Genomic DNA, 109228 nt, shown 5'->3' with positions numbered 1-109228 from the left:
TGGAATATATAAATAAACGGTTTAGTAGTAGTACTGTGGAATATATATATATATAAACATAGTTTAGTAGTAGTACTGTGGAATATATATATATATATATAAACGTAGTAGTAGTACTGTGGAATATATATATATAAACGTAGTTTAGTAGTAGTACTGTGGAATATATATATATAAAACGTAGTTTAGCAGTACTGTGGAATATATATATATAAACGTAGTTTAGTAGCAGTACTGTGGAATATATATATAAACGTAGTTTAGTAGCAGTACTGTGGAATATATATATAAACGTAGTTTAGTAGCAGTACTGTGGAATATATATATATAAACGTAGTTTAGTAGCAGTACTGTGGAATATATAAACGTAGTTTAGTAGCAGTACTGTGGAATATATATGCTGAAACTTATTCAGAACAATAACAGGTTGCTCAATAGAAAAACAAGATACAATCGTTTGCTGTTTAAAAGAGCAAAAAGTATTTCTACTTTGCATTTGAAAATTAGAAATAAGCATATTTCCTATTTATTTAATTTACAAGATCATTGCAAAATAAATTCCTTACCTTTTCTGACTCGCAGAATATACAACAAGACCTACAACAAGTTCGGATAGGCTACCATTCATCCCATCCCGATTTAATTAGCTTATTTACTACTGTGAAACGTGTCAATTTCAAGCAGTTTGTTGCTCTCCGCGATTTAACCCAACGCGCAGTTTAGCGGTAGAACAGACTGTTTTCTAGGCTACTTCTGAACACTGAAATTTCGTATTTAAAAACACCACATTGCAGAATACATTTCTCATTCCTTTTCCGACCATTAGTTCATGTTCCCTAAATAGCCATACAACAAATGATCGTGTGCATCCCATTTAATTGGGCCTATCACATGCTGAACAAAATGTGTTGGTAGCATGTTTCATGAGCTGAAATGGAAAACCCCCAGAAATGAGCATTTCTCCTGGGTCAAGATAATCCATCCACCTGACCGGTGTGGCAGTGCAGCATATTTATGTTCGGGGAAAAAGGGAATGTAAAACATGATTATATATTAACATTAGGGAGCCGTCGAAATGGACACAATTGTTACCAGGAGGAAAATGGGGAGGGTTTAGTTTGGGGTCTTTTTTATTCCAGGGGGTCATGTAATTTGTAATTGATTCAAAGTCCTATTGCTCGGGGTTTGTGAATTAGTTGCTTAGTTTATTATTTTGTGTGTGCCCGATGAGGCCCTTCATCCCTGATGGTCTGCTAGGCAGCAATATCAAGTGGTTCTAGTGTGGTCTCAATCAAATTACACAGCCCATACTCCAGAGCAGTGGTTCCCCCCGTATGTACAGTACCAGTGGTTCCCCCCCGTATGTACAGTACCAGTGGTTCCCCCTGTATGTACAGTACCAGTCAAAAGTGTGGATACGCCTACACATTTAAGTCATGTGTGTATCTGGTCATGTGTGTGTCAGCTCACCAGTGTGAGGGCCTTCCTGACCCAGTGGGACCCATGGCCTGTAGGAGGGGGTGTGTCACACTGTTCCCACTGAGCCATCTGAGCCCCAACCCAGGACGTCAACTGGGTGGAATCATTACGGAAAGTGTTTGACAACCAAACCAAATGGGGAGGGACCTACCTGGATTTGTTCAATAGAAACTTGAGAGTAAATGCTTTCTGTTGCAAAACATATTGATTACAATCCAGGCTGCAGTACGACAGCCTGATGGTGTGGTGGTGATGGTCATTGTCCTGCTGACGGCAAAGTGCTTGTCGAGGTTAACAACCAGGAAGAGGAAGCAGGACTGACCGTGAGAGCAGAGCCACAACATGAATCTCCTTTTAACTTTCAATTTCAGAAAATGGGTGTATAAAAAGGGTATACCAGTAGTTCCTAAACACCTGGAGGATTCCCAGCCATTCCACTTGTTCTATTCCACCACCAGCACACCTGGGTCTGCTTCAGTAGAGTAAACGGAGTGAAACAGCAACAGAGTCTCTGAGAATAAGGGAACTAAACGGTCAAAACATTTGAGGGACCTGGTCGAATTTGTTGTGAAACATTTTGCTACGGACTAATGACCCCAGTTGTGTTAAGGAAATCAAGACTGTGAAAGCTGAACTTGTGCCGAGAAACATTTTGCGCAATGACCAACCCACAAGGCCTATAAACTATCCCCCACAAGGTCTATAAACTATCCCCCACAAGGCCTAAAAACTATCCCCCACAAGGCCTAAAACTATCCCCCACAAGGCCTAAAACTATCCCCCACAAGGCCTAAAACTATCCCCCACAAGGCCTAAAACTATCCCCCACAAGGCCTAAACTATCCCCCACAAGGCCTAAACTATCCCCCACAAGGCCTAAAAACTATCCCCCACAAGGCCTAAAAACTACCCCCCCCAAATAAATTTGCAGCAAGTTTAATCTACATAAAGTTCTTCATACACAAGTTGTCATGCAGTCAATATGCCGTTCTGACCTTGTGTGCAAAGTCAAATGACACGGACAAATCAATACGAAAATAGATGTTTTCAGCAATGGAACCAAAAGCACATTGTGTTTACTTGATAGCTACCTATACAAATAGCTAGCTAGAACAAAGTGTTCATAAGAAATTCATTTAAAAAGATTCAAAGCCATACAAATAAGTTCTCCAGTAGCCACATTTATCCAATAGGTGTCTCCATATTACCATGCTCCTCTCCTCTCACACGCTCCTCTCCTCACTCAAGTGACTCGTCGGCAGTACTCTCAACACATCCCCCTCCATCCCACCAGTCGCTCAGCAACAACACATCCCCCTCCATCCCACCAGTCGCTCAGCAACAGCACACCCCCCTCCATCCCACCAGTCGCTCAGCAACAGCACATCCCCCTCCATCCCACCAGTCGCTCAGCAACAACACATCCCCCTCCATCCCACCAGTCGCTCAGCAACAGCACATCCCCGTCCATCCCACCAGTCGCTCAGCAACAACACATCCCCCTCCATCCCACCAGTCACTCAGCAACAGCACATCCCCCTCCATCCCACCAGTCGCTCAGCAACAGCACATCCCCCTCCATCCCACCAGTTGCTCAGCAACAACACATCCCCCTCCATCCCAAAAACCTGCAACCAATATATTTTGTTTTCAAAGTAGCCTAATTTACAGGAACACTGCAAACATAGAAACCCTGGTCGTGTGCCTTTTTCAGTGTCAGAGTTGTAGCAGGGAGAGTAATACCATTACCAACCACACCAACACAACCAGCCCATTTAGTGGATTACAACTCAACATTTATTATACAGAAAAAACATCTGATACGGTCGTGTTCCGAAGCGTTCTGGGGTTAAAGGTCAGTGGTCAGACTTCTTTGGGGGGAAGAGAGCGTACTCTACAGTCAGAGCCACAGCGAAGGCAGCAAAGCCCCATTTAAAGCCCCTCAGCATCACGTCTCCCAGGGATACAGGACGACTGAAGCCTCCCACGTACCTCCACACCTCGTTACTGTGGGAGAGAGAAACATCAGTATCACAGAGCCTTCGGAAAGTATTCAGACCGCTTGACTTTTCCCACAATCTACACGGTACCCCGTAATGACGCCACGGTACCCCGTAATGACACCCCGTAATGACGCCCCGTAATGACACCCCGGTACCCCGTAATGACACCCCGTAATGACACCCCGGTACCCCGTAATGACACCCCGGTACCCCGTAATGACACCCCGGTACCCCGTAATGACACCCCGGTACCCCGTAATGACACCCCGGTACCCCGTAATGACACCCCGGTACCCCGTAATGACACCCCGTAATGACACCCCGGTACCCCGTAATGACACCCCGGTACCCCGTAATGACAGCCCGGTACCCCATAATGACACCCCGTAATGACACCCCGGTACCCCGTAATGACACCCCGTAATGACACACACGGTACCCCGTAATGACGCCACGGTACCCCGTAATGACGCCACGGTACCCCGTAATGACGCCACGGTACCCCGTAATGACACCACGGTACCCCGTAATGACGCCACGGTACCCCGTAATGACGCCACGGTACCCCGTAATGACGCCACGGTACCCCGTAATGACGCCACGGTACCCCGTAATGACAAAACAACTTTTTTTTTTGACATTTTTGCAAATGTATTTAAAAGAATAAACTGATATTACATTTACATAAGTATTCAGACCCTTTACTCAGTACTTTGCTGAAGCATCTTTGGCAGCGATTACAGCATTGAGTCTTCTTGGGTATGACGCTACAAGCTTGGCACACCTGTATTTGGGGAGTTTCTCCCATTGTTCTCTGCAGATCCTCTCAAACTCTGTCAGGTTAGATGGGGAGCGTCGCTACACAGCTATTTTAAGCTCTCTCCAGGTCTCTCCAAGTCCAGGCTCTGGCTGGGCCACTCAAGGACATTCAGAGACTTGTCCCGAAGCCAATCCTGGGTTGTCTTGGCTGTGTGTACTTAGGGTCGTAGTTCTGTTGGAAGGTGAACCCTCGCCCCAGTCTGAGGTCCTGAGCGCTCTGGAGCAGGTTTTCATCGAGGATCTCTACACCTGGCTCTGTTCATCTTTGCCTCGATCCTGACTAGTCTCTCAGTCCCTGCCTCTGGAAAACATCCCCACAGCATGATGCTGCCACAACCATGCTTCATCATAGGGATGGTGTCAGGTTTCTTGTTTCTCAGGGTCTGAGAGTCCTTTAGGTGCCTTTTGGCAAACCCCAAGTGGGCTGTCATGTGCCTTTTACTGAGGAGTGGCTTCCTTCTGGCCACTATCATTTAGGCCTGATAGCAAAAGTAGCAATAGCCAAAGTTCTGAATACTTATGTAAGTAAGGTATCCATTTTTCTATTTTTAGTGAATTTACAAACATTTCTAAAAACCCTGTTTTCGTTGTCATTATGGGCTATTGTGTGTAGATTGCTGGGGGGGGGGGTTATATATTTTTAAAATCCATTTTAGAACAAGGTTGTAATTTAACAAAATGTGGAAAAAGTCAAGGGGTCTGAATCCTTTCCGAAGGCACTGTACATGTACACATCTCTAATGCAACGATCTCCCCCTCTCTCACCGTGCCCATGGGTCCTTCAGTCCTCTAGCTGCCAGCCTCTGCTGTGTGAACTCCAGAGGCGTTCCCTCGACCTTCCACAGCTTAAAGTCTGGCAGGTTTAATTTACTGCCGTGGTCTCCTCCCATCCTAACACACAGCGTCAGGGGGTTTGAGTTGTGGAACTAGCTAGCTAAAGTAGTTAATGCAAGCATACAGGACACACCACAGATTGTAAGAATATTTCATAGTACCATAGAGATGTTAGGTTTCCATGATCAGATACTCTCGTACTGTAGTTAGCTAGATAACTAGCACAGCCTGCCGACTAGAGAGCTAGCAAGCTAGTTAGCCTGCTTTTAACATTAGCAGAGGACCTCGGGAAGCAGCAATGACACATTTAACCATGAAACAATTACATCTAAGTCTTCAGTAGTACAACATATTTATATATCAAACACTTACGTTTTTGCATGTTTTTGCAATAGTATAAACGCGTAACGGTTGTACCTGTCTGTTTGTGACCTCTGTTGTGGATGAAGCACTTCGACAATTGCATCTGATGTACGGCACTGCTACGGTACACGAAAGAGACCACACTTAGTACGTCTTTTGTCGGAGCGCAAACAATCCAGTGTATTTTTGTCGGTCAGAACCAGTCTGGACAGAACTAGGGATGTACATTCCCTTTAAAGGCGATACGGGAACGATACATTTTAGTTTGAAGCGATTCAGTTTGATTAGGGGACGAATCGATGCATTAACATATGTTATATTTATTTAACTAGGCAAGTCAGTTAAGAACAGATTCTTATTTACAATAACAGCCTACCCCGGACGACGCTGGGCCCAATTGTGCGCAACCCTATGGGACTCCCAATCACGGCCGGTTGTGATACAGCCTGGATTCGAACCAGGGAGTCTGTAGTGTCGCCTCTAGCGCTAAAACGCAGTGCCTTAGACCTCTGAACCAGGGAGTCTGTAGTGACGCCTCTAACGCTAAAACGCAGTGCCTTAGACCTCTGAACCAGGGACTCTGTAGTGATGCCTCTAGCGCTAAAACGCAGTGCCTTAGACCGCTGAACCAGGGACTCTGTAGTGTCGCCTCTAGCGCTAAAACGCAGTGCCTTAGACCGCTGAACCAGGGACTCTGTAGTGTCGCCTCTAGCGCTAAAACGCAGTGCCTTAGACCTCTGAACCAGGGACTCTGTAGTGTCGCCTCTAGCACTAAAACGCAGTGCCTTAGACCGCTGAACCAGGGACTCTGTAGTGACGCCTCTAGCACTAAAACGCAGTGCCTTAGACCGCTGCGCCACTCGGGAGCCTGTAGTGACGCCTCTAGCGCTAAAACGCAGTGCCTTAGACCGCTGAACCAGGGACTCTGTAGTGACGCCTCTAGCGCTAAAACGCAGTGCCTTAGACCGCTGAACCAGGGACTCTGTAGTGACGCCTCTAGCGCTAAAACGCAGTGCCTTAGACCGCTGCGCCACTCGGGAGCCTGTAGTGTCGCCTCTAGCGCTAAAACGCAGTGCCTTAGACCGCTGAACCAGGGACTCTGTAGTGACGCCTCTAGCGCTAAAACGCAGTGCCTTAGACCGCTGAACCAGGGACTCTGTAGTGACGCCTCTAGCGCTAAAACGCAGTGCCTTAGACCGCTGAACCAGGGACTCTGTAGTGACGCCTCTAGCGCTAAAACGCAGTGCCTTAGACCGCTGAACCAGGGACTCTGTAGTGACGCCTCTAGCTCTAAAATGCAGTGCCTTAGACCGCTGAACCAGGGACTCTGTAGTGACGCCTCTAGCGCTAAAACGCAGTGCCTTAGACCGCTGAACCAGGGACTCTGTAGTGACGCCTCTAGCGCTAAAACGCAGTGCCTTAGACCGCTGAACCAGGGACTCTGTAGTGACGCCTCTAGCGCTAAAACGCAGTGCCTTAGACCGCTGAACCAGGGACTCTGTAGTGACGCCTCTAGCGCTAAAACGCAGTGCCTTAGACCGCTGAACCAGGGACTCTGTAGTGACGCCTCTAGCGCTAAAACGCAGTGCCTTAGACCTCTGAACCAGGGACTCTGTAGTGATGCCTCTAGCGCTAAAACGCAGTGCCTTAGACCTCTGAACCAGGGACTCTGTAGTGTCGCCTCTAGCACTAAAACGCAGTGCCTTAGACCGCTGAACCAGGGACTCTGTAGTGACGCCTCTAGCACTAAAACGCAGTGCCTTAGACCTCTGAACCAGGGACTCTGTAATGATGCCTCTAGCGCTAAAACGCAGTGCCTTAGACCTCTGAACCAGGGACTCTGTAGTGTCGCCTCTAGCACTAAAACGCAGTGCCTTAGACCGCTGAACCAGGGACTCTGTAGTGACGCCTCTAGCGCTAAAACGCAGTGCCTTAGACCGCTGAACCAGGGACTCTGTAGTGACGCCTCTAGCGCTAAAACGCAGTGCCTTAGACCTCTGAACCAGGGACTCTGTAGTGTCGCCTCTAGCACTAAAACGCAGTGCCTTAGACCGCTGAACCAGGGACTCTGTAGTGACGCCTCTCGCGCTGCGATGCAGGGCCTTAGACCGCTGCGCCACTCGGGAGCCCACACATTACAAACATTAAACGTTCCATTCTAAATGACTGCTGCTGATAGAACTCATGATGTCGCCTGGTTTTTTCCTCCTACTATGTTTCTGAAATCACCATCACCTCCACCACCCCACTACCAGATTAGAGCCATAAGGGAGACGAGACCTCTACCACCCCACTAGGGAGGGGGGGGGGCCTGTTTTTTCCTCCTACTATGTTTCTGAAATCACCATCACCTCCACCACCCCACTACCAGATTAGAGCCATAAGGGAGACGAGACCTCCACCACCCCACTACCAGATTAGAGCCATAAGGGAGACGAGGCCTCTACCACCCCACTACCAGATTAGAGCCATAAGGGAGACGAGACCTCTACCACCCCACTAGGGAGGGGGAGCCTGTTTTTTCCTCCTACTATGTTTCTGAAATCACCATCACCCACTAATTAACTTGTCATTTTTGCAGATTAAATGTTTGAGCTGCTAATGAATCAATATTTATCGTTTTAATTAGCTATATGACATAGCAAATGAATATATAGCACAACATTTGTATTTCACACCCATCTCAAAGCCAAATAATTTGACAGTTCGGTTTTAGTGTGATTATCTTCGGCCATGCAATTGCAGCTCGCAAAAGTGACTGTGTCTTCGTTATGAGGTTTTATTTAGTGTTTAGTCATTTAATATTTAGTATATTTAAAAATGACCATATACACTGTTTGTTCAAAGCAAAACTACCAAAACTAAATAATTCAAATCAAATGTATTGTAAACCCCATTCAGCAGGAAAAGACAAGAGTTTTCTCAGGTAGTTTAGACCTGCTTTTATTCTGGTAAAACACATAGATAATTACCTAGCAAATTACATAGGTCTTTACTCAACTAATAAAGCCTCATATCACCCGAGCCATTTGTATGCTGAGGAGGCTGGTGGCACCTTAATTGGGGAGGACAGGCTCGTGGTAATGGCTGGAGTGGAATAAGTGGAATGGTATCAAATACATCAAAACAAAAGGGTTGCATTCCATTAGCTCTTTTACCGCCATTATCATGAGCCGTCATCCCCTCACAGCCTCCACCGGGGCGGATGTGATTGATCAGAGCCGTCATCCCCTCACGGCCTCCACCGGGGCGGATGTGATTGATCAGAGCCGTCATCCCCTCACGGCCTCCACCGGGGCGGATGTGATTGATCAGAGCCGTCATCCCCTCACGGCCTCCACCGGGGCGGATGTGATTGATCAGAGCCGTCATCCCCTCACGGCCTCCACCGGGGCGGATGTGATTGATCAGAGCCGTCATCCCCTCACAGCCTCCACCGGGGCTGATGTGATTGATCAGAGCCAGAGCCGTCATCCCCTCACAGCCTCCACTGGGGCGGATGTGATTGATCAGAGCCGTCATCCCCTCACAGCCTCCACCGGGGCGGATGTGATTGATCAGAGCCGTCATCCCCTCACAGCCTCCACCGGGGCGGATGTGATTGATCAGAGCCGTCATCCCCTCACAGCCTCCACTGGGGCGGATGTGATTGACCAGGAACAGACCACCTACCTGGCGTTGGTCAGAACGTGAACTTGTGCTGAGTTTGACTAGACAACTGATGTTGTTCGGCGTGTAAAATCACTAGTAGATGATCGTCAGCAACACGAAGAAAAGGATGCATCTGTATTTTCAGAAAATAGAATATAATATGTAATATAATATAATGTAATGTAATATATAATGTAATGTAATATATGTAATATAATATAATGTAATATAATAATATAATGTAATGTAATATAATGTAATGTAATATAATGTAATATAATGTAATGTAATATAATGTAATATAATGTAATGTAATATAATGTAATATAATGTAATATAATGTAATATAATGTAATATAATATAATGTAATATAATGTAATATAATGTAATGTAATATAATGTAATGTAATATAATGTAATATAATGTAATGTAATATAATGTAATATAATGTAATGTAATATAATATAATGTAATAATATAATGTAATGTAATATAATGTAATGTAATATAATGTAATGTATAATGTAATGTAATGTAATGTAATATAATGTAATGTAATATAATGTATAATGTAATGTAATATAATGTAATATAATGTAATGTAATATAATATAATGTAATGTAATGTAATATAATGTAATGTAATATAATGTAATACATTATATTACATTATATTACATTATATTACATTATAATGTAATGTAATGTAATGTAATAATGTAATGTATAATGTAATGTAATGTAATGTATAATGTAATGTAATATAATGTAATGTATAATGTAATGTATAATGTAATGTATAATGTAATGTATAGTATAATGTATAGTATAATGTAATGTATAATGTAATGTAATGTAATATAATGTAATGTAATGTAATGTATAATGTAATGTAATGTAATGTAATGTGAGCAACAACTAAAAATTGTGGACCGGCAATTCGTAACGTTTGAATGGGTTTTCTGACCAATGCATGATACATTTGGATCGCACTGGGGTCCGTGGACTCATGCACCTTTTAAATCGGGGACTGATTCGTATTGGTGAATCATGACAGCCCCAGTCAGAACCACAGCCCCAGTCAGAACCACAGACCCGGTCAGAACCACAGCCCCAGTCAGAACCACAGCCCCAGTCAGAACCACAGCCCCGGTCAGAACCACAGCCCCGGTCAGAACCACAGCCCCGGTCAGAACCACAGCCCCGGTCAGATCCACAGCCCCAGTCAGAACCACAGCCCCAGTCAGAACCACAGCCCCAGTCAGAACCACAGGCCCAGTCAGAACCACAGACCTAGTCAGATCCACAGCCCCAGTCAGAACCACAGGCCCAGTCAGAACCACAGACCTGGTCAGATCCACAGACCTGGTCAGAACCACAGACCCGGTCAGAACCACAGACCCAGTCAGAACCACAGACCTGGTCAGAACCACAGACCCAGTCAGAACCACAGACCCAGTCAGAACCAAGTCAATGTAAAGGGTGTTTATTATAAGGGAGAGCTGTTTCTTTGTGAGACGAGTTAGTGAAAACATTATGGTTCATATTCAACGGCACTGGCTGTGCTTTATCAAAACACTAATAACAGCCAATAATCAGGAGAATTGTCACATAGGCCTATTACCATGTTAATAATACCTGAATTATCTACAATTATGTACAGTACATGAGATACAGGGTCACACAGGGCGATACAGGGTCACACAGGGCGATACAGGGTCACACAGGGCGATACAGGGTCACACAGGGCGATACAGGGTGATACAGGGAGATACAGGGTCACACAGGGCGATACAGGGTCACACAGGGAGATACAGGGTCACACAGGGCGATACAGGGTCACACAGGGCGATACAGGGTCACACAGGGCGATACAGGGTCACACAGGGCGATACAGGGTGATACAGGGTCACACAGGGCGATACAGGGTGACACAGGGTCACACAGGGTCACAGGGCGACACAGGGTCACACAGGGTCATAGGGTGATACAGGGTCACAGGGCGATACAGGGTCACAGGGCGACACAGGGTCACACAGGGTCATAGGGTGATACAGGGTCACAGGGCGATACAGGGTCACAGGGTCAGGCTGACAGGACGAGAGGAGACAGATGTAGAGGTCAGCCTCTATAGTGACACTAATCCTTCCATTAATTCATATTGATAGCATTCTGATCAGCGTTATCAAAAACAATTCTCTAAATATCTGTCTGTCTCCAATCATACACCCGTCCGCCCGTCCGTTGCCATGGGCTGGTCACCGCGGTGCTGGGTTGTTTCCGTAGCGATGACCTTATTTCCATAGTGATAGTTAGAGCCTGGCCTTGGGTTTCAGCAGCTCTTTCAAAGTGTCCAGATTCTCTCCCTCTGGGGCCGCAGGCCATGCACTGTGATCTACACACACGAGAGGGAGGTTATAAACTCATGTGTATGAAGTGAGTAACTGTGTATGTTTGTACCTACCTGGTATTTCCCACATAGAGTGGTAAAGACTCTGTCCAGCGTCCACCCTCAGAGTGGCTCCAGAGATATAAGAAGCACCAGGAGACAGGAGGAAGCACACTGCTGGAGAGATCTGAGGGAGAGAGGGAGACCGTCAGAACACAGAGAGAGAGAGAGGGGAGAGAGAGCCATCAGAACACACAGAGAGAGAGAGACCGTCAGAACACAGAGAGAGAGCCGTCAGAACACACAGAGAGAGAGGGAGAGAGCGTCAGAACACACAGAGAGAGAGGGAGAGAGGGAGAGAGCGTCAGAACACACAGAGAGAGAGAGAGGGGGGAGAGAGAGCCATCAGAACACACAGAGAGAGAGAGAGAGAGAGAGACCGTCAGAACACACAGAGAGAGAGAGAGAGAGAGACACCGTCAGTACACAAAGAGAGAGAGAGAGAGACCGTCAGTACACACAGAGAGAGAGAGAGAGAGAGACCGTCAGTACACAGAGAGAGAGAGAGAGACCGTCAGTACACACACAGAGAGAGAGAGAGAGACCGTCTGGACACAGAGAGAGACCATCAGTACACACAGAGAGAGAGAGACCGTCAGTACACAAAGATAGAGGGGGAGAGAGAGACCGTCAGTACACAAAGAGAGAGGGGGAGAGAGAGACCGTCAGTACACACAGAGAGAGGGGGAGAGAGAGACCGTCAGAACACACAGAGAGAGCCGTCAGTACACAGAGAGAGAGAGAGAGAGAGACAGTCAGGACACACAGAGAGAGAGAGAGAGAGAGACCGTCAGTACACAAAGAGAGAGAGAGAGACCGTCAGAACACAGAGAGAGAGAGGGGGGAGAGAGACCGTCAGTACACACAGAGAGAGAGAGACCGTCAGTACACAAAGAGAGAGAGAGAGAGAGACCGTCAGTACACACAGAGAGAGAGAGACCGTCAGTACACAAAGATAGAGGGGGAGAGAGAGACCGTCAGTACACAAAGAGAGAGGGGGAGAGAGAGACCGTCAGTACACAAAGAGAGAGGGGGAGAGAGAGACCGTCAGTACACAAAGAGAGAGAGAGAGAGAGACCGTCAGTACACACAGAGAGAGAGAGACCGTCAGTACACAAAGATAGAGGGGGAGAGAGAGACCGTCAGTACACAAAGAGAGAGGGGGAGAGAGAGACAGTCAGGACACACAGAGAGAGAGAGAGAGAGAGAGACCGTCAGTACACAAAGAGAGAGAGAGAGACCGTCAGTACACACAGAGAGAGAGAGAGAGACCGTCAGTACACAAAGAGAGAGAGAGAGAGACCGTCAGTACACACAGAGAGAGAGAGAGAGAGACCGTCAGTACACACAGAGAGAGAGAGGGGGGAGAGAGACCGTCAGTACACACAGAGAGAGAGGGGGGAGAGAGACCGTCAGTACACACAGAGAGAGAGAGACCGTCAGTACACAAAGAGAGAGAGAGAGAGAGAGAGACCGTCAGTACACAAAGAGAGAGAGAGAGAGAGAGAGACCGTCAGTACACAAAGAGAGAGAGAGAGAGAGACCGTCAGAACACACAGAGAGAGCCGTCAGTACACAGAGAGAGAGGGGGAGAGAGAGACCGTCAGAACACACAGAGAGAGAGACCGTCAGGACACACAGAGAGAGAGGGAGAGGGAGGGAGAGAGACCGTCAGTACACAAAGAGAGAGGGGGAGAGACCGTCAGAACCCACACAGAGAGAGAGAGAGACCGTCAGAACACACACACAGAGAGAGACCGTCAGAACACACACACAGAGAGAGAGAGAGAGAGACCGTCAGAACACACACACAGAGAGAGAGAGAGAGAGAGACCGTCAGAACACACAGAGAGAGAGAGAGAGAGACCGTCAGAACACACAGAGAGAGAGAGAGAGAGACCGTCAGAACACACAGAGAGAGAGAGAGAGAGAGAGAGAGAGAGAGAGAGAGAGAGAGAGAGAGAGACCGTCAGAACACACACAGAGAGAGAGAGACCGTCAGTACACACACAGAGAGAGAGAGAGAGACCGTCAGAACACACAGAGAGAGAGAGGGGGGAGAGAGACCGTCAGAACACATACAGAGAGAGAGAGAGAGAGAGAGAGAGAGAGAGAGAGAGAGAGAGAACACACAGAGAGAGAGAGAAAGAGACAGTCAGTCTCAAAGCGGTCTGAAGCACTGTATTGTGTAAATGATGTGTGTACCTCCTCTGGGACTCCCAGTCTTTTAGCAGGGCTGAAGGGAATAGACATCTTAAACAGTGTTGGTCCAAACTCCTTATAGTTCTCAACGGCTGTCTTGGAGATGATGGTTCCCTGGAAGAGGTGACAGAGTGACTGGCTTGAAACCCAGGGGCTTCTGTGGCAAGGTACCATAAGACTGGATTAGCCCACTGAGCTTAAGATAAGGCTTTGAGAGCAAACACAAGTCTTCAGGTCAGTCATACTGTCACACACACGTACGTACCGGTGCTATGGCGTTGACTCTGACTCCAGACACCGCCCATTCGATGGCCAGAGTCTTAGTTAGGTTGTCTACAGCGGCCCGCGCTGCTCCGGTATGACTGGCCAGAGACAACCCAGATGTCAGCATGAGGTCCCCTCAGTAAGGAAGGAGGTAGGTAGGTAGGTAGGTAGGTAGGTAGGTAGGTAGGTAGGTAGGTAGGTAGGTAGGTAGGGAGGTAGGGAGGTAGGTAGGAGGTAGGGAGGTAGGTAGTGTGTAGAGTTGGTAGTAGGTAGGTAGGTAGGTAGGAGGTAGGTAGGAGGTAGGTAGGTAGGTAGGGAGGTAGGGAGGTAGGTAGGTAGGGAGGTAGGGAGGTAGGTAGTGTGTAGAGTTGGTAGTAGGTAGGAAGGTAGGTAGGTAGGTAGGTAGGTAGGTAGGTAGGTAGGTAGGTAGGTAGGTAGGTAGGTAGGTAGGTAGGTAGGGAGGTAGGGAGGTAGGGAGGTAGTGTGTAGAGTTAGTAGTAGGTAGGTAGGTAGGTAGGTAGGTAGGTAGGTAGGTAGGTAGGTAGGTAGGTAGGTAGGTAGGTAGGTAGTGTGTAGAGTTAGTAGTAGGTAGGTAGGTAGGTAGGTAGGTAGGTAGGTAGGTAGGTAGGTAGGTAGGTAGGTAGGTAGGTAGGTAGGTAGGTAGGTAGAGTTAGTAGTAGGTAGGTAGGTAGGTAGGTAGGTAGGTAGGTAGGTAGGTAGGTAGGTAGGTAGGTAGGTAGTGTTGTAGACTCACGCCATGCCTGGGAAGCCCTTCCACATATCAGCGATGATGTTGACGATCACTCCTCCGTTCTCCTTCATCCATGCAGCATACACTAGGAAAACACACACCATGTTACACACACACACACACCATGTTACACACACACACACCATGTTACACACACACACACACACACACACACACACACACACACACACACACACACACACACACACACACACACACACACACACTCCTACCTTCCTTGCAGCAGTGGAAGGTTCCTGTGAGGTTGGTGTCTATGACAGCCTTCCAGCCCTTAGACGAGGTGTGTTCTGCTGGGCTGCTGAACTGACCTCCACCGTTATTTACCAGGTAGTCTATCCGACCATACTGCTGCAACACTGACCCCACCAGACACTTCACCTACAGCCACGCACACAGAAGAGGTTTCCTTTGATAGACCATGAGGTTAGTACCCCTTCCTCCATGTGATACAGGATGCTGTGTTGACCTACCTCCTCCTCGTTGCGTATGTTACAGACTACAGGGGTGACGGAGGCAGGACTAGACTCAGGGATACTCTGTCTCAGCTCTTCAGCTGCAGCCTCCAGCCTCTCCAGCTTCCTACTGGAGATCACCACGTTACAACCTGACAGAGAGACATATGATCACCACGTTACAACCTGACAGAGAGACATATGATCACCACGTTACAACCTGACAGAGAGACATATGATCACCACGTTACAACCTGACAGAGACATATGATCACCACATTACAACCTGACAGAGACATATGATCACCACATTACAACCTGACAGAGAGACATATGATCACCACATTACAACCTGACAGAGACATATGATCACCACATTACAACCTGACAGAGACATATGATCACCACATTACAACCTGACAGAGACATATGATCACCACATTACAACCTGACAGAGACATTACAACCTGACAGAGACATATGATCACCACATTACAACCTGACAGAGACATATGATCACCACATTACAACCTGACAGAGAGACATATGATCACCACATTACAACCTGACAGAGACATATGATCACCACATTACAACCTGACAGAGACATATGATCACCACATTACAACCTGACAGAGAGACATATGATCACCACATTACAACCTGACAGAGAGACATATGATCACCACATTACAACCTGACAGAGAGACATATGATCACCACATTACAACCTGACACACAGAGACATATGATCACCACATTACAACCTGACAGAGACATATGATCACCACATTACAACCTGACACACAGAGACATATGATCACCACATTACAACCTGACAGAGAGACATATGATCACCACATTACAACCTGACAGAGAGACATATGATCACCACATTACAACCTGACAGAGACATATGATCACCACATTACAACCTGACAGAGAGACATATGATCACCACATTACAACCTGACAGAGACATATGATCACCACATTACAACCTGACAGAGACATATGATCACCACATTACAACCTGACAGAGACATATGATCACCACATTACAACCTGACACACAGAGACATATGATCACCACATTACAACCTGACACACAGAGACATATGATCACCACATTACAACCTGACACACAGAGACATATGATCACCACATTACAACCTGACACACAGAGACATATGATCACCACATTACAACCTGACACACAGAGACATATGATCACCACATTACAACCTGACAGAGAGACATATGATCACCACATTACAACCTGACAGAGACATATGATCACCACATTACAACCTGACACACAGAGACATATGATCACCACATTACAACCTGACAGAGAGACATATGATCACCACATTACAACCTGACAGAGACATATGATCACCACATTACAACCTGACAGAGAGACATATGATCACCACATTACAACCTGACAGAGACATATGATCACCACATTACAACCTGACAGAGACATATGATCACCACATTACAACCTGACAGAGACATATGATCACCACATTACAACCTGACACACAGAGACATATGATCACCACATTACAACCTGACAGAGACATATGATCACCACATTACAACCTGACAGAGACATATGATCACCACATTACAACCTGACACACAGAGACATATGATCACCACATTACAACCTGACAGAGACATATGATCACCACATTACAACCTGACACACAGAGACATATGATCACCACATTACAACCTGACAGAGAGACATATGATCACCACATTACAACCTGACAGAGACATATGATCACCACATTACAACCTGACAGAGAGACATATGATCACCACATTACAACCTGACAGAGAGACATATGATCACCACATTACAACCTGACAGAGACATATGATCACCACATTACAACCTGACAGAGACATATGATCACCACATTACAACCTGACAGAGACATATGATCACCACATTACAACCTGACAGAGACATATGATCACCACATTACAACCTGACAGAGACATATGATCACCACATTACAACCTGACAACCTGAGTCCAGAAACAGTCTCCAGGCTGAGCAGGACCTCAGTGCTGTCAAGAACAGAGTCCAGAATAGACCTGCTCTCCACTGTGTTTGTTTACTGGTCTACAGATGTGATCAATCACTTTATTCTAGTTCAGAATTGAAATTATTTGTTGTATTTTAGCAGCAACAGTTCCAACCTAGACTGAGATGTTTTTAATAGGGGGAAATAAACACGAATGAACATGAAAATATTCATATGAATATTTAATTTCATTGTTATTTGTTTTTGTCTATATTGCATTTGTTTGAGGCATAAGAGCAGGGAAATATCAATAATATACCGATATGTATGTATAGTTGCATATTTTCCTAAGCATGGGTCCCAGGAAAACAGAATTTCTCTGATCTAGGGTAAAGTTCACTCAGTGCTGCTATAACCTAGTTAGCGACTCCCTGCCTGTGTCTAAACGCGGACACACACAGAGTAATCGATAGGTCTGAACACAACACACTACCTACCCAGCTTCAGCAGGTCGGAGGAGATGGCTTTACCGATTCCGGTGCCTCCTCCCGTTACCACCGCCACTTTGTGGTTGAACAGACCCGCTTTAAACACACCGGAGACGGCCATGTTTCTCCCTGCTTCTCGGTGCTAGTCATGTGATCTGTCGTGTTTTTGAGCGCCCTTGTGACGCCCTCTCCAGGATACAGCCGGTATTACAGCCGACTGATAATGTCCTTTAGTGATGGGCGTTCAGCCGGTATTACAGCCGACTGATAATGTCCTTTAGTGATGGGCGTTCAGCCGGTATTACAGCCGACTGATAATGTCCTTTAGTGATGGGCGTTCAGCCGACTGACTGATAATGTCCTTTAGTGATGGGCGTTCAGCCGGTATTACAGCCGACTGATAATGTCCTTTAGTGATGGGCGTTCAGCCGGTATTACAGCCGACTGATAATGTCCTTTAGTGATGGGCGTTCAGCCGGTATTACAGCCGACTGATAATGTCCTTTAGTGATGGGCGTTCAGCCGGTATTACAGCCGACTGATAATGTCCTTTAGTGATGGGCGTTCAGCCGGTATTACAGCCGACTGATAATGTCCTTTAGTGATGGGCGTTCAGGGGTGTTAAAGCCGACTGATAATGTCCTTTAGTGATGGGCGTTTCGGATCTGTTCAGTGAGACGGTTCTTTTGGCTCTCAAACGGCTCTTTAAAAAAATGTTTTTGTATTTTTTCAAGTCAAACAGTTTGCGAAAGTTTGACTATGATTGGTGTTAAAACAGTTCTAATTAAATTATTAAATGAAATCATACTCCTCTTAACCACAATGTATTTAAAAATGCTTTGTTTTTTTATGGAAAAGATTGCTATTAAATATTTGCATTTAAAGTATAACTTTTTATTGTATATAAACAGTGTGTATAAATCTAACCATTCAAAACTAACACAATCTGAACAACATACAGATTAAGTCAGAAGTTTACATACACTTAGGTTGGAGTCATTAACACTAGTTTTTCAACCACTCCACAAATTTCTTGATAATTTCTTGTATAGTTTTGGCAAGTCGGTTAGGACATCTACTTTGTGCATGACACAAGTCATTTTTCCAACAATTGTAAAAAGACAGATATTTTTAATTATAATTCCCTGTATCACAATTCCAGCGGGTCAGAAGTTGACATACCCTAAATTGACTGTGCCTTTAATCAGCTTGGAATATTCCAGAAAATTATGTCATGGCTTTAGAAGCTTCTGATAGGCTAATTGACATCATTTGAGTCAATTGGAGGTGTACCTGTGGATTTATTTCAAGCCCTACCTTCAAACTCAGTGCCTCTTTGCTTGACATCATGGGAAAATCAAAAGAAATCAGCCAAGACCTTATAGATCTCCACAAGTCTGGTTCATCCTTGGGGCAATTTGCAAACGCCTGAAGGTACCACGTTCATCTATACAAACAATAGTATGCAAGTATAAACACCATGGGACCACGCAGCCATCATACCGCTCAGGAAAGAGATGCATTCTGTCTCCTAGAGATGAACGTACTTTGGTGCGAAAAGCGCAAATCAATCCCAGAACAACAGCAAAGGACCTTGTGAAGATGCTGGAGGAAACAGGTACAAAATAATCTATATCCACAGTAAAACGAGTCCTATATCGACATAACCTGAAAGGCCACTCAGCAAGGATGAAGCCACTGCTCCAAAACCACCATAAAAAAGCCAGACTACAGTTTTCAACTGCACATGGGGACATATATCGTACTTTTTGGAGAAATGTCCTCTGGTCTGATGAAACAATAATAGAACTGTTGGGCCATAATGACCATCGTTATGTTTGGAGGAGAAAGGGGGACGCTTGCAAGCTGAAGAACACCACCTCAACCATGAAGCATGGGGGTGGCAGCATCATGTTGTGGGGGTGCTTTGTTGCAAGAGTGACTGGTGCACTTCATAAAATAGCATGGATTTGGGTGAAGGAGAAATGGTGGGGGCTTTGGCGGTTTGCTGTCGAGGGTGCCGGGCAGTTGACCGGGGTAGGGGTAGCCAGGTGAAAAGCATAGCAAGCTGTAGAAAAATGCTTATTGAAATGTTCAATTATTGTGGATTTATCGGCAGTGACAGTGTTTCCTAGCCTCAGTGTAGTGGGCAGCTGGGAGGAGGTGCTCTTATTCTCCATGGACTTTACAGTGTTTCCTAGCGTCAGTGTAGTGGGCAGCTGGGAGGAGGTGCTCTTATTCTCCATGGACTTTACAGTGTTTCCTAGCCTCAGTGTAGTGGGCAGCTGGGAGGAGGTGCTCTTATTCTCCATGGACTTTACAGTGTTTCCTAGCCTCAGTGTAGTGGGCAGCTGGGAGGAGGTGCTCTTATTCTCCATGGACTTTACAGTGTTTCCTAGCCTCAGTGTAGTGGGCAGCTGGGAGGAGGTGCTCTTATTCCCCATGGACTTTACAGTGTTTCCTAGCCTCAGTGTAGTGGGCAGCTGGGAGGAGGTGCTCTTATTCTCCATGGACTTTACAGTGTTTCCTAGCGTCAGTGTAGTGGGCAGCTGGGAGGAGGTGCTCTTATTCTCCATGGACTTTACAGTGTTTCCTAGCCTCAGTGTAGTGGGCAGCTGGGAGGAGGTGCTCTTATTCTCCATGGACTTTACAGTGTTTCCTAGCGTCAGTGTAGTGGGCAGCTGGGAGGAGGTGCTCTTATTCTCCATGGACTTTACAGTGTTTCCTAGCCTCAGTGTAGTGGGCAGCTGGGAGGAGGTGCTCTTATTCTCCATGGACTTTACAGTGTTTCCTAGCCTCAGTGTAGTGGGCAGCTGGGAGGAGGTGCTCTTATTCTCCATGGACTTTACAGTGTTTCCTAGCCTCAGTGTAGTGGGCAGCTGGGAGGAGGTGCTCTTATTCTCCATGGACTTTACAGTGTTTCCTAGCCTCAGTGTAGTGGGCAGCTGGGAGGAGGTGCTCTTATTCTCCATGGACTTTACAGTGTTTCCTAGCCTCAGTGTAGTGGGCAGCTGGGAGGAGGTGCTCTTATTCTCCATGGACTTTACAGTGTTTCCTAGCCTCAGTGTAGTGGGCAGCTGGGAGGAGGTGCTCTTATTCTCCATGGACTTTACAGTGTTTCCTAGCCTCAGTGTAGTGGGCAGCTGGGAGGAGGTGCTCTTATTCTCCATGGACTTTACAGTGTTTCCTAGCCTCAGTGTAGTGGGCAGCTGGGAGGAGGTGCTCTTATTCTCCATGGACTTTACAGCGTCCCAGAACTTTTTTGAGTTTGTGCTGCAGGATGCATATTTCTGTTTGAAAGTGCTAGCCGTTGCTTTCCTGATTGCCTGTGTATATTGGTTCCAAACTTCCCTAAAAAGTTGCATATCACGGTGGCAATTCGATGCTAATGCAGAACGCCACAGGATGTTTTTGTGCTGGTCAAGGGCAGACAAGTCTGGAGTGAACCAAGGGCTATATCTGTTCCTGGTTCTACATTTTTTGAATGGGGCATGCTTATTTAAGATGGTGAGGGAGGCACTTTTAAAGAATAACCAGGCATCCTCTACTGACAGGATGAGGTCAATGTCATTCCAGGATACCTCGGCCAGGTCGATTAGAAAGGCCTGTTTGCTGAAGTGTTTTATGGCTGTAATTATGCTGTAATAGTTTGTGTCTGGAGGCTGGGGTCAGTCTGTTATATCTGGAGTATTTATCCTGTCTTATCCGGTGTCCTGTGTGAATTTAAGTATGCTCTCTCTAATTCTCTCTTTCTCTCTCTCGGAGGACCTGAGCCCTAGGACCATGCCTCAGGACTACCTGGCCTGATGACTCCTTGCTGTCCCCAGTCCACCTGGCTGTGCTGCTGCTCCAGTTTCAACTGTTCTGCCTGTGGCTATGGAACCCTGACCTGTTCACCGGACGTGCCACCTGTCCCAGACCTGCTGTTTTCAACTCTCTAGAGACAGCAGGAGTGGTAGAGATACTCTGAATGATCGGCTATGAAAAGCCAACTGACATTTACTCCTGAGGTTCTGACCTGTTGCCCCCTCTACAACCACTGTGAATATTATTATTTGACCCTGCTGGTCATCTATGAACATTTTAACATCTTGGCCATGTTCTGTTATAATCTCCACCCGGCACAGCCAGAAGAGGACTGGCCACCCCTCATAGCCTGGTTCCCCTCTAGGTTTCTTCCTAGGTTCTGGCCTTGCTAGGGAGTTTTTCCTAGCCACCGTGCTTCTTCACCTGCATTGCTTGCTGTTTGGGGTTTTAGGCTGGGTTTCTGTACAGCACTTTGAGATATCAGCTGATGTACGAAGGGCTATATAAATACATTTGATTTAATTTGTAAAAATCCTCATCAATATACACACACGCAAATGTTTTCAAAATAAAACAGAAATACCTTATTTACATAAGTATTCAGACCCTTTGCTCTGAGACTTGAAATTGAGCTCAGGTGCATCCTGTTTCCATTGATCATCCTTGAGATGTTTCTACAAATTGACTGGAGTCCACCTGTGGTAAATTGACTGGACATGATTTGGAAAGGCACACACCTGTCTTTATAACGTCCCACAGTTGACAGTGCATGTCAGGGCAAAAACCAAGCCATGAGGTCGAAGGAATTGTCCATAGAGCCCTGAGACAGGATTGTGTGGAGGCACAGATCTGAGGAAGGGTAGCAATCTGGGGAAAGGAAACAAAACATTTCTGCAGTATTGAAGGTCCCCCAGAACACAGTGGCATCTATCATTCTTAAATGGAAGAAGTTTGGAACCACCAAGACTCTTCCTAGAGCTGGCCGCCCGGCCAAACTGAGCAATTAGGGGAGAAGGGCCTTGGTCAGAGGGGTGACCAAGAAACCAATGGTCACGGACAGAGCTCCAGAGTTCCTCTGTGGAGATGGGAGAACCTTCCAGAAGGACAACCATCTCTAGAGCACTCCACCAATCCGGTCTGTATGGTATTGGCCAGATGGAAGCCACTCCTCAGTAAAAGGCACATGACAGCCCACTTGGAGTTTTGCCAACAAAAAAAAGCACCTAAAGGACTCAGACCATGACCTGGAGGAAACCTGGCGCCATCCCTACGGTGAAGCATGGTGGCAGCATCATGCTGTGGGGATGTTTTTCAGGGGCAGGGACTGGGAAACTAGTCAGGATCAAGGGAAAGATGAACAGAGCAAAGTACAGAGAGATCCTTGATGATAACCTGCTCCAGAGCGCTCAGGACCTCAGCCTGTGGCGAAGGATCACCTTCCAACAGGACACCGACCCTAACCACACAGCCAAGACAACCCAGGAGTGGCTTTGGGAGAGAGGCTGGACTTTAACCCGATCGAACATCTATGGACCTGAAAATAACTGCGCAGCGACACTCCCCATCCAGCCTGACAGAGATGGAGAGGATCTGCAGAGAAGAACCGGTGCCAATAAAGTGCTTCTAGCCCGAATCAAATGTTATTGGTTACATACACATGGTTAGCAGATGTTAATGTAACGAAATGCTTCTGCTTCTAGTTCTGACAGTGCAGTAATATCTAACAAGTAATCTAACAATTTCACAATTACCTTATATACACAAGTGTAAAGGGATGAATAAGAATATGTACATAAAGATATATGAATGACTGATGGTACAGAGCAGCATAGGCAAGATACAGTAGATGGTATCGAGTACAGTATATACATATGAGATGAGTATGTAAACAAAGTGGCATAGTTAAAGTGGCTAGTGATACATGTATTACATAAGGATGCAGTAGATGATATAGAGTACAGTATATACGTATACATATGAGATGAATAATGTAGGGTAAGTAACATTATATAAGGTAGCATTGTTTAAAGTGGCTCGTGATATATTTTACATCAATTTCCATCAATTCCCATTATTAAAGTGGCTGGAATTGAGTCAGTGTGTTGGCAGCAGCCACTCAATGTTAGTGGTGGCTGTTTAACAGTCTGATGGCCTTGAGATAGAAGCTGTTTTTCAGTCTCTCGGTCCCAGCTTTGATGCACCTGTACTGACCTCGCCTTCTGGATGATAGCGGGGTGAACAGGCAGTGGTTCGGGTGGTTGATGTCCTTGATGATCTTTATGGCCTTCCTGTAACATCGGGTGGTGTAGGTGTCCTGGAGGGCAGGTAGTTTGCCCCCGGTGATGTGTTGTGCAGACCTCACTACCCTCTGGAGAGCCTTACGGTAGTGGGCGGAGCAGTTGCCATACCGGGCGGTCATACAACCCGCCAGGATGCTCTCGATTGTGCATTTGTAAAAGTTTGTGTTTATGGTGACAAGCCAAATTTCTTCAGCCTCCTGAAGTTGAAGAGGCGCTGTCACGCCTTCTTCACAACGCTGTCTGTGTGGGTGGACCATTTCAGTTTCAGTTTGTCTGTGACGCCGAGGAACTTAAAACTACCGACTCCGATAACATATCCGAGTGAGCCAGGTTTCCGGGAAACAGAGAATGTTACAATCTCTGATGTCTCTGGAATGCTAACCTTAATCGAATTTAATCTACCTTGTTGTCAAGAGACTAGACAAGGCGAGTAGTATGCTCTGGAGCGGTGCGCGATGTGACGTCTACCAGAAGACCACTCCATCTCCCCTGCGGCGGCGTTGTTTTGGTTCGCCGGCTGGGATCCAATCCAGTGGTGGTCCGAAGGGTGGTAGTCGGGGAAAGTCATATTCCTAGTTTTGGTAAATTGACATTGCTCTTATATCCAATAGTTCTTCCAGGCTGTATGTAATAACAGTTCCTGGGGTAACAATGTAAGAAATAACATTGTTATATGCTGCAATTTCCTAAGAACTAAACCGTCTCTATCGGCACCATCGGGACCCCAGGAACCTTTTGGCTTTTACATATAACTGGGAATTAATTTTGAGTACTTACTTGCTAATGTTCAGTCTCTGGATAATAAAGACGAGCTCAGGGCGAGGATCTTTCAGGGAGAGGGTTGCTTTCCAGGGAGACATCAGGGATTGTAACATACTGTTTCATGGAAACATGGCTCTCTGGATATACTGTCTGGTCCAGCCAGTTGGGTTCTCAGTTCATCGAGCAGACAGGAATAAATACCTCTCCGGGAAGAAGGGCCGGGGTTTCGTGATAACATACAGGAACTCAAGTCCTTTTGTTCACCCAACCTAGTAAACCCACAATCAAATGTCGACCATATTACCACCCAAGAGAATTCTCTTCAGTTGCAGTCACAGCTGTGTATATTCTCTCTCAAGACAATACCACGACAGCCCTCAAAGAATTTCACTGGACTTTATGCAAACTGGAAACCACATACCCTGAGGCCTCATTTATTGTAGCTGGGGATTTTAAAGAAAATTTGAGGAAAATGCTACGGAAGTTCTATCAACACATTGACTGGAGCACTCGAGCTGCTAAAACACTGGACCGCTGCTACCCCAACTTCCAGGATGCCTACAAGGCCCTCCCCTGCCCTCCTTTGGCAAATCTGATCACGACTCCATTTTGCTCCTCTTCCTTTTAATATAGGCAGACACTCAAACAGGAAGTACCTGTGCTATAGACTATACAATGCTTGTATGACCAATCAGAATCCTTGCTTCAAGATTATTTTGATCACGCGGACTGAGATATGTTCTGCCTCCGAGAATAACAGACGAATACACTGATAGGGAGACTGAGTTCATCAGGAAGTGTATAGGAGATGTTGTACCCACTAAAACCTTCCCGAAACAGAAACCGTGGATAGATGGCAGCATTTTGCACAAAACTGAAAGCGCAAACCACCGCATTTAACCATGGCAAGATGACAGGGAATATAAACAGTGTAGCTTACGGACATATTCAATCAATCCCTATCCCAGTCTGCTGTCCCCACATGCTTCAAGAGGGTCACCATTGTTCCTGTTCCCAAGAAAGCTAAGGTAACTGAGCATACCACTGCTGGCTTGCTTCTGAAGCTAAGCAGGGTTGGTCCTGGATGGGAGACCAGATGCTACTGGAAGTGGTGTTGGAGGCCCAGTAGGAGGCACTCTTTCCGCTGGTCTAAAAAATATCCCAATGCCTCAGGGCAGTGATTGGGGTCACTGCCCTGTGTAGGGTTCTGTCTTTCGGATGGGACGTTAAACGGGTGTCCTGACGCTATGAGGTCATTAAAGATCCCATGGCACTTATTGTAAGAGTAGAGGTGTTAACCTCAGTGTCCTGGCTAAATTCCCAATCTGGCCCTCAAACCATCATGGTTACAATTGACTCATTCATACCCTCTCCCCTGTAACTATTCCCCAGGTCTTTGCTGCAAATGAGAATGTGTTCTCAGTCAACTTCCCTGGTAAAATAACAGATGGATAAATAAATAAATGACTATCGCCCCGTAGCACTCACTTCCGTCATCATGAAGTGCTTTGAGTCAAGGGTCATATCACCCTCTACCTTACACCCTAGATCCACTACAATCGCCATCACACAGCCCTATCCCATCTGGACTAGATGAATACCTGTTTGCGGCGGAGGTAGCCTAGTGGTTAGAGCGCTGGGCCAGTAACCAAGAGTTGCCAAATAAAAGGTAGATCTGTCCTTCTGCCCCCTGAACAAGGCAGTTAACCCACCGTTCCTAGGCTGTCATTGTAAATAATCATTTGTTAACGTACTTTCCTAGTTAAAATAAATGTAAGAATGCGGGTGACTTGACTATAGCTCAGCGTTCAACACCACCCTCCAAGCTCATCATTAACCTGGAGGCCCTGGGGCTCAACTGGGTCCTGGACTTCCTGACGGGCCGCCCCCAGGTGGTGGAGGTAGGAAACAACATCTCCACTCCGCTGATCTTTAACACTGGGGCCCTACAAGGGTGTGCTCAGTCCCCTCCGGTTGACCGTGACTGTGGCCATGCACGCCTCCAACTCAATCATCAAGTTCGCAGACAACAGTAGTAGGCTTGATTTCCGACAGCCTACAGGGAGGGCTCCGGGAGTGTTCTCAATTCCATTGCTGTGAAATGGTTATATGACTGCAGGGTTGAAGGAACATCTGCTAAACACATGTGACCAATAACATTTGATTTTTTACTCCCCAAATACAGGTACAAGCTTGTAGCATTATACCCAAGACTCTAGGCTGTAATCGCTACTAAAGGCGCTTCAACAAAGCTTGGGGATTTGAGTAAAGGGTCTGTAAATGTGATTAATTTTGTTTCTTTTCTCCAAAAGCCTTTCTTTGCTTTGTCGTTATGAGGTAGTGTGTCAATTGAGGGGGGGGAACTATTAAATACAATTTTAAAATAGGTCGTTAATGTAACAAAATGTCTGAATACTTCCCAAATGTAGCCCACCAGACCCCATAAATGATGTATCTGCATGTCCAGCCCTTATATTCACAACGAAGTGTTTCACCATGTTATCTTCTGTAATGTTTCCATTCGTTGTGGATGAGCTTGTCATTGCTTTTAAGAGCTTGTTAATTAATCAGAAAACCAATGGAACAAACCAGAAGTCTGGAGCTCAAACAATATATATATATTTTTTTGTTTAAAGGGGCTAGAAGTAGGACTGTAGGAGTTAACATCAGCGCCAAAATAACATTCAGACACTCAGGTGGCAGGCAACACACAGGGCTGTACCAACAGCAACACAAGCAGTACAAGTAGACTCCGGTGTTCGGCTCCAGACTGCTTTATTATTGTGGTAGATGTTCGACACAGCGTCCAGGTCAAACTGTACACAACAGTGACAGTGATTCTCCGGTAACAGTCTACTGGTCCTTCAGCTCCTTCAGTCTCCTGATGGCCGACTTCACCGTGACTGCAGACGTCGTGCTGGAACAGAGAGCGAACACAGAGGAGAACGGTGGTTTAGCACATACAGTGGAAACATAAGAAGCCCTTTCCATGAAGAATCTCCATTAAAGTGCTCCAGTCCTGGACTAGGCTTAACCGGTGTCTAGTAAATCAGTTGCCTATAGCAACTGGTGTTGATTTGACCTCGTCTTTTAGGTCATTGTCCTGCTGAAAAGTGACTTCTTCCTCTAGGATTTTGCCTGTGCTTAGTTTGTAACCTGAAACTAAATTATAAGGATAGTCATAACATGATGCAGCCACTACTATGCTTGTAAATATGGAGAGTGGTACTCAGTGCCACAAACAGAGCACTTTGTATTCTGGGCAAAAACTTGAATTGTTTGCAGTATTATTTTATTGCCCTTTTACAAACAGGACGAATGCTTCAACCCTCTGAACAAAGGTCAAGGTTCACGACACTGTCAATATATACCAGAGATGCTACCTGCTAATCCCAGTCTAGAGGGACAAATCACCACTATACCAGAGATGTTACCTGCTAATCCCAGTCTGGAGGGACAAATCACCACTATACCAGAGATGCTACCTGCTAATCCCAGTCTGGAGGGACAAATCACCACTATACCAGAGATGCTACCTGCTAATCCCAGTCTGGAGGGACAAATCACCACTATACCAGAGATGCTACCTGCTAATCCCAGTCTGGAGGGGAAAATCACCACTATACCAGAGATGCTACCTGCTAATCCCAGTCTGGAGGGACAAATCACCACTATACCAGAGATGCTACCTGCTAATCCCAGTCTGGAGGGACAAATCACCACTATACCAGAGATGCTACCTGCTAATCCCAGTCTGGAGGGACAAATTACCACTATACCAGAGATGCTACCTGCTAATCCCAGTCTGGAGGGACAAATCACCACTATACCAGAGATGCTACCTGCTAATCCCAGTCTGGAGGGACAAATCACCACTATACCAGAGATGCTACCTGCTAATCCCAGTCTGGAGGGACAAATCACCACTATACCAGAGATGCTACCTGCTAATCCCAGTCTGGAGGGACAAATCACCACTATACCAGAGATGCTACCTGCTAATCCCAGTCTGGAGGGACAAATCACCACTATACCAGAGATGCTACCTGCTAATCCCAGTCTGGAGGGACAAATCACCACTATACCAAAGATGCTACCTGCTAATCCCAGTCTGGAGGGACAAATCACCACTATACCAGAGATGCTACCTGCTAATCCCAGTCTGGAGGGACAAATCACCACTATACCAGAGATGCTACCTGCTAATCCCAGTCTGGAGGGACAAATCACCTCACATGCTCATATTCTAGAATCCACATAAAGAACCAATCAGACGTGACTTGTTGTGGAGCAAAACCAGCACGCGGTGACACAGTGCACAACATTTACAGTTTCATTTTGATGGACCGAAAAAATATCAAAAAATGTTTCCACCACTTTTATAGCTAAAACTTGTGTTAAAATAGGCTATTCCGGCCAACAGCAGGCACATACAGTGCAGGTAGACTAGTCTACATGAGATTATTAGAAACAGAATATTTGGATTTGTCAAATGGCAGTCAAGCACGGATCATTTCAACAGAATAAGGAGTGGTAAATTCATGACTTCCACCAGCCTGTGAAGTTCAGAATTTATTTACATTTACATTTAAGTCATTTAGGGACAGATACAGCTATAGGAACTTATCCAGAGCTATACTTACAAATTCAGGGGACTTTAGCATTCACATTTACTTTATGACATCCAGTGGTGCATTCACCTTATGACATCCAGTGGGACAGTCACTTAACAATAGTGCATCTAAAACTTAGGGGGGGTGGGGTGAGAGGGATTACTTAACCTATCCTAGGTATTCCTGTGTCGTAATGGGAGGACCACACACCATATCATCGCGTGACTCCAAGTTTACTTCGATATGACGGTTATCATATCAATATTTGGCAAACGGCCTTTTCTCGCATAATTCATTTTACCGACAGAAAAAGATACCATGTCAAATGAACAAATTATCACATTTATAAAATGGTACTGAAACCTCCCGTTTCCATTACAGCTGCCGAGACTTAATTTTTTTACTCACATAAAAACGGTGGACAGAAACGTGGTTACAGATCCCTAGTCTAATCTGAGGGGGAGATTGAAGCAGGGGTAGATGGAGAGGGCACCCCCTCACAGTCCAGAAACACAGTTCTACGTGGTCACAGATCCCTAGTCTAATCTGAGGGGGAGATTGAAGCAGGGGATAGATGGAGAGGGCACCCCCCTCACAGTCCAGAAACACAGTTCTACATCCACAGGCTCAGTGTTACTTACTTGTATGTCCAGGCGCCTCCAGCAACAGTCTTCATGCAGGACCCACAGTGCCAGATACCAACTGCCCTCCTCTTCATCTTAGTCTGATGATGAAGAAACACAAGTACTGTTAGTAACGTCAGTTCTGTTATTAACCTCTAACCGTCCCCCTCCCAGGCTTCATTATGGCACCCCTCATGTTATTAATGTTCCTATACTTCTGAGTATAACCACGTCCAAAGTTTACCCCAGAACCCAATACCGGTCAAAGGATCATTTAGCTGTTTGATCAAACGTAGGACCCCTTTAGAAACTATTTGATTAATAATGAATAAGATTTTGAAGAGTGTCCTATACCCAAGAGAGATAAGAAAGCTCAGGAAATGTTTTTATTTTTTTAACTTCTTTAAAAACACATATTTAAGGCCTTATTTTTGGGGCCCAAATCTACCTCCATACTTCCATTAACTTGTGTGGGTTACCTTCAGACGAGTCCTGGGAGCCTTGTGAGGCCGTAGAGCAAAATGGAGAATAATGTTGGTGAGAGTCATCTTTCCATAGTGGTCATATTAGTATGTAAGCCATACCGGTCGGCGCTACAAAGATTCATGGGAAATACATACATTTGGTTTGTCTCTGTAACAGCGCTCTAGCTGTCACCGCGTGGAAGGCCGACAGAGGCAGAAACACCTCCAGTTTAAACTGACACGAGTTTGATGGGGATTGTTTTATTATGTTACTTAGATTGACACACCAGTGGATCAATAGACTTAATGATTAAGACATCAGTAACCGTTCTGCAGAAACATTTCTGCTGTCCACGGGTGTGTGGACCGTACCACAGAAGGAGCAGGTGTACTGGCTGTATATGTTAGAGGTGTGGACCGTACCACAGAAGGAGCAGGTGTACTGGCTGTATATGTTAGAGGTGTGGACCGTACCACAGAAGGAGCAGGTGTACTGGCTGTATATGTTAGAGGTGTGGACCGTACCACAGAAGGAGCAGGTGTACTGGCTGTATATGTTAGAGGTGTGGACCGTACCACAGAAGGAGCAGGTGTACTGGCTGTATATGTTAGAGGTGTGGACCGTACCACAGAAGGAGCAGGTGTACTGGCTGTATATGTTAGAGGTGTGGACTGTACCTTGCCACAGAAGGAGCAGGTGTACTGGCTGTATTTGTTAGAGGTGTGGACTGTACCTTGCCACAGAAGGAGCAGGTGTACTGGCTGTATTTGTTAGAGGTGTGGACCGTACCTTGCCACAGAAGGAGCAGGTGTACTTGGCGTGCTGGCTGATCTCAATCTTCTTCACCATCTTCCTGAGCGACGCGCCGTAACGCGTGCCGTATTTACCCACGATCCCCACCTTCTTGGTGCGCTTGGCCTGAGGAAGAGGGAGACACCAAATTAACACACAATAACCTCGTCCAATCAGCATCTCCCATCTCACAGTTAGCCTTTATGGTAGGAAATACCACTCCTCCCATCACATAGACAAAAACCTCAACAGGGGCACTGCAAACAAACATTTAGCTAACAGTGTTATATATATGACCTGTCACGTGACCGGGCCAAGCCGGAGTACAACACTCAAATCTAACAAAGTGCACTGCTCGGTTGTATATGACCTGTCACGTGACCGGGCCAAGCCGGAGTACAACACTCAAATCTAACAAAGTGCACTGCTCGGTTGTATATGACCTGTCACGTGACCGGGCCAAGCCGGAGTACAACACTCAAATCTAACAAAGTGCACTGCTCGGTTGTATATGACCTGTCACGTGACCGGGCCAAGCCGGAGTACAACACTCAAATCTAACAAAGTGCTCGGTTGTCGTCAACAAGGCAACATGATCCTTCATTCAAACTGGAAAGACAAATCATGCATTTCATTTAAAAGCAATCGATTTCGCACGTGAAAATACTGAATTCTACTCATTACGCCACGTGATAACCTACATGACTTGTTTTGAGCAGACTTCCTCAATCTGCCTGAAAGGGGCATACCCGAGAGACAGCTCGGTACCTAAACGAATGCAATCCCTTTCCACCCAGGCCAAACTACTTTTACCCAGGCCAAACTACTTTTACCCAGGCCAAACTACTTTTACCCAGGCCAAACTACTTTTACCCAGGCCAAACTACTTTTACCCAGGCCAAACTACTTTTACCCAGGCCAAACTACTTTTACCCAGGCCAAGTTAATAGAACCCCCCCAACAACTAGCAAGGCAATGACCTCACCCAGCATTTTATCAAACATCACACGGTCAACCTTGGCAAGCAAACTACCCAAATCTAGTTAAACATGCACCAGCCAACTTACTACGTCTTTTATTTATTGGCATATAGACAACATGGCGGATGTAACTAACGTCTGCTCTACAACCACACTCAAGAATACAGTTAGGTACATTTGTAAAACATTAAGAGAACTTTAATAAGTTTAGTATTAGCTTGGCTGGCAACCATGACTGCAGTCTACAGCGGCGAGGACACACTGTGACAAGTAACCAGTCTTTAACAGATAGTTAAGGCAACTACAGTAGCTATTGACATAACTAAGCGCTGTTACAAAAACCACAAACACATATCTGTAACTAGCTTGGTAACGGGACCCAATTTTAAGCACCGGGTGCGCAAACCCGAGTGACATGCACATACCGGGCGTCCATTTCTATAACTACCAGTTATGCGAACAGTAAAAACACGTATTTTGGCCATTCGCTCTCAAAAATATCTGCAATAACTTTTGGAGCTAATGGCGAATTATATTAACGGCCCATTAGATAAATTGTTATTCCATCAACCGCTTTGGATTAGTTAGATGGGTGTGGATTAGGAAGGGGACATTTTCGTCTCACCATTGTAGTTCTGGAGACGTAGGTCCAAAAAGGAAGCGCACAGTACGCAGGCGCAATTTACCCCTGTGGAATGTGTTGCATTGTGGGATGTTGGCGCTGTTGCCTCTTCCCCGCTCAGCAACGCTTCCACTGCTGAAGGTTGCGTTCTATAAAATGACGATTTTGTTTGAATATGGAAGTTGATGTGTAGGAACTAGAATATTTCAGTGATATTTCTGCTGTGTGCAGCCTTGACGGATCCCATGGGATTTTAAAATTTAATTTTACATTTATTTCACCGTTATTTATTAACCAGGTAGGCTAGTTGAGAACAAGTTCTCATTTACAACTGTGACCTGGCCAAGATAAAGCAAAGCAGTGTGAACAGACAACACAGAGTTACACATGGAGTAAACAATTAACAAGTCAATAACACAGTAGAGAAAAAAGAGTCTATATACATTGTGTGCAAAAGGCATGAGGAGGTAGGCGAATAATTACAATATTGCAGATTAACACTGGAGTGATAAATGATCAGATGGTCATGTACAGGTAGAGATACTGGATGATGCTTGTAATTGCAAAAATCTCTGAAGTTGGAGACTCACATCTCCCTCACTAGCTTTAAGCACCAGCTGTCAGAGCAGTTTACAGATCACTGCACCTGTACTTAGCCTATCTGTAAACAGCCCATCTATCTACCTACCTCGTCCCCATACTGGTATTTATCTATTTATTTATTTTGCTCCTTTGCACCCCAGGATCTCTACCTGCACATTCATCTTCTTCCGATCTACCATTCCAGTGTTTAATTGCTATATTGTAATTACTTCGCCACCATGGCCTATTTATTTCCTTAACTTACCTCATTTGCATTCACTGTGTATAGACCTTTTGATCTACTGTATTATTGACTGTATGTTTTGTTTATTCTATGTGTAACTCTGTGTTGTTGTATGTGTCGAATTGCTACGCTTTATCTTGGCCAGGTCGCAGTTGTAAATGAGAACTTGTTCTCAACTAGCCTACCTGTTTAAATAAAGGTGAAATAAAATAAATGCTGCACTCTATTCTGATAAACCTATTGTTTGCCATGTTATAGCCTTATTTGGACTACTAGAGACATTGGTTATGTCATTATTATCCAAGCATGTGCATTATTCCAGAGGAAGATTCACACAGGATTCATTTTTCCAAACTGCCCCCTGTAATTATTTATTTGACTCATGATGGAAGCCTGTAGGTTTTTATTGTAGGCGTGACGATATTTAAGTCATTTCAACATCCTGTCTAGATGATAGTACACAACACTGAAAACTCATGCTGCTAAATGTAGGCTATAGGCCCCCCCCCATAATATTTAAACCGATGAACCGTGATCCTCAGTGGCGGAGGGGCAGAGCCCCACCTGTTTAGCATGTTATTTTTGCATTAATAGGTGTCACATATCAGTTTTCAAACAATGTTTAAAAACAATTGCCTACGTGTTCTGTCACACAGGGGGACACTGCAAAAAATACTAAATGTTCCCACAAGAAGGATCGCTGAGTCACCTTCCTGTTGAAGTGAGCACAGCACAACAACGATGAGTCTGAAAATGTATTGTATGCTGCTGCATAAATTATTTAATATGCCAGGGAGAGGGTTTATGTTGTGTAGTAAGCTGCTAGTAGCCCATGTGCCTCACCCTAACAATTTGGTCCCTTACCCCCTCATAATTCCACCTACTGTTCTGACTTGGTGGTGCATGCGTAGCATATAGCCTGTTTTAAAGAAATGTAATCATTGAATATTGTAAGAGCTTTCATTGTCTGCTTATATGCCCCCTTTATTTATCATATGGTTCTGAATCAGTGTACAGGGAGAATACTATGAAAACGGCCCATGTTATGAATTCTGTCGCTGTACATTCCAAAGTGCTGAACAAATAGTTATATTGACTACGTCCGTCTTAGCTCGCTCATTAATGTCTTAATCGAAATTACAGATGGCCTCTTATCTGCTTGTCGTCCCCTTATGACATCGTTTGTACATCTCAATTGTCAGTAGAAACCACATTTATTTAAGCAAGTCAACCATATCAGCTATGATTTTTTTAAAGGCAGTAAATGAGGCTGAATGAACTGTTTCGCTGCCAGACAAGGCTCCACTGACAGCCAGGTGTAGCAGTGGTAAGAATTCCCTCCATAGGTGTAACGATCATCATAGGTGGAAGAAGGAGAGGACCAAGATGCAGCGTGGTACGTGTTCATGATCTTTTAATGACACTGAACACTAGAACAAAAATACCAAAACGAAACAGTCCTGTCTGGGAAAGAGACAGAAAACAACTACCCACCAATCATAGTGGGAACACAGGCTACCTAAATATGGTTCTCAATCAGAGACAACAATTGACAGCTGCCTCTGATTGGGAACCATACCAGGCCAAAAGCAGAAATACAAAACATAGAACAAAAACATAGAATGCCCACCTCAACTCACGCCCTGATCAAACTAAAATAGAGACATACAAAAGGAACTAAGGCCAGGACGTGACAACTGGGCTGAAAAGAAAGCTCTGGTGTTGGGACAGCTTTATGTAGGCCATAACAGTTTGTGGGAACTGTTTGTCACCCTTATATTGCAATGAATGTATTGTTTAGTATTGTGTTGTGGAGTGGCTTTGCTGGCATGCTTCAACAACAACAAAAGGTTGAGTTTCCCACCAAGATTTACCTTGCTAGTGATCCATCCATGCTAGTGATCTATCCATGCTAGTGATCCATCCTTTGTAGTGATCCATCCATGGTAGATGTGCTTCCTTTGTAGTGATCCATCCATGGTAGATGTCCTTCCTTTGTAGTGATCCATCCATGGTAGTGATCCATCCTTTGTAGTGATCCATCCATGGTAGATGTCCATCCTTTGTAGTGATCCATCCATGGTAGATGTGCTTCCTGATAACATTGTCCCACATCCTGCTGATTTCAGCTGCTGAATCGTATTTTCACTTGACTGTGTTTATGGATGAGAAAGGCAACTTGACATTTCCAAAAGGTTTAGCGGGGATGATGTCTCTCCAGGAACAGGGTTAGAGTGAAAACCTACAGACGGGATGCTGCTTTGTGATCTATTGCCTCGGACAGGGCTCTCTAACCCTGTTCCTGGAGAGACACCCGTCTGTAGGTTTTCACTCCAAACCTGTTCCTGGAGAGAGACCCTCCTGTAGGTTTTAACTCTAACCCTGTTCCTGGAGAGAGACCCTCCTGTAGGTTTTCACTCCAACCCTGTTCCTGGAGAGAGACCCTCCTGTAGGTTCACTCCAACCCTGTTCCTGGAGAGAGACCCTCCTGTAGGTTTTAACTCCAACCCTGTTCCTGGAGAGAGACCCTCCTGTAGGTTTTAACTCCAACCCTGTTCCTGGAGAGAGACCCTCCTGTAGGTTTTAACTCCAACCCTGTTCCTGGAGAGAGACCCTCCTGTAGGTTTTAACTCCATCCCTGTTCCTGGAGAGAGACCCTCCTGTAGGTTTTAACTCCAACCCTGTTCCTGGAGAGAGACCCACCTGTAGGTTCACTCCAACCCTGTTCCTGGAGAGCTACCAACCTTCCTGTATGTTTCTGCACCAACCCCAGTTGTAAACTAACCTGATTCAGTTGATCAACTGGCTAATTATTAGAATCTGATTGGGTGGGTATAATTTGTGGAACGTTCCAACAGGGCCTATGCTCTGTCCGGGGGAATCATAGGACAGGCTACAGTGTCTCCCTACGCCTCGTATCTCACTCCAGGAACAGGGTTGGAGTGAACCTACAGGAGGGTATCTCTCCAGGAACAGGGTTGGAGAGCCCTGACCTAGGACATCAAAAGCCAGCCAGGGTTTCATTAAATAAGCTAAATAGGCAATACTTTTTCATTAAATAGGCAATACTTTGTTTTCACATTTAAGTCTTAAAGCCATTTAAGCCCTGTTGTATTCGGCGCATGTGACTAATGACATTTAATTTGCCACAACAATTTTATCCTTTTTTGTTTCTTTCTTGGACTTCATTGTTGTCAATAAAACTGTACTCGATTTACTTTTTTCATCTTCAAAAAACAACACATCGGCTTCCGCCATCTTAACTCCGTGCCTCAAAGAGCACCTTCTCCTCCTTTCTAATGCATCTCTGGTGTAGCTGCGCGCCAAGCATCTTGGGAAGTGATGTTTTACAGAATCATGCCTTCTGATTGGTTTAAACTAAACCGACGACCTTTGACTCAACACGTGGTTTAAAAACTTGCAGGCCAGCCCGCGGAAATCTGTCAAAGAGCTTTCAAGCTGCGCGCACTTTGTAGACTTTTCTAACTTGACTCAGTGTAGTAGTTAATATTTGTCATTTAAAATATATATATATAATTGTGTCTTATACAAACGTGCGCTATAACGGGAAGTTAAAACAGCAGCCAGGCAAGTCCCTGCTTTTCGTGGTATATTTTTTCCATTAGCTAGCTAACGATAGCGCATGTTTGTTTCTGTGTAATATTTCCTCGTTCAAAACATCTGGGAACTCGGAAAAATACGAGGTCAAATCATTCAGATCTTCAGGTTCGGAGCTCTAGAAAGAGGCCCGAGATTCCCAGTTGTCTGGAATGCGCGGAAGTTGGAGATTTTCAAGTTCCCATTTCCGAGTTTCCAGTTGTTTTGAACTCGGCATCATAAGAGCTCCGATCTCCATATGAGTGTTGTAGGTAGTAGTGATGATGCTCAGCATGACAGTGTGTTGGAAGTGGTGTGCTGATGAACGTGTGTTTCTGTGCAGTATGAGTATATTGGAGGTGAGGTTTGTGGGTGACGCAGATGCACTGGAACACATGGTGGACAAACAACAAGGTAGGAGTCAGACACACACACACCATCAAGAAGACCCACACACACACCATCACGAAGACTCACACACACACACCATCACGAAGACCCACACACACCATCACAAAGACACACACACACATACACCATCACAAAGACACACACACACACACCATCACAAAGACACACACACACACACCATCACAAAGACACACACACACACACACCATCACAAAGACACACACACACACACACACACATCACAAAGACACACACACACACACACACACCATCACAAAGACACACACACACACACACACACCATCACAAAGACCCACACACACACACCATCACAAAGACCCACCCACACCGTCACAAAGACCCACCCACACCGTCACAAAGACCCACCCACACCGTCACAAAGACCCACCCACACCGTCACAAAGACCCACACACACCATCACAAAGACCCACACACACACACCATCACAAAGACACACACCATCACAAAGACACACACACACATCATCACAAAGAGACACACACCATCACAAAGACCCACTGCTGCTGACTGATTTGTTGGTTTTGCTGTGTGTGTAGATGTGCAGGGCAGCAGTATGCAGAGGCTGGTGACTCTGAGGAGTGAAGCGGAGAGGAGCGATAGAGAGGATGACGCAGGCCTTAGTGAGCTGCACTATGTTCAGGTCCTCGGAACAGACGGTGTGTGTCGGTCGGACATGACGAACAGCCCTATTGACTGTGTATATGTGTCCTGCCTGGCTGTGTGTGTGTGTGTCCTGCCTGGTTGTGTGTGTGTGTCCTGCCTGGCTGTGTGTGTGTGTGTGTCCTGCCTGGCTGTGTGTGTGTGTGTCCTGCCTGGCTTGTGTGTGTGTGTCCTGCCTGGTTGTGTGTGTGTGTCCTGCCTGGCTGTGTGTGTGTGTCCCGCCTGGCTGTGCGTGTGTGTCCTGCCTGGTTGTGTGTGTGTGTCCTGCCTGGCTGTGTGTGTGTGTCCCGCCTGGCTGTGCGTGTGTGTCCCGCCTGGCTGTGCGTGTGTGTCCCGCCTGGCTGTGCGTGTGTGTCCTGCCTGGCTGTGTGTGTGTGTGTGTCCTGCCTGGCTGTGTGTGTGTGTGTCCTGCCTGGCTGTGTGTGTGTGTGTCCTGCCTGGCTGTGTGTGTGTGTCCTGCCTCTCTGTGTGTGTGTGTGTGTGTGTGTGTGTGTGTGTGTGTGTGTGTGTGTGTGTGTGTGTGTGTGTGTGTGTGTGTGTGTGTGTGTGTGTGTGTGTGTGTGTCCCGCCTGGCTGTGTGTGTGTGTGTGTGTGTGTGTCCCGCCTGGCTGTGTGTGTGTGTGTGTGTGTGTGTCCCGCCTGGCTGTGTGTGTCCCGCCTGGCTGTGTGCGTCCCGCCTGGCTGTGTGTGTGGGGAGACTGTCTGTCTGTGTGTGTGGGGAGACTGTCTGGCTGTGTGTGTGGGGAGACTGACTGTCTGGCTGTGTGTGTGGGGAGACTGACTGTCTGGCTGTGTGTGTGGGGAGACTGTCTGTCTGTCTGTGTGGGGAGACTGTCTGTCTGTCTGTGTGGGGAGACTGTCTGTCTGTGTGTGTGGGGAGACTGTCCTGTCTGACTGTGTCCTGTCTGACTGTGTCCTGTCTGAAGAGGGGGAGGAGTGTGTAGCAGCAGGAGGAGGAGGGTCATCAGTGTTCACCTTTCAGACGGTCAAACGCTCCAACATGATGGCCCAGATGGGTACGTCTCTCCAAACCTTATCATATTGACAACATAGTTGAGTCCCTGCTTTAACAGGAAATACATGACCTCAGAGATGGAAGCCAGGCGAGGTCAGGTGGGAACATTCTAGCCAATGTGGTCAGGTGGGACCATTCTAGCCAATGAGGTCAGGTGGGCCCATTCTAGCCAATGAGGTCAGGTGTGTGAACAACAGGCACAAATCCAATATAACGTTGTTTTTTTTCCTCCAAAGTTACCGAAATGCCCATGTCCATTTATATCAGTACACTGGTAACAACCTCCCATTCCAAACTTTCATATCAGTACACTGGTAACAACCTCCCCATTACCAAACTCTATGAGGTCAAATATCAGTACACTGGTAACAACCTCCCCATTACCAAACTCTATGAGGTCAGATATCAGTACACTGGTAACAACCTCCCCATTACCAAACTCTATGAGGTCAGATATCAGTACACTGGTAACAACCTCCCCATTACCAAACTCTATGAGGTCAAATATCAGTACACTGGTAACAACCTCCCCATTACCAAACTCTATGAGGTCAAATATCAGTACAAACAACCTCCCCATATCTATGAGGTCAAATATCAGTACACTGGTAACAACCTCCCCATTACCAAACTCTATGAGGTCAAATATCAGTACACTGGTAACAACCTCCCCATTACCAAACTCTAAACTACACTGGTAACAACCTCCCCATTACCAAACTCTATGAGGTCAAATATCAAACTGGTAACAACCTCCCCATTACAAACTCTGAGGTCAACTGGTAACAACCTCCCCATTACCAAACTCTATGAGGTCAGATATCAGTACACTGGTAACAACCTCCCCATTACCAAACTCTGAGGTCAGATAAGCCTCACGCAGCACATTTTTTGTTCACCAAATTCAACACTCATAGTTATCTTATTTTCGTTGGCAGATTTTGGGCAGTGTGAAGCCGCTCGCTTTGCCTCTTCCTGTCTGCTCTCTCTGGCTCGTAGAGTAATCACTCTCTGTGTGTCTGTGTGTGTGTGTGTGTGTGTGTGTGTGTGTGTGTGTGTGTGTGTGTGTGTGTGTGTGTGTGTGTGTGTGTGTGTGTGTGTGTGTGTGTGTGTGTAGCGTCTGAGCTGGCTCGGACCCCAACGAGGAGTGTGACCTTCAGAACAACACCTGACACTTCTGGCCCCGCCCACAATGGCTGCAGTGAGTCCCTCTTTCGTCCATCTCTTCCTTCCCGTTCTCTCGTCCTCGTCCATCTCTTCCTTCCCGTTCTCTCGTCCTCGTCCATCTCTTCCTTCCCGTTCTCTCGTCCTCGTCCATCTCTTCCTTCCCGTTCTCTCGTCCTCGTCCATCTCTTCCTTCCCGTTCTCTCGTCCTCGTCCATCTCTTCCTTCCCGTTCTCTCGTCCTCGTCCATCTCTTCCTTCCCGTTCTCTCGTCCTCGTCCATCTCTATATCTCTGGATGTGAGCAACACAATTGGATTTGATATACAGTACCAGTCAAAGGTTTGGACACACCTACTTATTCCATTGTTTTCCTGTATTTTTTTTTTTTTTCTACATTGTAGACTAATGATGAAGACATCAACACTATGAAATAACACATGGAATCATGTAGTAACCAAACAAGTGTTAACTAATCTAAATATATTTTATATTTGAGGTTCTTCAAAGTAGCCACCCTTTGCCTTGATGACAGCTTTGCACACTCTTGGCATTCTCTCAACCAGCTTCATGAGGAATGCTATTTCAACAGTCTTCAAGTAGTTCCCACATATGCTGAGCACCTGTTGGCTGCTTTTCCTTCACTGCAGTCCAACTCATCCCAAACCATCTCAATTGGTTTGAGGTCAGGTGATTTTGGAGGCCAGGTCATCGGATGCAGCACTCATCCCACCTTCTTGGTCAAATAGTCCTTACACAGTCTGGAGGTGTGTTTGGGGTCATTGTCCTGTTGAAAAACAAATGATGGTTCCACTAAGCGCAAACCAGATGGGATGGTGTATCGCTGCAGAATGCTGTGGTAATCATGTTGGTTAAGTGTGCCTTGAATTCTAAATAAATCACTGACTGTGTCACCAGCAAAGCACCCACTCACCATCACACCTCCTCCTCCTCCATGCTTCACGGTGGGAACCACAGATGTGAAGATCATCCATTCACCTACTCTGCGTCTCACGAAGACATCACACCTCCTCTTCCATGCTTCACGGTGGGAACCACACATACAGAGATCATCCATTCACCTACTCTGCGTCTCACGAAGACACCACACCTCCTCCTCCATGCTTCACGGTGGGAACCACACATGCAGATATCATCTGTTCACCTACTCTGCGTCTCACAAAGACATCACACCTCCTCCTCCATGCTTCACGGTGGGAACCACAGATGTGAAGATCATCCATTCACCTACTCTGCATCTCACGAAGACACAGTGGTAGGAACCAAAAATCAGCAATTTGACCATGAAGGCCTGATTCACGTAGTCTCCTTTGAACAGCTGATGTTGAGATGTGTCTGTTACTTGAACTCTGTGAAGCATTTATTTGGGCTGCAATGTCTGAGGCTGGTAACGCTGATGAACGTATCCTCTGCAGCAGAGGTAACTTGGGATCTTCCTTTCCTGTGGCGGTCTCGTGAGAGCCAATGCTTGATGGTTTTTGCGACTGCACTTGAAGAAACCCTCAAAGTTCATGACATTTTCCAGATTGATTCACCTTCACGTCGTAAAGTAAAGACGGACTGTCATTCCTCTTTTCTTATTTGAGCTGTTCTTGCCATGAGAGGGACTTGCTGGCAAGGACCAAAAGGCTCCTTAAAACTTCTTCAATTGGGTTGAGGTCTGGTGATTATGGAGGCCAGGTCATCTGATGCAGTACTCATCACTCTCCTTCTTGGTCAAATAGTCCTTAGACAGCCTGGAGGTGTGTTGGGTCATAGTCCTGTTGAAAAACAAATGATAGACCCACTAAGCCCAAACTAGATGGGATGGCGTATCGCTGCAGAATGCTGTGGTAGTCATACTGGTTCTTAGGGCTGCAATCCCATTAACGGGATGACAACAGCCAGTGAACGTGCAGGGCGCCAAATTCAAAACAGAAATCTCATAATTAAAATTCCTCAAACATACATGTATCTTATAACCGTTTTAAAGGTAATCTTGTTGTTAATCCCACCACAGTGTCTGATTTCAAATAGGCTTTACAGCGAAAGCACCACAAACGATTATGTTAGGTCCCCACCAAGCCACAGAAAAACACAGCCATTTTTCCAGCCAAAGAGAGGAGTCACAAAAAGCACAAATGGAGATAAAATTAATCACTAACGTTTGATGATCTTCATCAGATGACACTCATAGGACATCATGTTACACAATACATGTATGTTTTGTTTGATAAAGTTCATATTTATATAAAAACATCTCAGTATACATTGGCGAGTTGCGTTCACTAGTTCCAAAAACATCCAATGATATTGCAGAGAGCCACATAATTTTACAGAAATACTCATTATAAATGTCGATGAAAATACAATTGTTAGACATGGAAAAGTAGATATACCTCTCCTTAATGCAACCGCTGTGTCAATTTAAATAAAGCTTTACGGAAAAAACAAACCATGCAATAATCGGAGAACAGCGCTCAGAAAACAAATAAAATTATCCGCCATGTTGGAGTCAGCAGAAATCACATTAAATATTCCCTTATCTTTGATCTTCATCAGAATGCACTCCCAGGAATCCTAGTTCCACAATAAATGTTTGATTTGTTCGATAATGTTCATTATTATTTATGTCCAAGTAGCTACTTTTGTTAGGGCGTTGGGTACACAAATCCAAACGCTCGTGAAGAATTTATTTGGGCTGCAGTTTCTGAACTTATCCTCTGCAGCAGAGGTAACTCTAGGTCTTCCTTTCCTGTGGCGGTTCTCATGAGAGCCAGTTTTATCATAGCGCTTGGTGGTTTTTGCGACTGCACTTGAAGAAACTTGAAAGATTCTTGAAATATTCCGTCTTGACTTATGAACTGTCGTTTCTCTTTGCTTATTTGAGCTGTTCTTGCCATAATATTATCCCTGTTTGGTAAAATACCATCTTCTATATACCACCCCTACCTTGTCACAACACAACTGATTGGCTCAAACACATTAAGAAGGAAAGAAATTCCACAAATGAACTTGTAACAAGGCACATCTTTTAATTGAAATGCATTCCAGGTGCCTACCTCATGAAGCTGGTTGAGAGAATGGTAAGAGTGTGCAAAGTTGTCAAAAGGCAAAGGGTGTCTACTTTGAAGAACCTCAAATATAAGTCGCTCTGGATAAGAGCGTCTGCTAAATGTAATGTAAATATACAATATATTTTGATTTAACTCTTTTTTTTTTTTTTCTTACTACATGATTCCATATGTGTTAATTCATAGTTTTGATGTCTTCACTATTCTACAATGTAGAAAAGAAATGCTTGAATGAGTAGGTGTGATAATTAATGTGTGATCAGGTGGATGCTGTCCATTTTCTCTGTGTTCTCCCCATCTCTAGATGTGAGTGAGAACAGGACTCCTCAGAAGGTGAGTATTGGAGAGAACAGATGTAGTCAGTTGTCACCTGACCTTTTCATAGACTATATTGGTGCCCAGTGCTGAGGTGTGACCTGTGTTACTTCCTGTTTCCTCTCAGGGCAGGAAGGTGCAGTTTGTTTCCACAACGCCCCACAGACTCAGGAAGAGACTCTCAGGTGGGAAACAAACAATCGGCTACTGACGTTGTAATTAAATGTTTGGGACATTCAATAAACTCTTTTAACCAACACAGAACATAAATATAAACACAACATGTAAAGTGTTGGTCCCATGTTTCATGAGCTGAAATAAAAGATCCTAGAAATTTTCCAAACCTTATTACTCTCACATTTTGTGCACAAATTTGTTTACATCCCTGTTAGTGAGCATTTCTCCTTCGCCAAGATAATCCATCCACCTGACAGGTTTGGCATATCAAGAAGCTGATTGAACAGCATGATCGTTACACAGGTTCACCTTGTGATGGGGACAATAAAAGGCCACTCTAATATGTGCCGTTTCGTCACATAAAACAATGCCGCAGATGTGTCAAGTTGAGGGAGCTTGCAGTTGGCATGCTGACCAGAGCTGTTGCCAGAGAATTTAATATACTCTACTATAAGCCGCCTCCAACATCGTTTTAGAGAATTTGGCAGTACATCCAACCGGCCTCACAACCGTATGGCGTTGTGTGGATGAGCGGTTTGCTGATGTCAACACTGAACAGAGTGCCCCACTATGGGGTTATGGTATGGGCATGCATAAGCTACGGACAACTAACACAACTGCATTTTATTGATGGCAATTTGAATGTTAGAGATACTGTGATGAGATCCCATTGTCGTGCCATTCATCCTCCTCCATCACCTCATGTTTCAGCATGATAATGCACGGCTCCATGTCACAAGGATCTGGACACAATTCCTGGAAGCTGAAAATGTCCCAGTTCTTCCATGGCCTGCATACTCACCTGACATGTCACCCATTGAGCATGTTTGGGATGCTCTGGATCGACTTGTACTTCAACGTGTTCCAGTTCTCGCCAATATCCAGCAACTCGCACAGCCATTGAAGAGGAGTGGGACAACGTTCCACAGGCCACAATCAACAGCCTGATCAACTCCATGTGAAGGAGATGTGTTACGCTGCATGAGGCAAATGGTCACACCAGATACTGACTGGTTTTCTGATCCACACCAGATACTGACTGGTTTTCTGATCCACACCAGATACTGACTGGTTCTGATCCACACCAGATACTGACTGGTTTTCTGATCCACACCAGATACTGACTGGTTTTCTGATCCACACCAGATACTGACTGGTTTTCTGATCCACACCAGATACTGACTGGTTTTCTGATCCACACCAGATACTGACTGGTTTTCTGATCCACACCAGATACTGACTGGTTCTGATCCACACCAGATACTGACTGGTTCTGATCCACACCAGATACTGACTGGTTTTCTGATCCACACCAGATACTGACTGGTTTTCTGATGCACGCCAGATACTGACTGGTTTTCTGATCCACGCCAGATACTGACTGGTTTTCTGATCCACGCCAGATACTGACTGGTTTTCTGATCCACGCCAGATACTGACTGGTTTTCTGATCCACGCCAGATACTGACTGGTTTTCTGATCCACGCCAGATACTGACTGGTTTTCTGATCCACGCCAGATACTGACTGGTTTTCTGATCCACGCCAGATACTGACTGGTTTTCTGATCCACGCCAGATACTGACTGGTTTTCTGATCCACGCCAGATACTGACTGGTTTTCTGATCCACGCCAGATACTGACTGGTTTTCTGATCCACGCCAGATACTGACTGGTTTTCTGATCCACGCCAGATACTGACTGGTTTTCTGATCCACGCCAGATACTGACTGGTTTTCTGATCCACGCCAGATACTGACTGGTTTTCTGATCCACAGCAGATACTGACTGGTTTTCTGATCCACACCAGATACTGACTGGTTTTCTGATCCACACCAGATACTGACTGGTTCTGATCCACACCAGATACTGACTGGTTCTGATCCAAACCCCTACCTCTTTATTAAGGTATCTGTGACCACCAGATGCAGATCTGTATTCCCAGTCATGTGGAATACATAGATTAGGGCCTAATGAATGTATTCCCAGTCATGTGGAATACATAGATTAGGGCCTAATGAATATAAATGGACTTTCCTCATATGAACTGTAGCTCTCTGAAATTGTTGCATATTGCGTTTGTTTTTGTTTAATATACTAAACTAAGGTCTGTCTGTCTGTCCGTCTGTTAGCTCCCAGCCTGAGATCCGACAGCGACAGCGAGCTCTCTCCCTCTGACTCTGGAGAGGAGGAGGAGGATGATGAAGATGATAAGGGGAAGAGAGAGGAGGACAGAGTGAATCAGTCCAGCACACCCAGTAAGCCTTCAGCCACAGCTCTCTATAAGACACCTGCTAAGAAGAGCAAGACCGCCCCAGAACCACCCTGCCAGGTTAGTCACCCAGAACCACCCTGCCAGGTTAGTCACCCAGAACCACCCTGCTGGGTTAGTCACCCAGAACCACCCTGCCGGGTTAGTCACCCAGAACCACCCTGCCAGGTCAGTCAGTCAGCAAGATTTGTATTTATTATGGATCCCCATTAGTTCCTGTCAAGGCAGCAGCTACTCTTCCTGGGGTTTATTATGGATCCCCATTAGTTCCTGCCAAGGCAGCAGCTACTCTTCCTGGGGTTTATTATGGATCCCCATTAGTTCCTGCCAAGGCAGCAGCTACTCTTCCTGGGGTTTATTATGGATCCCCATTAGTTCCTGCCAAGGCAGCAGCTACTCTTCCTGGGGTATATTATGGATCCCCATTAGTTCCTGCCAAGGCAGCAGCTACTCTTCCTGGGGTTTATTATGGATCCCCATTAGTTCCTGCCAAGGCAGCAGCTACTCTTCCTGGGGTTTATTATGGATCCCCATTAGTTCCTGCCAAGGCAGCAGCTACTCTTCCTGGGGTTTATTATGGATCCCCATTAGTTCCTGCCAAGGCAGCAGCTACTCTTCCTGGGGTTTATTATGGATCCCCATTAGTTCCTGCCAAGGCAACAGCTACTCTTCCTGGGTTTATTATGGATCCCCATTAGTTCCTGCCAAGGCAGCAGCTACTCTTCCTGGGGTTTATTATGGATCCCCATTAGTTCCTGCCAAGGCAGCAGCTACTCTTCCTGGGGTTTATTATGGATCCCCATTAGTTCCTGCCAAGGCAGCAGCTACTCTTCCTGGGGTTTATTATGGATCCCCATTAGTTCCTGCCAAGGTAGCAGCTACTCTTCCTGGGGTTTATTATGGATCCCCATTACTTCCTGCCAAGGCAGCAGCTACTCTTCCTGGGGTTTATTATGGATCCCCATTAGTTCCTGCCAAGGCAGCAGCTTCTCTTCCTGGGGTTTATTATGGATCCCCATTACTTCCTGCCAAGGCAGCAGCTTCTCTTCCTGGGGTTTATTATGGATCCCCATTAGTTCCTGTCAAGGCAGCAGCTTCTCTTCCTGGGGTTTATTATGGATCCCCATTAGTTCCTGCAGCAGCTTCTCTTCCTGGGGTTTATTATGGATCCCCATTAGTTCCTGTCAAGGCAGCAGCTTCTCTTCCTGGGGTTTATTATGGATCCCCATTAGTTCCTGCAGCAGCTTCTCTTCCTGGGGTTTATTATGGATCCCCATTAGTTCCTGTCAAGGCAGCAGCTTCTCTTCCTGGGGTCCAAAGACATTAAAGTGCATTCGGAAAGGATTCAGACCCTTTGACTTTTTCCACATTTTAAGTTACTGACTAGTCTCCCAGTCCCTGCCTCTGAAAAACATCCCCACAGCATGATGCTGCTTCACCGTAGGGATGGTGCCAGGGTTCCTCCAGACGTGACGCTTGACATTCACGCCAAAGAGTTCAATCTTGGTTTCATCAGACCAGAGAATCTTGTTTCTCAGGGTCTGAGAGTCCTTTAGGTGACTTTTGGCAAACTCCAAGTGGGCTGTCATGTGCCTTTTACTGAGGAGTGGCTTCTGTCTGTCCACTCTACCATAAAGGTCTGATTGGTGGAGGGCTGCAGAGATGGTTGTCCTTCTGGAAGGTTCTCCCATCTCCACAGAGGATCTCTAGAGCTCTGCCAGTGACCATCGGGTTCTTGGTCACCTCCCTGTCCATTCTTGGTGGTTCCAAACTTCTTCCATTTAAGAATGATGGAGGCCAGTGGTGGACCCCGAGTTGTAGAAACATCTCAAGGATGATCAATGGAAACAGGATGCACCTGAGCTCAATTTACAGTCTCACAGCAAAGGGTCTGAAACATGAGGTGATGGCGGCGGATGAATGGCACGACATTGGGCCTCAGGATCTCATCACAGTATCTCTGTTCATTCAAATTGCCATTGATAAAATGCAATTGTGCTTGTCTGTAATTTATGCCTGCCCATACGTTGGGGCACTCTGTTCCCAACGTTGACATCAGCAAACTGCTCACTCACACGACGCCATGCACGTGTTCTGCGGTTGTGGGGTCGGTTGGACGTACTACCAAATTCTCTAAATTAACATTCAGTTCTCTGGCAACAGCTCTGGTGGACATTCCTGCAGTCAGCAAGTCTCTCAACTTGAGACATCTGTGGCATTGTGTTGTGGGACAAAACTGCACATTTTAGAGTGGCCTTTTATTGTCCCCAGCACAAGGTGCACCTGTGATTATGCTGTTTAATCACCTGTCAGGTGGATGGATTATCTTGGTGAAGGAGAAATGCTCACTAACAGGGATGTAAACACATTTGTGCCCAACGTGTGAGTGAAATAAGCTGTTTGTGTTGGTGGAACATTTCTACAATCTTTAATTTCAGCTGGTTCAGTACTGGTTCTGTGTAGTACTGGTTCTGTGTAGTACTGGTTATGTGTAGTACTGGTTCTGTGTAGTACTGGTTCTGTGTAGTACTGGTTCTGTGGTTCAGTACTGGTTCTGTGGTTCAGTACTGGTTCTGTGGTTCAGTACTGGCTCTGTGGTTCAGTACTGGCTCTGTGGTTCAGTACTGGCTCTGTGGTTCAGTACTGGTTCTGTGGTTCAGTACTGGTTCTGTGGTTCAGTACTGGCTCTGTGTAGTACTGTTTCTGTGGTTCTGGCTCTGTTTAGTACTGGTTCTGTATAGTACTGGCTCTGTGTAGTACTGGCTCTGTGTGGTTCTGGCTCTGTGTAGTACTGGTTCTGTGTAGAACTGGTTCTGTAGTTCTGGCTCTGTGTAGTACCGTGTGCCTCCCAGAGTCTGTTCTGGACGTGGGGACCGTGAAGAGACCTCTGGTGGCATATCTTGGTATGACTTAGTTCTCTCTGTTTTAGGCCAGTCTGGTCGAGGAATACTTTGAGGCTCACGGCAGTTCTAAATTCCTGACATCAGACCGGACCCTGCAGCGCCTACACACCCCTAAACTAGACCGGGTGAGTACACACACACCTAAACTAGACCGGGTGAGTACACACACACACACACACACACACACACACACACACACACACACACACACACACACACACACACACACACACACACACACACACACACACACACACACACACACACACACACACACCTAAACTAGACCGGGTGAGTACACACACACACCCCTAAAGTAGACCAGGTGAGTACACACCTAGGAGATGTATGTAAGTAACCCAGGTGATTGATGTTTGTTGTGTGTAGGAGACCTTGTTCCGTCTGTTAGAAGGGAAACCGGCGTGTTATTCTTCAGAGATTGAGAAGCTCCACTCCAGTCACCATGAACACTTCAACAAGTGGATGCTGCAGCTACAGTAAGGACCTCTCTCTCTATGCAGGACCTCTCTCTATGCAGGACATCTCTCTATGCAGGACCTCTCTCTCTATGCAGGACCTCTCTCTCTATGCAGGACCTCTCTCTCTATGCAGGACCTCTCTCTCTATGCAGGACCTCTCTCTATGCAGGACCTCTCTCTATGCAGGACCTCTCTCTCTATGCAGGACCTCTCTCTCTATGCAGGACCTCTCTCTCTATGCAGGACCTCTCTCTATGCAGGACCTCTCTCTCTATGCAGGACCTCTCTCTATATACAGGACCTCTCTCTCTATGCAGGACCTCTCTCTCTATGCAGGACCTCTCTCTCTATGCAGGACCTCTCTCTATACAGGACCTCTCTCTCTATGCAGGACCTCTCTCTATGCAGGACCTCTCTCTCTATGCAGGACCTCTCTCTATGCAGGACCTCTCTCTATGCAGGACCTCTCTCTATGCAGGACCTCTCTCTATGCAGGACCTCTCTCTATGCAGGACCTCTCTCTATGCAGGACCTCTCTCTATGCAGGACCTCTCTCTATACAGGACCTCTCTCTCTATGCAGGACCTCTCTCTCTATGCAGGACCTCTCTCTCTATGCAGGACCTCTCTCTCTATGCAGGACCTCTCTCTCTATGCAGGACCTCTCTCTATGCAGGACCTCTCTCTATGCAGGACCTCTCTCTATGCAGGACCTCTCTCTATGCAGGACCTCTCTCTATGCAGGACCTCTCTCTATGCAGGACCTCTCTCTATGCAGGACCTCTCTCTCTATGCAGGACCTCTCTCTATGCAGGACCTCTCTCTATGCAGGACCTCTCTCTCTATGCAGGACCTCTCTCTCTATGCAGGACCTCTCTCTCTATGCAGGACCTCTCTCTCTATGCAGGACCTCTCTCTCTATGCAGGACCTCTCTCTCTATGCAGGACCTCTCTCTCTATGCAGGACCTCTCTCTCTATGCAGGACCTCAGGACCTCTCTCTATGCAGGACCTCTATGCAGGACTCTATGCAGGACCTCTCTCTCTATGCAGGACCTCTCTCTCTATGCAGGACCTCTCTCTCTATGCAGGCCCAATTCACAGTGAGGTCACTAGACTGTATCATAACCCCTCTCTGTGTGTGTGTGTGTGTGTGTGTGTGTGTGTGTGTGTGTGTGTGTGTGTGTGTGTGTGTGTGTGTGTGTGTGTGTGTGTGTGTGTGTGTGTGTGTGTGTGTGTGTGTGTGTGTAGGCTGGGTTACAGTGTGTTGCTGTACGGGCTGGGCAGTAAGAAGGCCTTACTCGAGGAGTTCCGAGTGTCTCTGCTCTGTCAGGAGATACACCTGGTTGTCAACGGATTCTTCCCTTCCATCTCTCTCAAATCAGTCAGTATAACACACACCTGAACACACACACACCTGTACACACACACGCTCATCTGTACACACACACGCTCACCTGTACACACACACGCTCACCTGTACACACACGCACTCACCTGTACACACACACGCTCACCTGTACACACACGACGCTCACCTGTACACACACGCGCTCACCTGTACACACACGCGCTCACCTGTACACACACGCGCTCACCTGTACACACGCGCGCTCACCTGTACACACGCGCACTCACCTGTACACACGCGCGCTCACCTGTACACACGCACTCACCTGTACACACGCACTCACCTGTACACACGCACTCACCTGTACACACGCACTCACCTGTACACACGCACTCACCTGTACACACGCGCTCACCTGTACACACGCGCTCACCTGTACACACGCGCTCACCTGTACACACGCACTCACCTGTACACACGCACTCACCTGTACACACGCACTCACCTGTACACACGCACTCACCTGTACACACGCACTCACCTGTACACACGCACTCACCTGTACACACGCACTCACCTGTACACACGCACTCACCTGTACACACACGCACTCACCTGTACACACGCACTCACCTGTACACACACACGCTCACCTGTACACACACACCTGTACACAACCCTCTGTTCTCCTCCTGTCCTGTAGATCCTGACTGCTCTGTCTGCAGAGATTCTAGAACACCAAGGAACGTTCCGGAACCCTGCTGACCAACTACAGTACATCACCACCACCCTCAGAGAACGTGGGTAGACCTTGACCCCTAGCATTCAGTGACCTTGACCCCTAGCATACAGTCACCTTGACCCCTAGCATACAGTCACCTTGACCCCTAGCATACAGGACCCCTAGCATTCAGTCACCTTGACCCCTAGCATTCAGTCACCTTGACCCCTAGCATTCAGGACCCCCTAGCATTCAGTGACCTTGACCCCTAGCATTCAGTCACCTTGACCCCTAGCATTCAGTGACCTTGACCCCTAGCATTCAGTGACCTTGACCCCTAGCATTCAGTGACCTTGACCCCTAGCATTCAGTGACCTTGACCCCTAGCATACAGTGACCTTGACCCCTAGCATTCAGTGACCTTGACCCCTAGCATTCAGTCACCTTGACCCCTAGCATTCATTGACCTTGACCCGTAGAAGACAGTGACCAGTGTGACCTTGACCCGTAGCATTCAGTGACCTTGACCCGTAGCATTCAGTGACCTTGACCCGTAGCATTCAGTCACCTTGACCCCTAGCATTCATTGACCTTGACCCGTAGAATACAGTGACCTTGACCCCTAGCATACAGGGACCAGTGTGACCTTGACCCGTAGCATTCAGTGACCTTGACCCCTAGCATACAGGGACCAGTGTGACCTTGACCCGTAGCATTCAGTGACCTTGACCCCTAGCATACAGGGACCAGTGTGACCTTGACCCGTAGCATTCAGTGACCGTGACCCGTAGCATTCAGTCACCTTGACCCGTAGCATTCAGTGGCCTTGACCCGTAGCATACAGTGACCTTGACCCATAGCATTCAGTCACCTTGACCCCTAGCATTCATTGACCTTGACCCGTAGAATACAGTGACCTTGACCCCTAGCATACAGGGACCAGTGTGACCTTGACCCGTAGCATTCAGTGACCTTGACCCGTAGCATTCAGTGACCTTGACCCGTAGCATTCAGTCACCTTGACCCCTAGCATTCATTGACCTTGACCCGTAGAATACAGTGACCTTGACCCCTAGCATACAGGGACCAGTGTGACCTTGACCCGTAGCATTCAGTGACCTTGACCCGTAGCATACACGGACCTGTGTTTGTGAACTTTGACCTGTGTGTGTATCTCATCAGAGCCGGACCTCCATGTGTACCTGTTGATCCACAACATTGACGGTCCCATGCTCCGTGGAGGGAAGACCCAGAATGCACTGGGCCAACTGGCCTCACTACCCAACCTGCACCTTGTTGCCTCCATCGACCACATCAACGCACCGCTTGGTACGGTACAGTTTGTCTATTCGTCCTGTATTACTCTGTACGGTACAGTCTATTCGTCCTGTATTACTCGGTACGGTACAGTTTGTCTATTCGTCCTGTATTACTCGGTACGGTACAGTTTGTCTATTCGTCCTGTATTACTCGGTACGGAACAGTCTATTCGTCCTGTATTACTCGGTACGGAACAGTCTATTCGTCCTGTATTACTCGGTATGGTACAGTTTGTCTATTTGTCCTGTATTACTCGGTACGGAACAGTCTATTCGTCCTGTATTACTCGGTACGGAACAGTTTGTCTATTCATCGTGTATTACTCGGTACGGAACAGTCTATTTGTCCTGTATTACTCGGTACGGAACAGTCTATTTGTCCTGTATTACTCGGTACGGAACAGTCTATTCGTCCTGTATTACTCGGTACGGAACAGTCTATTCGTCCTGTATTACTCGGTACGGTACAGTTTGTCTATTCATCGTGTATTACTCGGTACGGAACAGTCTATTCGTCCTGTATTACTCGGTACGGAACAGTCTATTCGTCCTGTATTACTCGGTACGGAACAGTCTATTCGTCCTGTATTACTCGGTACGGTACAGTCTATTCGTCCTGTATTACTCGGTACGGTACAGTCTGTCTATTCGTCCTGTATTACTCAGTACGGTACAGTTTGTCTATTCATCGTGTATTACTCGGTACGGAACAGTCTATTTGTCCTGTATTACTCGCTACGGAACAGTTTGTCTATTCGTCCTGTATTACTCGGTACGGTACAGTCTATTCGTCCTGTATTACTCGGTACGGAACAGTCTATTCGTCTGTATTACACGGCACGGTACAGTCTGTCTATTCGTCCTGTATTACTCGGTACGGTACAGTTTGTCTAGCACTCACCTGTATTACTCGCACGGTACAGTCTATTCGTCCTGTATTACTCGCACTCAGTCTATTCGTCCTGTATTACCTGTACACAGTCTGTCTATTCGTCCTGTATTACTCAGTACGGTCACCTTGTCTACACGTGTATTACTCTGTACGGAACAGTCTATTCGTCCTGTATTACTCGGTACGGAACAGTCTATTTGTCCTGTATTACTCGGTACAACAGTCTATTCGTCCTGTATTACTCGGTACCACAGTCTATTCGTCCTGTATTACTCGGCACGGTACAGTTTGTCTATTCGTCCTGTATTACTCGGTGGAACAGTCTATTCGTCCTGTATTACTCGGCACGGAACAGTCTATTCGTCCCTGTGACTCGGCACGGAACAGTCTATCATCCTGTATTACTCGACCCGGAACAGTCTATTCGTCCTGTATTACCGCATACGGAACAGTCTATTCGTCCTGTATTACCCGTACATAACAGTCATTCGTCCTGATTACTCGGCACGAACAGTCTATTCGTCCTGTATTACTCGGACCAGTCTATTCGACCTGTGACCCGTAGCAGTCTATTCGTCCTGTATTACTCGTACACCTTGACTCGGTACAGTACAGTCAGTCTATTCTTGTATTACCCGTACAGTCTATTCGTCCTGTATTACTCGGTAGCATTCAGTCTACCTTGACCTGTATTACTGGGTCATTGATTACCGTAGAATAGTCAGTGACCTTGACCCCTAGCATACAGGGACAGTCTGACCTTGACCTGTATTACTCGGTGACGGTACAGTTTGTCTATTCAGTCCTTGACCCGTAGAATACAGTTTGTCTATTCGTGACCTGTATTACCCGGTAGTCTATTCAGTGACCTGTGACTCGATTCAGTACAGTCTATTCGTCCTGACTCTGTAGCGGAACAGTCTATTTGTCCTGTATTACCTTGACGAACAGTCTATTTGTCCTGTATTACTCGGCAGCAGTCATTTGACCTTGACCCGGCAGAATACAGTCTACCTTGACCCCTGCATTACAGGGACCAACAGTCTATTCGTCCTGTATTACTCGGCAGCAACAGTCTATTCGACCTGTATTACAGGGAACAGTCTATTTGTCCTGTATTACCCGTAGCATTCAGTCTATTCGTCCTGTATTACTCCTAGCAACAGTTTGTCTATTTGTCCTGTATTACCCGTAGCAACAGTTTGTCTATTCGTGACCTGTATTACCCCGGTAGGTACAGTTTGTCTATTGACCTGTATTACTACAGGGAACAGTCTGACCTGTATTACCCGTAGCATTCAGTGACCTGTGACTCTGTAGGAACAGTCTAGTCGTCCTGTATTACTCGGTTCACGACCCGTACAGTTTGTCTATTCATCGTGTTGATTACTCGGTACGGAACAGTCTTCGTCCTTGACCCTAGCATACGGAACAGTCTATTGTCCTGTATTACTCGGTACAGTTTGTCTATTCTTTGACCCTGTATTATCAGAGCCGGAACAGTCTTGTCCTGTATTACTCCAGTTTGTCAACATTGTATTACGGTCCCTATGCTCCGTATTACTGGAGGGAACAGACCCTGTATTACTGGGCCACAGTCTATTCCTCATTACTGGGTAACCTGCACTATTCGTCCTGTATTACTCCATCGAACAGTCTCAACGCACCGTATTACTCGGTACGGAACAGTTTGTCTATTCGTCCTGTATTACTCGGTACAGTACAGTTTGTCTATTCGTCCTGTATTACTCGGTACGGAACAGTCTATTCGTCCTGTATTACTCGGTACGGAACAGTCTATTCGTCCTGTATTACTCGGTACGGAACAGTCTATTCGTCCTGTATTACTCGGTACGGAACAGTCTATTCGTCCTGTATTACTCGCTACGGAACAGTCTACAGTTTGTCTATTCGTCCTGTATTACTCGGTACGGAACAGTCTGTCTATTCGTCCTGTATTACTCGGTACGGAACAGTCTATTCGTCCTGTATTACTCGGTACGGTACAGTCTATTCGTCCTGTATTACTCGGTACGGTACAGTTTGTCTATTCATCCTGTATTACTCGGTACGGAACAGTTTGTCCTGTATTACGGTCCTCTATTCGTATTACTCGGTACGGAACAGTCTATTCGTCCTGTATTACTCGGTACGGAACAGTTTGTCTATTCATCCTGTATTACTCGGTACGGAACAGTCTATTCGTCCTGTATTACTCGGTACGGAACAGTCTATTCGTCCTGTATTACTCGGTACGGAACAGTTTGTCTATTCATCCTGTATTACTGGGTACAGTACAGTTTGTCTATTCGTCCTGTATTACTGGGTACGGTACAGTCTGTCTATTCGTCCTGTATTACTGGGTACGGTACAGTCTGTCTATTCGTCCTGTATTACTCGGTACGGTACAGTCTATTCGTCCTGTATTACTCGGTACGGTACAGTTTGTCTATTCATCGTGTATTACTCGGTACGGAACAGTCTTCGTCCTGTATTACTCGGTACGGAACAGTCTATTTGTCCTGTATTACTCGGTACAGTTTGTCTATTCGTCCTGTATTACTCGGTACGGAACAGTCTTCGTCCTGTATTACTCGGTACAGTTTGTCTATTCGTCCTGTATTACTCGGTACGGAACAGTCTATTCGTCGTGTATTACTGGGTACGGAACAGTCTATTCGTCCTGTATTACTGGGTACGGTACAGTTTGTCTATTCGTCCTGTATTACTGGGTACGGTACAGTCTATTCGTCCTGTATTACTCGGTACGGAACAGTCTATTCGTCCTGTATTACTCGGTACGGAACAGTTTGTCTATTCGTCCTGTATTACTCGGTACGGTACAGTTTGTCTATTCGTCCTGTATTACTCGGTACGGAACAGTCTATTCGTCCTGTATTACTCGGTACGGAACAGTCTATTCGTCCTGTATTACTCGGTACGGAACAGTCTATTCGTCCTGTATTACTCGGTACGGTACAGTCTGTCTATTCGTCCTGTATTACTCGAACAGTTTGTCTATTCGTCCTGTATTACTGGGTACGGAACAGTCTATTTGTCCTGTATTACTGGGTACGGAACAGTCTATTTGTCCTGTATTACTCGGTACAGAACAGTCTATTCGTCCTGTATTACTGGGTACGGAACAGTCTATTCGTCCTGTATTACTCGGTACGGTACAGTCTATTCGTCCTGTATTACTTGGTCTTACCACAGATGTTGATGAAGGTGTGTGTCTCCCTGCAGTGTGGGACCAGTGTAAACTGAGTCAGTTTAACTGGTTGTGGTGGGAGTGCGTGTGTTTCCAGCGTTATGTGGAGGAGACGTCCTATGAGAACTCTCTACTAGTTCAACAGACTGGAGCCCTCGCCCTCTCCTCCATGACACACGTCCTGCGCAGCCTTACGGCTAACGCCAGGTACACACGCTACGGCTAACACCTTATGGCTAACGCCAGGTATACACGCTACGGCTAACACCTTACGGCTAACGCCAGGTACACACGCTACGGCTAACGCCTTACAGCTAACACCTTACGGCTAACGCCAGGTACACACGCTACGGCTAACACCTTACGGCTAACGCCTTACAGCTAACACCAGGTACACACGCTACGGCTAACGCCTTACGGCTAACGCCAGGTACACACGCTACGGCTAACACCTTACGGCTAACACCTTACAGCTAACACCAGGTAACACCTTACAGCTAACACCAGGTACACACGCCTACGGCTAACGCCAGGTACACACGCAACGGCTAACACCCTACGGCTAACACCTTACAGCTAACACCTTACAGCTAACGCCAGGTACGCACGCTACGGCTAAGTCCTTATGTCTAACGCCAGGTACACACGCTACGGCTAACGCCTTACAGCTAACGCCAGGTACACACGCTACGGCTAACGCCTTACAGCTAACGCCAGGTACTCACGCTACGGCTAACGCCTTACGGCTAACGCCAGGTACACACGCTACGGCTAACGCCTTACAGCTAACGCCAGGTGCACACCTGTTTGGATAAGGTTTGATTTGGTTGTGTAATGGTGGTGTGTGATTGGTCTACAGGGGCATCTTTAAACTGCTGGTGGAGTTTCAACTGGAGAACAAAGACAACCCTTCATACACAGGTACACACACACACTACCCCTCCTACACAGGTACACACACACACTACCCCTCCTACACAGGTACACACACACACACTACCCCTCCTACACAGGTACACACACACACACTACCCCTCCTACACAGGTACACACACACACACACACACACACACACCTCATACACAGGTACACACACACACACTACCCCTCCTACACAGGTACACACACACACACACACACACACACACACACACTACCCCTCCTACACAGGTACACACACACACACTACCCCTCATACACAGGTACACACACACACACTACCCCTCATACACAGGTACACACACACACACTACCCCTCCTACACAGGTACACACACACACACACACACACACACACACACACACACACACACACACACACCCCTCCTACACAGGTACACACACACACACACACACACACACACACACACACACTACCCCTCCTACACAGGTACACACACACACACACACACACACACACACTACCCCTCCTACACAGGTACACACACACACACACACACCCCTCCTACACAGGTACACACACACACACACACACACTACCCCTCCTACACAGGTACACACACACACACACACTACCCCTCCTACACAGGTACACACACACACACACACACTACCCCTCCTACACAGGTACACACACACACACACACACACTACCCCTCCTACACAGGTACACACACACACACACACACTACCCCTCCTACACAGGTACACACACACTACCCCTCCTACAACCCTTCATACACACACACACACACACACTACCCCTCCTACACAGGTACACACACACACACACACACTACCCCTCCTACACAGGTACACACACACACACTAAAATCAAATCAAATCAAATTGTATTTGTCACATACACATGGTTAGCAGATGTTAATGCGAGTGTAGTGAAATGCTTGTGCTTCTAGTTCCGACAATGCAGTAATAACCAACAAGTAATCTAGCTAACAATTCCAAAACTACTGTCTTATACACAGTGTAAGGGGATAAGGAACATGTACATAAGGATATATGAATGAGTGATGGTACAGAGCAGCATACAGTAGATGGTATCGAGTACATTATATACATATGAGATGAGTGTGTAGACAAAGTAAACAAAGTGGCATAGTTAAAGTGGCTAGTGATACATGTATTACATAAGGATGCAGTAGATGATATAGAGTACAGTATATACATATGCATATGAGATGAATAATGTAGGGTAAGTAACATTATATAAGGTAGCATTGTTTAAAGTGGCTAGTGATATATTTACATCATTTCCCATCAATTCCCACTATTAAAATGGCTGGAGTTGGGTCAGTGTCAATGACAGTGTGTTGGCAGCAGCCACTCAATGTTAGTGGTGGCTGTTTAACAGTCTGATGGCCTTGAGATAGAAGCTGGTTTTCAGTCTCTCGGTCCCAGCTTTGATGCACCTGTACTGACCTCGCCTTCTGGATGATAGCGGGGTGAACAGGCAGTGGTTCGGGTGGTTGATGTCCTTGATGATCTTTATGGCCTTCCTGTAACATCGGGTGGTGTAGGTGTCCTGGAGGGCAGGTAGTTTGCCCCCGGTGATGCGTTGTGCAGTCCTCACTACCCTCTGGAGAGCCTTACGGTTGAGGGCGGAGCAGTTGCCGTACCAGGCGGTGATACAGCCCGCCAGGATGCTCTCGATTGTGCATCTGTAGAAGTTTGTGAGTGCTTTTGGTGACAAGCCGAATTTCTTCAGCCTCCTGAGGTTGAATAGGCGCTGCTGCGCCTTCTTCACGACGCTGTCAGTGTGAGTGGACCAATTCAGTTTGTCTGTGATGTGTATGCCGAGGAACTTAAAACTAGCTACCCTCTCCACTACTGTTCCATCGATGTGGATAGGGGGTGTTCCCTCTGCTGTTTCCTGAAGTCCACAATCATCTCCTTAGTTTTGTTGACTACCCCTCCTACCCCTCCTACACAGGTACACACACACACACTACCCCTCCTACACAGGTACACACACACACACTACCCCTCCTACACAGGTACACACACACACACCCTACCCCTCCTACACAGGTACACACACACACACACTACCCCTCCTACACAGGTACACACACACACACTACCCCTCCTACACAGGTACACACACACACCCTACCCCTCCTACACAGGTACACACACACACACTACCCCTCCTACACAGGTACACACACACACACTACCCCTCCTACACAGGTACACACACACACACTACCCCTCCTACACACACACACACCCACTACCCCTCCTACACACATACACACCCACACACACACTACCCCTCCTACACAGGTACACACACACCCACTACCCCTCCTACACAGGTACACACACACCCACTACCCCTCCTACACAGGTACACACACACCCACTACCCCTCCTACACAGGTACACACACACACACCCACTACCCCTCCTACACACACACACACACACACTACCCCTCCTACACAGGTACACACACACACACCCACTACCCCTCCTACAACCCTTCATACACACACACACACACACACACACACACACACACACACACACACACACACACACACACACACACACACACACACACACACACACACACACACACACACACACACACACACACACACACACACACACACACACACACACTACCCCTCCTACACAGGTACCTACACACACACACACCCCTCCTACACAGGTACACACACACACACTACCCCTCCTACACAGGTACACACACACACACACACCCCTCCTACACAGGTACACACACACACACTACCCCTCCTACAACCCTTCATACACACACACACACCCCTCCTACACAGGTACACACACACACACTACCCCTCCTACACACACACACACCCACTACCCCCTCAACCCTTCACACACCCACTTCCTACAACCCTTCATACACACCCACTACCCCTCCTACACAGGTACACACACACCCACTACCCCTCCTACACAGGTACACACACACACACACACACCCCCCCTACACAGGTACACACACACACACTACCCCTCCTACACAGGTACACACACACACACACTACCCCTCCTACACAGGTACACACACACACACTACCCCTCCTACACAGGTACACACACACACACACTACCCCTCCTACACAGGTACACACACACACACTACCCCTCCTACACAGGTACACACACACACACTACCCCTCCTACACAGGTACACACACACACACACTACCCCTCCTACAACCCTTCATACACACACACTACCCCTCCTACAACCCTTCATACACACCCACTACCCCTCCTACAACCCTTCTTACACACCCACTACCCCTCCTACAACCCTTCATACACACCCACTACCCCTCCTACAACCCTTCATACACACCCACTACCCCTCCTACACAGGTACACACACCCCACTACCCCTCCTACAAGGTTCACACACACCCACTACCCCTCCTACAACCCTTCATACACACCCACTACCCCTCCTACACAGGTACACACACACCCACTACCCCTCCTACACAGTTACACACACACTACCCCTCCTACACAGTTACACACACACTACCCCTCCTACACAGGTACACACACACCCACTACCCCTCCTACACAGTTACACACACACTACCCCTCCTACACAGTTACACACACACTACCCCTCCTACACAGTTACACACACACTACCCCTCCTACACAGGTACACACACACACACCCACTACCCCTCCTACAACCCTTCACAGTAATTGTTTTAAAGTGTATGTGTGTGTAGGCTTGTCATTCCAGGACTTCTACCAGCGTTGTCGGGAAGCCTTCCTGGTGAACTCTGACCTCACCCTGCGTACCCAGCTCACAGAGTTCAGAGACCACAAACTCATCCGCACACGCAAGGTACACTCACGCACACACACACGGGCGCACACACACAGCTTCAACCTGAAGTTGACTAATTTTTCCCATGATCCCTCAGGGTGCTGATGGAGTGGAGTACCTGCTGGTTGCCGTGGAGACCAGCACTCTGACTGACTTCCTGGAGAAAGAAGTAGAGTGAGGAGAGGATCATGTTCCGTCTTTCTCTCCAACCCAAGAGAACTGGGCCTCACTGGGTCAGACAACTGGGCGGTATTGATAACGGGTCTCGTAGGGTCAGAGAACTGGGTCTCACTGGGTCAGAGAACTGGGCGGTATTGATAACGGGTCTCGTAGGGTCAGATAACTGGGCCTCACTGGGTCATACAACTGGGCGGTATTGATAACGGGTCTCGTAGGGTCAGACAACTGGGCGGTATTGATAACTGGTCTCGTAGGGTCAGAGAACTGGGCGGTATTGATAACTGGTCTCGTAGGGTCAGAGAACTGGGCGGTATTGATAACGGGTCTCGTAGGGTCAGAGAACTGGGCGGTATTGATAACTGGTCTCGTAGGGTCAGAGAACTGGGCGGTATTGATAACGGGTCTCGTAGGGTCAGATAACTGGGCGGTAATTGATAACGGGTCTCGTAGGGTCAGACAACTGAGCGGTATTGATAACTGGTCTCGTAGGGTCAGAGAACTGGGCGGTATTGATAACGGGTCTCGTAGGGTCAGAGAACTGGGCGGTATTGATAACTGGTCTCGTAGGGTCAGAGAGAACTGGTCTCGTAGGGTCAGAGAACTGGGCGGTTGATAACGGGTCTCGTAGGGTCAGAGAACTGGGCGGTATTGATAACGGGTCTCGTAGGGTCAGAGAACTGGGCGGTATTGATAACGGGTCTCGTAGGGTCAGAGAACTGGGCGGTATTGATAACTGGTCTCGTAGGGTCAGAGAACTGGGCGGTATTGATAACTGGTCTCGTAGGGTCAGAGAACTGGGCGGTATTGATAACTGGTCTCGTAGGGTCAGAGAACTGGGCGGTATTGATAACGGGTCTCGTAGGGTCAGAGAACTGGGCGGTATTGATAACTGGTCTCGTAGGGTCAGAGAACTGGGCGGTATTGATAACTGGTCTCGTAGGGTCAGAGAACTGGGCGGTATTGATAACTGGTCTCGTAGGGTCAGAGAACTGGGCGGTATTGATAACGGGTCTCGTAGGGTCAGAGAACTGGGCGGTATTGATAACGTCGGAGTCGTTTTTCCTTTTACATCATAATGATTACAGGGACGACCTGATCCTAGATCAGCTCTGAGACTCGTTAAGAATACGGGCCGTGATCACATTGGTGTTAACTAATTCCCAGAGGGCCCAGTGTGGGTTCAGAAACACTGCCTGTAGTTAGCGTCATCTGCTCTTTAGGCCAAAGTCCATTTCCACTGTGTTGCCTTGACCTGGCCTTCTCAGTGCAGAGGATGTACACATTCCTGTTTGTGTTTTCGATGACATTTGTTTAGTCTTATTTGACCACCTCTTTGGAAATCTGTAGCACTGTTGTCTGTATTGTCAATTCTTCACATTCAGTATAAAATTAAAAAACATTTTAAAAATGTATTTCATCATCTTTATTTACACAGCAGTTATCGAAAAGGCAGACTGAATACGTGCTGGTTTTACAGCTTCAGACCACAGAGTTTCCCAGAGGCTCAACATCGTGAGACTTCCAGGATCTCTCTGTGAAACGGAACCAACAGGTTTTGGGGTTTCAGAAGTCAATGAGATTAGTGAATAAAATCTACCGTGGTTTATTTTTCTCGACATCTAAAAGGCACAATCTAGACTGGAGCCAATGTCTGAAGTAGCTGAACGTTGTTGCTCCAACCTCCATGAAACTGACACGTTTTAATTTGTGTCAAGTCAACTTTATATTTAAGGAGTAGCTTTATATTTGCTGAACCAGTTTCTGGCTCTTGAACTCATGACCTACCTGTTCACCAGATGTGCTGCCTTGTCCTGGACCTGCTGTTTCAATGTGCTGCCTTGTCCTGGACCTGCTGTTTCAATGTGCTGCCTTGTTCTGGACCTGCTGTTTCAATGTGCTGCCTTGTTCTGGACCTGCTGTTTCAATGTGCTGCCTTGTTCTGGACCTGCTGTTTCAATGTGCTGCCTTGTTCTGGACCTGCTGTTTCAATGTGCTGCCTTGTTCTGGACCTGCTGTTTCTCCGACCTGTTCACCAGATGTGCTGCCTTGTTCCGGACCTGCTGTTTCAATGTGCTGCCTTGTCCCAGACCTGCTGTTTCAATGTGCTGCCTTGTCCTGGACCTGCTGTTTCAATGTGCTGCCTTGTCCTGGACCTGCTGTTTCAATGTGCTGCCTTGTCCTGGACCTGCTGTTTCAATGTGCTGCCTTGTCCTGGACCTGCTGTTTCAATGACCTGTTCACCAGATGTGCTGCCTTGTTCCGGACCTGCTGTTTCAATGTGCTGCCTTGTCCCAGACCTGCTGTTTCAATGACCTGTTCACCAGATGTGCTGCCTTGTCCCAGACCTGCTGTTTCACCATCTCCTCCCTCTGAATACCCAGAAAAGCCAACTGACAGTTGGTCTGACATGTTGCTGCCTCTGTGATTAATATTTGCTCATCTTGAGGCCTTAATGGCCATGCCTTGTCTGGACACTTTCTAAAATGATCTGCCACTAGTCTGTTCAACATCTCTTGTCCTGAGATCCCTAAAGATTGGGAATGTGCATCCTCTTCCAAGGGGACACTCTAGACCCAAACTGTTACAGACTTATATCCATCCTGCCCTGCCTCTAGACCCAAACTGTTACAGACCTATATCCATCCTGCCCTGCCCAGACCCAAACTGCTACAGACCTATATCCATCCTGACCTGCCTCAGACCCAAATGTGCAGACCTATATCCAGACCTGCTGTTTCAAACTGTGCTGACCTTGTCCTGCCCTGCTGTTTCAATGTGCAGACCTTGTCCTCCTGCCCTGCTGCCTCAATGACCTGTTCAGACCAGATGTGCCTGCCCTGCCTCTAGACCTGCTGTTTCAGACCTGTTCCATCCAGATGTGCTGCCCTGTCCCAGACCTGCTGTTACAGACCATCCATCCTCCCTGCATCTGACCCAAACTGCTACAAAAGCCAATCCATCCTGTCCTGCCCTGCCTCTGACCCTCTGTGATTAATATTTGCCATCTTGCCCTGGCCTTAACCCAAACTGTTACAGACCTATATCTATCCTGCCCTGCCTCTAGACCCAAACTGTTCAACATCTCCATCCTGCCCTGCCTCTAGATCCCAAACTGTTACAGACCTAGCCCTGCCCTGCCTCTAGACCCAAACTGTTACAGACCTCTTCCATCCTGCCCTGCCTCTAGACCCAAACTGTTACAGACCTATATCCATCCTGCCCTGCCTCTAGACCCAAACTGTTACAGACCTATATCCATCCTGCCCTGCCTCTAGACCCAAACTGTTACAGACCTATATCCATCCTGCCCTGCCTCTAGACCCAAACTGTTATAGACCTATATCCATCCTGCCCTGCCTCTAGACCCAAACTGTTACAGACCTATATCCATCCTGCCCTGCCTCTAGACCCAAACTGTTACAGACCTATATCCATCCTGCCCTGCCTCTAGACCCAAACTGTTACAGACCTATATCCATCCTGCCCTGCCCTGCCTCTAGACCCAAACTGTTACAGACCTATATCCATCCTGCCCTGCCTCTAGACCCAAACTGTTACAGACCTATATCCATCCTGCCCTGCCCTGCCTCTAGACCCAAACTGTTACAGACCTATATCCATCCTGCCCTGCCTCTAGACCCAAACTGTTAGACCTATATCCATCCTGCCCTGCCTCTAGACCCAAACTGCTACAGACCTATATCCATCCTGCCCTGCCTCTAGACCCAAACTGTTACAGACCTATATCCATCCTGCCCTGCCCTGCCTCTAGACCCAAACTGTTATAGACCTATATCCATCCTGTCCTGCCTTTCTAAAGTCTTCAAAAGTTAAGTTAACAAACAGATCACTGAACATTTTGAATCCCACCGTACCTTCTCCGCTATGGAATCCGGTTTCTGAGCTGGTCATGGGTGCACCTCAGCCACGTTCAAGGTCCTAAACGCCATCGATAAAAGACAGTTCTGTGCAGCCGTCTTCATCGATCTGGTCAAGGCTTTCGACTGTCAATCATGGCGGACCAACCAAGAACATGCAGACTGAATAACAAACAAATTAATCAACTATTTTTATTTAAATTTAACTAGGCAAGTCCGTTAAGAACAAATTCATATTTACAATGACGGCCTAGACGATTGCTGGGCCAATTGTGCGCCGCCTTATGGGACTCCCAATCATAGCCGGTTGTGATACAGCCTGGAATCGAACCAGGGTGTCTGTAGTGATGCCTCTAGCACTGAGATACAGTGCCACTTGGGAGCCCAAAACTAACATAACATTAGGGGAAAACACACACGGAGTGTACAAACAATTAAACACCTTCCTAATATTGAGTTGCACTAACCTTTGTCCTCATGACAGCCTCCATTCATCAGGACATGGACTCCACAAGGATGCTGGTCCATGTCGACTCCAATGCTTCCCAACAGTTGTGTCAAGTTGGCTGGATGTCTTTTGGGTGGTGGACCATTCTTGATAGACACCGGAAACTGTTGAGCGTAAAAACCCAGCAGCATTGCAGTTCTTGACTCAAACTGGTGCGCCTAGAACTGGGGAGGCTCGTGGTAATGGCTAGAGGGGAAAGGTATCAAACACATGGTTTTCATGCCGTTCCAGTCCTCCAATCACCAGTCTCCTGTGGTTCAAAGGCACTTCAATCTTTTGTTTTGCCAATTCTCCCTCAAATGGCACACATACAATCATCTCAAGACTTAAATCCTTATTTAACCCGTCTCCTCCCCTTCATCTACATGTCTCCCCCCATTCATCTATCATGTCTCCCCCCTTCATCTACATGTCATCTACATGTCTCCCCCCTTCATCTACATGTCTCCTCCCCTTCATCTACATGTCTCCTCCCTCCCCCTTCATCTACGTCTCCCCCCTTCATCTACATCTACACTGATTGAAGTGGATTTAACAAGTGACATCAATAAGGGATCATATCTTTCACCTGGTCAGTCTGTCATGGAAGGAGCAGGTGTTCCTAATGTTTTGTACAGTGTATATTTGCTATTACTAACAATGACCATCCAGTTTGGGAGAATACAAAAGGTTTAAGGAAAGTGGTTAATTTATTAGTGTAAAACATGGTTTAGTGTCAGTGACTGCTGTATAGTACCGCCCCAATGCAATAGAACCGATGACATCAGGAAAGATAGGAAGGACATTTCCCAACATCACATAATAAGTAATTTGAGCTTCAAGGTGATTAGTGACTCTGTCCAGCTCTTTGCTCAGGCTGATTCCCTCCAGGACTACATTTCCCATGATGCTCCTTTGATCACCAGCCGCGTGTGGGTGTCCACTTTCCCACCAGCCGACCTCCAGAGTGGACGTAGTACACAGAATGCATCATGGCTGTTGCACAAGCCTGGATGAACACACCTATCTATATTAGACCTCTGACATGCAGAACAAGTAGTGTACAATGACAACTTAAAGATACTAACGTGGTAGGGGATGACTGAATAGGGGAGGAGTAAGGGATGACTACTAACGTGGTAGGGGATGACTAATAAGGAGTAGGGGATGACTGAATAGGGGAGGATGACTGAATAGGGGATGAGTACTAATGCATTAGGGGATGACTGAATAGGGGAGGAGTAAGGGATGAGTACTAATGCAGTAGGGGATGACTGAATAGGGGATGAGTACTAATGCCGTAGGGGATGACTGAATAGGGGAGGAGTAAGGGATGAGTACTAATGCAGTAGGGGATGACTGAATAGGGGATGAGTACTAATGCAGTAGGGGATGACTGAATAGGGGAGGAGTACTAATGCAGTAGGGGATGACTGAATAGGGGAGGAGTAAGGGATGAGTGCTGACGCGTTAGGGGATGAGTGGATGAGTAAATGAGTACTAATGCAGTAGGGGATGAGTACCAATTTGTAAGTCGCTCTGGATAAGAGCGTCTGCTAAATGACTTAAATGTAATGTAATGTACTAATGCGTTAGGGGATGACTGAATAGGGGAGGAGTAGGGGATGAGTGGATGAGTACTAATGCAGTAGGGGAGGAGTAAGGGATGAGTACTAATGCATTAGGGGGTGACTGAATAGGGGAGGAGTAAGGGATGAGTGCTGATGCGTTAGGGGATGAGTGGATGAGTACTAATGCAGTAGGGGATGAGTACTAATGCGTTAGGGGATGACTGAATAGGGGAGGAGTAAGGGATGAGTACTAATGCGTTAGGGGATGACTGAATAGGGGAGGAGTAAGGGATGAGTACTAATGCGTTAGGGGATGACTGAATAGGGGAGGAGTAAGGGATGAGTACTAATGCGTTAGGGGATGACTGAATAGGGGAGGAGTAAGGGATGAGTACTAATGCGTTAGGGGATGACTGAATAGGGGAGGAGTAAGGGATGAGTGCTAATGTGGTAGGGGATGACAATAGGGGAGGAGTAAGGGATGAGTACTAATGTGGTAGGGGATGAGTGGATGAGTAAATGAGTACTAATGCAGTAGGGGATGAGTACTCACATGGTAAGGTATAATAGTCAGCAGTGTTCCCAGGGGGTATCTGCTGTAGTCTAGTTGTCCTGAGAGAGGCTCCACTCTGCCATGCTCCTGGGTCATAGACAACAACCTGCAGGGGGACGGACAGACACAGGGAGGACAGGGGTCAGACTAGTGGTACTGCAGAAGTATAGGAGTAGTAGCAGTACAGTAGTAATATAGTAGGTCAGGATGTACCTCTAACAGTAATATCAGTCCTAGTATTACCATAGTAGTAATATAGTAGTACCTGAGGTCAGGGTGTCCCTCTAACAGTAATATCAGTCGTAGTATTACCATAGTAGTACTGTAGTAGTACCTGAGGTCAGGATGTCCCTCTAACAGTAATATCAGTCGTAGTATTACCATAGTAGTACTGTAGTAGTACCTGAGGTCAGGATGTCCCTCTAACAGTAATATCAGTCGTAGTATTACCATAGTAGTACTGTAGTAGTACCTGAGGGCAGGATGTCCCTCTAACAGTAATATCAGTCGTAGTATTACCATAGTAGTACTGTAGTAGTACCTGAGGTCAGGATGTCCCTCTAACAGTAATATCAGTCGTAGTATTACCATAGTAGTACTGTAGTAGTACCTGAGGGCAGGATGTCCCTCTAACAGTAATATCAGTCATAGTATTACCATAGTAGTACTGTAGTAGTACCTGAGGTCAGGATGTCCCTCTAACAGTAATATCAGTCGTAGTATTACCATAGTAGTACTGTAGTAGTACCTGAGGTCAGGATGTACCTCTAACAGTAATATCAGTCATAGTATTACCATAGTAGTACTGTAGTAGTACCTGAGGTCAGGATGTACCTCTAACAGTAATATCAGTCGTAGTATTACCATCGTAGTACTGTAGTAGTACCTGAGGTCAGGATGTCCCTCTATAACAGCGTATCCAGTGGGCAGTTTCCCAGCTCCATCGAGACTGAAATGTGATAATACAGTACTATGACAGTGGTAACAACAGTACTATGACAGTAGTAATACCAGTACTATGACAGTAGTAATACCAGTACTATGACAGTAGTAATACCAGTACTATGACAGTGGTAACAACAGTACTATGACAGTAGTAATACCAGTACTATGACAGTAGTAAAAACAGTACTATGACAGTAGTAACAACAGTACTATGACAGTAGTAATACCAGTACTATGACAGTGGTAACAACAGTACTATGACAGTAGTAATACCAGTACTATGACAGTAGTAATACCAGTACTATGACAGTAGTAATACCAGTACTATGACAGTAGTAATACCAGTACTATGACAGTAGTAACAACAGTACTATGACAGCAGTGTAAACAGTACTGACAGTAACTGTACTATGACAGTAGTAATACCAGTACTATGACAGTAGTAATACCAGTACTATGACAGTAGTAATACCAGTACTATGACAGTAGTAATACCAGTACTATGACAGTATTATAATAGTAATAACAGTACTATGACAGTAGTAACAACAGTACTATGACAGTAGTATAGTAGTATAATAGTAATAACAGTACTATAACAGTAGTATAGTAGTATAATAGTAATAACAGTACTATAACAGTAGTATAGTAGTATAATAGTAATAACAGTACTATAACAGTAGTATAGTAGTATAATAGTAATAACAGTACTATAACAGTAATAACAGTACTATAACAGTAGTATAATAGTAATAACAGTAGTATGACAGTATAATAGTAATAACAGTAGTATGACAGTAGTATAATAGTAATAACAGTAGTATAATAGTAATAACAGTACTATGACAGTAGTATAGTAGTATAATAGTAATAACAGTACTATAACAGTAGTATAATAGTAATAACAGTAGTATAATAGTAATAACAGTAGTATAATAGTAATAACAGTAGTATAATAGTAATAACAGTAGTATAATAGTAATGTAATAACAGTAGTATAATAGTAATGTAATAACAGTAGTATAATAGTAATGTAATAACAGTAGTATAATAGTAATGTAATAACAGTAGTATAATAGTAATAACAGTAGTATAATAGTAATAACAGTAGTATGACAGTAGTATAGTAGTATAATAGTAATAACAGTACTATAACAGTAGTACAGTAGTATAATAGTAATAACAGTAGTATAATAGTAATAACAGTACTATGACAGTAGTATAGTAGTATAATAGTAATAACAGTACTATGACAGTAGTATAATAGTAATAACAGTACTATGACAGTAGTATAATAGTAATAACAGTAGTATAATAGTAATAACAGTAGTATAATAGTAATAACAGTACTATGACAGTAGTATAATAGTAATAACAGTAGTATAATAGTAACAACAGTACTATGACAGTAGTATAATAGTAATAACAGTACTATGACAGTAGTATAGTAGTATAATAGTACTTTGACAGTAGTATAGTAGTAATAACAGTAGTATAACAGTAGTATAATAGTAACAGTACTATAACAGTAGTATAATAGTAATAACAGTAGTATGACAGTAGTATAATAGTAATAACAGTAGTATAATGGCAATAACAGTAGTATAATGGCAATAACAGTAGTATGATAGTAGTATAATGGCAATAACAGTAGTATAATGGCAATAACAGTAGTATAATGGCAATAACAGTAGTATGACAGTAGTATAATAGTAATAACAGTAGTATAATAGTAATAACAGTAGTATAATAGTAATAACAGTACTATGACAGTAGTATAATAACAGTAGTATAATAGTAATAACAGTAGTATAATAGTAATAACAGTACTATAATAGTAATAACAGTAGTATAATAGTAATAACAGTACTATGACAGTAGTATAATAATAACAGTAGTATAACAGTACTATGACAGTAGTATAATAGTAATAACAGTACTATGACAGTAGTATAATAGTAATAACAGTACTATGACAGTAGTATAATAATAACAGTAGTATAATAGTAATAACAGTAGTATAATAGTAATAACAGTACTATGACAGTAGTATAATAGTAATAACAGTAGTATAATGGCAATAACAGTAGTATGACAGTAGTATAATAGTAATAACAGTAGTATAACAGTAATAACAGTAGTATAACAGTAATAACAGTAGTATAATAGTAATAACAGTAGTATAATAGTAATAACAGTAGTATAATGGCAATAACAGTAGTATAATGGCAATAACAGTAGTATGACAGTAGTATAATAGTAATAACAGTAGTATAATAGTAATAACAGTACTATGACAGTAGTATAATAGTAATAACAGTAGTATAATGGCAATAACAGTAGTATGACAGTAGTATAACAGTAATAACAGTAGTATAATAGTAATAACAGTAGTATAATAGTAATAACAGTAGTATAATAGTAACAACAGTAGTATAATAGTAACAACAGTAGTATAATAGTAACAACAGTAGTATAATAGTAACAACAGTAGTATAATAGTAACAACAGTAGTATAATAGTAACAACAGTACACACACACTACCCCTCCTACACACACACACACACACACACACACACACACACACACACACACACACACACACACACACACACACACACACACACACACACACACACACACACACACACACACACACTACCCCTCCTACAACCCTACACACACACACACACTACCCCTCCTACACAGGTACACACACACACACACTACCCCTCCTACACAGGTACACACACACACACTACCCCCCTACACACACACACACACACACACACACACACTACCCCTCCTACAACCCTTCATACACACACACACTACCCCTCCTACACAGGTACACACACACACACTACCCCTCCTACACACACACACACCCACTACCCCTCCTACAACCCTTCATACACACCCACTACCCCTCCTACACAGGTACACACACACCCACTACCCCTCCTACACAGGTACACACACACACACACACACACTACCCCTCCTACACAGGTACACACACACACACACACACACTACCCCTCCTACACAGGTACACACACACACACACACTACCCCTCCTACACAGGTACACACACACACACTACCCCTCCTACACAGGTACACACACACACACTACCCCTCCTACACAGGTACACACACACACACTACCCCTCCTACACAGGTACACACACACACTACCCCTCCTACAACCCTTCATACACACACACTACCCCTCCTACAACCCTTCTTACACACCCACTACCCCTCCTACAACCCTTCATACACACCCACTACCCCTCCTACACAGGTACACACACACCCACTACCCCTCCTACACAGGTACACACCCACTACCCCTCCTACAACCCTTCATACACACCCACTACCCCTCCTACACAGGTACACACACACCCACTACCCCTCCTACACAGTTACACACACACTACCCCTCCTACACAGTTACACACACACTACCCCTCCTACACAGGTACACACACACCCACTACCCCTCCTACACAGTTACACACACACTACCCCTCCTACACAGTTACACACACACTACCCCTCCTACACAGTTACACACACACTACCCCTCCTACACAGGTACACACACACACACACACCCACTACCCCTCCTACAACCCTTCACAGTAATTGTTTTAAAGTGTATGTGTGTGTAGGCTTGTCATTCCAGGACTTCTACCAGCGTTGTCGGGAAGCCTTCCTGGTGAACTCTGACCTCACCCTGCGTACCCAGCTCACAGAGTTCAGAGACCACAAACTCATCCGCACACGCAAGGTACACTCACGCACACACACACGGGCGCACACACACAGCTTCAACCTGAAGTTGACTAATTTTTCCCATGATCCCTCAGGGTGCTGATGGAGTGGAGTACCTGCTGGTTGCCGTGGAGACCAGCACTCTGACTGACTTCCTGGAGAAAGAAGTAGAGTGAGGAGAGGATCATGTTCCGTCTTTCTCTCCAACCCAAGAGAACTGGGCCTCACTGGGTCAGACAACTGGGCGGTATTGATAACGGGTCTCGTAGGGTCAGAGAACTGGGTCTCACTGGGTCAGAGAACTGGGCGGTATTGATAACGGGTCTCGTAGGGTCAGATAACTGGGCGGTATTGATAACTGGTCTCGTAGGGTCAGAGAACTGGGCGGTATTGATAACTGGTCTCGTAGGGTCAGAGAACTGGGCGGTATTGATAACGGGTCTCGTAGGGTCAGAGAACTGGGCGGTATTGATAACTGGTCTCGTAGGGTCAGAGAACTGGGCGGTATTGATAACTGGTCTCGTAGGGTCAGAGAACTGGGCGGTATTGATAACGGGTCTCGTAGGGTCAGATAACTGGGCGGTATTGATAACAGGTCTCGTAGGGTCAGACAACTGGGCGGTATTGATAACTGGTCTCGTAGGGTCAGAGAACTGGGCGGTATTGATAACGGGTCTCGTAGGGTCAGAGAACTGGGCGGTATTGATAACGTCGGAGTCGTTTTTGCCTTTTACATCATAATGATTACAGGGACGACCTGATCCTAGATCAGCTCTGAGACTCGTTAAGAATACGGGCCGTGATCACATTGGTGTTAACTAATTCCCAGAGGGCCCAGTGTGGGTTCAGAAACACTGCCTGTAGTTAGTGTCATCTGCTCTTTAGGCCAAAGTCCATTTCCACTGTGTTGCCTTGACCTGGCCTTCTCAGTGCAGAGGATGTACACATTCCTGTTTGTGTTTTCGATGACATTTGTTTAGTCTTATTTGACCACCTCTTTGGAAATCTGTAGCACTGTTGTCTGTATTGTCAACTCTTCACATTCAGTATAAAATTAAAAAACATTTAAAAAATGTATTTCATCATCTTTATTTACACAGCAGTTATCGAAAAGGCAGACTGAATACGTGCTGGTTTTACAGCTTCAGACCAGAGAGTTTCTCAGAGGCTCAACATCGTGAGACTTCCAGGATCTCTCTGTGAAACGGAACCAACAGGTTTTGGGGTTTCAGAAGTCAATGAGATTAGTGAATAAAATCTACCGTGGTTCATTTTTCTCGACATCTAAAAGGCGCAATCTAGACTGGAGCCAATGTCTGAAGTAGCAGAACGTTGTTGCTCCAACCTCCATGAAACTGACACGTTTTAATTTGTGTCAAAAGTCAACTTTATATTTAAGGAGTAGCTTTATATTTGCTGAACCAGTTTCTGGCTCTTGAACTCTGACCTGTTCACCAGATGTGCTGCCTTGTTCTGGACCTGCTGTTTCAATGTGCTGCCTTGTTCTGGACCTGCTGTTTCAATGTGATGCCTTGTCCTGGACCTGCTGTTTCAATGTGATGCCTTGTCCTGGACCTGCTGTTTCAATGTGCTGCCTTGTCCTGGACCTGCTGTTTCAATGTGCTGCCTTGTCCTGGACCTGCTGTTTCAATGTGATGCCTTGTCCCAGACCTGCTGTTTCAATGTGCTGCCTTGTTCTGGACCTGCTGTTTCAATGTGCTGCCTTGTCCCAGACCTGCTGTTTCAATGTGCTGCCTTGTCCTGGACCTGCTGTTTCTCTGACCTGTTCACCAGATGTGCTGCCTTGTCCTGGACCTGCTGTTTCAATGTGCTGCCTTGTCCTGGACCTGCTGTTTCATTGTGCTGCCTTGTCCTGGACCTGCTGTTTCTCTGACCTGTTCACCAGATGTGCTGCCTTGTCCTGGACCTGCTGTTTCAATGTGCTGCCTTGTTCTGGACCTGCTGTTTCAATGTGCTGCCTTGTTCCGGACCTGCTGTTTCTCTGACCTGTTCACCAGATGTGCTGCCTTGTTCCGGACCTGCTGTTTCAATGTGCTGCCTTGTCCCGGACCTGCTGTTTCAATGTGCTGCCTTGTTCCGGACCTGCTGTTTCTCTGACCTGTTCACCAGATGTGCTGCCTTGTCCCAGACCTGCTGTTTCAATGTGCTGCCTTGTCCCAGACCTGCTGTTTCAATGTGCTGCCTTGTCCTGGACCTGCTGTTTCAATGTGCTGCCTTGTCCCAGACCTGCTGTTTCAATGTGCTGCCTTGTCCCAGACCTGCTGTTTCCCTGACCTGTTCACCAGATGTGCTGCCTTCTCCTGGACCTGCTGTTTCAATGTGCTGCCTTGTCCTGGACCTGCTGTTTCAATGTGCTGCCTTGTCCTGGACCTGCTGTTTCAATGACCTGTTCACCAGATGTGCTGCCTTGTCCTGGACCTGCTGTTTCAATGACCTGTTCACCAGATGTGCTGCCTTGTCCCAGACCTGCTGTTTCAATGTGCTGCCTTGTCCTGGACCTGCTGTTTCAATGTGCTGCCTTGTCCTGGACCTGCTGTTTCAATGACCTGTTCACCAGATGTGCTGCCTTGTCCCAGACCTGCTGTTTCAATGTGCTGCCTTGTCCTGGACCTGCTGTTTCAATGTGCTGCCTTGTCCTGGACCTGCTGTTTCAATGTGCTGCCTTGTCCCAGACCTGCTGTTTTCGACCATCTCCCTCCCGCATCTGAATACTCGGCTATGACAAGCCAACTGACAGTTGGTGCTGACATGTTGCGTCCTCTGTGATTAATATTTGCTCATCTTGAGGCCTTAATGGCCATGCACTCGTCTGGACACTTTCTAAAATGATCTGCCACTAGTCTGTTCAACATCTCTTTCGTATCGTCTGAGATCCCTAAAGATTGGGAAGCTGCCGCGGTCATCCCTCTTCCAAGGGGGAAACACTCTAGACCTAAACTGTTACAGACCTATATCCATCCTGCCCTGCCTCTAGACCCAAACTGCTACAGACCTATATCCATCCTGCCCTGCCTCTAGACCCAAACTGTTACAGACCTATATCCATCCTGCCCTGCCTCTAGACCCAAACTGTTACAGACCTATATCCATCCTGCCCTGCCTCTAGACCCAAACTGTTACAGACCTATATCCATCCTGCCCTGCCTCTAGACCCAAACTGTTACAGACCTATATCTATCCTGCCCTGCCTCTAGACCCAAACTGTTACAGACCTATATCCATCCTACCCTGCCCTGCCTCTAGACCCAAACTGTTACAGACCTATATCTATCCTGCCCTGCCTCTAGACCCAAACTGTTACAGACCTATATCCATCCTACCCTGCCCTGCCTCTAGACCCAAACTGTTACAGACCTATATCCATCCTGCCCTGCCTCTAGACCCAAACTGCTACAGACCTATATCCATCCTGTCCTGCCCTGCCTCTAGACCCAAACTGTTACAGACCTATATCCATCCTGCCCTGCCCTGCCTCTAGACCCAAACTGTTACAGACCTATATCTATCCTGCCCTGCCCTGCCTCTAGACCCAAACTGTTACAGGCCTATATCCATCCTGCCCTGCCTCTAGACCCAAACTGTTACAGACCTATATCCATCCTGCCCTGCCCTGCCTCTAGACCCAAACTGTTACAGACCTATATCCATCCTGCCCTGCCTCTAGACCCAAACTGTTACAGACCTATATCCATCCTGCCCTGCCTCTAGACCCAAACTGTTACAGACCTATATCCATCCTGCCCTGCCTCTAGACCCAAACTGTTATAGACCTATATCCATCCTGCCCTGCCCTGCCTCTAGACCCAAACTGCTACAGACCTATATCCATCCTGTCCTGCCCTGCCTCTAGACCCAAACTGTTACAGACCTATATCCATCCTGCCCTGCCCTGCCTCTAGACCCAAACTGTTACAGACCTATATCTATCCTGCCCTGCCCTGCCTCTAGACCCAAACTGTTACAGGCCTATATCCATCCTGCCCTGCCTCTAGACCCAAACTGTTACAGACCTATATCCATCCTGCCCTGCCTCTAGACCCAAACTGTTACAGGCCTATATCCATCCTGCCCTGCCTCTAGACCCAAACTGTTACAGACCTATATCCATCCTGCCCTGCCTCTAGACCCAAACTGTTACAGACCTATATCCATCCTGCCCTGCCTCTAGACCCAAACTGTTATAGACCTATATCCATCCTGCCCTGCCCTGCCTCTAGACCCAAACTGTTACAGACCTATATCTATCCTGCCCTGTCCTGCCTCTAGACCCAAACTGTTACAGACCTATATCCATCCTGCCCTGCCTCTAGACCCAAACTGTTACAGACCTATATCCATCCTGCCCTGCCTCTAGACCCAAACTGTTATAGACCTATATCCATCCTGCCCTGCCCTGCCTCTAGACCCAAACTGTTACAGACCTATATCCATCCTGCCCTGCCTCTAGACCCAAACTGTTATAGACCTATATCTATCCTGCCCTGTCCTGCCTCTAGACCCAAACTGTTACAGACCTATATCCATCCTGCCCTGCCTCTAGACCCAAACTGTTATAGACCTATATCCATCCTGTCCTGCCTTTCTAAAGTCTTCAAAAGTTAAGTTAACAAACAGATCACTGAACATTTTGAATCCCACCGTACCTTCTCCGCTATGGAATCCGGTTTCTGAGCTGGTCATGGGTGCACCTCAGCCACGTTCAAGGTCCTAAACGCCATCGATAAAAGACAGTTCTGTACAGCCGTCTTCATCGATCTGGTCAAGGCTTTCGACTGTCAATCATGGCGGACCAACCAAGAACATGCAGACTGAATAACAAACAAATTAATCAACTATTTTTATTTAAATTTAACTAGGCAAGTCCGTTAAGAACAAATTCATATTTACAATGACTGCCTAGATGATTGCTGGGCCAATTGTGCGCCGCCTTATGGGACTCCCAATCATAGCCGGTTGTGATACAGCCTGGAATCGAACCAGGGTGTCTGTAGTGATGCCTCTAGCACTGAGATACAGTGCCACTTGGGAGCCCAAAACTAACATAACATTAGGGGAAAACACACACGGAGTGTACAAACAATTAAACACCTTCCTAATATTGAGTTGCACTAACCTTTGTCCTCATGACAGCCTCCATTCATCAGGACATGGACTCCACAAGGATGCTGGTCCATGTCGACTCCAATGCTTCCCAACAGTTGTGTCAAGTTGGCTGGATGTCTTTTGGGTGGTGGACCATTCTTGATAGACACCGGAAACTGTTGAGCGTAAAAACCCAGCAGCATTGCAGTTCTTGACTCAAACTGGTGCGCCTAGAACTGGGGAGGCTCGTGGTAATGGCTAGAGGGGAAAGGTATCAAACACATGGTTTTCATGCCGTTCCAGTCCTCCAATCACCAGTCTCCTGTGGTTCAAAGGCACTTCAATCTTTTGTTTTGCCAATTCTCCCTCAATGGCACACATACAATCATCTCAAGACTTAAATCCTTATTTAACCCGTCTCCTCCCCTTCATCTACATGTCTCCCCCCCTTCATCTACATGTCTCCCCCCCTTCATCTACATGTCTCCCCCTTCATCTACATGTCTCCTCCACTTCATCTACATGTCTCCCCCCTTCATCTACATGTCTCCTCCCCTTCATCTACATGTCTCCTCCCCTTCACGTCTCCCCCCCTTCATCTACACTGATTGAAGTGGATTTAACAAGTGACATCAATAAGGGATCATATCTTTCACCTGGTCAGTCTGTCATGGAAGGAGCAGGTGTTCCTAATGTTTTGTACAGTGTATATTTGCTATTACTAACAATGACCATCCAGTTTGGGAGAATACAAAAGGTTTAAGGAAAGTGGTTAATTTATTAGTGTAAAACATGGTTTAGTGTCAGTGACTGCTGTATAGTACCGCCCCAATGCAATAGAACCGATGACATCAGGAAAGATAGGAAGGACATTTCCCAACATCACATAATAAGTAATTTGAGCTTCAAGGTGATTAGTGACTCTGTCCAGCTCTTTGCTCAGGCTGATTCCCACCAGGACTACATTTCCCATGATGCTCCTTTGATCACCAGCCGCGTGTGGGTGTCCACTTTCCCACCAGCCGACGTCCAGAGTGGACGTAGCACACAGAATGCATCATGGCTGTTGCACAAGCCTGGATGAACACACCTATCTATATTAGACCTCTGACATGCAGAACAAGTAGTGTACAATGACAACTTAAAGATACTAACGTGGTAGGGGATGACTAAATAGGGGAGGAGTAAGGGATGACTACTAATGTGGTAGGGGATGACTGAATAGGGGAGGAGTAAGGGATGAGTACTAATGTGGTAGGGGATGACTGAATAGGGGAGGAGTAAGGGATGACTACTAATGTGGTAGGGGATGACTGAATAGGGGAGGAGTAAGGGATGACTACTAATGTGGTAGGGGATGACTGAATAGGGGAGGAGTAAGGGATGACTACTAACGTGGTAGGGGATGACAATAGGGGAGGAGTAAGGGATGAGTACTAATGTGGTAGGGGATGACTGAATAGTTGAGGAGTAAGGGATGAGTACTAATGCGGTAGGGGATGACTGAATAGGGGATGAGTACTAATGCGGTAGGGGATGACTGAATAGGGGATGAGTACTAATGTGGTAGGGGATGACTGAATAGGGGAGGAGTAAGGGATGAGTACTAATGCGGTAGGGGATGACTGAATAGGGGAGGAGTAAGGGATGAGTGCTAATGTGGTAGGGGATGACAATAGGGGAGGAGTAAGGGATGAGTACTAATGTGGTAGGGGATGAGTGGATGAGTAAATGAGTACTAATGCAGTAGGGGATGAGTACTCACATGGTAAGGTATAATAGTCAGCAGTGTTCCCAGGGGGTATCTGCTGTAGTCTAGTTGTCCTGAGAGAGGCTCCACTCTGCCATGCTCCTGGGTCATAGACAACAACCTGCAGGGGGACGGACAGACACAGGGAGGACAGGGGTCAGACTAGTGGTACTGCAGAAGTATAGGAGTAGTAGCAGTACAGTAGTAATATAGTAGTAGGTCAGGATGTACCTCTAACAGTAATATCAGTCCTAGTATTACCATAGTAGTAATATAGTAGTACCTGAGGTCAGGGTGTCCCTCTAACAGTAATATCAGTCGTAGTATTACCATAGTAGTACTGTAGTAGTACCTGAGGTCAGGATGTCCCTCTAACAGTAATATCAGTCGTAGTATTACCATAGTAGTACTGTAGTAGTACCTGAGGGCAGGATGTCCCTCTAACAGTAATATCAGTCGTAGTATTACCATAGTAGTACTGTAGTAGTACCTGAGGTCAGGATGTCCCTCTAACAGTAATATCAGTCGTAGTATTACCATAGTAGTACTGTAGTAGTACCTGAGGTCAGGATGTACCTCTAACAGTAATATCAGTCATAGTATTACCATAGTAGTACTGTAGTAGTACCTGAGGTCAGGATGTACCTCTAACAGTAATATCAGTCGTAGTATTACCATAGTAGTACTGTAGTAGTACCTGAGGTCTGGATGTCCCTCTATAACAGTAGTAGTAATATCAGTCGTAGTATTACCATAGTAGTACTGTAGTAGTACCTGAGGTCAGGATGTCCCTCTATAACAGCGTATCCAGTGGGCAGTTTCCCAGCTCCATCGAGACTGAAATGTGATAATACAGTACTATGACAGTGGTAACAACAGTACTATGACAGTAGTAATACCAGTACTATGACAGTAGTAATACCAGTACTATGACAGTAGTAATACCAGTACTATGACAGTAGTAATACCAGTACTATGACAGTGGTAACAACAGTACTATGACAGTAGTAATACCAGTACTATGACAGTAGTAACAACAGTACTATGACAGTAGTAATACCAGTACTATGACAGTAGTAATACCAGTACTATGACAGTGGTAACAACAGTACTATGACAGTAGTAATACCAGTACTATGACAGTAGTAATACCAGTACTATGACAGTAGTAATACCAGTACTATGACAGTAGTAATACCAGTACTATGACAGTAGTAATACCAGTACTATGACAGTAGTAACAACAGTACTATGACAGTAGTAATACCAGTACTATGACAGTAGTAATACCAGTACTATGACAGTAGTAATACCAGTACTATGACAGTAGTAATACCAGTACTATGACAGTAGTAATACCAGTACTATGACAGTAGTAACAACAGTACTATGACAGTAGTAACAACAGTACTATGACAGCAGTGTAAACAGTACTATGACAGTAGTAACAACAGTACTATGACAGTAGTAATACCAGTACTATGACAGTAGTAATACCAGTACTATGACAGTAGTAACAACAGTACTATGACAGTAGTATAGTAGTATAATAGTAATAACAGTACTATAACAGTAGTATAGTAGTATAATAGTAATAACAGTACTATAACAGTAGTATAGTAGTATAATAGTAATAACAGTACTATAACAGTAGTATAGTAGTATAATAGTAATAACAGTACTATAACAGTAATAACAGTACTATAACAGTAGTATAATAGTAATAACAGTAGTATGACAGTATAATAGTAATAACAGTAGTATAATAGTAATAACAGTAGTATGACAGTAGTATAATAGTAATAACAGTACTATGACAGTAGTATAGTAGTATAATAGTAATAACAGTACTATAACAGTAGTATAATAGTAATAACAGTAGTATAATAGTAATAACAGTAGTATAATAGTAATAACAGTAGTATAATAGTAATAACAGTAGTATAATAGTAATAACAGTAGTATAATAGTAATAACAGTAGTATAATAGTAATAACAGTAGTATAATAGTAATAACAGTACTATGACAGTAGTATAGTAGTATAATAGTAATAACAGTACTATGACAGTAGTATAGTAGTATAATAGTAATAACAGTACTATAACAGTAGTATAGTAGTATAATAGTAATAACAGTACTATGCCAGTAGTATAATAGTAATAACAGTACTATGACAGTAGTATAGTAGTATAATAGTAATAACAGTACTATGACAGTAGTATAATAGTAATAACAGTACTATGACAGTATAATAGTAATAACAGTACTATGACAGTAGTATAATAGTAATAACAGTAGTATAATAGTAATAACAGTAGTATAATAGTAATAACAGTACTATGACAGTAGTATAATAGTAATAACAGTAGTATAATAGTAACAACACTACTATGACAGTAGTATAATAGTAATAACAGTACTATGACAGTAGTATAGTAGTATAATAGTACTATGACAGTAGTATAGTAGTAATAACAGTAGTATAACAGTAGTATAATAGTAACAGTACTATAACAGTAGTATAATAGTAATAACAGTAGTATGACAGTAGTATAATAGTAATAACAGTAGTATAATGGCAATAACAGTAGTGACAGTAGTATAATGGCAATAACAGTAGTATGACAGTAGTATAATAGTAATAACAGTAGTATAATAGTAATAACAGTAGTATAATAGTAACAGTACTATGACAGTAGTATAATAATAACAGTAGTATAATAGTAATAACAGTAGTATAATAGTAATAACAGTACTATGACAGTAGTATAATAGTAATAACAGTACTATGACAGTAGTATAATAGTAATAACAGTAGTATAATGGCAATAACAGTAGTATGACAGTAGTATAATAGTAATAACAGTAGTATAATAGTAATAACAGTATAATAGTAATAACAGTAGTATAATAGTAATAACAGTAGTATAACAGTAACAACAGTAGTATAACAGTAACAACAGTAGTATAACAGTAACAACAGTAGTATAATAGTAACAACAGTAGTATAATAGTAACAACAGTAGTATAATAGTAACAACAGTAGTATAATAGTAACAACAGTAGTATAATAGTAACAACAGTAGTATAATAGTAACAACAGTAGTATAATAGTAACAACAGTAGTATAATAGTAACAACAGTAGTATAATAGTAACAACAGTAGTATAATAGTAACAACAGTAGTATAATAGTAACAACAGTAGTATAATAGTAACAACAGTAGTATAACAGTAGTATAATAGTAATAACAGTAGTATGACAGTAGTATACTAGTAATAACAGTAGTATGACAGTAGTGTAATAGTAATAACAGTAGTATAATGGCAATAACAGTAGTATGACAGTAGTGTAATAGTAATAACAGTAGTATAATGGCAATAACAGTAGTATGACAGTAGTGTAATAGTAATAACAGTACTATGACAGTAGTATAATAGTAACAACAGTACTATGACAGTAGTATAATAGCAATAACAGTACTATGACAGTATAATAGTAATAACAGTAGTATAATAGTAACAGTACTATGACAGTAGTATAATAGTAATAACAGTAGTATAATAGTAATAACAGTAGTATAATAGTAACAGTACTATGACAGTAGTATAATAGTAACAACAGTACTATGACAAGAGTATAATAGTAACAACAGTACTATGACAGTAGTATAATAGTAATAACAGTAGTATAATAGTAACAGTACTATGACAGTAGTATAATAGTAATAACAGTAGTATAATAGTAATAACAGTAGTATAATAGTAATAACAGTAGTATAATAGTAACAGTACTATGACAGTAGTATAATAGTAACAACAGTACTATGACAGTAGTATAATAGTAACAACAGTACTATGACAGTAGTATAATAGTAATAACAGTAGTATGACAGTAGTATAATAGTAATAACAGTACTATGACAGTAGTATAATAGTAATAACAGTACTATGACAGTATAATAGTAATAACAGTAGTATGACAGTAGTATAATAGTAACAACAGTACTATGACAGTAGTATAATAGTAATAACAGTAGTATAATAGTAACAGTACTATGACAGTAGTATAATAGTAATAACAGTAGTGTAATAGTAACAACAGTACTATGACAGTAGTATAATAGTAATAACAGTAGTATGACAGTAGTATAATAGTAATAACAGTAGTATAATAGCAACAACAGTACTATGACAGTAGTATAATAGTAATAACAGTAGTATAATAGCAACAACAGTACTATGACAGTAGTATAATAGTAATAACAGTAGTATAATAGTAATAACAGTAGTATGACAGTAGTATAGTAGTATAATAGTAACAACAGTACTATGACAGTAGTATAATAGTAATAACAGTAGTATGACAGTAATATAATAGTAATAACAGTAGTATAATAGTAACAACAGTACTATGACAGGAGTATAATAGTAATAACAGTAGTATAATAGCAACAACAGTACTATGACAGTAGTATAATAGTAATAACAGTAGTATAATAGCAACAACAGTACTATGACAGTAGTATAATAGTAATAACAGTACTATGACAGTAGTATAGTAGTATAATAGTAACAACAGTACTATGACAGTAGTATAATAGTAATAACAGTAGTATGACAGTAGTATAATAGTAATAACAGTAGTATAATAGTAACAGTACTATGACAGTAGTATAATAGTAATAACAGTACTATGACAGTAGTATAATAGTAATAACAGTACTATGACAGTAGTATAATAGTAATAACAGTACTATGACAGTAGTATCATAGTAATAACAGTACTATGACAGTAGTATAATAGTATAATAGTAATAACAGTACTATGACAGTAGTATAATAGTAATAACGACAGTATTTAATACAGCTTCTGTACCTGAGAGCAGACCAGCCACAGTCGAGGAGCAGCTGGTTTCTGTGAGGAGAGTGACCTATAACCCTGCTCAGAACCCTGACAGCCACGTCCTCCAGACCGCACGAACCAATCACAGACTGCTGCACGTCTACAGAAAGCACAGCAGCCAATCAGAAAACAACACTGCTTTCTACTACAATATATCTGTTGAGGTCACACACCACACTGACCGAAGAAGACGTAGTTCCCAGGATGCACCTCGTTGAGCTTGGCCATGTCACTGATTGGCTGGCTGCAGGAGGGGGTGGAGCCTATACTGGATTTACAGCTGATTCCCACATCCTTCAGTCTGGAGAGAGAAAGAGACTTGTGTGTCTTTGTGTGTGTGTGTGTGTGTGTCTTTGTGTATGTGTGTGTGTGTGTTCTTACTTCTCCATGAACTGCAGTACGAGGGTGGTTGTTTCATGGGCAACAGCATGTATTTGCTCTGCCCCTCTGCAGCCATAGGTGTTCCCACAGTGGGCGTATACCCCCGTCAGCTCCACCCCCTCTGACTCAGAGATGGCCTGGGCCAATCTCAGTGCCTCTGGCTCCGAGTGCAGAACACCCGCTACAAAACAGAACCCCGGTGTGTTCAGTTCAATGTTTGCTACGTCGCGTGCAGCCCACCATAGGGTAACTGTCCTCTGGGCCACTATAATCCCACTATAGGGTAACTGTCCTCTGGGCCACTATAATCCCATTATAGGGTAACTGTCCTCTGGGCCACTATAATCCCACTATAGGGTAACTGTCCTCTGGGCCACTATAATCCCACTACAGGTTAACTGTCCTCTGGGCTACTATAATCCCACTATAGGGTAACTGTCCTCTGGGCCACTATAATCCCACTACAGGTTAACTGTCCTCTGGGCTACTATAATCCCACTATAGGGTAACTGTCCTCTGGGCCACTATAATCCCACTATAGGGTAACTGTCCTCTGGGCCACTATAATCCCACTATAGGGTAACTGTCCTCTGGGCCACTATAATCCCACTATATGGTAACTGTCCTCTGGGCCACTATAATCCCACCATATGGTAACTGTCCTCTGGGCCACTATAATCCAACTATAGGGTAACTGTCCTCTGGGCCACTATAATCCCACTATATGGTAACTGTCCTCTGGGCCACTATAATCCCACTATAGGGTAACTGTCCTCTGGGCTACTTTAATCCCACTATAGGGTAACTGTCCTCTGGGCCACTATAATCCCACTATAGGGTAACTGTCCTCTGGGCCACTATAATCCCACCATATGGTAACTGTCCTCTGGGCCACTATAATCCAACCATATGGTAACTGTCCTCTGGGCCACTATAATCCCACTATAGGGTAACTGTCCTCTGGGCCACTATAATCCCACCATATGGTAACTGTCCTCTGGGCCACTATAATCCCACCATATGGTAACTGTCCTCTGGGCTACTATAATCCCACTATAGGGTAACTGTCCTCTGGGCTACTATAATCCCACCATATGGTAACTGTCCTCTGGGCTACTATAATCCCACTATAGGGTAACTGTCCTCTGGGCCACTATAATCCCACTATAGGGTAACTGTCCTCTGGGCCACTATAATCCCACTATAGGGTAACTGTCCTCTGGGCCACTATAATCCCACTATAGGGTAACTTTCCTCTGGGTCACTATAATCCCACTATAGGGTAACTGTCCTCTGGGCTACTATAATCCCACTATAGGGTAACTGTCCTCTGGGCCACTATAATCCCACTATAGGGTAACTGTCCTCTGGGCCACTATAATGCAACCATATGGTAACTGTCCTCTGGGCCACTATAATCCCACTATAGGGTAACTGTCCTCTGGGCTACTATAGTCCAACCATATGGTAACTGTCCTGGGCTACTATAATCCAACCATATGGTAACTGTCCTCTGGGCTACTATAATCCAACCATATGGTAACTGTCCTCTGGGTCACTATAATCCCACTATAGGGTAATTGTCCTCTGGGCCACTATAATCCCACCATAGGGTAACTGTCCTCTGGGCCACTATAATCCCACCATAGGGTAACTGTCCTCTGGGCCACTATAATCCCACTATAGGGTAACTGTCCTCTGGGCCACTATAATCCCATTATAGGGTAACTGTCCTCTGGGCCACTATAATCCCACTATAGGGTAACTGTCCTCTGGGCCACTATAATCCCACTACAGGTTAACTGTCCTCTGGGCTACTATAATCCCACTATAGGGTAACTGTCCTCTGGGCCACTATAATCCCACTATAGGGTAACTGTCCTCTGGGCCACTATAATCCCACTATAGGGTAACTGTCCTCTGGGCCACTATAATCCCACTATATGGTAACTGTCCTCTGGGCCACTATAATCCCACCATATGGTAACTGTCCTCTGGGCCACTATAATCCAACTATAGGGTAACTGTCCTCTGGGCCACTATAATCCCACTATAGGGTAACTGTCCTCTGGGCCACTATAATCCCACTATAGGGTAACTGTCCTCTGGGCCACTATAATCCCACCATATGGTAACTGTCCTCTGGGCCACTATAATCCCACCATATGGTAACTGTCCTCTGGGCCACTATAATCCAACTATAGGGTAACTGTCCTCTGGGCCACTATAATCCCACTATATGGTAACTGTCCTCTGGGCCACTATAATCCCACTATAGGGTAACTGTCCTCTGGGCCACTATAATCCCACCATATGGTAACTGTCCTCTGGGCCACTATAATCCCACTATAGGGTAACTGTCCTCTGGGCCACTATAATCCCACTATAGGGTAACTGTCCTCTGGGCCACTATAATCCCACCATATGGTAACTGTCCTCTGGGCCACTATAATCCAACCATATGGTAACTGTCCTCTGGGCCACTATAATCCCACCATATGGTAACTGTCCTCTGGGCCACTATAATCCCACCATATGGTAACTGTCCTCTGGGCTACTATAATCCCACTATAGGGTAACTGTCCTCTGGGCCACTATAATCCCACTATAGGGTAACTGTCCTCTGGGCCACTATAATCCCACCATATGGTAACTGTCCTCTGGGCCACTATAATCCAACCATATGGTAACTGTCCTCTGGGCCACTATAATCCCACCATATGGTAACTGTCCTCTGGGCCACTATAATCCCACCATATGGTAACTGTCCTCTGGGCTACTATAATCCCACTATAGGGTAACTGTCCTCTGGGCTACTATAATCCCACCATATGGTAACTGTCCTCTGGGCTACTATAATCCCACTATAGGGTAACTGTCCTCTGGGCCACTATAATCCCACTATAGGGTAACTGTCCTCTGGGCCACTATAATCCAACCATATGGTAACTGTCCTCTGGGCCACTATAATCCCACCATATGGTAACTGTCCTCTGGGCCACTATAATCCCACCATATGGTAACTGTCCTCTGGGCTACTATAATCCCACTATAGGGTAACTGTCCTCTGGGCTACTATAATCCCACCATATGGTAACTGTCCTCTGGGCTACTATAATCCCACTATAGGGTAACTGTCCTCTGGGCCACTATAATCCCACTATAGGGTAACTGTCCTCTGGGCCACTATAATCCCACTATAGGGTAACTGTCCTCTGGGCCACTATAATCCCACTATAGGGTAACTTTCCTCTGGGTCACTATAATCCCACTATAGGGTAACTGTCCTCTGGGCCACTATAATCCCACTATAGGGTAACTGTCCTCTGGGCTACTATAGTCCAACCATATGGTAACTGTCCTGGGCTACTATAATCCAACCATATGGTAACTGTCCTCTGGGCTACTATAATCCAACCATATGGTAACTGTCCTCTGGGTCACTATAATCCCACTATAGGGTAATTGTCCTCTGGGCAACTATAATCCAACCATATGGTAACTGTCCTCTGGGCTACTATAATCCCACCATATGGTAACTGTCCTCTGGGCTACTATAATCCAGCCATATGGTAACTGTCCTCTGGGCTACTATAATCCAGCCATATGGTAACTGTCCTCTGGGTCACTATAATCCAACCATACGGTAACTGTCCTCTGGGCCACTATAATCCAACCATACGTTAACTGTCCTCTGGGCCACTATAATCCAACCATATGGTAACTGTCCTCTGGGCCACTATAATCCAACCATATGGTAACTGTCCTCTGGGTCACTATAATCCAACCATATGGTAACTGTCCTCTGGGCCACTATAATCCCACCATATGACCATATGGTAACTGTCCTCTGGGCTACTATAATCCCACCATATGGTAACTGTCCTCTGGGCCACTATAATCCCACCATATGGTAACTGTCCTCTGGGCCACTATAATCCCACCATATGGTAACTGTCCTCTGGGCCACTATAATCCCACCATATGGTAACTGTCCTCTGGGCCACTATAATCCCACCATATGACCATATGGTAACTGTCCTCTGGGCCACTATAATCCCACCATATGGTAACTGTCCTCTGGGCCACTATAATCCAACCATATGGTAACTGTCCTCTGGGCCACTATAATCCAACCATATGGTAACTGTCCTCTGGGTCACTATAATCCAACCATATGGTAACTGTCCTCTGGGCCACTATAATCCCACCATATGACCATATGGTAACTGTCCTCTGGGCTACTATAATCCCACCATATGGTAACTGTCCTCTGGGCCACTATAATCCCACCATATGGTAACTGTCCTCTGGGCCACTATAATCCCACCATATGGTAACTGTCCTCTGGGCTACTATAATCCCACCATATGGTAACTGTCCTCTGGGCTACTATAATCCCACCATATGGTAACTGTCCTCTGGGCTACTATAATCCCACCATATGGTAACTGTCCTCTGGGCCACTATAATCCAACCATATGGTAACTGTCCTCTGGGCCACTATAATCCCACCATATGGTAACTGTCCTCTGGGTCACTATAATCCCACCATATGACCATATGGTAACTGTCCTCTGGGCTACTATAATCCCACCATATGGTAACTGTCCTCTGGGCCACTATAATCCCACCATATGGTAACTGTCCTCTGGGCCTCCCGAGTGGTGCAGTGGTCTAAGACACTGCATCACAATGTTAGCTGTGCCACTATGCCACTAGAGATTCTGGGTTCGAGTCCAGGCTCTGTCGCGACCGGGAGACCCATGGGGCGGTGCACAATTGGCCCAGCATTGTCCGCGTCAGGGGAGGGTTTGGCCGGCAGGGATGTCCTTGTCCCATCGCACACTAATTCAAATGAAAGTTTATTTGGCACGTGCGCCGAATACAACAGGTGAAATGGATACCATGAAATTGCGGAGAAAACAGGTATGAAATAGATATATATTTTTTAATAAAAATAACAAAAGTAAAAACTGTCCTCCATAATCAAAGTTCTTGAACTGGTGGTTCAGTACGGTACTGTTTTGTTGTACTGAACACAAGCCAGAGCCACGTTCAGTGGCCAATAGTTGTTGAACGTTGCGTATAGAAATCCCATGAATGGAGCTGATTGCTTATTCACCATGTCAGAGAGGCATATTTGTTTTACGTAGCGTATTCCTATCTGAACATTTCAAAATGCTGCATCCTACTGAACTGGGTCAAGTACATGAGTCAAATTCTCCCAATACTTTGAGGTGCACTTGATTTCAAACCAATGGAATAGTAAACACCAAGCCAAGTGCACCTCACATACTTCAAGTATCTGACTTTCAAAATCAAATCAAACTTTATTTATATAGTATATTTCAAACATGAACATATTTGACATACTTTTGGCCCAGGTCTGAAGGAACAGAACAGCAAAGCATTCTAGAACACCATAATAGCATTCTAGAACATTCTAGAACCCCCTCTCACCTCTTCCGTTGTCACAGTCCAGTTTGAGCCAGACGTGCCACACCCGCCCGTCTGTCAGTGGTCTCTTCCTCAGCTGCTCCAGAGCATCTCTGTGGTCCAACAACACCTGGAACAGAGACAGACGCTCTGCCAGCACCGCACAGCGCTCAACCTTACACACACACACACACACACACACACACACACACACACACACACACACACACACACACACACACACACACACACACACACACACACACACACACACACACACACACACACACACACACACACACACACACACACACACACACACACACACACACACACACACACCCCTCATTTTATTTGTCATACACATGTTTAGCAGATGTTATTGCGGGTGCAACGGAATGTTTGTGTTTCTAGCTCGAACATGCACGCTCACACACACACAGACACACACAGACACGCAAGCGTAAACAGTTTAAGGGTCTGGTGTAGGATACATAGTCGAAGGGCACTGAGTAGGCAAGTGGCATCTAGCTGTACAGTTAGTGAGGTAGAGGCATCTAGCTGTACAGTTAGTGTGCAGGCAGTGAGGTAGAGGCATCTAGCTGTACAGTTAGTGAGGTAGAGGCATCTAGCTGTACAGTTAGTGTGCAGGCAGTGAGGTAGAGGCATCTAGCTGTACAGTTAGTGAGGTAGAGGCATCTAGCTGTACAGTTAGTGTGCAGGCAGTGAGGTAGAGGCATCTAGCTGTACAGTCAGTTAGTGAGGTAGAGGCATCTAGCTGTACAGTCAGTTAGTGAGGTAGAGGCATCTAGCTGTACAGTCAGTTAGTGAGGTAGAGGCATCTAGCTGAACAGTTAGTTAGTGAGGTAGAGGCATCTAGCTGTACAGTTAGTGAGGTAGAGGCATCTAGCTGTACAGTTAGTTAGTGAGGTAGAGGCATCTAGCTGTACAGTTAGTTAGTGAGGTAGAGGCATCTAGCTGTACAGTTAGTTAGTGAGGTAGAGGCATCTAGCTGTACAGTTAGTTAGTGAGGTAGAGGCATCTAGCTGTACAGTTAGTTAGTGAGGTAGAGGCATCTAGCTGTACAGTTAGTTAGTGAGGTAGAGGCATCTAGCTGTACAGTTAGTTAGTGAGGTAGAGGCATCTAGCTGTACAGTTAGTTAGTGAGGTAGAGGCATCTAGCTGTACAGTTAGTTAGTTAGGTAGAGGCATCTAGCTGTACAGTTAGTTAGTGAGGTAGAGGCATCTAGCTGTACAGTTAGTTAGTGAGGTAGAGGCAAAACGCTGGCCGCCGTTGGCAGTAAGTAACGTAACAACTTTTAATGCATTTCTCAGCAAAGGGTAGGTTTATAAAGGTCTGTAAACAGCATTTACCCTCCACTATGGAAGTTAGGGTGTAGGGTGTAGTGTGGAGGGGTTAGGGTGTAGTGTGCAGGGGTTAGGGTGTAGTGTGCAGGGGTTAGGGTGTAGTGTGCAGGGGTTAGGGTGTAGTGTGGAGGGGTTAGGGTGTAGTGTGGAGGGGTTAGGGTGTAGTGAGGTAGAGGCATCTAGCTGTACAGTTAGTGAGGTAGAGGCATCTAGCTGTACAGTTAGTTAGTGAGGTAGAGGCATCTAGCTGTACAGTTAGTTAGTGAGGTAGAGGCATCTAGCTGAACAGTTAGTTAGTGAGGTAGAGGCATCTAGCTGAACAGTTAGTTAGTGAGGTAGAGGCATCTAGCTGAACAGTTAGTTTGTGAGGTAGAGGCATCTAGCTGTACAGTTAGTGTGCAGGCAGTGTGGTAGAGGCAACTAGCTGTACAGTTAGTGTGCAGGCAGTGAGGTAGAGGCATCTAGCTGTACAGTTAGTGAGGTAGAGGCATCTAGCTGTACAGTTAGTGAGGTAGAGGCATCTAGCTGAACAGTTAGTGAGGTAGAGGCATCTAGCTGAACAGTTAGTGAGGTGGAGGCATCTAGCTGAACAGTTAGTGAGGTGGAGGCATCTAGCTTTACAGTTAGTGAGGTGGAGGCATCTAGCTTTACAGTTAGTGAGGTGGAGGCATCTAGCTTTACAGTTAGTGAGGTGGAGGCATCTAGCTTTACAGTTAGTGAGGTGGAGGCATCTAGCTTTACAGTTAGTGAGGTGGAGGCATCTAGCTTTACAGTTAGTGAGGTGGAGGCATCTAGCTTTACAGTTAGTGAGGTGGAGGCATCTAGCTTTACAGTTAGTGAGGTGGAGGCATCTAGCTTTACAGTTAGTGAGGTGGAGGCATCTAGCTTTACAGTTAGTGAGGTGGAGGCATCTAGCTGTACAGTTAGTGTGCAGGCAGTGAGGTAGTGGCATCTAGCTGTACAGTTAGTGTGCAGTCAGTGAGGTAGAGGCATCTAGCTGTACAGTTAGTGAGGTAGAGGCATCTAGCTGTACAGTTAGTGTGCAGGCAGTGAGGTAGAGGCATCTAGCTGTACAGTTAGTGAGGTAGAGGCATCTAGCTGTACAGTTAGTGAGGTAGAGGCATCTAGCTGTACAGTTAGTGTGCAGTCAGTGAGGTAGAGGCATCTATCTGTACAGTTAGTGAGGTAGAGGCATCTAGGTGTACAGTTAGTGTGCAGGCAGTGAGGTAGAGGCATCTAGCTGTACAGTTAGTTAGTGAGGTAGAGGCATCTAGCTGTACAGTTAGTGAGGTAGAGGCATCTAGCTGTACAGTTAGTTAGTGAGGTAGAGGCATCTAGCTGTACAGTTAGTTAGTGAGGTAGAGGCATCTAGCTGTACAGTTAGTTAGTGAGGTAGAGGCATCTAGCTGTACAGTTAGTTAGTGAGGTAGAGGCATCTAGCTGTACAGTTAGTTAGTGAGGTAGAGGCATCTAGCTGTACAGTTAGTTAGTGAGGTAGAGGCATCTAGCTGTACAGTTAGTTAGTGAGGTAGAGGCATCTAGCTGTACAGTAGTTAGTGAGGTAGAGGCATCTAGCTGTACAGTTAGTTAGTTAGGTAGAGGCATCTAGCTGTACAGTTAGTTAGTGAGGTAGAGGCATCTAGCTGTACAGTTAGTTAGTGAGGTAGAGGCAAAACGCTGGCCGCGTTGGCAGTAAGTAACGTAACAACTTTTAATGCATTTCTCAGCAAAGGGTAGGTTTATAAAGGTCTGTAAACAGCATTTACCCTCCACTATGGAAGTTAGGGTGTAGGGTGTAGTGTGGAGGGGTTAGGGTGTAGTGTGCAGGGGTTAGGGTGTAGTGTGCAGGGGTTAGGGTGTAGTGTGCAGGGGTTAGGTGTAGTGTGGAGGGTTAGGGTGTAGTGTGGAGGGGTTAGGGTGTAGTGAGGTAGAGGCATCTAGCTGTACAGTTAGTGAGGTAGAGGCATCTAGCTGTACAGTTAGTTAGTGAGGTAGAGGCATCTAGCTGTACAGTTAGTTAGTGAGGTAGAGGCATCTAGCTGAACAGTTAGTTAGTGAGGTAGAGGCATCTAGCTGAACAGTTAGTTAGTGAGGTAGAGGCATCTAGCTGAACAGTTAGTTTGTGAGGTAGAGGCATCTAGCTGTACAGTTAGTGTGCAGGCAGTGTGGTAGAGGCAACTAGCTGTACAGTTAGTGTGCAGGCAGTGAGGTAGAGGCATCTAGCTGTACAGTTAGTGAGGTAGAGGCATCTAGCTGTACAGTTAGTGAGGTAGAGGCATCTAGCTGAACAGTTAGTGAGGTAGAGGCATCTAGCTGAACAGTTAGTGAGGTGGAGGCATCTAGCTGAACAGTTAGTGAGGTGGAGGCATCTAGCTTTACAGTTAGTGAGGTGGAGGCATCTAGCTTTACAGTTAGTGAGGTGGAGGCATCTAGCTTTACAGTTAGTGAGGTGGAGTCATCTAGCTTTACAGTTAGTGAGGTGGAGGCATCTAGCTTTACAGTTAGTGAGGTGGAGGCATCTAGCTTTACAGTTAGTGAGGTGGAGGCATCTAGCTTTACAGTTAGTGAGGTGGAGGCATCTAGCTTTACAGTTAGTGAGGTGGAGGCATCTAGCTTTACAGTTAGTGAGGTGGAGGCATCTAGCTGTACAGTTAGTGTGCAGGCAGTGAGGTAGTGGCATCTAGCTGTACAGTTAGTGTGCAGTCAGTGAGGTAGAGGCATCTAGCTGTACAGTTAGTGAGGTAGAGGCATCTAGCTGTACAGTTAGTGTGCAGGCAGTGAGGTAGAGGCATCTAGCTGTACAGTTAGTGAGGTAGAGGCATCTAGCTGTACAGTTAGTGAGGTAGAGGCATCTAGCTGTACAGTTAGTGTGCAGTCAGTGAGGTAGAGGCATCTATCTGTACAGTTAGTGAGGTAGAGGCATCTAGGTGTACAGTTAGTGTGCAGGCAGTGAGGTAGAGGCATCTAGCTGTACAGTTAGTGAGGTAGAGGCATCTAGCTGTACAGTTAGTGAGGTAGAGGCATCTAGCTGTACAGTTAGTGAGGTAGAGGCATCTAGCTGTACAGTTAGTGAGGTAGAGGCATCTAGCTGTACAGTTAGTGAGGTAGAGGCATCTAGCTGTACAGTTAGTTAGTGAGGTAGAGGCATCTAGCTGTACAGTTAGTTAGTGAGGTAGAGGCATCTAGCTGTACAGTTAGTTAGTGAGGTAGAGGCATCTAGCTGTACAGTTAGTTAGTGAGGTAGAGGCATCTAGCTGTACAGTTAGTTAGTGAGGTAGAGGCATCTAGCTGTACAGTTAGTTAGTGAGGTAGAGGCATCTAGCTGTACAGTTAGTTAGTGAGGTAGAGGCATCTAGCTGTACAGTTAGTTAGTGAGGTAGAGGCATCTAGCTGTACAGTTAGTTAGTGAGGTAGAGGCATCTAGCTGTACAGTTAGTTAGTTAGGTAGAGGCATCTAGCTGTACAGTTAGTTAGTTAGGTAGAGGCATCTAGCTGTACAGTTAGTTAGTGAGGTAGAGGCATCTAGCTGTACAGTTAGTTAGTGAGGTAGAGGCAAAACGCTGGTCGCCGTTGGCAGTAAGTAACGTAACAACTTTTAATGCATTTCTCAGCAAAGGGTAGGTTTATAAAGGTCTGTAAACAGCATTTACCCTCCACTATGGAAGTTAGGGTGTAGGGTGTAGTGTGGAGGGGTTAGGGTGTAGTGTGCAGGGGTTAGGGTGTAGTGTGCAGGGGTTAGGGTGTAGTGTGGAGGGGTTAGGGTGTAGTGTGGAGGGGTTAGGGTGTAGTGTGGAGGGGTTAGGGTGTAGTGTGGAGGGGTTAGGGTGTAGTGTGGAGGGTGTAGTGTGGAGGGTGTAGTGTGGAGGGTGTAGTGTGGAGGGTGTAGTGTGGAGGGTGTAGTGTGGAGGGGTTAGGGGTGTAGTGTGGAGGGGTTAGGGTGTAGTGTGGAGGGGTTAGGGTGTAGTGTGGAGGATTTAGGATGTAGTGTGGAGGGTGTAGTGTGGAGGGGTTAGGGTGTAGTGTGGAGGGGTGTAGTGTGGAGGGGTTGGGGTGTAGTGTGGAGGGGTTAGGGTGTAGTGTGGAGGGTGTAGTGTGGAGGGGTTAGGGTGTAGTGTGGAGGGGTTAGGGTGTAGTGTGGAGGGTGTAGTGTGGAGGGGTTAGGGTGTAGTGTGCAGGGGTTAGGGTGTAGTGTGCAGGGGTTAGGGTGTAGTGTGGAGGGGTTAGGGTGTAGTGTGGAGGGGTTAGGGTGTAGTGAGGTAGAGGCATCTAGCTGTACAGTTAGTGAGGTAGAGGCATCTAGCTGTACAGTTAGTTAGTGAGGTAGAGGCATCTAGCTGTACAGTTAGTTAGTGAGGTAGAGGCATCTAGCTGAACAGTTAGTTAGTGAGGTAGAGGCATCTAGCTGAACAGTTAGTTAGTGAGGTAGAGGCATCTAGCTGAACAGTTAGTTAGTGAGGTAGAGGCATCTAGCTGTACAGTTAGTGTGCAGGCAGTGTGGTAGAGGCAACTAGCTGTACAGTTAGTGTGCAGGCAGTGAGGTAGAGGCATCTAGCTGTACAGTTAGTGAGGTAGAGGCATCTAGCTGTACAGTTAGTGAGGTAGAGGCATCTAGCTGAACAGTTAGTGAGGTAGAGGCATCTAGCTGAACAGTTAGTGAGGTGGAGGCATCTAGCTTTACAGTTAGTGAGGTGGAGGCATCTAGCTTTACAGTTAGTGAGGTGGAGGCATCTAGCTTTACAGTTAGTGAGGTGGAGGCATCTAGCTTTACAGTTAGTGAGGTGGAGGCATCTAGCTTTACAGTTAGTGAGGTGGAGGCATCTAGCTTTACAGTTAGTGAGGTGGAGGCATCTAGCTTTACAGTTAGTGAGGTGGAGGCATCTAGCTTTACAGTTAGTGAGGTGGAGGCATCTAGCTGTACAGTTAGTGAGGTGGAGGCATCTAGCTGTACAGTTAGTGAGGTGGAGGCATCTAGCTTTACAGTTAGTGAGGTGGAGGCATCTAGCTTTACAGTTAGTGAGGTGGAGGCATCTAGCTGTACAGTTAGTGTGCAGGCAGTGAGGTAGTGGCATCTAGCTGTACAGTTAGTGTGCAGTCAGTGAGGTAGAGGCATCTAGCTGTACAGTTAGTGAGGTAGAGGCATCTAGCTGTACAGTTAGTGTGCAGGCAGTGAGGTAGAGGCATCTAGCTGTACAGTTAGTGAGGTAGAGGCATCTAGCTGTACAGTTAGTGAGGTAGAGGCATCTAGCTGTACAGTTAGTGTGCAGTCAGTGAGGTAGAGGCATCTATCTGTACAGTTAGTGAGGTAGAGGCATCTAGGTGTACAGTTAGTGTGCAGGCAGTGAGGTAGAGGCATCTAGCTGTACAGTTAGTTAGTGAGGTAGAGGCATCTAGCTGTACAGTTAGTGAGGTAGAGGCATCTAGCTGTACAGTTAGTGAGGTAGAGGCATCTAGCTGTACAGTTAGTTAGTGAGGTAGAGGCATCTAGCTGTACAGTTAGTTAGTGAGGTAGAGGCATCTAGCTGTACAGTTAGTTAGTGAGGTAGAGGCATCTAGCTGTACAGTTAGTTAGTGAGGTAGAGGCATCAAGCTGTACAGTTAGTTAGTGAGGTAGAGGCATCTAGCTGTACAGTTAGTTAGTGAGGTAGAGGCATCTAGCTGTACAGTTAGTTAGTGAGGTAGAGGCATCTAGCTGTACAGTTAGTTAGTGAGGTAGAGGCATCTAGCTGTACAGTTAGTTAGTTAGGTAGAGGCATCTAGCTGTACAGTTAGTTAGTGAGGTAGAGGCATCTAGCTGTACAGTTAGTTAGTGAGGTAGAGGCAAAGTGTGCCGGGCAGTAAGTAACGTAACAACTTTTAATGCATTTCTCAGCAAAGGGTAGGTTTATAAAGGTCTGTAAACAGCATTTACCCTCCACTATGGAAGGGGTGTAGGGTGTAGTGTGGAGGGGTTAGGGTGTAGTGTGCAGGGGTTAGGGTGTAGTGTGGAGGGGTTAGGGTGTAGTGTGGAGGGGTTAGGGTGTAGTGTGGAGGGGTTAGGGTGTAGTGTGGAGGGGTTAGGGTGTAGTGTGGAGGGTGTAGTGTGGAGGGTGTAGTGTGGAGGGTGTAGTGTGGAGGGGTTAGGGGAGGGTGTAGTGTGGAGGGGTTAGGGTGTAGTGTGGAGGGGTTAGGGTGTAGTGTGGAGGATTTAGGATGTAGTGTGGAGGGTGTAGTGTGGAGGGGTTAGGGTGTAGTGTGGAGGGGTGTAGTGTGGAGGGGTTGGGGTGTAGTGTGGAGGGGTTAGGGTGTAGTGTGGAGGGTGTAGTGTGGAGGGGAGGGGTTAGGGTGTAGTGTGGAGGGGTTAGGGTGTAGTGTGGAGGGTGTAGTGTGGAGGGGTTAGGGTGTAGTGTGGAGGGGTTAGGGTGTAGTGTGGAGGGGTTAGGGTGTAGTGTGGAGGGGTTAGGGTGTAGTGTGGAGGGGTTAGGGTGTAGTGGTTAGGGTGTAGTGTGGAGGGGTTAGGGTGTAGTGTGGAGGGGTTAGGTGTAGTGTGGAGGGGTTAGGGTGTAGTGTGGAGGGGTTAGGGTGTAGTGTGGAGGGGTTAGGGTGTAGTGTGGAGGGTTAGCGTGTAGTGTGGAGGGGTTAGCGTGTAGTGTGGAGGGGTTAGCGTGTAGTGTGGAGGGGTTAGCGTGTAGTGTGGAGGGGTTAGCGTGTAGTGTGGAGGGGTTAGCGTGTAGTGTGGAGGGGTTAGCGTGTAGTGTGGAGGGGTTAGCGTGTAGTGTAGTGTGGAGGGGTTAGCGTGGAGTGTTTAGGGTGTAGTGTGGAGTGTTTAGGGTGTAGTGTGGAGGGGTTAGCGTGTAGTGTGGAGGGGTTAGCGTGTAGTGTGGAGGGGTTAGCGTGGAGGGTTTAGGGTGTAGTGTGGAGGGGTTAGGGTGTAGTGTGGAGGGGTTAGGGTGTAGTGTGGAGGGTTTAGGGTGTAGTGTGGAGGGGTTAGGGTGTAGTGTGGAGGGGTTAGCGTGTAGCGTTTAGGGTGTAGTGTGGAGGGGTTAGGGTGTAGTGTTTAGGGTGTAGTGTGGAGGGGTTAGGGTGTAGTGTGGAGGGGTTAGGGTGTAGTGTGGAGGGGTTAGGGTGTAGTGTGGAGGGGTTAGGGTGTAGTGTGGAGGGGTTAGGGTGTAGTGTGGAGGGGTTAGGGTGTAGTGTTTAGGGTGTAGTGTGGAGGGGTTAGGGTGTAGTGTTTAGGGTGTAGTGTGGAGGGGTTAGGGTGTAGTGTGGAGGGGTTAGGGTGTAGGGGTTAGGGTGTAGTGTGGAGGGGTTAGGGTGTAGTGTTTAGGGTGTAGTGTGGCGGGTGTAGTGTGGAGGGGTTAGGGTGTAGTGTTTAGGGTGTAGTGTGGAGGGGTTAGGGTGTCGGTTTAGGGTGTAGTGTGGAGGGGTTAGGGTGTAGTGTGGAGGGGTTAGGGTGTAGTGTGGAGGGTTAGGGTGTGTACCTTGTCAAAGGGCACAGAGTAGGCATACAGGATGTCGTCATATCCGTGGTCGGCATAGAAACCGGCTTCTGCCAGTGTTGACACGACGATACAGCTCCTAGACCCACCTGTCATTATATCACCACACTCACAACACACACACACACAGTTCAGGTCTCTTATTGGGTTTGTATGTGTGTGTGTGTGTGTGTGTGTGTGTGTGTGTGTGTGTGTGTGTGTGTGTAAATGTCTTAAATGTCTTACAGGGTCTTGTGTGTCTTCATGTGGGGTCGTAGTGTGACTCCCAGCTTTGTCCAGTGTTCTCTCATTTTCTCAGCATTCCTCTTCACTATATCAACATCCACAACCATTACAGGAGTAGACAGGGTGGTTATATGGTCCCCTCCATCACACTACACACACACACACACACACACACACACACACACACACACACACACACACACACACACACACACACACACACACACACACACACACACACACACACACACGTCAAGTCTATCTCTAACCTGTCAATGGGGCAGAGTGTCAAAGATATAGCCTGTAGCCTAAACTGAACCTGCAACTTAAATTCAGACAACATTTTGACAACCTGAACGACACTGGAACTAACAGATACAATGATAAAAGGCGACCTAACTACGTTACTGGGCCCCTTTACTCTTGGAGGACTTATTCACATATTACTGCATAATAACACGCTGTTGCCCAGGCAGCTGCTAGATCTGCTGCTAGATCTGCTGCTAGATCTGCTGCTAGATCTGCTGCTAGATCTGCTGCTAGATCTGCTAGATCTGCTGCTAGATCTGCTGCTAGATCTGCTGCTAGATCTGCTAGATCTGCTGCTAGATCTGCTAGATCTGCTGCTAGATCTGCTAGATCTGCTAGATCTGCTGCTAGATCTGCTAGATCTGCTGCTAGATCTGCTAGATCTGCTGCTAGATCTGCTAGATCTGCTGCTAGATCTGCTGCTAGATCTGCTTCTAGATCTGCTAGATCTGCAGGGCTGCCAACTGTTGAAGAAAGCTTGGAGTGAGATTTGCCATTTGGATTTCATTGCCCCCCTGGCGCACCCCCTAGAAAGGGAACTGGGGGTGCTCCATCAGGAACATTTTACTCTTTTATAGATAATTTCCTGCATACTACGTATCTTGACATGGCTTAGGCCTGTGACTAGGGTGGACAATAAAACCCACAGGTCAGGTGATCCAGGGTGGACAATAAAACCCACAGGTCAGGTGATCCAGGGTGGACAATAAAACCCACAGGTCAGGTGATCCAGGGTAGACAATAAAACCCACAGGTCAGGTGATCTAGGGTAGACAATAAAACCCACAGGTCAGGTGATCCAGGGTAGACAATAAAACCCACAGGTCAGGTGATCCAGGGTAGACAATAAAACCCACAGGTCAGGTGATCTAGGGTAGACAATAAAACCCACAGGTCAGGTGATCCAGGGTGGACAATAAAACCCACAGGTCAGGTGATCTAGGGTAGACAATAAAACCCACAGGTCAAATCAAATTCAAATCAAATTTTATTTGTCACATACACATGGTTAGCAGATGTTAATGCGAGTGTAGCGAAATGCTTGTGCTTCTAGTTCCGACAATGCAGTAATAACCAACAAGTAATCTAACTAACAATTCCAAAACTACTGTCTTATACACAGTGTAAGGGGATAAGGAACTGTACATAAGGATATATGAATGAGTGATGGTACAGAGCAGCATACAGTAGATGGTATCGAAAGTATATATACATATGAGATGAGTGTAGACAAAGTAAACAAAGTGGCATAGTTAAAGTGGCTAGTGATACATGTATTACATAAAGATGCAGTAGATGATGTAGAGTACAGTATATACATAAGTATGAGATGAATAATGTAGGGTAAGTAACATTATATAAGGTAGCATTGTTTAAAGTGGCTAGTGATATATTTAATCATTTCCCATCAATTCCCATTATTAAAATGGCTGGAGTTGGGTCAGTGTCAATGACAGGTGATCCAGGGTGGACAATAAAAACCACAGGTCAGGTGGTCCAGGGTGGACAATAAAACCCACAGGTCAGGTGATCCAGGGTGGACAATAAAACCCACAGGTCAGGTGGTCCAGGGTGGACAATAAAACCCACAGGTCAGGTGATCCAGGGTGGACAATAAAACCCACAGGTCAGGTGATCCAGGGTGGACAATAAAACCCACAGGTCAGGTGATCCAGGGTGGACAATAAAACCCACAGGTCAGGTGATCCAGGGTGGACAATAAAACCCACAGGTCAGGTGATCTAGGTTTAGGTTTAGGTTTAAACATTACATGGACACACCATTTGATGACTTTGAGATCTTTTTTTTCAGGGGGGGGCATTTAAAGTATGCTAATATTTTGTAAATATATTTGTTTAGTTGGTTGTCACTTTGTTCAGACAGTAATGAAATGAGAGGGAGACAGGCTAATGCTATAAACAGTGGAAGGTTGGAGACAGGCTAATGCTATAAACAGTGGAAGGTTGGAGACAGGCTAATGCTATAAACAGTGGAAGGTTGGAGACAGGCTAATGCTATAAACAGTGGAAGGTTGGAGACAGGCTAATGCTATAAACAGTGGAAGGTTGGAGACAGGCTAATGCTATAAACAGTGGAAGGTTGGAGACAGGCTAATGCTATAAACAGTGGAAGGTTGGAGACAGGCTAATGCTATAAACAGTGGAAGGTTGGAGACAGGCTAATGCTATAAACAGTGGAAGGTTGGAGACAGGCTAATGCTATAAACAGTGGAAGGTTGGAGACAGGCTAATGCTATAAACAGTGGAAGGTTGGAGACAGGCTAATGCTATAAACAGTGGAAGGTTGGAGACAGGCTAATGCTATAAACAGTGGAAGGTTGGAGACAGGCTAATGCTATAAACAGTGGAAGGTTGGAGACAGGATCACTGTTCTCTATAAACAGTGGAAGGTTGGAGACAGGCTAATGCTATAAACAGTGGAAGGTTGGAGACAGGCTAATGCTATAAACAGTGGAAGGTTGGAGACAGGCTAATGTTCTATAAACAGTGGAAGGTTGGAGACAGGCAGGATCCCTAATGCTATAAACAGTGGAAGGTTGGAGGCAGGCTAATGCTATAAACAGTGGAAGGTTGGAGGCAGGATCCCTAATCTCTATAAACAGTGGAAGGTTGGAGGCAGGATGTTCTATAAACAGTGGAAGGTTGGAGACAGTTCTGCTATAAACAGTGGAAGGTTGGAGACAGGCTAATGTTCTCTATAAACAGTGGAAGGTTGGAGACAGGCTAATGTTCTATAAACAGTGGAAGGTTGGAGACAGGATAATGCTCTATAAACAGTGGAAGGTTGGAGACAGGATCCCTGTTCTCTATAAACAGTGGAAGGTTGGTGACAGGCTAATGTTCTCTATAAACAGTGGAAGGTTGGAGACAGGATAATGCTATAAACAGTGGAAGGTTGGAGACAGGATAATGCTCTATAAACAGTGGAAGGTTGGAGACAGGATCCCTGTTCTCTATAAACAGTGGAAGGTTGGAGGCAGGATCCCTGTTCTCTATAAACAGTGGAAGGTTGGAGACAGGATCCCTAATGCTATAAACAGTGGAAGGTTGGAGACAGGATCCCTGTTCTCTATAAACAGTGGAAGGTTGGTGACAGGCTCCCTGTTCTCTATAAACAGTGGAAGGTTGGAGACAGGCTAATGCTATAAACAGTGGAAGGTTGGAGGCAGGATCCCTGTTCTCTATAAACAGTGGAAGGTTGGAGACAGGCTAATGCTATAAACAGTGGAAGGTTGGAGGCAGGATCCCTGTTCTCTATAAACAGTGGAAGGTTGGTGGCAGGATCCCTGTTCTCTATAAACAGTGGAAGGTTGGAGACAGGCTAATGCTATAAACAGTGGAAGGTTGGAGGCAGGATCCCTGTTCTCTATAAACAGTGGAAGGTTGGTGGCAGGATCCCTGTTCTCTATAAACAGTGGAAGGTTGGAGACAGGCTAATGCTATAAACAGTGGAAGGTTGGAGGCAGGATCCCTGTTCTCTATAAACAGTGGGAAGGTTGGAGGCAGGATCCCTGTTCTCTATAAACAGTGGGAAGGTTGGAGGCAGGATCCCTGTTCTCTATAAACAGTGGAAGGTTGGAGGCAGGATCCCTGTTCTCTATAAACAGTGGGAAGGTTGGAGGCAGGATCCCTGTTCTCTATAAACAGTGGAAGGTTGGAGGCAGGATCCCTGTTCTCTATAAACAGTGGGAAGGTTGGAGGCAGGATCCCTGTTCTCTATAAACAGTGGGAAGGTTGGAGGCAGGATCCCTGTTCTCTATAAACAGTGGAAGGTTGGAGGCAGGATCCCTGTTCTCTATAAACAGTGGGAAGGTTGGAGGCAGGATCCCTGTTCTCTATAAACAGTGGGAAGGTTGGTGGCAGGATCCCTGTTCTTAACTCTCTCTTTAGAAATAGGGCTAATTTCTCTAAATCACCCAACCTTCAAGAAAAAGCTATTGAATATCAATATTCATGTGGTTTATATCTACTAGTTGAAGATCCTCGTACTCTACACAGTCTAATCTTGAGGGGCGTTTCTTTAAAACATGCATCCAATCCCCTTGATCCCTTACATAACTAGACCAATCATATGCTTCAAAGTGCCACGGTTCACGGTTAAGTTAATTGATCTTTATTTAACTAGGCATGTCAGTTAAGAACACTTCGTATTCACAATGACGGTGCTGTGGCAAGACTGGACAATGATAGAGGTTCCGCTCGTGATGTTAAATTGCAGGCGTAGATGCTCCGATTTCAAAACGACTTGGAGCACAGTTCAAAATGAACGCGTTGACTATACAATCTACTAAGTAGAAAGAACGTGAAAAGAGGGTAAAAATGCGGACAATGTGTTTTATTACTTTGTAAACATACTCACAAAAGTGATGTATCAGTCTCTTGTCCAGCGCGGCTGAGATGAATTGCACAGACACAAACCTTTATTCCAGATGTAAACTAACTAACTCGAACTAGTCAGCACCGAATCAGCTGTGGGCAAGGTCCATCCTATGGTGTCCCTGCGTGACCAAACATAGCTGAGGGAGAGCGCGTCCTCTGACAAATCCGCTCATTCTGACGATGGTGCAATCTGTAGTTCGTTTTTCAGCCAAACGGCAGCACCGCGACTTTTTCCTTCACATTCATGCCTCTATAACAGCCTTGGTCAAGGTTGTCTTACTGCCTATAATGTTTTATATTTTTTACCAAGTTATTACTGTGTTATGTGTTCGGTTATTAATGGGTTGTGTTGTACTTACCAGTGTTCGCGGTGTCCCGACATGCCAATCAACCTGCTATCTGCCAATCACGGGGATGCCTGGAATGTTCTGATGCCGGGCTTCCTGGTGGTTGGTGGAGAGGGGTGGAGGGGGGTTGGGCAGGGAGCATTGGAGGTTAAGACCAGGTTTAGTCATTGTTCTTTCTCTTACGTCTGGCTTTCATAAGAGAAGCTCACGGTTTTTTAATAGGGTATCCTTCCTTTATTTGGCGTGGGCTACGGCCAAACAGTAGCCTGTGTAAAGTTGGGTTAATGAACCGTCAATTTGTAAACTCAAGCCTCAGTCTGGACAATTGTTCCTGTATGATCTAGTCGGGTCATTACAGTATTTATCGTGTAAGGGGTGTTTTAAAGGGGAATGGAAACACTAAAGTTAAGCAAATAGATGTATTCAATCCACTCCTACTAAACATGTGCATTTAACATAGAAACATCTCTATTTTTAGGATTTTGATATTGAATCAAGTTTATTAGCTCTACGAGTAGCGCCGTCTTGAATTGTCAGAGTAATGATTGACGCCAATGTTCCATTGGCAGGCTTGAGTAAATTGTGTGTTTTGGTGCTTGTATGACCAGACCAAAAGAAGACCAAGGTCTATTATGTTTCAGACCCACGAAGATGACTGAAAGTTTTATATCCCTTATCCAAAGTTCTGCAGACAGTAACCAAGACGCTGTCTTTTTAAAAATGTGTTTTTATTTATCCATTATTTTACCAGGTCAGTTGACTGAGAACGCCTTCTCATTTACAGCAACAATTTTATTTCAAGCCCTACCTTCAAACTCAGTGCCTCTTTGCTTGACATCATGGGAAAATCAAAAGAAATCAGCCAAGACCTTATAGACCTCCACAAGTCTGGTTCATCCTTGGGGGCAATTTGCAAACGCCTGAAGGTACCACGTTCATCTGTACAAACAATAGTATGCAACTATAAACACCATGGGACCACACAGCCGTCATACCGCTCAGGAAGGAGACTCGTTCTGTCTCCTAGAGATGAACGTACTTTGGTGCGAAAAGGGCAAATCAATCCCAGAACAACAACAAAGGACCTTGTGAAGATGCTGGAGGAAACAGGTACAAAAGTATCTATATCCAAAGTAAAAACGAGTCCTATATCGACATAACCTGAAAGGCCGCTCAGCAAGGAAGAAGCCACTGCTCCAAAACCCCCATAAAAAAGCCAGACTACAGTTTGCAACTGCAAATGGGGACAAAGATCATACTTTTTGGAGAAATGTCCTCTGGTCTGTTGAAACAATAATAGAACTGTTGGGCCATAATGACTATCGTTATGTTTGGAGGAGAAAGGGGGACGCTTGCAAGCCGAAGAACACCATCCCAACCGTGAAACACGGGGGTACAGCTTCATGTTGTGGGGGTACTTTGCTGCAGGAGGGACTGGTGCACTGCACAAAATAGATGGCATCATGAGGGAGGGAAATTATGTGGATATATTGAAGCAACATCTCAAGACTTTATTTTTCTGTTATTTTACCAGGTAAATTGACTGAGAACACGTTCTCATTTACAGCAACGACCTGGGGAATAGTTACAGGGGAGAGGAGGGGGATGAAAGAGCCAATTGTAAACTGGGGATTATTAGGTGACCGTGATGGTTTGAGGGCCAGATTGGGAACAGTTTAAAAAATACTGTCTTAAAGATGCTGTCTTAAAGATATTGTCTTAAAGATGCTGTCCTAAGGCTGCAGGGGCACTATTGAGTAGCTTGGATGAAAGGTGCCTAGAATAAACGGCCTGCTCCTCAGTTTCAGTTGCTAATATATGCATATTATTATTAGTATTGGATAGAAAACACTGATGTTTCTGAAACTGTTTGAATGATGTCTGTGAGTATAACATAACTCATATGGCAGGCAAGAACCTGAGAAGAAATCCAAACAGGAAGTGAGAAATCTGAGGTTGGTATATTTTCAAACCATTCCCTATTGAAATCCCATTGCGATATGAATGAAGATTCACTTCCTAGCGCTTCCACTAGATGTCAACCATCTATAGAAATTTGAATGAGGCTTTTACTGTGTTGTGGGACTGAATGAGAGGGGAATGAATCAGATTACTGGCAGAGAGCCAGTTCCAGGTCACACGCTTACCGCATGATATCTTCCTGCGTTCTGTTCCTCCTCAAAGGTATTCTCCGGTTGGGAACTTTCTTGAAGATTTATGATAAAAACAACCCTAATGATTGATTCTGTATTTATTTTGAAATGTTTCTATGACCTGTAATATAACTTTTTGAAGTTTTTGTCCAAAAAATGGTCGACCAGCACCAGCGTTTGGATAGGTGTTCCAAACGCGCTAACAAAAGGGGCTAATTGGACATAAATAACGGACATTATCGAACAAATCAAGCATTTATTGTGGACCTGGGAGTGCATTCTGATGAAGATCATCAAAGGTAAGGGAATATTTAGCATGTAATTTATGGTTTATGTTGACTCCAACATGGCAGCTAAATTGACTTATTGTTCTGAGCGCCATCTCAGATTATTGCATGGTTTGCTTTTTCCGTAAAGGTTATTTGAAATCTGACCCAGTGGTTGCATTAAGGAGAGGTATATCTATAATTCCATGTGTCAAGGCAAAGTGTTTCCATTCCCCTTCAAACAGCAGGTTGTGGCTAACTTCCAGACACTCCAGAGGACAGACAGGACACATATGGTTCATATCTAGAAGATCTTAAATACAGGTGCAATACAGGTGCAATACAGATGTGTACAAACACACACAGGTCTGGTTTCACCACAGCTAGCTTTATTACATACTGCTCAGTTTACAACAAATACATTTTCAGTGTGTGTGTGTGTGTGTGTGTTGGGTAAAAGTGTGGGGGTGTTGGGTAAAAGTATGGGTGTGTTGGATAAAGGTGTGTTGGGTATAGATGTAGGTGTGTTGGGTTTAATAGCTAGCTCAGAGTAGCTAGCTCAGCAGGAGGACAGGACCGAGTTTGAAACCCTGAACTAATTGGTGTGTTTGTGTGAGAGATGTGTGTAAATGAGTGGATGGTCCCCTGAACTAGAATAATAAAGTATAAAGCGGCACTTCTATCGAAATTACAAAGTTTGAAAAACTGAACTGTTTAAAAATTAAGACTGTTTGATAAACAGAGTTGACTGTTTGTGCAACACGAGACTGTGTGTAACTCCTTCCACTAGAATAGCACCTTTAGTGTAAAATACAAACGTACTGATACAGACCTCACAGTGAGGGATCTCTTCTAGAAACACAATACAAAAAAACAAACAGAAACGAAACAAGACTTACAATTGCAACCTCTTTCACACTTCGGTAACTCTCTGATAAGAAAGGCTTTGGTTGTTTGGGCTTAACTAGTTAAAGGTGAAATCTGTCATTTAATTCATTTAAAAAAATACACAAATCTGGAGTGCCTTATGTCTCTTGGACGAGCTAGAAGTTGAGCTTCCAAGTTCTGCCACTTTTTGCTTAAACTTTGCAGAGCACAGAGCACCTTCACATCTCAGAACATGTTGATTTGTTTGTTTATTTCGTTACTAAAAAGATTCTTACGGATTGCACCTTTAACTGTTAGTTAAAACACAGCTGGTTAGCTGGTTAGCTCTGACGAGCTGGTTAGCTCTAACGAGCTGGTTAGCAGACCCAGCGGATGAAGCGTTCGAGGAATGTGGGTTTCCCCAACGTGGCGTAGTCCTCTCCTCTAAAGATGGCCGACGTGTCTCCCAGGGCAACCTTCCTCAGCACGTCCTGGTCCGTGTCGGTCCCCATGGCGATCACCGTGGGAACACCCTCAGCCCGCCGCATGGCCGACACGCCCTCCTCCAGGCTTTCGCTGGCAGTGATTCCGTCGGTAATGAAGACAAAAGACAGTTCTGCGTTACGACGCGCCAGACGGCTGCCCTGTAGAGCACAAAGAGACAGTATAGTTATAGAGTATTACGACTGTAGAACAGAGACAGTATAGTTATAGAGTATTACGACTATAGAACAGAGACAGTATAGTTACACAGTATTACAGTATTACGACTGTAGAACAGAGACAGTATAGT

General features: G+C 45.5%; 6 protein-coding genes and 2 long non-coding RNA genes across 8 annotated transcripts in view; 2 read left to right on the top strand and 6 right to left on the bottom strand.

Annotated features, from left to right (window-relative positions):
• Positions 1-3253: 3253 nt before the first annotated feature.
• ndufb3 (NADH:ubiquinone oxidoreductase subunit B3) lies at positions 3254-5710 on the bottom strand. The gene is made up of 3 exons (XM_046322211.1): positions 5553-5710; positions 5067-5192; positions 3254-3486 (listed from the first exon to the last, which is right to left on the bottom strand). Exons 2-3 carry the CDS (start codon positions 5189-5191, stop codon positions 3336-3338), a joined length of 276 nt encoding a protein of 91 aa, XP_046178167.1. The 5' UTR covers position 5192; positions 5553-5710; the 3' UTR covers positions 3254-3335.
• A 4911-nt stretch (positions 5711-10621) lies between these two features.
• On the bottom strand, positions 10622-17983 carry pecr (peroxisomal trans-2-enoyl-CoA reductase). The gene is made up of 8 exons (XM_046321764.1): positions 17836-17983; positions 15309-15442; positions 15051-15216; positions 14821-14902; positions 14068-14164; positions 13806-13916; positions 11616-11727; positions 10622-11546 (listed from the first exon to the last, which is right to left on the bottom strand). The coding sequence occupies exons 1-8, from the start codon at positions 17945-17947 to the stop codon at positions 11464-11466; spliced, it is 897 nt and encodes a 298-aa protein (XP_046177720.1). The 5' UTR covers positions 17948-17983; the 3' UTR covers positions 10622-11463.
• Positions 17984-27453: 9470 nt separating this feature from the next.
• LOC124010204 (60S ribosomal protein L37a) lies at positions 27454-32913 on the bottom strand. The gene is made up of 4 exons (XM_046322620.1): positions 32794-32913; positions 31186-31314; positions 29950-30032; positions 27454-27612 (listed from the first exon to the last, which is right to left on the bottom strand). Exons 1-4 carry the CDS (start codon positions 32794-32796, stop codon positions 27549-27551), a joined length of 279 nt encoding a protein of 92 aa, XP_046178576.1. The 5' UTR covers positions 32797-32913; the 3' UTR covers positions 27454-27548.
• A 4099-nt stretch (positions 32914-37012) lies between these two features.
• Positions 37013-62707, top strand: orc2 (origin recognition complex, subunit 2). Its single transcript, XM_046321945.1, has 17 exons — positions 37013-37204; positions 37557-37627; positions 38204-38323; positions 39254-39343; positions 40460-40543; positions 43883-43911; positions 44021-44078; positions 46202-46401; positions 49271-49369; positions 49632-49741; positions 50973-51105; positions 51776-51872; positions 52976-53122; positions 57251-57422; positions 58075-58136; positions 61945-62063; positions 62143-62707. The coding sequence occupies exons 2-17, from the start codon at positions 37558-37560 to the stop codon at positions 62221-62223; spliced, it is 1671 nt and encodes a 556-aa protein (XP_046177901.1). The 5' UTR covers positions 37013-37204; position 37557; the 3' UTR covers positions 62224-62707.
• A 4574-nt stretch (positions 62708-67281) lies between these two features.
• LOC124010092 lies at positions 67282-69739 on the bottom strand. Its single transcript, XR_006834360.1, has 3 exons — positions 69601-69739; positions 68715-68820; positions 67282-67599 (listed from the first exon to the last, which is right to left on the bottom strand). It is a non-coding gene; the product is annotated as an uncharacterized LOC124010092 (long non-coding RNA).
• Positions 69740-73163: 3424 nt separating this feature from the next.
• Positions 73164-74177, top strand: LOC124010093. Its single transcript, XR_006834361.1, has 2 exons — positions 73164-73462; positions 73542-74177. It is a non-coding gene; the product is annotated as an uncharacterized LOC124010093 (long non-coding RNA).
• A 5130-nt stretch (positions 74178-79307) lies between these two features.
• LOC124010090 (D-threo-3-hydroxyaspartate dehydratase-like) lies at positions 79308-105015 on the bottom strand. The gene is made up of 10 exons (XM_046322432.1): positions 104783-105015; positions 100094-100242; positions 99851-99980; positions 91050-91200; positions 85587-85767; positions 85388-85506; positions 85179-85305; positions 81074-81136; positions 80315-80420; positions 79308-79625 (listed from the first exon to the last, which is right to left on the bottom strand). The coding sequence occupies exons 2-10, from the start codon at positions 100198-100200 to the stop codon at positions 79536-79538; spliced, it is 1074 nt and encodes a 357-aa protein (XP_046178388.1). The 5' UTR covers positions 100201-100242; positions 104783-105015; the 3' UTR covers positions 79308-79535.
• A 2920-nt stretch (positions 105016-107935) lies between these two features.
• Positions 107936-109228, bottom strand: part of LOC124009470 (collagen alpha-2(VI) chain-like) — a 36808-nt gene continuing 35515 nt past the window's right edge. The window contains exon 22 of the mRNA XM_046321281.1: positions 107936-109079. Within this exon, the coding sequence (XP_046177237.1) occupies positions 108813-109079 (267 nt within the window). The 3' untranslated portion in view covers positions 107936-108812. The remainder of the gene's footprint in view (positions 109080-109228) is intronic.

This window comes from Oncorhynchus gorbuscha, linkage group LG22, assembly GCF_021184085.1.
Source record: "Oncorhynchus gorbuscha isolate QuinsamMale2020 ecotype Even-year linkage group LG22, OgorEven_v1.0, whole genome shotgun sequence".
NCBI classification, from domain to species: Eukaryota; Metazoa; Chordata; class Actinopteri; order Salmoniformes; family Salmonidae; genus Oncorhynchus; species Oncorhynchus gorbuscha.
The sequence above is the reverse complement of the archived record's forward strand: the minus strand, read 5'-3'. Positions and strand labels throughout refer to the sequence as shown.

Bases quoted from the DNA above. Each gene is read 5' to 3' on its own strand.
- pecr (XM_046321764.1), bottom strand. From the start codon at position 17,947: ATGGCCGTCTCCGGTGTGTTTAAAGCGGGTCTGTTCAACCACAAAGTG. The intron at 14,903-15,050 runs GTAGGAGTGTGT...GTGTTTTCCTAG, and splicing joins CTTCCACTGCTGCAAGGAAG to TGTATGCTGCATGGATGAAG. The intron at 14,165-14,820 runs GTGAGTCTACAA...GTCTCTGGCCAG, and splicing joins AAGGGCTTCCCAGGCATGGC to TCATACCGGAGCAGCGCGGG.
- LOC124010090 (XM_046322432.1), bottom strand. From the start codon at position 100,200: ATGGTTGTGGATGTTGATATAGTGAAGAGGAATGCTGAGAAAATGAGA. The intron at 85,768-91,049 runs GTGAGAGGGGGT...TCTGTTTTGTAG, and splicing joins GGACTGTGACAACGGAAGAG to CGGGTGTTCTGCACTCGGAG. The intron at 79,626-80,314 runs GTGAGTACTCAT...GTGTTCATCCAG, and splicing joins TGACTATTATACCTTACCAT to GCTTGTGCAACAGCCATGAT.
- LOC124010204 (XM_046322620.1), bottom strand. The intron at 30,033-31,185 runs GTACGGTCCACA...CTTCATCATCAG, and splicing joins CCTGCTCCTTCTGTGGCAAG to ACTAAGATGAAGAGGAGGGC. The intron at 27,613-29,949 runs GTAAGTAACACT...TCTCTGTTCCAG, and splicing joins GGAGGCGCCTGGACATACAA to CACGACGTCTGCAGTCACGG.
- orc2 (XM_046321945.1), top strand. From the start codon at position 37,558: ATGAGTATATTGGAGGTGAGGTTTGTGGGTGACGCAGATGCACTGGAA. The intron at 39,344-40,459 runs GTACGTCTCTCC...GTGTGTGTGTAG, and splicing joins CAACATGATGGCCCAGATGG to CGTCTGAGCTGGCTCGGACC. The intron at 53,123-57,250 runs GTACGGTACAGT...GTCTCCCTGCAG, and splicing joins CCACATCAACGCACCGCTTG to TGTGGGACCAGTGTAAACTG.
- ndufb3 (XM_046322211.1), bottom strand. From the start codon at position 5,191: ATGGGAGGAGACCACGGCAGTAAATTAAACCTGCCAGACTTTAAGCTG. The intron at 3,487-5,066 runs GTGAGAGAGGGG...TCTCTCCCACAG, and splicing joins CTGAAGGACCCATGGGCACG to TAACGAGGTGTGGAGGTACG.